Source organism: Sorex araneus, chromosome 11, assembly GCF_027595985.1.
Source record: "Sorex araneus isolate mSorAra2 chromosome 11, mSorAra2.pri, whole genome shotgun sequence".
NCBI lineage: Eukaryota > Metazoa > Chordata > Mammalia > Eulipotyphla > Soricidae > Sorex > Sorex araneus.
The window spans coordinates 27,028,847-27,172,127 of record NC_073312.1 but is presented as its reverse complement, the minus strand read 5'-3'; the positions used below and the strand labels follow the sequence as shown (position 1 = coordinate 27,172,127).

The 143,281-nt window shown below is 46.3% G+C and overlaps 3 protein-coding genes across 3 annotated transcripts; 2 read left to right on the top strand and 1 right to left on the bottom strand.

Annotated features, from left to right (window-relative positions):
• Window positions 1-4,424: 4,424 nt before the first annotated feature.
• LOC101546578 (cytochrome c oxidase assembly protein COX15 homolog) lies at window positions 4,425-19,723 on the bottom strand. The gene is made up of 9 exons (XM_004616361.2): window positions 19,584-19,723; window positions 18,200-18,390; window positions 15,600-15,722; window positions 14,942-15,128; window positions 11,366-11,533; window positions 10,569-10,650; window positions 8,385-8,539; window positions 6,874-6,987; window positions 4,425-5,242 (listed from the first exon to the last, which is right to left on the bottom strand). The coding sequence occupies exons 1-9, from the start codon at window positions 19,671-19,673 to the stop codon at window positions 5,111-5,113; spliced, it is 1,242 nt and encodes a 413-aa protein (XP_004616418.1). The 5' UTR covers window positions 19,674-19,723; the 3' UTR covers window positions 4,425-5,110.
• Window positions 19,724-19,823: 100 nt separating this feature from the next.
• Window positions 19,824-51,078, top strand: CUTC (cutC copper transporter). The gene is made up of 9 exons (XM_055119208.1): window positions 19,824-20,007; window positions 21,304-21,375; window positions 23,283-23,342; window positions 28,976-29,185; window positions 31,159-31,194; window positions 33,752-33,885; window positions 40,110-40,137; window positions 47,639-47,744; window positions 50,569-51,078. Exons 1-9 carry the CDS (start codon window positions 19,947-19,949, stop codon window positions 50,675-50,677), a joined length of 816 nt encoding a protein of 271 aa, XP_054975183.1. The 5' UTR covers window positions 19,824-19,946; the 3' UTR covers window positions 50,678-51,078.
• A 23,882-nt stretch (window positions 51,079-74,960) lies between these two features.
• ABCC2 (ATP binding cassette subfamily C member 2) lies at window positions 74,961-142,978 on the top strand. Its single transcript, XM_004616415.2, has 32 exons — window positions 74,961-74,993; window positions 79,340-79,513; window positions 95,565-95,690; window positions 97,582-97,716; window positions 97,938-98,045; window positions 98,981-99,036; window positions 100,367-100,583; window positions 101,125-101,291; window positions 102,445-102,622; window positions 104,629-104,883; window positions 106,324-106,389; window positions 107,562-107,699; window positions 108,570-108,716; window positions 111,941-112,025; window positions 112,677-112,743; window positions 113,350-113,476; window positions 115,861-116,037; window positions 117,614-117,781; window positions 119,866-120,046; window positions 123,366-123,489; window positions 123,751-123,886; window positions 124,499-124,718; window positions 124,918-125,072; window positions 125,995-126,150; window positions 128,278-128,477; window positions 130,950-131,076; window positions 134,112-134,213; window positions 135,200-135,343; window positions 136,316-136,474; window positions 137,924-138,090; window positions 140,889-141,083; window positions 142,600-142,978. The coding sequence occupies exons 1-32, from the start codon at window positions 74,961-74,963 to the stop codon at window positions 142,733-142,735; spliced, it is 4,626 nt and encodes a 1,541-aa protein (XP_004616472.1). The 3' UTR covers window positions 142,736-142,978.
• The last annotated feature ends 303 nt before the right edge of the window (window positions 142,979-143,281 follow it).

Below are 143,281 nucleotides of genomic sequence, written 5' to 3'. Positions count from 1 at the left end.
GTGGAATATAAAGTAACAGAATGGGAGACTAACACCCAAGGATACTAGAGATAAGGGCCAGGAGGATTGCTCCACGGCTTGGAAGCCGGCCTCACGTGCTGGGGGAAAAGGCAGCTGGAATGAAGAAGGGACCACTAAGTAAATGATGCTTGGAGGGCTCACTTGGGTTGGGAAATAAGTGCTGAAAGTAGACTATGGACCAAACATGATGGCCACTTAAACTTCTTAAGCACAGGAATCTTGCTCGCTCTCCCCAGATGTCTCCAGTCGAACAGATTTGGTTTAAGAGTTGGGGCTGGAGCAATAGTACAGCGGGTAGGGTGTTTGCCTTGCATGCGGCCGACCCGGGTTTGATTCCCAGCATCCCATATGGTCTCCCGAGCACCGCCAGGAGTAATTCCTGAGTGCAAAGCCAGGAGTAATCCCTGTGCATCGCTGGGTGTGACCCAAAAATTGAAAAAAAAAAAAAGTTCTCTGTCATGCTCTGACTCCTCCCCTTCCTAAGTTCTTTACCTGCCTAGATGCTTCAGAGGTCAGAGGCCTTTGTAAATCCTGTGTCCAGAGTGAAATGCCCATTCGGTGGCTGTGACACTTCTGTTGATATTGGGCATCATATTGAAGGCTACCACGTGTTCTACTTCACCCAGTCCTTTTTGTTGTTGCTGATGTTGTTTTGTTTTTGGGTCACACCCAGTGATGCTCAAGGTTGCTCCTGATTCTGCACTCAGGAATTATCCTAGAAGATGCTGGCGAGTGAACCAAGGTCAGCTGTGTGCAAGGCAAGCAACCCACCTACTGTATTATCTCTCTGGTCAGCCCCCTGACCCTTGCCCCAGCCTGTTTTATCTGAAATAGCTGAAGCCAGGTTTCCCCACCCCCACATTATATAACACATTCCATGTTATCTTGATGATAGTTCTTTGGAAATACTTTTTTAAACTTTGACAGTTATTTATTATTAGCGATGTTGGGCTGCTCCTTTCTCAGATATGATCTTTCTGAAGTCTTCATCCAAATAAGTGACTTAAGGCTGATGAATGAGACGTAGGCTACTGGTGGAGTGCATGGGTGAGGCCCTGGGTTCAATCCCTGGCACCATAAAGTTGCTATCATTTCACTCCTGTCAAGATGGCTATTATCAAAAAGGAAAGAAACAGTACTGGTGAGGAGAAAAGGGAAGCCCAATGCACTTTTGGCGAAAATGTGAATTAACAGAGATACTATGGAAAACAGTATGGAGGTCCCTAAAATAGAACTCCCATATGATTCAGCAATTCTACTTTAACTACCCCCCCAAGAGAAAGAATCTGTTTTTTGCTTTTTGGGTCACACCTAATGATGATCAGGGGTTACTCCTGGCCCCATACTCAGGAATTACTCTAGGCAGCGCTAGAGGGACCATATGGGATGTCGAGGATTGAATCTCTGGTTGGCTGCGTGCAAGATAAATGCCCTACCTGCTGTACTTTTGCCAGTCCACCCAAATAAGTAACTTTTAAAAAGGGAACTAAACAAGATACATGCACATGTCTCTTATATTTACTGTAGCATTTTTTTATGATAGCAAGATATGGAAAAAACTCATCTACAAATTAATAAAGAGGTGGTAAACACAGACACATGTGCAGACATATATATAACAAAATACTATTCAATCATGAAAAACATGAAATCTTACTATTTGATAATATGGATAGATCTTTAAATTCTTTATTTTAGTGTAGAAGAGAGCCATAACTGTTGATAAAATTATAGAATTAGAGTGCATTCGATAACAAAGCTCCAATATTAAAATCAGTAAGTATAAAAAGATCAATTTATGTGAAAATCTGATCGTGGGGTTGTTAAGTCCTTGTCTAAGAATTCATTAAGATATTTGTTGCTAGTTGAGTCTTCTGTGTTTGAGTTTGGTTTCCATGTTGCTTTCACACCTCATTTGGTATGCTCCTACTGGAATTGCGGCATTGAAGACTTAGGTGTCACACAACCACATATCCAGACTTCAGGGTCTGTGGTCTGGGCCAGTGAGTTGAATGCTGGTGGCTGCGGGAGTGGGCATGGCTGTTGGGGCTTTCAGAAGTACGGGGTTTGGAGGGAGGCTGTCCATCCAAACTCTGAAAAACACCAGTTCTCAACCTGGGCACTGGGTACCTGAAATTATTTGTAGTTTGGCATCTCTGCGGAATATTCATGAAGTGGTGGAGCTGAGCCCTTGGCATGGCTGCAGGGGCTTTGGCAGGGTGGGTATTGAGCACACCCACCTCCTGAAGGTGCTTGGAGTACCCAACTGTGGGATCCAGTGTTTCCTTGAGTTTTAGCTGCTTTAGTTTTAGCTGCTTCCCAGACTGTGCACCTGAAATTTTCTGCAGGTTAGCATCTTTGTGGAGCTCATCTCCTGAGGGACTCAGTCAGGGTCAGTGGGTGAGTTGTCGGGGCAGCTGTGGGGGGGGGTGGGTGGGCATGGCTGCTGGGACTCCCGAAGTGTATGGGGGGTGTGTGTGGAGGAACAATATGGGCAGATCTTTTTTCTTTCTTTCTTTTTTTTTTTTTAAGCAATACCTGGCTGTGCTTAGGGGTTATTCCTAGCTCTATCTATACTCAGAAATGATCTCTGACATTGCTCAGGGGACCATACTTGGTGCTGGAGATTCGAATTTGGGTCACCTGGATCCAAGGCCAATGTCTTAACCACTGTACTATCTCCCCAGCTCCCAATATGGATAGATCTTGAGAGTATTATGCTAAGTGAAATAGACAAAGATAAATACTATAAAGTTTCACTTATATGTGAATTAAATTTTTTATTTAAATTTTTTCCACTTTAAATTCTGTGGTTTACCAATTTGTTCATGATGCATTTGTTACAGGCATTCCATATTTCAACCCCAATCCCACCACACAGTGACCTTCCCTCCATCACTGTCCCCATTTTCCCAACCACCCTTAAGCCTGCCCCCGTAGCAGGCTCAAATTAATTTATTTTATACTAAATGGAATTATCAAGAACTACTTCAGTAAAAGAAAAGTTGTAAAAATTGTTGTATCTCACCATGGGGACACTTAGTCCTTGTCCCAGGGTTTACTAAGCTGTTGTTGCTAGTTGAGCCTTCTGTGTTAATGTGTTTTGTTAATCAAGCTTCGTTGGCTTCTCCGCTACATTCCCATCCAATCTGGTGTGCTCCTACTGGGATGTCAGTGTTGCAGAGTTTGTTGATGTTGCTCCAGAAAATCCCAAATATTTGACTGGGCAGTGAACATACACGATGGTGTGGTGCAATGTGGGTGTGGCTGCTGGGTTTTTCAGTAGTACATGGGGGTAGTGGGGAGGGTTTCAGACTGTGTGCACCTGAAATTTTCTGCAGGTTAGCATCTTTGTGGAGCTCAGTTGTAAGGCGGTGGAGCCTGGCATGGCAGCCACTATTGGGGTGGGAGTGTAGCTGCGGAAACCTTGACACGGACTACCACCTCCCAAGATCGCCCCAGAGATCACCCAAGATCTCAGCCTGGAGAGGTATCTGGGGGATTTTTGTGGCTAGTTGATCTCTTTCAAGATTTATTTATGGGTCTCTGGAGCAGGGTGTGGCCGACGAGCTTCAGCTTGGCGGGGACTTGGCCTGCCCCCATCCCGACATGGCCCTGGGGTCTTAGCCTGGACAGTGTATCTGAGAAATTTTTGCAGCTTGGTGATCTCATTTGAGACTTAATCATGAATCTCTGAAGCAGGGTGGATAGATGAGTTTACATGGTAGTGGGACATGGTGTCTGAATTTTTTTTTTTGTAATATGTGAAATCTTAGAAACAAAAGAAGCTAAAAGCACAAGAGGCAGAAAACTACCAAAGGGTGGGAGGAAGTTGGCAAAATGGGTGAAGGTGATCAGGGACAAACTTCCAGTTATAAAATGAGTCAAGTAGCTATAGTGTACAGCACTAGAATTATAACCAGTTTGGTGGTCTAACTTTGAAGTTAAGACCAACAGATTTGTGGTTACGTATATCACTTGTATCACCTGTCGTCCTGTTGTGCATTGATTTGCTCGACTGGGCACCAGTAATGTCTCCATTTGTCCCTGTCCTTCCCAACGCTGCCATATTGGGGGGCTCTTTCAGGGTCAGGGGAATGAAGTCCATTATTGTTACTGTTTTTGGCATATCGAATATGCCATGTAGCTTGCCAGGCTCTACCGGGCAGGCGGGATACCCTTGGTAGCTTGCCAGTCTCTCTGATATACAGGTTATGTATATACAGGTTATGTATATTAAAAAGTGGAATCATGTATGTCTAAAACTAAAATAATGTTGTATATTAACACACCACTAACACATAAAAAAGCTGATAGCCTCTAAGACAGACCAACATCACATCAATTCTTAATAAATTGTTTAAATGTTTAAATGTCTGAATAGATGTCCCTGTGCCACACCAGAAGCTGTATGCTTTTTATTACAAAGATTGTAGGGAACCCTGCCAGGAATCTATTTACACTAATTATTCCATTCATCTGAAGGAGTGATGTAACAGTACTGTCAGAAGAGAAATAAGGATAGTGCTTAATGAACCCAAGTAGCTACTAGTAATTATCTCCTCTTAGAGAAAAATATAAACCGTTTTTGCTGCACATAACATCAACTGGGAGATCAATCTCTACCCACATTTATAAATCAGAATATTAGAAGACCCTGGCTTTTTCTGGGGGCTACCTAGTTACTCTAAAGCATGCCATTTCTCCCCCTTGATTTTTCCTTCACTTGATGGAAATGAAATTAAAATCCTAAAGGATTTCCAGAGGCAGAAAAGGGACAGAGATCAAAGATGCAGAACCAAGAACTTGCCAACATTCCGAAGCTTGAAACGGATGGAGCCTATGGAGAAGCCACAAATGGCGGACATTCCTTGATCTGCATTTACCCTGATTTTCAATATGAAAAGTAACATACTTGAACAAGCGTAAGTGTAACCATACTTAGGCCATTCTAGATCCAGTCTCAAAAACAAGAACAGTTTGAAATGTTTGACCGATTTGGAAGCTGCTGGATCACCTTCTTAGACAAGCACCAATTCTGTGCTCCTCTCGGGTCAGTTTTGGTTTGAGGAAGCTGGTCCCCTCGGAATCACTTTGGGACTCTCCGGAGTTCGCTCATGAGCCAAAGGGCGACGCTGAGGAGGGCCAAGGAGCCCGACTGGTGAGTGGCCGCCAGAGCTGTCGGAACGTACATCAGCAGAGTGCTAATGCCCAGGGCCACCTGTCACGAAGGAGAGGAACAGTAAGGGAAACAACTGGACAGACATCTGCATTCAAAAAAGTCAAATCTAAAGGAAAAAAATTTTTTTTTAAATTTTACAACTAAATATACTTTTAGAACAAAGAAACTCAAACAAAATAAACCTAAAATTTCCTTTCCCCATCCCAGATCCACCTCACCTCCCCACCAAAGGCAACTGACTGGCATCCTTTTTGAGTGTTTATAGAGAATATTTTTGTTTGCTCTGGGGGCCACACCCAGAAAATGCTTAGGGCGGGGCTGGAGAGATAGCACAGCGGGTAGGGCGTTTGCCTTGCACGCGGCCGACCCGGGTTCAAATCCCAGCATCCCATATGGTCCCCTGAGCACGGCCAGCGGTAATTCCTGAGTGTAGAGCCAGGAGTAACCCCTGTGCATCGCCAGGTGTGACCCAAAAAGCAGAAAAAAAAAAAAAAAGAAAAGAAAAAGAAAAAATAAGAAAAAAAGAAAATGCTTAGGGCTTAGTCCTGGTGGTGCTTGGGGGTCCATATGGGATGCCGGGGATTGAACCTTGGTTAGCTGTATGCAAGGCAAGCGCCTTACTGCACTACTGCTACAGCCCCTATAAAGTTTTGTGTTGTTCTAGGTTTTTTTTTTTTTTTTCCTTAACAATATAGATCTTGGTATTTTACACGGTCATTAGTTTAGTAGTGTCAGTCCAGGCACGCAGGCATGTGAGGCATGCCATCTTCTGCAAAATCTTACCAGTGCCTGCCGAGATCTTACTATTTTTTTTGGAAGGTGGCCATACCCAGTGGTTCTCAAGGCTTATTCCTGGCTCTGTGCTCAGGATCACCGTGGATGGTGTTTGGAAGATCACATGGGGTGCTAAAGATTGAACCCAAGTCGGCTGCGTGCAAATCAAGTGCCCTCCCCGCTGTCCTATCTTGCCAGCCCTGAGATCTTACTCTTTTAAACTGCTGCCTTATTGGGATGCGCCATGGCTATTTAACTATCTGCAACACTACAGCAGTTCTACAAGTAAGTTTTGTTTTTTCTGTTTGGACCACACCTGGTGGTGCTCAGGGGTTACTCCTGGCTCTGCACTCAGGAATTACTCCTGGTGGGGGCTGGGGGACCATGTGAGCTGATGGGTATTATCTCTTTAGTTCTACAATAAATTTTCTTGTATGTAGCTCTCTGAATGATCAATCAGCTGGGCTGAAGGACTATACATTTTACTGTGTGTGTGTGTGTGTGGTGTGTATGTGTATGTCACATTTTTCAAAGACATTGTCATACTGCCCTCTGAAAAAAACTATCAACTCCTGCTTATGTGAAGAACATGTGAAGGTGACTAAAAGGTACCCACACCTCTGCCAATACCTGCTTTTTTTTTTTTCATCAGAGACACACAAAATGGCATGAATAGGTTCACTCTGCTCCTCTCTGGTCATGAGGCTAAACAGCCTTTTGTATTTAGTGGCTATCTGCCACTCCCTGTGAGTGTTATGCTTTGCTATTCTTAATTTATGTGTAGATTTTTTTCAGTATACCATCAATATTAAAAGTATTGTCTGCTAGCGTATCACCTGTCCTTTGAAACTTTGTTTCGGGGGACACTGTCAACATCAAAAGGAAGAGGTTCGTACCTGGGTGTACCCCAAGGCCAGGAGAGTTCCTGCCGCCATCTTGGCCCTTCGTGGAAGGGGGACCCTCCGGGAGAGGAAGTAGAGCACCGTGATGGCAGTGACGGAAGAGATTCCCTGAGGAAAGAAGAGAGTCTGGGCATGCCAGGGGCTCCTGCCTGGTTTTGGCTCACCGTCACGCTTTTCCTCTAGAACTGCTGAGTGACCACGCACCTCGTGCTTCCCTGGTCCCGGGCACAGAGAAGCAGCCTGCAGGGGCGTCTGCACTGAAGACGCCTCTAGTATCTTGTTCTCTCCATGCCCCCGCTGGCCTGCCTGCCACCATGTCAATGCTCCCCAAAGCTCACCCAGAGCCTCACTTCCCAGTGTGGGTCTCCCTCGGGCACGGCCCTTATTCTACAAACCTTTCCATCTCTTTGCCTACTTCTGCCTCTAATACAGCATTTCCAAAGCAGGGCCGACCCCAGTACTTGAGGGTCCTGATTGGGGGGAACTGAAAGTGGAAGTTGCTAGCAGGTGCTAAAGAAAGACCCGAAGTCTCTCAGCAATCTCACTCCTGCAGAATAACTGACAACAGGGACGCCAGCCTCCTTCCGTGATGTTAACGGGGACTTTTTCACTACCATATTCCTACATCTATTTCACTTCTTTCCCTTTCCATAGCTATCGATGACGACAGCTTCAACCAGACCTTACGAAATCCCAAATGTCACTTGGAGTCAGGGATGAAGACAGAGTTCTCGTATTCCTCTAGAGTACTCGAGTCCTCGGGATGCCTCTTCAGATGTCCTGCTGTCATCTCACACACCTATACCAGCCTCCATTTCCAGCTCAACTCTTATCCCCATGGCCCCACTTCTGCTCTGTTTTCAGCATGCCATGGAGGAAGTTCTGGGGTTGCCTTTGATCTTTGACCTTCATTCCTTCCGCCCACCTCCTATTTCTTATAGACTCTCTCAGATTCACCATTCTCAAGCTTCCCTCCACCACGAATCCCTGACCCCGTCACTCTCAACTGCATTGTTTAAACAGTGCCAGGCTCTCACTGGCCTTCTGGCTGATCTTACCCAGTTCCCCCATATCCTACCCAGGCTATAAAGCTGGTCTCAACAGAACTCCTGGCAGGGCCTTAATAAACCTTCGCTTGGAAGACAAGTACGCATGCTGCTTGTGGCTCTTTGGGCTTCACTTTCAGTACTGATTGCTCTGGGTTCAGTGACCACTGTCTTTGCATCCAACAGCACTTCTGCTTAAATGATGCACCTGTGTGTATGCAGGACTGGGGAAGGTTATCCACTTCCATGGGGTGAAAGATCTGGGACTTTATGAAGGAAACAAGATCCTGAAAGCCAGGATTTGGCAGGAGAGGATATGGTGCTTAAGATGAAGTGGTCCAGGAACAGGAGCTGTGTTTCTTCTACAAAGGAAAGGACTCGACTCCTCTCTGCCCTCTCGGTGGCTGCCGGTGCGAATCTACTGACCCCGTGCCCGGTTGCAGGAAACCCCCGACTCACCAGGATCCGGTGATCAAACTGCACCATGGTGGGATTCTCAAACACATTCTTCAGGATGGGGGAGAAGGTGAAGAGATCTCCTGGAATCCAGGATTCGCCCATCTTGGGGAAGGAGTTGTAAACTAGCCCAGCATCGAGCCCCGCCACAAAAGCCCCTGCACACCAATGTAAGTGATGTCGATCCAAATGAGAGAAGGAGAAGAACAAATATTAATTCTGATGCGAAGATATTATCCCAGAGTCAGGCAAACTAGTCAAAGAATAATAAAAAGATCTACAGTAAGATTCTCAAACAGGAAATACCTATCATAGACCCATCACCATGGAAATGTTAGGTAAACAACTGTTACATTACAAATCATATTGCACCTGAAACTAACACTTGACCTATGACATATGCCTTCTCTGTCTTATAAAAAGAGCTTAAAAAACACACCCACATAAAAAAAAAAAAACCACCCACAAAGGAACTACTGCCACTCAAATTTCTAGCATGCCGCCAGCCAGCGGTGGTGTGGACTAAAAGCCCTGAAAGAGGCTTATTAGCCTGGAAAACTGGCTCAGTGATGCGCCACCTGAGAACTTCTGATCTGTTCTGGAATGTTCTTCCCACAGGAGTCTGCACGATGTCCTCCTCCACTTCCTCAGGTCTCCACACGGATGCTGCCTCACTGGAGCCTTCCCCAATAATCCCGTGGGACAGCATTCTCCCACCTCACCTCCATCCCCTCTCCTGCTTTCTTTTTTTGTTTTTTTTTCCCCTCTAGCATTAAAGATTATTTGACATGTTTTATCTTTCCCAAGTACTCAAAAGATGTAAAAGGACCACAGAAATGCAATAAATAAATAAAACCACAAAACCACTTATACACTAAATCCTGGATAAACACATAAAGAGGGTGTCCATGAATTAAAGGATGACTCACCCATTGTTTATTATCACAGAGGACTCAGGGATAATCAAATAAAATCCCTTACTTTCGCAAAGAACACTTATAAAGTCAAAATGTATGTTCTGGGGTTGGAGCGACAGTACGCTAGGTAAGGTGCTTGCTGGGATCGATCTTCGGTATCCCACATGGTGCCCTACGCCCCACCAGTAGTGATCCTCGAGTGCAGGGCCAGAAGTAAGCCCTAAGTACCACTGGGGTCACCCCCAAAACAAACAAGCGAACAAACACAATTATGTTCTTTCACCATGAAAAAAGGTGGGGGATGTGTTAATCACTGGTTTGGTCTTATTTTGAGCGCTGCTGTCCAACAGAACTTTCTGGGATGATGGAAATATATTTTATAGTTGCCATCAACCACAACAGCTGCTAAATGCATATGGTTTCTGAGCATCAGAAATATGGCTAGTGTGACTGAACAACTAAAAAATTTCTATTTCGTTGGGGTTTTAGCAAATTCATCTTTAATTGCCACATGAAGTGATGGATCATTGTATGATCCTACACTGAGAGAAGCGGAGGTGTGATTTATTATTTATTTATGCTCCAGAGCCTCCTAGATACAAGGCAATCAATCATTCAACGACAGCTGAGCCCCAGCCCTGGCCCTAGAGGGAGACTGCAAGCATGGGCAAAGCACCCATCCCGGTCTCTACCCCAGGGAACTGCTCTTCGGTCTTGGTGTAAGGTAACAGCAAAAACAGTCACAATAATGTGAGCGTGGTGACAGCTGACCCCACAGCCTCCGCTACATGCCAGGGACTGTTCTGTAGCACCTCGCATATGTCACTTGGGCAACTATCATCACTCTCATCTCTCCCAGATTTGGGACTAGAAACTTCCAGGGTGGAAGGTTCTATTTTTGAACTATTACTCATTGTGGAAGAGTAGAGTTGGTGGAATCGTCATGGTGGCGTATTAGTATTTAAAAATACTTATGTGTGATTCAGCCACTAACACAGTTTAAAAAAAAAAAACAAAACGACCCCAAAACACAGTAGCTCTTACTTCAGGTCCATGTTTTCTCTTAAACACGTTATCTCACTTGCTTGTCTCTATATGCCTTTTTGTCCTTTTGCTTTTTCCACTCCGGGGAAGCCCGTGTTCTCTCTTCAGTGAGTATGGAGAGCAGAGGGAGGCATGTGTGAAAGGGAAATAAGGGAATGCAGGAGACGATGGCCAAACGTTAGGCAGGAAACCCACTAGAGAACAGGCCGCCGTGCGAGGAGCTTACCTGAGAGTGCTGTGAGGAACACCAGGCCCGCTGTCCCGTGGGCAAAGTGTCGCAACTGCACAAGCTGACGGGTTTCAGGCAGCTGAATGACCAGAGAAAAGTGCTCAGATAAATGGTACCTCGGAACTCAGGAGTCACCGGGTGTCCAGGGCAAGATTCACATGGGAATGTCAGGTTAGATCCTCCCTGGATCTAGCTGGATCTCGGCTGGAGGCTGGAAGATGCTACAGAGATGCTACATGCAGCTGACCCCAGTTTGATTCCCAGCACGTGGATGGTCCCCTGAGCACTGCCAGGAGTGCTCCCTGGGCACAGAGCTAGGGGTAGCCTCTGACGACTGCTGGGTGTGGCCCTGGCAGGTGCCCATCTAAAAATCTAGTCAACCCGGTCCATATCACATGCTCAGAACCAGCTCCTGCCTCGGTCTCTCTCTGCTCTAACCTCCTCTGGGGTCAGCAGTGAACCGGTGGAAACCTCTCTTGATGACACTCCTTCTAACTCTTCCTGAAGTTCGTGTTTTCCACCTCTTCCCAGCGGCAATGCTGGTGAAAGATTCAGCCCCCCCAGACTGAATTCACCTTTGAATGAGTTGCTGCAGCCTTTTTTTCCTTTGCAGCACTACAACCGGCCAGCCCTGAAGTTCAGTATTCCTCTGAACTTTGATTATACCTGTTTCCTGGCAAACTAATATATATGACTAAAGGAATGCATGCGTTTTTGACCGTGACTTCCACTGGAACCGGAGTTTCCATTTTGCTACCCCTGCTGACCTCGGTAACAGCAGAACTGACTCTTACCTTGAGTGGCGGGAGCAGCAGTGAGAGCGAGGTCCATAAGCTGGCGCAATAAAGAACTAGGGCCGACCCCAAGTGGGCTGCCAGACGGTACTGACTGACCCGAGGGATGTCGTGGGACTCTGGTTTTTCTTCTAATCCACTCTTCACCATGTACCATCCTAACAGACCCTAGAGTCAAACGGAGGAGAGGCAAATTAGACCTGCTGACATGATTCAATTCTGTTCTCGGAAGAAGCGAGCCACTGGCACTCCCTGCCTGGCCACTCCTTCCCGTGCCCTCACCCGCCACCTCTCAATTTCTTAGAAATCAAAACTACCTCCTCACACATGGCACCCCACGTATCTGACTACTCTTTACTGAGTGTAAACTATAGCAAAGCCGTTGTACAGAAACAAAAACGTTTCTGGACAAAATCTAACATATGCTTAATCTAACTTAACATTATGCAGACCATAAGACAGACTAAAAAAGCGAGGGCTGTTTCTATAGAAAGTAAGACTGAATGCTTTAGAAAAAGCCTGACAGAAACTGCTTAAAAAATTCTTGCCAAATGAGGTGTGAGGAGTCAATGAGAGAAGACTAGGGGGGTCTTATAGGAACCTGTAAGGCTCTGTTTATAGGCAAATGGCATTACAAGTATCTTAAGTTCCACTGCTCTAGAAGAAAACGGAAATAAAATGATAATCTATGGGGTGCAAGGTTCAAAGATAAATGCCAATCAGAAGATTAATAAGTACAGGTTTAGTACTTCATTAACAACAGAAAGGCAATGGAAGTGCATGCTTAAATTATTTTGTTTTTTTGGGGGCCACACCTGATAATACTCAGGGGTTACTCCTGGCTCAGCACTCAGGAATTACTCCTGGCGGTGCTCAGGGGACCATATGGGATGCCGGGGACAGTACTTGGATTGGCCTGTGCAAAGCAACCACCTTACTTGCTGTACCACTGCTCCGGCCCCCATGTTTAAGTTTAAAAGTTGTGGCCAGGGGCTGGAAAAAAAGAACAGCTCGACAAGCTGAGCACAGGCTTTGCATGCTGGAGTCCCAGGTCCATCTCTGGTACTGCATGTGGTCCCCAAAGCACTGCTGGGAGCAACTCCACAGCAACGAGCTGGGAACAGCCCCTGAGCACCACCACGGATGCCCCCCCCCCCCCCAAGTGGCACTAGGAGATCAAACAGCAATTATAGTGCATGCCTAGCAGGAACCCACTTGGGTTTGATTCCTACTGCCACAATGCCTTAGCATGGCCAGGTACGCCCCTGGGAGCCTGAACACCGCCAGGTGCAGCCCCGGAGGCCCGTGCAACCCCAGCAGTGCTGGGCCTGAACGCCACCACATCCTTGGGCCTTGCATGGAAACGATGTCTGGCTGGCCAAGAATTGCCCATGGGGTCCCAGGCCTCCTGAGGCCACTTGGGAGCCAAAATACATAAAGTCACTTAAAGCAAGGAAACAGGACAAATAATACACGGGGAGCTTTAGAACTGGGGGGAGGCCCAGAGATAGTCCAGCAGATGAGGCGCTTACTGTGCACCTGGACAAACCGGGTTCGATCCCCGGCATCACATAATCCTCCGAGTCCTGCCCAGAGCAGGAGTGCGCCCTGAGGAGTAAGCCTTGGGGTGTGGCCCCAAATGAAAAACAAATGTACTTTTTTTTGGCAGGGTGGGGGCTGGGGGTTCCCAAGCTGCACTCAGGAGGCCCAGGAACTCCACCACTGATTCTCGGCCCACCAGGGTGAGAGTTTGATGCAAGTGCCCAAGGATGCAATGATAGGGCTGGGGATTATGTGGGCTGTCTGAGTGGTGCGGGGGTCTCCAAGGTTGTACTTAGCAGTGCCCAGGGGAACACGCAGTGCCAGGAATCAAACCTAGGCTGGCTGCGTGCAGGGGCTCTAACCACTGTACTCTCTCTTGGTCCCTAGACCCATCGGCTCCTGTCGGTGAGATGTGGCCCTTCCACTCCTACCCTCCAAAGCTGGCCGACTCGCAGACGGAGGACTCTCACAGCTCTTCTAAAGACACTTGGCAGGAATCTTTTTCAGACATTTCTCATCTCCTGCTACCTAATATTAGCCTGAGTAGTCTAATTACCTTGATTCAAAATTCTGTCCTCCTGGGAGTCTGCCTTTGGAGGGTTTTCTTTATTCTAAAATAAACTTTAGGGATTGGAGCGATGGCACAGTGGGTAGGGCATTTGCCTTGCATGCAGCTGACCTGGGTTTGATTCCCAGCATCCCATATGGTCTCCCGAGCACTACCAGGAGAAATTCCTGAGTGCATGAGCCAGGAGTAACCCCTGTGCATTGCTGGGTGTGACCCAAAAAGCAAAAAACAGAAACAAAAAAACAAAACAACAACAACAACAACAAAATAAGGTAAAATTTAATTTTGCTTTTCTCTTTTTTGTTTTTGAAGGGGGGGCACATCTAGTGATGCTCAGGTGTTATTCCTGGCTCTACACTCAGGAATTGCTCTGCTGGTGCTCGGGGACCACCTGGGATGCTGGGGACAGGGTTGGCTGCATGCTAGGCAAGTCCCTACCTGCTGTACTATCTCTCAGGACTTCTAAACTTTAATTTCTTTCTTGCCTACACTCCTGTGTTACTACTAGAGGTTATTAACTGTCTGTTTATTACAGTTTCTACTGCCTTTCTCTCACATATTCTCTTCCTTAGTTCATACTGCTAATACTTCCAAGTTAAATTAACCAACCAATTAGCTTCCTCCCAATCAAAGCTTGTTCTTTCTCTGATGCTCTGATACTCTGCCTTGGGGCCTTTCTCTCTTCATCCAGTAACTCACAGGTCTTCTCTCACATTCCTTCCCTGGTTTTCAGTCACAGTTAAGCCCATGACTCGGGAGTCTTTCAAGGCTTTACCTTGAAGAACATGAACTTTTAACAGCATAACCTTTAATTGCATAACTTTCAACAGCAGGCCAGCTTATGTGATTATTTTTTTTCTTTCCATTCTCCTCCACACCCCTATCCAAACCCCTTTTTTTGGTGATGCTGGGGATTGAACCCAGAGCCTCTAGGTGATTGTAATCACCACTTTATATCTGAACTCAGAGATGATTATATCTAGGATCATTCCCACCAGAAAATATAGCTTTCTTTTAGAAGTTTCCTATTTTTTTCTGTAACCGTTCTAGTATAGAGATATGACCTCCCTCATCTAACATGTAAGTCAGTAAAAGGGAAGAGATAAGAACTCAGGGGTGAGCCCCGAAGGGAAGGAAACTCTTAATTCTCATGACACAAACTATATTTACTGAGGGCTTACTGAGGACTCCTAGCACTAAGTTTCTTTACACATGTGATCTCCTGGAACACACACACGAAGTAGGTAATGTGATTACACCAGCTTACCGGAAGGGGAAACAGGACTCACAGATGTTAGATAACTTGCCCGACTATAGAAGATCTGGGCATTGAAGCTTGGCCCGGGACACTAAAATCCATGGTCCTGCCCATTCCTTTATACTACCTCCAAGATTGCTTCCTTAAAACATGCCAACTGGGAAGGTCTGGGAGCATCTCTGGGTTGCCAACCTTGAATGACTCTCACCTGGAAGCAGACTAAGCCACAGAGGGCAAGAACACGTCCTTTCATGCCACGGCTGAGCCAGCCCTTTCTCCAAAAGTAGGCAGCGGGCAGGATGTATGCCAGGCCTACCAGACGACCCCACATTCGGTGCGAGTATTCCATGTACCAGATGAACTTGAACTCTGCCAATGTCATATCATGATTCAAGCTGGGTGGAAAGGGAAGTCAAAAAAGAAGAAAGAGGAAACATCTCTCCGATCTCCTTTTCAGATGGAATGCCGGAACATTCTCTGTCCTGAGCTCTGAGAGCGTTGCCCTCTTCTTGCCCAGATACCTCAGGACCAACCACTTTGGAATTAGGGGTGAAGAGCTGGGCGATCACTAAATACGAAGGAGTCAAACACCAAAAATATTAGTAACCTCTTATAACCACTGCAAAACGCTTAAATGAACAAAAGAAGGGCTGGAGGGACAACAGGTAAGGCCTTGTGTGTGGCAGACACGGGTTCAATCCTCATCACCTCATATGGTCCTCCCCACCCCCACCAACCACCACAAGGAGTGATCCCTGAGCACCGCTCGGGTGTGATTCCCCAAAACCACAAAATAATAAAGGCAATTAAGCAAAAGATCAAGTGGGGCTATTGGGCGAGGTATATGATTTTCTTTAAATACTCACATTTTAAATTCTGGAAATTGCTGGTATTTTTGGAATTCGGCTTCCCATTCCTCTTGGGTTGTAGGTGGCTTCATCTCCTTAATTAAATGCCAGTCTACCATGGAGAGGCCAGACTCGGTCAACCTGAAAGTGGAAAGAAACTTGAATGTGTGCTCACAGTTGGATTACTCCGATGATTCACAGCATCACGGACCTGAATCCAGCCCCACAAAAGTACAAGATTCTGTTGGTGTTTTTGATTTCTGCTCTCTTTGTGAGAATTGTAAGAATTCTGTGAGAAACAGCTATCATTAGGTACAGATTCCTCTGCTTCTGTTCTCTTAGTGCTTTATTAAAGTGTATTTTCTTTCACTAGAATCCTCAGGTAAAAAACCAATCCCTGGTCCAAAGAAACATGCTCTAAAGGGTTCCTCAACATTATTTGCAAAAGGAAAAAGAGAGAGTTGGAGTTATGACATACTTAGGTTGTTTTGTGGATTTACAGACAAGAAAACTCAAATTAGTCGTACTTCCTCATAACAGCCAGCACACATGAAGGTAATTTGGAAAAAAGGTGCAGTGACTGTGGAGCGAATTTGAGGAATCCATATTTTATTAACAAAGAAAGTAACATCACAAAGGGAGTTAGGGTTCCTCAAGTAAAAGGCTTTAGGTCTAAGGCAGGAAGGGTACATGATGAGCCTGAAATAATCTTATCTAGAAAGCAAGGAATCAAAGGTTATTAGACTCCTTTCAAAAAAGGCTTTGGAGCCAAACCGCAGAGGCTCTTACAAAATAAAGATGGGAACCCGGAGTGAATCATTATCCCTGCAATGGAATGTAACCTGCCAAATATGCTTAGCCTTATTAAAATACCATGATGATTCAAAGCTCAAACACTGCACTAGCCACTTTTAGGAAGCATATGGTAACCGGTCTATTCATTTATTTTTAAAAAAATGGTAAAAGGGCAGAGAAATAGTGCAGGAAATAAGGTGGCTGCCTTACACATAGATGACCCTAACTAGATCCCCTAAATGGTCCCCTGAACCCTGGGCCACTCCTGAGCTGAGGGCCAGAGATAGGCCTGCAGGGTGTGACTCCAAAACAAAACAAAAATTGGTAAATAAGGGGAAAGCATTAAGTATATATCTTGCCATTCCTATCTCAATGGTATCGAAGGATAATCATTGTTGATGAGAATATTTCTCTTTCGAGTTGATCTAGTAAAATTAGACTTCTTTTGCAATTCTAATAAAATAATTAATCAATGATTGCCCATGGATCTTCATCAGATATTTATTAATTCTGATTACCTATAATGTCTTTCCCCCACTGATCAAGCAACAACCAGTTTACTGTTGTACAGGGGCAGTGAATCACTGTTAGAAAATACAGCTATGCAAGAGGCAAGATCCAGACTCTGGAAATTTCAGTCAGTTGGGTTTCAGAGCTGGGGATGTGGTTCAGGGGCAAAGTGTCTGCTTTGAAAGTGTGAAGCTCTGAGTTTGAACCCTGGCATTGCAAAAAACCTAAAGATGAAAATTGTGTTTCTTAAAAAAAAAAAAATTGCAAGGAGGAAGAGGTGGGAACTGAATCTACATCTATAAAATCTCTATGTTTAAAGAAAATTAAGAATGTGGGAGCCATATTACAACTGAGAAAACACTCAGTAACTATGCATCAGCAGCAGGTGAAACTTACCCTAGTCTTGGGCTGAACTGATAGTACAAGCAGGTAGCGTGTTTGCCTTGCATGTGGCCAACCTGGGTTTGATCCCTAGCATTCCATATGGTTCCCTGAGCTTGATAGGAGTGATCCCTAAGCGCAGAGCTGGGAGAAAGCCCTGAGCACTACTGCGTGTGTTCCCCACCCCCACTGCCCAAAAAGGCCTAACCCCGTCTTTAAGAAGGGTTCCTAGGAATAAAAACCTAAAATGTTCCACGGCAAGGCAAACTATCAGATGAAACACCTTTGGCTGCAGTTTCTTGAGATGTTAAGCCCAGGATTCTGGGTTCCCAAGCAGCAAGAAAGACAGAAACACTAACTCGATCATGCAAAAGGAGGAGTTTTATGCCAGTATACGGGGGCCAACTATCTCACCCACAGAGTGGTCTCTTGATAGCGACCCCGACTTTAGGCAGCAAGCAGTTTATAGAGGGTTTAATTACATAACCAGTACATGCCTTATTGTTTCAAAAAGACTCTTACTTAGTTACCAAACAAAGGTGTTTTGGCAAGTGTCTAGGGTAACAGTGGTTAGGCAACAATTAAACAGTAATTTCCAGCATCAGTACCAATATTATGATTATATAGACTTCTCATTCTTTTAAGGTTAACAAAAAAACAACTTCTGGGGTACTGTGAGAATTGATTCATTGAGCCCACTTGCTGAGCCCGGGGAACTTTCCCAGGTGGGTTCAGGTTGGCTTGTTACGCATTGTTTTACTGCTCGGAAACAAACTATTTTAGTTCCTGTAACTGAACCTGAACCTTACAATGTAAAATAAAATTCCTATGTAACACATAGGAATATACACATGCAGCTGTAATTTCTAACGGGGATTCCTAACGGAGCACCCCTGCACCGCCGCCCAGTGCTGGCTCACTAGAGTACGCACCTGGTTACTCCCCCGAGGACAACTGCTCCAGCCACGGTGCCACTGCAGATCAGAAGCCATCGGCCCACCACCCGCTCGGCAGCCTTGTAGGGAAGAGGCACCGTGCCCCTGCCAGACTGCAAAGATACTTCCGAGACGGTGCTGTACTGGCCTGGCCTCGCCGGGCGCCAGATCCCACGGGTGCAGCCACACTGAGGATCAAGACAGACAAATGACAACTGGATAAACACGGACGTCTGCTTCCACCTGGGGAGTGGGGCCTGTCATGCTGCATGGCCACAGTTCCTGCCCTGGTCCCTCCCTATGTCCCATCTGGATGGATGGATATAGCAGCCAGTTTCTCTCACGGTCAATTCCTCGGGACCTCAGCCACCAGCCTCTTCCCAGGCTGTCTGAAGCCTTCTGGTCTCTGCTTTCTCCCCCTGAACTTTACACCTCCGTAAGATTCTTTTTTCTACCTGGGCCACGTGATTTATGACTTAGGAGCACCCCCTCCATCTGGGTATTCTCACCTACCAGGCCTGCAGCAGCTTCCTGGGACAGTCCACCGTCCCCCTGGCACTGCCTGCCCTCACGGTAATGTCCCTTGGGGTCCTCATGTGTCCCTGGCACCCATTCGACTGTGAGCTGTAGATCTGCAACACCTATTCCACGACCCGTTTCTAAACCAGTTCCCTTACAAGACTGTCACTAAACTTTGACCCATGAATTTTCAAACGAATGGTCTTGCTAGCTTCTTCCCGCACAGGAGCCTTCTGGCACACTATCCCACTCCCTAGCCCTTAAATACGCAACGCGGAAAAAAAAAAAAAGATTATTAGCTGGGCAAAATGCACGCCTCCTTCGGACTTAAGTCACTAAGGGGTCCAAATCCCGGAGCCAGTTCTCCCCGTCTCTGGTGAACACCAAGCAGCTGGGAATGGATGAAGCCTCCGTTTCCTTCTCTGCAGAATGGGGATGCAGGGGCTGGGCAGGCTACCACCGGGAGTTACAGTCACAAAGCAAATGTGCAGGAAAGGTCGTGCTGGCCGGAGCGACAGGGCCGGGGGTAGGGCATTTGCTTTGCACGGCTGGCCCGGGTTCCAGAGCTGGCACTCCAGCTAGGATGCTCCAAGCTCCGCCAGGAGGGATCCCTGAGTGTAGAGCCAGGAGTATCGCCGGATGTGGACCCCCCCAAACCCGTGTTTTTGCTTAAAAAACGACCATGCTTCTATTAACGCGCCTGGGGCTCTGCCCTGTACTAGGTGATGTGCCCCTCGGAGCAGCCAGATGAAGCGTGCTCGCCCTGTTCGGGCCGAGCGCACGGGGCACCGGGAGCTCTGCAGCTCGGGCCGCCGGGAGGTGCGAGCTCCGCGGGCCCCGTCCTCCCGCGCCTCCGCGGTACCTGAGCTCGAGACGCAGCCCGGGGCGCCAGGAGCCCGAGGCACGGGCCCCCGAACCAGGCTTTCAAGGGCCGAACGAGCAAGCGCTGCATCTCGGACTCCGGGGCGCCGCCGCCACTCCTCCGCTTTCCTGGTCACCGCCCTTTCCGCCCGTGGAGGGAAGCGCTTCCGGGTCACGCTCCCTCAGGGTCACACCCTACCGGGACCACGCCCCCTCCGGGCTGGCACGGCGGGGTCGGGGCGGCCGGGGACGCGCGCGGCGCGTGCCTGCCCGCCCGCGAGGACGCGCTCCCCGGGTCGCGCGCGCCGGAAGCCGGTCCGAGGGGGAGCCCGAGGCCGCGGCGGCTGCGAGGGACGCGGCGAGCATGAAGAGGCAGGCGGCGGCCGCCGAGCGCAGACGGGCGCGGATGCCGTCCGGGACGGCCGGTGCGGAAGGTGGCGGGAGCTGCGCGCTGGCGGGGGCCTCGGGGCGCCGGGGCTGGCGGGCGGCGGCGGTTGCGGCCCCAGGAGCCTTTCTCCCGGGGCGCGGGTTCGAGCCCCGGCGCCGGCCAGTCTCCCTTCCCGCCGCTTGCCACCGTGTCCCGAGGGGTGGATCCCGGCGTCGCTGGGATCTTCAGAGTTGGGGGGGCCCCGGGGGTGGCCGCCCGGTGACCGGGGGCTGCTAGGACTTCGTGCGAGGCGGGGGGGCGGTAAGGGACCACCGGGCCACACGGCTGCACGTCCTGTAGCTGCGTCGGGCACAGTGTGGACGCGGGAACGTGGCACCTTCGCCCCTTCCTCCCGCCCCCCCGCACCCCTGGGCTCCTCCGCACCAGCCGCTCTCAGCTCCTGGGGTCCTTCCAGCCTCAAAAAAAAACAAACTAAATAAACAACCTACTATGTTTTATGAAAAATTTAGGCTGAGTAGCTTGTCTGGGATTACACAAAAAAAGTAATGGGACCAGATTTGAAGGTGGTCTCCAGCTCTTAAACACTTATTTCTTAGAAAGAACTTTTAAACTTTCTGCAGCATGGAGAAGCACTGGAAAGAATCAGAACTGGAATATGGAAATGAGGTCCATGTTTTAGGACGACTCATTTGGTATTAATTAATTCCAGACCTGGCACCCCGCCTATAATCCCCAGACTTTTTTTTTTTTCTGTTTTGGGATTGCCGGAGCATAGATGGAGTCACAGTGGTGTTTAGGGGACCAGGCAGTGCCAGGGATTGAACCCGGACTTCCAGCATGCAAAGCGTATGAACAGCCCGCTGAGCTATTGTTCTGGTCCTGTAGTATCACTGTCCTCCCGTTGCTCATCGATTTGTTCGAGCGGGCACCAGTAAGGTCTCTCATTGAGAGACTTATTGTTACTGTTTTTGGCATATCCAATACACACGGGTAGCTTGCCAGGCTCTGCCGCGGGCTGTTACTCTGGTAGCTTGCCGGGCTCTCCGAGAGGGGCGGAGGAATCAACTCTGGTCAGACCTGTGAAAGGCGAAAGCCCAACCGCTGTGCTATCGCTCCAGCCCCGCCCTATAGTATAATTTCTTAAAATTGTCTTTGTACTTATTTCACAGTCCTAAGAGACCTCGATTTAATAAATAATACATTTATTGCATTGATTGGCCCTTGTATATTTAACAGAAATTTATTTGGGAGCAGCAAGATGTTAAAATATGTGGTAGTTTGGTGTAGATGGACAATACCATGATGGATTTGCAATGTTCTCCATGTATTTTAGGAGCAGCAAATGGATTTCTTATGGAAGTATGTGTTGACTCAGTAGAATCTGCTGTAAATGCAGAAAGAGGAGGTAAGACAAATAAGCAGATGAATAACAGTTGGCAGTCCTGTAAGAGCCTAAAAGCAAATCCTGACAACTGACCTTGAGAGCCCTAGTGTATGATCCTTTTAATCCTTTTGAAATCTCAACCAACCAGAAGACATACTGGAGAATAATTTAGTCTTCTTCCCTAAAAGGTTACTTTTGGGGGGGTGGGGGCCACAGCCAGCAGGGTGCTCAGGGGTTATTCCTGGTTCTGTGCTCAGGGATCATTCCTGGTTGGGACTGGGGAATCTAATGGGATGCTGGATCGAACCTGTTGGCTATGTGTGAAACAAGTTCCCTACCTGACCCCCTAGAATGTCACTTTTTGAATTTATTCATAGTAGGTGTTTATTCATTGGTTTCTTGTATTGAGCTTACTAAAGATTTATTTTTTCCAAACTATTGATTTTTTTTAAGATTATTTGTAGAGATTGATTGTCATTTTTATCAGAATTTTTTTTTTCTTTTTGGGTCACACCCCAAGATGTACAGGAGTTACTCCTGGCGATGCTCAGGGGATCATATGGGATGCTGGGAATCGAATCTAGGTCGGCCGCGTGCAAAGCAAACGCCCTACCTGCTGTACTATTGCTCCAGCCCCACATCAGAATTTTTATCTTAAATTTTATTTTTTAATCTCAAGAATTCTTTTACACTCAGAACCTGCTTTAATAGTAAGCATATTCCTATCACTCTAGAGTGAGAAATTAAAAAAACAAACTTTTCTTTATGGAAAGTTTCAAATACACAGAAGTAGAGAAAGGTGAATGAATCTCTGTATACTCAAAACACCACTTCAAACATTTTCAAGAAAAGGCTCATTCTCCCTCTTAATGGGTCAGCAAACTTTTTTGTTTTGTGAGTGTGTGTGTATGTGTTTTGGGGAGGGGGACGGGAGCGAGAACTCTACCAACAGTTCATGGGCTGCACTCAGCAGTTGTTTCAGGGATCATGCGATTCTGCAGATAAAACCCAGGCATGACTCCAGCTGATTGAGCCATTTCCCGGGCCCAGCAAACTTTGCTGGAAAACAGTAGCAATATATATTTTCAGCTTTGCAGGCTACATTTGATCTTCATCAAATAAAACTATATATATATTTATAAAATGAAAGCATAAAAAAGTGTAGAAGTCATCCTTACTTGGCAATTAAAAAAGAGTTTAGTACTGAGAAATCCTTCAACATAGATGATTTGTGAAACATTATTCTTTGTTTTGTTTTTTGTTGTGGGGCTATACCTGGTGGTGCTCAGGTTTTATTCCTGGCTTTGCACTTACAGATCATTCCTGGTGGAACTCTGGGAACCATATTGGTGCTAGGGATTGATCATGGAAGGGTGTGTGCAAGGCAAAGCATCTTACCTGCTGTACTATCACGCCCATCCTAGAAATTTCTATTCTTTTTTTTTTTTCCTTTTTGGGTCACACCCAGCAATGCTCAGAGGTTACTCCTGGCTCTGCATTCAGGAATTACTTACTCCTGGCGATGCTCAGGAAACCATATGGGATGCTGGGAATCGAACCTGGGTCGGCCTCATTCAAGGCAAACGCCTTACCCACTATACTTTTGCTCCAGCCCTGAAATTTCTAAGTCACTAAAGTACACGAAGGGACAGCCCAATGATATAATACAATAAAAATGTTAAGATACCTAACTTGAACGAACTCTTAAACTGGTCATTGCGGACTAGAGTTGCAATTAAAAATAGTTTATTCTTGTTTGTGATTTCTCAGTTTGATTCCCTTCACCAGTCTTTAGGATCCTTGGTCTTAGATTTGGAAAACTGTAAAATTTGCTGTTTAGTCTATTTTGAACACTTTTTGGGATAGAGTCTCAATTACTTTAAATCTAAAGATGAATTTCGCTGAGCAGTGTATCTTTTAAATCACAGGTGCTGGTCGGATTGAATTATGTTCTAGCTTACTAGAAGGAGGAACCACTCCCAGCATGGGTAAGTGTTGTTTTCACACTTTCTCGCTTTCTCGTGTGTGTTCATGGGGCCTGGAGACATCTGACAACTTGATTCCTTAGGGTCCTTTGCTGATGTTGCTTGGTACCTCTGCTGTGGATACTAGTAGAAATGCCGTGGTTATGAATAAACGTAAGATTCCGCCTAGGTGATGTTGTTTTCCCAACTACCAGAAAGTTGAGCTATGGAGTGGCTCTTAGTTAAATGGTTCAGTTACTCTGCCTTGATGTCACGCACCAGTCTCTTATTTTTTCATTCTGCCACCCCGTGACTTTTGTCTTCATTTCTCCCTGCCCACAATTTGTGTGCACTTGTCATTTTACTTCTCTCTATGTTAAAACTCCTATACTTTTTTCTAATTATTTCCAAGGAGTCGGTCTCTTTAAATTCCATCTCTTTGAAGGACTGAAATAACAAACAATGATTTATTCATATAACAGTACCTATTCTGATGCTCTTCGTTTATTTTTTTTGTTTGTGTATTTTTGGACTGTACTTGGCTGTACTCATGGTTGTCTCCTGGAAGAGCTGGAAGTGTTTGGTTTTGGCTTTGGGGCCACACCCAGCTGTGCTCAAGGTTTATTTCTGGCTCTGTGCTCAGGGATCATTCCTGGGGGTGTTCCAAGGACCACATGTGGCGCCAGGGATCAAAAGGGTCGATCACATGCAAAACAATCACCTTAATTCCTGTACTGTCTTTTCGGCTATATAATAGCTGTTTTAATACCTAGCTGTTAATTCTAATATTTATATCAATTCCCAGTGAATTTCATTGGCCTGACACACCACCTTATCATAATTCTTACTGGATTTTACTTTGTTTGGTACTGGATATTTTGGTACGCCTCTGAGTGCTCTCTTCTTTCCCCCTCTCATAGCTTTACACTGCCCTGAGTTCTTCCTCAGCCACTGAGCTCTCTTCTGGATCCTTTCTTTAGGGGATCCCTAATAACAGAGTTGCCAGAGTTGCTGAGAGCTTGTAGTGGTCACTGGGCTTAACCTCAGAAACTTGTGCTCGCCAGGAACGTGCGTTAAACCAATGAGCCATCTTTTGATCCCCTAGAAATATTCCTTCATTTTTGGGTCACACCCAGCGATGCTCAGGGGTTATTTCTGACTCTGCACTCAGGAATCACTCCTGGCGGTGCTCGGGGGACCATATGGGATGCTGGGGATTGAACCTGGGTTGGCTTCGTACAAAGCAAATGCCCTACCTGTTGTATTATAGCTTCCAACTTTTAGCCCCAACCTAAAAATATTCTTGAGCTGTTACTTGAAAATCATTTGTAGCATTCAGGTCTTGCTTTTAAGCAGACCTGGCAGAGACATCAGTCTAGAGCCAATTATTTTCTACTTAATAGTAGAAAATACTTCTGAGTACTCCACTCAGGCAAGACTTCTGAGTACTCCACTCAGTGTTTCGTGAGTCTTGACATTTTCCTCTCCGACAGGGAGGAGCAGGCATTTTTCCTGCCTGGCCTGAATGACAGGTACCGTATCTTCTAATACTTTTTAGGAGATGTGCTCCTGGCCTTCTGTCATTTCCTTGCAGTTAGAAGGAGAGTCTTAGCAGACCTCTGGAGGCTTCTCTGGAGGTTCTTCCTGGCCTCCCAGGTATTACCTGCTTGATTCTAGCCACTGGTCTCCCTTGACTCTGTTTTGTTTCCACAACTCAGTTAATTCTCTAGACTCCATCGGGGCTCCTCTTCCTACTGTGGGAACTTTGAAAATTCTTAAGATAGTGATTAATCTAGTTCGTACAGAATTTATATACTTTATAGTTTTATAGACTTTCCCTTATTTGTTCCCTATCTTTTAGGTATCTTTATCTTTTGTTTCATATCCAGTGTTTTTTACAAGCTCATCAAAATTTCTTGTATTTGTCTGATGTTTGGCTGTTTTTTTTTTTTTTTTTTTGACTTTGGCCACACATGGCAGTACTTAGGGGTTAGTCTAGCTCTGCACTCAGGAATCACTCGTAGCAGTGCCTGGGGGACCATATGGAGCGCTGGGGATTGAACCTGGTTTGGTCATCTGCAACGCAAGCCTTACCCGCTTTACTCTTTCTGGCCCCTAGTGTTTGGCTGTTAAAGGTAGGAGGGTCAATTCAGTTTGTTACACTGTTTTGGTTAAAAGCAGATTTCTCCACCGGCGTGATAGTACAGGGGGTAGGGCATTTGTCTTGCTTGAGGCCAACCTGGGCTCGATCCCTGGCATCCCATATGGTCCCCCAAGTACCAAAAGGAGTAATTCCTGAGAGCAGAGCTAGGAGTAACCCCTGAGCATTGCTCTGTTTGACCCAAAAAGCAAAGGGAAAAAAAGCAGAAAAAGAAAACATACCTCTGTGAATTTTAGCACAGCGAGTAAGGTGTTTGCCCTGCACGTGCCAACCTGGGTTCAATTCCTCCGCCCCTCTCGGAGAGCCCGGCAAGCTACCAAGGGTACCTCACCCGCATGGCAGAGCCTGGCAAGCTACCTGTGGCATATTCAATATGTCAAAAACAATAACAAGTCTCACATGGAGATGTTACTGGTGTCTGCTCGAGCAAATCTATGAGCAATGGGATGACAGGCAAACGCCCTGCCCGCTGTGCTATCGCTCCAGCCCCCACACCTTTATTTAGTATGAATAATAGCCTTGGGAATGTTTTTTGGTGACAGCAATCATGATTCAGTGCTTGGTGTTGGGCATATCAAAATCCCGTGCAAACTTTCATTTCTTTTAATAGAAACAAAAATTTATATAGGGTGAACAATTAAGCGAACTTGTCACAGATTATGTACTAACTGAGGGCTTCTGAAACAGCCATGAGTTATGTGATATTTAGGTACCTTTAAAAAAATTTTGTTTTTGAATTTTATTTTAGGTACTGTGATTTGTAAAACATTTTTTAAAATTTTATTTTTATAAAGTTGTTCACAGTGATTCATTACATTTAATATTTGAACACCGATCCCACCACCATTGCACCTTTCCACAACCATCTTTTGAATGATTCCCCCCAAGTCCCAAATTGTGTTCCCCAAAGCAGAACCAAAACGATGAATTTTGTATTGCCTTGTTATGAATAATATGTTAAAAATAAAGTTTCCATAAAGGAAAGTGTGTAAAGATTGTTGTATTCACCCTGGAGTCATTAAAACTTTGTATAAGAGATTACTAGCATGTTTGAGCCTCGTGCGCTTAAATATAGACATTCCCTGTGAGATTGATTGCCTTCTACTTTAACCCCCATCAAATGCTGTGTGCTGCTCTCGGAACATCAGTGGTGTAGAGTATGAGATGTCACTCCAGGAATTCTAAAATTTAGAATACGGGGCTGAAGAAATAGCATAGCGGGTAGGGCGTTTGCCTTGCACGCGGCCGACCCGGGTTCAAATCCCAGCATCCCATATGGTCCCCTGAGCACTGCCAGGAGTAATTCCTGAGTGCATGAGCCAGGAATAACCCCTGTGCATCGCTGGGTGTGACCCCAAAACAAACAAACAAACAAAATTTAGAATACGATTATACAGCAGATTCACTCATGGCTGAGGCTCGTCTGAGCCTGTGGAGAGCGGCCATGAGCCTGGCGGCGATTGAGTTCTGGAGGTTTTTCTGCTGTCTGGGCTCTGTTGGGGCGGGTGGGGAGGGAAACTCACCTGCTTCCCTCCGAGCTGCCCCCGATAAGTCAGCCTGGCGTGGGGTCTGGAGGCATCTCTGTGGCGCGTTGTGCTGTGGTTTATAAAACTTTTAATGGCAGTGTTTCATGCATAAAACATTTCAGCACCAGAATGTACCAGAGTGTCCTTCACAGTGTACCACTGTCCTCCCCCATCCTCTCCCCTCCTCCCTATTAAGGTACTTTTGCTTAGGTCTTTGTATAAAATCACAAATAAGTAGAACTTGGTTTCCTTTTACGAATCTCCTTCAAAAAACCACTTTGCTAAATTTATTTGTCTATAAAGGATCATGAACTATGTAATTCTCCTTCTTCTTCTTGTTTTTTTTTTTTTTTTTTTTTTTTGCTTTTAGGTCACACCCAGTGATGCTCAGGAGTTATTTCTGACTCTGCACTCAGGAATCACTCCTGGCGGTGCTGGAGGACCATATGGGATGCCGGGGATTGAACCCAGGGTGGCTGCATGCAAGGCAAACGCCCTACCCACTTTACTATTGCTCCGGCCCTGTAATTATTCTTTTTTTGCTTTTTGGGTCACACCCAGCGATGCTCAGGGGTTACGCCTGGCTTTGCACTCAGGAATTGCTCCTGGCAGTGCCTGGGGGACCATATGGGATGCCGGGGATCGAACCCGGGTCGGCCGAGTGCAAGGGAAACACCCTATCCGCTGTGCTATCGCTCCGGCCCCTGTAATTATTCTTATAGTAGATTTTAAATAGAATTGTAATCAGAAGAACAGGGGCTGGAGGCTGGCTCGCCCTCGGCGGTGCCTGTGCGCTCAAAGCTAGCGGAGCCCCTGGCGAGTGATGCTGGGGGAGCGAGGGCGGCTGGGAAGCTGCGATGGGGGTGATGAACGTGGGCAGGTGGGCAGCAGAGTTGGCCGGAGCCCGCAGAGCCTTGTGAGTGCCACGCACGGACGTGACCAGTAGCAAGGGGGAAAAAAATCCCGTAAATTTAGTTGAGGAGGAGGGGGTCATGCAGAGTCGGCCATTTCTTCCGTTATGGACGCAGAGCACTGCCGCGGTTTTCCTCTTTTCTAAGAGTGATCCCCTGCTTTCAGGAAAGGTCCTTTTAAGACTTGCCTGCTGCAAACAACCTAGATCACTTAACATCCTCCTTAAGTGTAGCCAAGCAACCGCATGATCAGCTCCGTGAAGCCCATTCACAGGGTCCTGAGACCCTCCCCACTGTTGTTCTCCTCTTCCCCCCACAGGAACTGACCCCAAGAAACAACCTTTCCTCTCCTCTGCAACCACTCCCCCCTCTTTCTATGGCGGGGACTCTGGAGGGGGTGGGGCGTCACCCAGGATGTATCCCACTGGATTGGGCTCCTCACATCAGACCTCATGACCTCACGCATTCACCTTTAGTAATTGTTTCCTTCCTTTAAAGAAAGTTTAAGAAAAAACTAAATAAATAAATGAAAATTAAAAAAACAAAACAACAGGGGCTGAGTGATAGTGTAGTGGTCAGGGCGCTTACCTGGACTGTGCTGAACAGCTTCATCCCAGGAACTCTATATGGTCCCCTTGAGTTGTGCCAGGAGTAATCCCTGATTACAGAGCCAGGAGTAAGCATGAGCACCAAAGACTGTGGTCCAAATACCCAAAAAAAGAGAAACCAGATCTTAGGTAACACACTGACAGAACAGTGAATGGAGTTCTTACTAAAACATGTTACATACCTGTAAAACACGTAGTCTAAATTTCCCAAACCTAGTGAGTTCCTTCTCTTTTTTGGTTACTTTGTATTACTCTGAGTTTCTTACATTAGACTACATTTTCCTGCTCCACTCTGTCTTCCCTGTCTATCTATCTTTCTGTGGTTGGTTTACTCTCTTTTCTTTTAGAAGTGGACGTAAGAGCAGATGTGAGTGGTCAGCACCGTGTTGCTGACCGCCCTGGGCTTATAGCTTGCCTTTGCCCTGAGTGTGTCCGCGCTCTGTTTCTGCAGGTGTCCTCCAGGTCGTGAAGCAGTGCGTCCAGATCCCGGTCTTTGTGATGATCCGGCCACGGGGAGGTGATTTTTTGTATTCGGACCGCGAAGTTGAGGTGATGAAGGCTGACATTCATCTCGCCAAGCTCTACGGTGCTGACGGTTTGGTATTCGGGGCACTCACTGAAGACGGGAGCATCGACAAAGAGCTGTGCATGTCCCTTCTGGGTAAGAACTAGTGCCGGGGACCAAAAAGCCTCTGATCATGACTGCACCTTATTTAAAAATTTTTTTTTAAATTTAATTAAAGAACTGTGATTTACAAAGTTATTGGTAGTTGAGTGTTAGGCATACAGCGTTTTGATACCAATTCGTCCACCAGTGTCCACTTCCCTCCCCCAGTGTTCCCATGCTCCCGACCCCGCCACCCCGCCTGCCACCTGGGTAGGCTCATTTCAGAGTTCTGTGGTTGCAGCTTAGATCTCATGTTTTCAGTGTGGCTGAGTTTGTGCTTTGGACGTATTGCTAGCCCACTCTCCCACGTTCCTGATTGCACTCTCAGGGGAAAATGGAATCCCAAATCCGACTTCATTCGCACTGTCAGGCCGTTATTTTAAGCCAGTAGTTTGTTTGTTTATTTGCTTATTTATTTGCTTTTTGGGTCACACCCGGCAATGCACACGGGTTACTCCTGGCTCATGCACTCAGAAATTACTCCTGGTGGTGCTCGGGGGACCATGTGGGATGCTGGGAATCGAACCCAGGCTTCCTGCAAGACGAACGCCAACCCGCTGTGCTATCACTCCTGCCCCTCCAGTAGTTTAATGTGGGCGTGTATGGTTCAGGTGTGTGGGACAGTTGGTATCTCAAACAGCCTACCTAACTCTCTTTGCTTGCTCTAGGTCATATTCTGCTGCTAGTGTTGCTGTGGTTTTAAAACAACTTTCACTGCAGCAAAAAAGTGCAGTTGATGAGACTGGGGAGGTGGGGTAGGGATAGTGTTAAACCTGGGACTATGGGTTCCCAAGCGGCAAGACGGACAGAGACAATAACTCAATAATGCAAAACTAGTAGGAGTTTTATTCCAGTATTCTGGGGTCAAATTTCCCACCCACAGAATGGTCTCTTGATAGCAACCGGACTGTAAGTGGCAAGCAGTTTCTATAGGGTTTGATTACATAAGCAGTACATCTTTTATTGCTTCAGAAAAATCTTATACTTAGTTACTTAAGAAAAGTGTTTTGTCAAGTGTCTAGGGTAACAGAGGTCAGGCAATAGTTAAACAATAATTTCCAGTAACATATGGTTACATTCTTTCAGGGTTAACAAAAGGCAGTTCCTGGGGCATTGTGATAATTGGCTGAGCCCACTTGCTGAGCTCAGGAACTTTCCCAGATGGGTGCAGGTTGGCTACTTACAGATTATTTCATTTCTGGGAAACTGAATCTGTTTTAGTTCCAGAAACTGAACCTGAGGCCTACCTGATTTTTCTCATTTCTGTCATGTCATGGCATCCGTTTCACCCTCTCACAACAGAAGCAAATTATGTTACTCAGTTGAAGTATTTCTTGGAAATTCTTAAGGGAATGAGTAATAGAGGAGATGCTATCCTTTTTTTTTTTTTTTTTAATGTAGGAGTACTGCTATTTATTCAGCCATTGACTAAGCTGGGGGAATGCTATCCTTATAGGTGCATCATAGACAATTTACATGGTAGTTCTCAGGAATCAACCTTTTAAAATAAATATTAAAATTAGACATTCTGTCACTGTCATTGTCATCCCATTGCTCATCGATTGGCTTAAGTGGGTGCCAGTAACGTCTCCAGTGTGAGACTTGCTGTTACTGTTTTTGGCTTATCGAATACAACACGGGTAGCTTACCAGGCTCTGCTGTGCGGGCGAGATACTCTCGGTAGCTTGCCGGGCTCTCCAAGAGGGGCAGAGGAATCGAACCTGGGTCGGCTGTGTGCAGGGCAAATGCCCTACCCACTGTGCTATCGCTCCAGCCCAAAATTAGACATTAGTAGCAATATAAAGCTTTTGTGTTTGTAAGGCATTGTTGTTTGGGTATTTTAGTTCACTGTGTTTATGCTTTAGGAGAAGGAAGTATAAAAAGCCACACCTAACAAGAAAAATTCTGCTGGTAGTAATCACTGGTGATCTCTTTATTCACATTGTTACATGACTTTCTTTTTATAGCCATTTGCCGTCCTCTGCCAGTCACTTTCCACAGAGGTGAGTCATTCCCGTCTTTGGAGTTTTGTTGAATGGTCGTGGGTTTCTAACCACCAGATGCTACAACCTTTATGAAAATGGATTCAGTTGTCTAGTATACTATTGCTCGTTGGACTGATCTTGAGATGCACGATTTCTAGAAAATTTGAAGCTTCCTTAAGAAAAGTTGTTAAAAGTGGGACATTTGTGGGACTGGGTGGATAGTACAGTGGATAAGGCCTACCTTGACTGTGATGGACCCAGGTTTGATCATCAGCACCCGCTGTGGTCCCCCGAGTCTGGCAGGATTGATCCCTGAGCAGCCCTGAGGGCCCAAAGCCCCTCCCCACCCCAATAAAATAAAAGTTAAAAAAAAAGTAGCCTTTGTGACCTGGAGAATAGCTCTGTGGACTTGAGGGCGTGCTCTTTTGATGCCTAACTTTGCAATCAGGAGTGGCCTTCTAGCACTGCTAAGGGTGGCCCGTAACCCAAAGAAAAAAGAAAATGTGTGAGTTCATGAAGGAAACCATGGGGGCTCCTGCAATGCACGTGTGCATTCTGTGGCCCAGAGCCGCCTCCCTACCTCCCCAGGGCTCCCCAACAGAGAGAAAGGGGCGGGGGACAGACAGACTGATGGTGAAAATGGTCCGTTTAATGCAGAGCTGCTGCCATACTTATAGAACATTGAAAGGGGGATTGAGGTAGGGACATATGTTTGATTGGTCATTTACATAGATACATATTTGGCAGAGGAAGTTCTCTTAGGGAGATCAACTCAAGGAGACACTCTGTCTCCCAGGGACACTTACATTGCTTTTATCTTTCCCTCTAGTTGTATATGTTATCAATAGTTGCAGTTGTTTGGAGAAACACAGTAAGAGACAAAGATCCCAACACTTAGTTCTCTGGGCTGAGAGCAAGCAAGGCTTTTAACACTTAGTTCTCTGGGCTCTGAGAACAAGCAAGGCTTTTACCCTAAATCCCAGACGAAGTCCTCAGGCCAGTTCAGCTTGTCCTTCCCCATGGGAGTCCTGTCTCTTAAGTTATAACAGCTTGCATCAAGACTATGCATTTATGTCCCATTTCTATGCTGGGTAGCTTTGCCACTCACCCTGGGTCCATCCCAGTCCCACAGCAGGACCTCCCTTTTGGGGTGTTAGGAACTATGGCAACTGAAGCCTGAGTCAAATAATTATGACCAAGTAATTGTGCGCAGGAGCAGATATATTTGAGTCAGTCAATTCCCAAATATTAGGGGCATAGCATTAATGGTTCTTTCTGGGTTTAATGAAGAACATTGCTCTATAGTAAAACATAAAAAGGCTATAGGGGAGATAGAAAAGCAGGTACAAATATATAGCACTTCAAATACAAAGTGGTACAAATACAAAGTTCAGAATTACCAGAAAGTTTTGGCTTATACGTAATCAAGACTGATTTGGGAAGCTATGATGATGAGAAGTAAAATACAAGGGAAAGGTTAAGGATAAACTTTAACTAAATTAGGGATGCTAGCAAGAGCATGGTAAGCTTCTCTGGAGGGAAGAAAGGGTGCAATTCACTGATGAAACCTAAAGCACTTAGGGTTAATATCCAATACAAAGGAAAGGTTGAAGATAGACTTTAATGAAATTAGGGATGTTAACAAGGGCATGGTAAGCTTCTCTGGGAGGAGGAAAGGGTCAATTCACCCGTGAAGCCTAAAACACTTAGGGTTGATATCCAGCAAAGATGGAAGACACGGTTGTTATAATACAGAGAGGGGAGAGTAAACCTGCTTTTGAATACTTACACTTGCCACAGCATTCCAAGGAAGAATCCTGAGATTTGTTGCTACTAGCGTGCTTAAGTCATACGGATTCTCCCCTAAAATAAATTGTGCCTAGTAAAATGCACTGCACTGCCTGTAACTTGTACAACATCACTCAGGCTAGGGGCAAGTTTAGGTTTCCCAGATGAATACAGGGTTCATAGCTAAGCGGAGCTGAAGAACTGAACACGAGTAAGAAGGGGGAACGGGGCCAGAAAGATAGTACAGGGGGGAAGGCTCTTGCCTGGCACACAGCTGGCCCACGATTGATCCGGCACCACAGATGGTTCCCCAAGCTTCACTGGGAGTGATCTGGAGTAAGTGCAGAGTCTGGAGTAAGCCCTGGGCTCAGGGGGAAGAATAAATAAAAAGAGAGAAAGAAGTAGATGTTGGGTAATCAATGAATGGATGGTCACAGGAGTGCACAAGATTTTTTCGTTACTGATAGCTTGTCTACATCAGGGTAATTTCTAAAGAGAATCCAGTAATTTTGTAAAAAACATACTAACCAGCTATAAATCACGTGGTTGGAATTCTCAAGTGTTTTCGCCAGGATTGATAAGATGAGGAATAAGCGTCAGTTTTGCTCTCAGGAGACAGGGCTCTTGTGTATGGAAAGACGTTCTTAGCCTTTTTGCAATTTAACATACTGAAGCAGTTGAGAATGATTTTTTTTTTTCTCCTTTGGCAGAAACATTCCAAAGATTTGGGTAAAAGTGTTCTAGTTTTGTGTCCTTGTGTAATTCCAGCCAACTTGATTTATTTCAGCCTTTGACATGGTTCACGATCCTGTGGCAGCTTTAGAGACCCTCTTAACCCTGGGGTTTGAACGTGTGTTGACCAGTGGATGTGACAGCTCAGCACTGGAGGGGCTCCCCGTAATCAAGCGACTCATTGATCAGGTACCATCCTCTCCTTTCTTCCCTCACTGTTGTGATCACTCGTGATAGTCTGCTGTTAGCATAGTCGTGAAACTAAGCAGTATAGGCTGTGTGTCTGTAGGAAGAAGCAAACAGGCCATAATGTGGTTCTCTAATTCTTATTTCTTTCTCATGAATGGCTTTCAGTAACCAAGACTTGTTTAAGTATCGTAGACCAGTGGTTTGTGGACTGATGCCTGTCTGCATGTTCAAATCATTGTTACTAGACAGTCCCGAAGGTTTGGGTCTGATTTGAATAACTATCACAAATTCTGCCTATCTTTTGCTTTTGTTTTGGGGCCATACTCAGCTGTGCTCAGGACTTACTCCAGATTCTGTACTTGGGGATCACCCTTGGTGGGCTCAGGGGACCATATATGGTGCCCAGGGTCAAACTCAAGCTGGCTGCGTGCAAAGCAAGTGCTCTATCCACTGTATTCTCTCTCCAGCCCCCCAAATTTTACCTTTGCTCTGCTGTTATCACTGTGTAATTTTAAGTCACATTTTCTTACTGTCAGCCTATGTTTACTTGGGAGGAAATCCCATGTAAAATTTGAGATAATTTTATCATTGGAATAAAGTGGATTCTACAAATTAAAACTACCTTTCATCTCTTCGCATCTGTCAAGATAATAAATATCTGTAATTTTATTTTGGGGGCCTCATCCCTTGGCATTGCTCAGTGAGTACTTCCTTCTTGGTGCTTGGGGTCTCAGGGGACCATGCACAGCTGGGGACTGAGCCCAGGGCTCACATATGCAAAAAAATGTGTTTCAGTCCTTTGAGCCCTCTCCCTAGATCAAGAAGTCTCTTTCTTTGGGCTAGAGAGATAGATAGTACAGCAAGGAAGGTGCTTGCTTTGCATGCAGCCATTCTGGATTCAATCCCCAGCACCCCATATGGTCCCCCCGAGCCGGCCAAGAGTGATCCCTGAGCATATAGCCAGGAGTACGCCCTGAGCATAGCTGAGTATGGGTCAAAAACATTGTATATTCACGTAAGTACACATACACATATACATATATATTTATCTTTTGTGTGATATTTTAGCATGTGGACGCCAGTGCAGAGAGATTTGAAGTTAGAAAGTACAGACTTTGGGATAACAGACAGTGTTCTGGATTTGAGACTCAGGTTTGATGCATATGTGTAATGTTGAGCAGATTGCTAACATTACATATGTGTAATGTTGAGCAGATTGGGGAGCCTCTGTCTCCCCAAGTGCAACACTCAGATAAATTTAAATTGCTCTTTGGATAGTAGGAGATTTGAAAAAGCCTTAGCACAGTGCTTGACATATAATAGATCTTAGTAGCAATATTGATACTGTTAAGTAGTATTATTAATACTATTATTAATATTGTTGCTTTTTTTTAAATTTTATCGAATCACCGTGAGATAGTTACAAGCTTTCATGTTTGGGTTACAATCACGCAGTGATCAAACACCCATCCCTTAATATTGGTTTTTATGGTTACTGTTACTGTTGTTATCAGTGGTACTTAGTGTTTCTATGTTTATTCACTTATAGCAGTGAAAAATTATTTAGATATTTTGCCTGAGCAGCTGATGTAATCTTGCAAATATTTGTTGAATATATATTAGGTACAGGGTTTTCATATGATTTGGTGGTTAGGTGTGTGTGTGTGTGTGTGTGTGTGTGTGTGTGTGTGTGTGTGTGTGTGTAGCTACTAATTTATTTTTACAACAGGCACTTATAAAAGAACAGGAAATTAAACAGTTGTATTTAAAAATAAAGTTGGGAGTATACGAAGGAAATTAACCCCCAGATTTGAGGGATGGGCATGGCAGTAACCTTCCCAGAAGACTTGATGTCCACGCTGCAATGTCTTATTTAAAGGATGATTTGGAATCCTCCACTGGGGGAGGACTGGGGAAAGAGGGGGGTGTTGCTGCAGGAAGATCTGGAAATGAAAGGGAATGGAGTAAGATACGAAAGAATAACCCGGGTGTTTGCGGAGAAAGGTCTAATCTTCACAGTCTCAGGAACTTTTTAGAGTCTTGTTCTTGTGTGGGAGAAGCCGAAAATAGAAGAGTTCATGAATCAGGTTTCTATTTTAAAACGGTTGCTCACTGGGGAGAGCACGGGTGATGGGATTGTCATGGTGGTGTGTTGCATTTTAAAATATCTGTGTGCTTGTGATTTGTAGTTCAGCCACTAACACGGCTTTTTTAAAAAAATTGTTACCGTATGTAGATTTAGAACAGGTTGTGATAGACATCTATAATGAAATGGTGAGTCACACTCACATCCTTCTCACTTAGTTTATCTCTGTGTCTGTGTATGTGCTGAGGGCACCTGAAATCTACTCTCAGCGAATTTTCAGTACTTAATGCAATATTATTATCTGTAGACCCCCCTTCCCTATGCTTGCCTGCCTCTAGTAATAACTGTTGTCCTCTCTGCTGTATGTTTGGCTCTTTAGATTCTGCGCGTAAGTGAGATCATGCTCACTTGACTTCTTGAAGCAATAACCTAGCTATTATTTTACCACTTAAAGAAAAAGACTTTGGGATTAGAAAGATCTGTGTAGAAATCCTGGCTTTAGCATGTAATGACAGTGACCTCAAGTAAATTAAATACCGTTCCGGATTTCCACTTGATTCCTCAGTCCTGCCCTCCTGGAATAGTTGTGGTTTCCTTCAGAGGAGAGCACAGTCCCGGGCTGGAGGTGGTCTGGGGCTGACGTGCCCGGGGCTGGAGGTGACTCTACTAACTTATTTTTATAACAGGCACTTTGTAAAATGGGCTGATGTGGCTGATGTGCCCAGGGCTGGAGGTGGCTTCCTGGCTGACATGCCTGGGGCTGGAGCTGACTCTGTGGCTGATGTGCCCGGGGCTGGAGGTAGCTCCGAGACTGATGTGCCCAGGGCTGGAGGTGGCTTCCTGGCTGACATGCCCGTGGCTGGAGCTGACTCTGTGGCTGATGTGCCCGGGGCTGGAGGTGGCTTCCTGGCTGACGTGCCCGTGGCTGGAGCTGAGTCTGTGGCTGATGTGCCCGGGGCTGGAGGTGGCTTCCTGGCTGACGTGCCTGTGGCTGGAGCTGAGTCTGTGGCTGATGTGCCCGGGGCTGGAGGTGGCTCTTTGGCTGACGTGCCCGCAGATGCGGCTGCAGAAGAGCTCGCAGTGCTGCCCGTGCGTGCTTGACCTTGAGCCTGACAGCGCTGCTGTCCCTCAGATGCTGCAGACTTGTCTGAAGGAGATGGACAGCAAAGTCCTCAAATGCAGACCTGGAAAAATACTGTATGTTCATGTCACGGAAGGGAAAAAGAGAACAGTTCATGTGACCTTTCCCCCTAACGTAATTTCAGCTTTCTCTACATTGAATTTTTTTTTTTTTCTTTTTGGGTCACACCCAGCGATGCTCAGTTACTCCTGGCTCTGCACTCAGGAGTTACTCCTGGTGGTGCTCAGGTGACCATATGGGATGCCGGGTGTATAATGTCCAGGGCGGCTAGGGAAGGCCCCCAGCGGCTCTCCCTCTCTCCACTCAGGTTCGGTAGTCTTGGGCCGCTCCCCCACCCGGGGTGGCCCATGTCATGGGCGGACAAAGGAGGAAATGAGGGTCAAGCTTGATGACCTCAAGGTTGATGACCAGTTGCCATTGATTCCATTCTCCCCACGCCCCTGTTCCAGTCTCACTAAACCCCCCATTCTAGTCTCACACTGCCCCTCATTCGCGTCTCCTCCTGTCTCTCCCTTTCATCTCTCCACACCATCTCTCGGCCTCGTCTCTTATCTCTCCGTGCACCTGCTCCTGAATTCTTCCTCTACTTTCTTCTCCCTCTCTCCCCCTTGCTAGTCTCCCAGTGTTCCATCTTGCTGCCCTGGTCTCTCCCCGACTCTCTCCAACTTTCTCTATGGGGATGCTGGGGATCAAACCCAGGCCAGCCAAGGCAAACACCCTCCCTGCTGATCTGGCACTCCGGCCTTTCCCTTCTCTTATTCCCGGTTTCATCTTTATTTGGAGAGGAAAACACTGCTCATCCTCTTAGTTTTAGTATTGGAGGCCAGGAAACTAAACTGACAAAAGACAAGCTAGCAAGAAAAAGATTTTTGTCATTCTTTTTTTCCCTTTTTTTGTATGGAACTGAACCTGGGCCTCGTGTATGTAAAGCATGTGTTTTACCACATCCCCACAGATTTTAAGTGTGTGTGTTTGTGTGTGTGTGTGTGTGTATTACACAGATACATACAAAGAAATATGACTTGAAGAGGTGCCTAAGAATTGGAACTTATAAACCATCTTAATAGGTGAAGAGGAGGGGTGGAGAGAAAGGGCATTTCTGGGGCCATAGCTGACCTTTTAGCAAGACATAGGGCCCTTGGGAGAGTCAGTGGCTTTGAGTGTGGTGCTGGAGTTACATCTTAGTTAAGTTGTTGACTCTTAATATTGGAGTGGCACAGTCTTAACTTTTTACCACAACATTTCCCATACCTGGAGCATGGTAGTCACTCAGTAAATACGTATTGGATGGACCAATGAGTGAATAAAGTCACTTTTGATAAGTGCTTTCATGATGATCGATCTGATCAGATTTAGAAATTCTTTAGAAGAGCTTTCTCGGGAAGGTCTGTAAAATGGCAGTCTACAGATGTCATAATGCACATGCATGCACGTTTGCCTCTCTGAATCTTGTCATCTTGGGAGTTATACGTCAGCTTGGAAGCCTCCTTTCCAAAGCAGCATAAAAACTCAGCTGTTGTGGAAGGTCAGGTGTGTTTTTGGTGACAGTTTGGGGCTTATGGTGCCTTTCCTCATCCTTCTTCCCTCTGTAGTTTGAGCTGTGCTGGCTTGCACCTGTGAGTGGTGGTGGTGATGCTTGCTGGAGGTGCTCGCCTGACAGTGCTCGAAGGGCCTCTGCTTGCACACATGCTCTCTGGGGGCAGACACCTAGCCAGGGTGCTTGTACACTCTGTGTTTGAATTCTGTGTGTACACACGTGGCTGTGGTGTGCCAGACATCACACACACAGGCCCAGAGGGCAGAGCCGCTGGGATTGGAGCCGCATACTTCCAGGCAGCACCCGTGATCCCGCTGGTGGCCTCATGCTTGCCAGGCAGGTGCTTTTGCCGCTTTTCTACTGGCCTGGACCCTGCTAAAGCCACTTTGGATCATTTTACCGTTACTGAAGTTCTGGTCCGCAATTCTAATTTGACTCAATCTATCTAGAGCACAGTTTGCTACTGACTCTCTTAGCATAAGTTTTCATACCTTATAGCTGCAACTAAATCAGTAATACAGCACTTCATTATTTGTTTTATTTTGTTTTTGGTGCTCAGGGCTTACTCCTGGCTCTACATTCAGGGATCACTCCTGGCAGGGCTGGGGGCCTTATGGAATACAGGGATTCAGCCTGGGTCTGCAAGGCAAATGCTCTACCTGCTGTACTATCTCTCCAGACCACAAAGAAAAAAAAGAAAAAAAAAGAAACACCTGTCTCCCAGAATTATATGAAATGTAGTCAAATTCATGTATAGTTTGGTATTCTTACTACCTAGTTAAATGCTTCTGGGGATGCTTATTTGGTGTAACAAGCTAGGGAGGTTAGTTGAGAAAGAAAGATTTGGGTAGTTTTTTCCTTCCCCCCAATTTAAAGTTGTGCTGAACACTTAACGTCCAACTTCTACCATCCTGTTGCTCGCCAAGAACTCGGAACTAATTTTTTCCCCAGTGATGTGTATTTTTTCCCTGTGTGGCACACTGATTCATTGTGTTCTTCAAGGCATGTCATGAGCACAGCGTGATAAAGCTCCCAGGATAGGGAGATTTACTATGAACAGCTTCATTTCCACCCCCCAACCCCCTGTGGGGTCTTCCCTAGAGGTCTGGGGGGAAGCCAGAGCAGGGAGCTGGTCCCTGTTTTATGGGATGCTGGAGAGTCCTGTGCTCAGGCCGAGTGGTGCTGGGGGTCATCCTGGTATTGCAGGGGCCACCGGGGCCAAAGCTGGTGTGCTCAGAGGGCCGTGTGTTCTTGGGGACCTAACACAGGACTGTAGGCAGGCCAGGCATGTGCCTCTGCCCCTTTGGGCTGTCTCCCCGCCCCCAGGTTGGAGAAGCTGTATTTAAAATTCAGTATTGGTAGTAATTAAAAAATAATAATAATATGTTCATGTTTCTGTTTTCACTGCCATTTAAGACAAATACATTAAAATTTACTTGTTTATTATTTTCTTTTTTCAGGCAAAAGGCAGAATTGTGGTAATGCCAGGTATTTATTTATTTATCCATTCACCTACTTGTTTAAAACAGCAAATACTTGTTTCTCACAATTATGGGGGCTGGAAGTCGGGGGCACAGTGCTGGCAGATGGGAAGTGTGCGAGGGACCCTCCTCTGACTTGAAGATGACCGTCCTCTTGCTGTGTCCTCACAAGGCAGAGAGAGTGGCCCTCTGCCTTGTAACACTAGGGTGACACCAGGGTGACACTGACCTGGAGCGAGATAGGGCAGGGCAGGCTGGACTCTTTGGAAGCAGAATGAGGATGTGGTATTTAGAAGGACTGTAGAGGTGACTGCAGTGGTTAAGGCTGGGAGATCAGCTGGAAGTTACACTGTAGCCAGGAGAGTCTGCTGGTCGGAGTCAGCGTGCTTAGGGAAGTAGATTGGGATTGGGATTGGGATTGGGATTGGGATTGGGATTGGGATTGGGATTTGTATGTGCTTGACTGAAATTTTGTGAATGTGGATGTTTGGGGAGGTGCCCCAGCTGGAAGAGGCCTAAGACCTTAGTTGTTCCCCAACAGCGAGCACGTGTTCTGGTGATAAACATGCAGTGCTCTCTTAGAGCCTGAAAATCTCCCACCGCCAAATTCTTCTTGGTCACCGGGACAGTTTGATCGTGTGCTCCTCTTGGTAGCCATAAAGGTGCTCGCATGTCAGAGCACATTAAAATGGGAGTATTTGTAAAGAATCAGACCAAGAGACAGAATCAGATTAAGGCAATATCATCTTAGTCTTTCTTCTTACCAAATACAGTACACATACACACAGTATGGGCAGAGAGAGAGTGCAGTGAACTGAGTGCGTGCTTTACACGCGGAGACCTGGGTTCTATCCCACACGGCCTTGGTCCCCCCCCAGCTCCACTGGAAGGGACACCCCCCGCCCCTACCAGCACAGAGCCAGGATTCGCTCCTAAACACTGCAGAGAGTGACTGTATGTGTGTATTTAATAAAAAGTAGTATAATGAATACATGCTTATTCTAGAGATAAAATATTTTGCCATAATTATCTCTCCTTTTTTCTTTAAATCTTGGGGTATTTTTAATTAATGAGTTTTTTAAGTCTTGGGGTATTTTATTTATTTATTTTTTTTGCTTTTTGGGTCACACCCGGTGATGCACAGGGGTTACTCCTGGCTCTGCACTCAGGAATTACCCCTGGCGGTGCTTAGGGGACCATAGGGGATGCTGGGAATTGAACCTGGGTTGGCTGCGTGCAAGGCAAACGCCCTACCCGCTGTGCTATCACTCCAGCCCCAAGTCTTGGGGTATTTTAAAGTTAAACTAAAGGCAGCATAATTTTATTTAGTTCATCTTTTTTAAAGTCTCTTTTATTTATTTATTTTGACTTTTTGGATCGTACCCATTGATGCTAAGGGGTTACTCCTGGCTCTGCACTCAGGGATCACTCCTGGCAGTGCTCACGAACCGTGTGGGATGCTGGGGATCAAACCCTGGGTGGGCCGTATGCAAGGCAAACACCCTCCCTGCTGTACTATTGCTCCAGCCCAAGTGCATCATTTTAATTGATTTGTATTTTTCTTTTTTACTTTTGGGCCACACCCAGCAGTGCTCAGAGCTTGCTTCTGGTTCTACTCAAGGTTCATTCTTGGTTGGGCTTGGGGAACCGTGTGGCTTACTGGGGATTGAACCCGGGCCAGCTGCATGGAAGTCGAGTGCTTTACTTGCTGTACTATTTCTTTGGCCACTTGGTGCATCTTTTTGAAAAACAAGGACATTAAGGGGCCAGAGATGTGACTCAGTGGTAGAGCAGTAGGTGCCCTGTATGTGTGAAGCCCTGGGTTTGAACTCTACTACCACAATTTTTTAAAGTCTGAGGGATATTACAACCATAGTACCATTGTTAAATCTGTCAATATTAACATTGATTCCTGAACGCCATTTCATACAAAGTCAATGTTCTCTTTTCTCTGGTTGTCTTAGAATGTTTCCTTTATTTATTTAATTTTCAAATAAATTTTGGCCACACCTGGCAGTGCTCAGGGCTTACTCCTGGCTCTGTGCTCAGGGATTACCCCCCAGTGGGAGCCAGGGAACCATTTGTGGTGCTGGGGTTCAAACTCAGGTTGGCCACGTGTGAGGCAAGCGCCCTACCTGCTGTACTGCCGCTCCGGCCATCTGCAGAGTATTTCTTTCTTTCTTTCTTTCTTTTTTTTTTTTTTGCTTTTTGGGTCACACCTGGCGATGCACAGGGGTTACTCCTGGCTCTGCACTCAGGAATTACTCCTGGCGGTGCTTGGGGGACCGTATGGGATGCTGGAATCGAACCTGGGTCGGCCGCGTGCAAGGCAAACACCCTACCCGCTGTACTATCGCTCCAGCCCCCTGCAGAGTATTACTTACAGTAGTAATACACAACCAGAATCCAGTCAAGGAGCGAGTATGTTGTGCTTTGTTCTCTCCCTTCCTTCCTTTCTCTCTTTTCTCTTTTGGTTTTCGTGCTCAGACACTGCTCCCCATGGTGCTCAGAGGCCCGCGTCTACATGGGCCATGTCAGAGGCCTGGGGGCCACCCTGACCCTTTTACCTTTCTTTTCATTCATTTTGTTGTGCCGGGGATGGAGCCAAGGGCCTCATTTATGCAAGGTGTGTGAGCTTGAGCCACATTCCTTTTTTGTTTTGTTTTGGTTTTTGCTTTTTGGGTCACGCCCAGTGATGCTCAGTGGTTACTCCTGGCTCTGTACTCAGGAATTACTCCTGGTGGTGCTTGGTGGGGGACCATATGGGATGCTGGGAATTGAACCCGGGTCGGCTGTGTGCAAGGCAAACGCCCTACCCGCTGTGCTATTGCCCCCGCCCCTTGAGCCACATTCTTGACCCTAGTTCTTAACTATCTTTTTTTTTTTTTCATCTTTTAGTATAGAAGTGTTCCTTTCTCTTGCTCTTCATAAAAATGACCCTGTAGGGGCTGGAGCTATTGTACAGTGGGTAGTGGGCAGCTTGCCTTGCATGTGGCCAAGCTGGGTTTGATTCCTGGCACCCATATGGTGCCCTGAGCTCCACCAGGGAGTAATTCCTGAGTGCAGAGCCAGGGGTAACGCCTGAACATCGCCAGGCCCCAAAACAAACAAAAATGATACTTTAAAAGTATGAGGCACTTATCTTATAAAATATTCTACTGTCTGAATTTACCAAATGGTTTCCTCTTGATATTATTTTAGCTTGTTTCTAATCTCTGTATTCCCAATGTCCCCAGACTTCTGTATCTATTGCCCTCTTTTCAGGAAAAAAAAAAAAAAACAAATGTGCCCTGCGGTTACACCCAAGGCTGATTCTGTCCCTATCACCCAATCTGCTCCCACCGCCCCATAATCTCAGTGTTCCTGGGTTAAATTATAGGTTCCCTGGGTTAGATCATGAAACTTGATTAAATCCTGCCTGAACATTTTTGCTAAAAGTGCTTCTTGGGTGATTCTCTAAGGTTCATACTTCATTTCACTGAAGGTCATGCAGTGCTTGGTTCTCTGACCTCCAGTGCTGCCAGGAATGACGAGGCTTTGGGACAGTGACAGCCAGCAGAAAGGCCAACTTTCGGAAACAGCTAGAGGAGTCGGTCAGGAAATTAAGAAAGTTTTGCACTATGGCAGGTCCCTGAAACATGAGCAGATAGATGGGAAGCATGTGTTAGGCATCACATTGAAACTGTTTATAAGCAAGTTGGGGAAAGAGACTCACAGAATCTGATGCATCTTCATTTAAAACTGCGTGTTTCTTTCTTTTAAATGGGATCACAGTGAGATACACAGTTACGAGACTGTTCATAATCAGGTTTCAGGCATACAGTGTTCAGACACCCATCCCTTCACCAGTGTATGTTTTTACCACCGATGTCCCTAGTTTCTCTCCCACCTTCTCTCCACCACCACCACCCCCGACACACCCTCCCACCACCCCAGCCTATCTCTGGCAGGCACTTTCCTTCTTTCTCTCTCTCTTTCCTTTTGGACGTTACAGTTTACAATACAAATACTTAGAGGTTACCATGTTTGTTCCTTTACCTACTTTCAGCACGCAGTGCTTATCCAGAGCAATCATTTCCAGCTATCTTTGTCATAGTGATCCCTTCTCTATCCCAACTATATTCTCCTCCAGCACTTGAAGCAGACTTCCAATCATGGACCATTCCTCCTTGCCCTTGTTTCTACTGTCCTTGGGTATTATTCTCATATTTTTTTACATCCCACAAATGAGTGCAGTCATTCTATTTGTCTTGATACTAAATGCCCAAATGTAACAGTTGTTAATATTAAGATCTCCATTGCTTAATACATAATTTTATTTTATTTTTGGGGGGAGTTTTGGGACCATACCTAGCAGTGCTTGGGATTTACTCCTGGCTCTGTGCTCAGGGATCACTCCTGGTGGGCTTGGGTGTGGGGGCATACGGGGTGCCAGGGACTGAACCCAGATCAGCCGTGTGAAAGGCAGACGCCTTACTCTCTGTCTATTAATATATAGTTATTAAGTTATTGGCTATTCATAAGACTTTCCTTTGGACACAATTACATAACAGACTACCTCCTCAGGAGAGCACAGGTGAAAAGACAGTATACACAGAAATATTCATGATTAACAAATGTGCCCACATACATGTTGATTATATGCCATCTGCAGTAGATGTGCAAATGCAGAAATGTCTATGAGCTAATCTTCTACTTAAGGGGGGCTCTTAGAATATAGATAGATAGATAGATAGATAGATAGATAGATAGATAGATAGATAGATAGACAGACATTAGTACAGTTCCATGTATGTAAATATGAGCAAGTAAAAATTCAACCTGATTGCCTAGATATGATAGAACACATCTGTTTCCTCCAGGGACTCTAGACTCTAGTATATTATAATGATACTTGTAATATACATTTTCTCATTTATAACAGAAATATATAAATCTTGTTCTTTTTTGGTCCTAGCTGTGAATATGTTAACATAAGGAAATTATATTACTGTGTTGTAATGTTGCTGATAACTGAGCAGCATATGTTTTAGTGTCCAATAATTTTGGTGTTAAAAGGAAATAAAGCATTTGTCTTTAAATCCTTCCAACAAGCTTGTGAGGTTGGCAGTTTTATCCCACTTACTGACTAAGCTATAATAATGCATAGCTAAGAATACATAGCATTGAAGAGCTACAGTTCTATGGTCAGAATTCTGGTCTAAATTTCACTTTTTCATCTACAGTCTCTCTGCCCAGGGCTTAGATGTTACCGTGCCACTAAGAAAAATAAAGTCGAGGCTGGAGCAATAGCACAGCGGGTAGGGCGTTTGCCTTGCATGCGGCCAACCCAGGTTCAAATCCCAGCATCCCATATGGTCCCCTGAGCATTGCCAGGGGTAATTCCTGAGTGCAGAGCCAGGAATAACCCCTGTGCATTGCCGGGTGTGACCCAAAAAGCAAAAAAAAAAAAAAAAAGTCATTGAGTTCAAAAGAGTTCGTAGTCAAGTTTCGTAAACTTGAATGACACGAGACACAAAGTGCATATCTTAGAAGTCATTGAAAAATACCTGTTGCAGGGTGTGACCCAAAAAGCAAAAAAAAAAAAAAAAAAGTCATTGAGTTCAAAAGAGTTCATAATCAAGTTTCGTAAACTTGAATGACACGACACACAAAGTGCATATCTTAGAATTCATTGAAAAATATCTGTTGCATGTGTCCTATATATTAGGAGCAAAGGATATAAAAGATGATTAATTGATTGTTTTCAATCTGCTGTTGGTTCAGACTATGATTCTTTATGTACACATAATGAAGAGATTATCAAAACAATGAGTCATCATAATGAACAGGGTTGTAGGGCCAGGGAGTGGGTTCAAAGATCTGGGGTACATGCTGTGTATGGGTCGAAGATTTAATCCCTGGTACCTCATGACTGCCCCCCACGCCCCCAAGTACTTCAGGGAGTGAATATCATGTTAGCCTCATGCTTGACCATGGGGCATCAGGTATGCCTCCCTTCAAACAAAAAGGAACTTGAGTGCAGTTTTCATAGACTGTCTTTTGCTGAGTAAAGCGAAACCTGGGCATCCTGGGTGAAGGCCTGTTCTGGTTCCCGCCGTCAGTGAGCTCCTGATGCCTGAGGAGACAGGACTGAGGGAGAGCCTGTCAGACACATCTCAAGGCTATGCTTTTATAGCTTTCTTCTCCAGCCTCCCCTTCGCCGGCGTTTGCCTTCATTGGTGGGGGAGCCGGGATACAGCGCTCAGCGATTCTCTGGCCTCTGAGTCATCTTTTCAGGTTTTTTTTTTAATTTATTTTTTATTTTTTTTATTAGTTTATTTTTAATTAGAGAGTCATCGTGAGGGTACAGTTACAGATCCATACATCTTTGTGCTCATGCTTCCCCCAAACAAAGTTCGATAACCCATCCCTTCACCAGTGCCCATTCTCCACCACCCGTAAACCCAACATCCCTCCCCCCCTCCCCAGTCCCGTCTCCCCCCACCCCACCCTGCCACTATGGCAGGGAATTCCCTTTTGTTCTCTCTCTCTGATTAGGTGTTGTGGTTTGCAATAAAGGTGTTGAGTGGCCATTGTGTTCAGTCTCTAGTCTGTATTCCACCCGCCTCACCCTTCCCCCACATGACCTCCAACCACATTTTACTTGGTGGTCCCTTCCCTGAGTTACCCAGAATGAGAGACCAGCCTCCAAGCCATGGAAACAATCTCCTGGTACTTATTTCTACTATTCTTGGGTGTTAGTCTTATAGTCTATTATTCTATATTCCACAGATGAGTGCAATCTTTCTATGTCTGTCTCTTTCTTTCTGACTCATTTCACTTAGCATGATACTTTCCATGTTGATCCACTTATATGCAAACGTCATGACCTCATTTTTTCTAACAGCTGCATAGTATTCCATTGTATAGATGTACCAGAGTTTCTTCAACCAGTCATCTGTTCTAGGGCACTCGGGTTTTTTCCAGATTCTGGCTATTGTAAACAGTGCTGCAGTGTCTTTTCAGGTTTTAAGTCAGTCACACATAGCATGGCTCTGTGAACTCACGGGCATAGAGATTTCACCATGCAGGCTCTGTGAACTACACGGTGTTCTCCAGAGTCGTGTCTACTCTTGTCATTCTTGTCTAATCTCGTTCCAGGGGAGGGAGTCATTCTTTTTAAAAAATATTTTTATTTACTTTATTTTATTTTCTAATGAATCACCGTGAGATACAGTTACAGACTTACAACTTTCGTGATTATGTTTCAGTCATACCATGATTGAGTACCCATCCCTCCACCAGTGCCCATTCTCCACCACCAATGTTCCCAGTATCCCTCCCACCACCCCTACCCCGTCCCCCTCTCCCCCCATCTCTGTGGCAGGCACATTCTGAGGACATCACTCTCAAGTCAATGAGAAATTTTAGTGTGGGAATCCTACACTAAAGGTAGAGCAGGCAGTTACTCATTGAATTTTGTACAAATCCTATCTCGTAAATAATTCACTTATTGTTTCCAACAGGGGGTGGCATAACAGACCGGAATCTACAAAGAATCCTTGAGGGTTCGGGTGCTACAGAATTCCACTGTTCTGCTCGGTCTGCCAGAGACTCAGGGATGAAGTTTCGGTAAGTCTGTATATTGGGGTTCATTAGAGAAGGGATGGGCTTTCCTCTGTCTTCCCCCAATAAGAAAGCTTTAGTTAATATCACGACTACTGCATGTGATGTTGTGGTGAGGACACAAATATTTAAATCCTTTTTTTGTAATTTTTCAGTAGTAAAATGTTCTTATTTTTTTATTCTGGAGCAATAGGTCAGCGGGTAGGGTGTTTGCCTTGCACGCAGCCGACCCAGGTTCCATCCCTTTCGGAGAGCCTGGCAAGCTACCGAGAGTATCTCGCCCGCACGGCAGAGCCTGGCAAGCTACCCGTGGCATATTCTATATGCCAAAAACAGTAACAAGTCTCACAATGGAGACGTTACTGGTGCCCAGTCGAGCAAATTGATGAGCAACGGGATGACAGTGATATAGTGATACAGTGATTCTGCCTTAAGTAAGCAGACTTTTTTTTTTTTTTAATTTATTTATTTTTAATTAGAGAATCACCGTGAGGGTACAGTTACAGATTTATACACTTTTGTGCTTATACTTCCCTCATACAAAGTTTGGGAACCCATCCCTTCACCAGTGCCCATTCTCCACCACCCGTAAACCCAGTGTCCCTCCCACCCTCCCCAATCCCATCTCCCCCCCACCCCACCCTGCCACTGTGGCAAGGCATTCCCTTCTGTTTTCTCTCTCTAATTAGCTGTTGTGGTTTGCAATAAAGGTGTTGAGTGGCCGCTGTGCTCAGTCTCTAGCCCTCATTCAGCCCGCAACTCCCTTCCCCCACATGGCCTTCGACTACAATGTAGTTGGTGATCGCTTCTCTGAGTTGACCTTTCCCCGGAACGTGAGGCCAGCCTCGAAGCCATGGAGTCAACCTCCTGGTACTTATTTCTACAGTTCTTGGGTGTTAGTCTCCTACTCTGTTATTCTATATACCATAGATGAGTGCAATCTTTCTATGTCTGTCTCTCTCTTTCTGACTCATTTCACTCAGCATGAAACTTTTCATGCCCATCCACTTGACTACAAAATTCTTGACCTCCTTTTTTCTAACAGCTGCATAGTATTCCATTGTATAGATGTACCAAAGTTTCCTCAACCAGTCATCCGTTCTGGGGCATTCGGGTTTTTTCCAGATTCTGGCTATTGTAAACAGTGCTGCGATGAACATACATGTGCAGATGTTGTTTCGATTGTACTTTTTTGCCTCTCTGGGATATATTCCCAGCAGTGGTATTGCTGGGTCAAATGGGAATTCAATATCTAATTTTTTGAGAGTCGTCCAAATTGTTTTCCAGAAGGGCTGAACCAGTCGGCATTCCCACCAGCAGTGAAGAAGGGTCCCTTTCTCCCCACATCCTCTCCAACAGCGGTTGCTTTTGTTCTTTTGGATGTGTGCTAGTCTCTGTGGTGTGAGGTGGTATCTCAAAGTTGTTTTGATCTGCATCTCTCTGATGATTAGTGATGCAGAGCACTTTTTCATGTGCCTTTTGGCCATTCGTATTTCTTCCTTGGTAAAGTTTCTGTTCATTTCTTCGCCCCATTTTTTGATGGGGTTGGATGTTTTCTTCTTGTAGAGTTCAACCAGTGCTTTATATACCATTGATATCAACCCCTTATCTGATGGGTATTGTGTAAATATCCTTTCCCATTCTGTGGATAGTCTTTGTATTCTGGTCACTGTATCTCTTGCGGTGCAGAAGCTTTTTAGTTTAATGTAGTCCCATTTGTTGATCTCTGTTTTTACTAGATAGTAAGCAGACTTTTTTGAACCTTTTTGTCCTTAAGTCATTGCAGAGCATAGATAGGTTATAAAGAAGTATGCTTCAAAAGACCCGTGTGTGTGTGCCATTTCCCTTCTGCTTTCCCTTTAGCAAAATGAGTAACTGCAGTGTCATGTTCTTATCTCTCCCACCTTTATTACTTAATTCTTCAATCGTTAATATTTAACATGAATATTAATGCATAACTTTTGCTCGACTGGCATGTTCTAACGACCAAAAGCTTGCACTTGGTGAACTGGGAGCACCTGTAAGGGCGATTAGAGTCCTCCCTAAAAGCCTCCATCACTCTTGAAGAGCCCAGCAAGCTACCGAGGGTGTCCTGCCATCTGTAAGCTACCCATGGCATATTTGATACGCCAAAAAAAGTAACAATAATGAGCCTCATTCCCCTGACCCCGAAAGAGCCCCTGAAAGAGAATGGAGACATTACTGGTGCCCACTCGAGCAAACTGATGAGCAACGGGACGACAAGTGATACAAGTGATTAATGCATGACACTTCCCTCACCTTTACTCTGTTTTCAATTGTTTTGTAATTATATCACCATTGAGAATTTAAAACTTTTTTTTTTAATATATACTGAGGACATGTAGTGGTTGATCATTTCTAATTTGGGGAAAATAAGATATAAAAGAAGCAAAAGCTGAGAATCAAGTATGTTATTTGGTGGGTTTGGTTGCTCAGGTTTTCAGTGATTTAATAAATGGATTAATAAAATACAGGAAATTGGAGACTCACCAGGGTCTTTGAACAAACTTTTTTCTTGAGTAATAAAATTCCTTGTGAAATGAGGGCCGGAGTGATAGTATAGCAGTTAGGGTACTTGCCTTGCATACAGCTAGCCACACTGGTTCAATCTCTGCATCTCATATGATCCCCTAGACACCACAAAACCAAAAATATCTATATATCGTATATGTATATATACTTGATATGATATATAACATGTAATAAATAAATGGATATATATTTTATATGTACTCTTATCAAATGAACTGCCCTTTGGAGGGCTCACTGAATAGTTTGTATAATCATTTGTTTCTTATGTCTTTCCCAGAAATCCCTCTGTCGCCATGGGAGCCTCACTTTCAAACTCAGAGTATACTCTCAAGGTCACAGATGTGGCCAAAGTAAGAACTTTGAATGCTATTGCACAGAATATTTAGAGAGACGTCTCCGAGACAGCTGACGCAGGGCGGAGGAGAAGAGCAGTCTGCAGGGTTCTGTGACCCTGCTTTCACCTCCATCTCGGGCCGGGGCAGTCACAGGCTTTGCTTTACTTCTCGTATGGCCACGGAGAATGTGTCCAAGAGGAAACAGACTTGAAGCAGAGCTACAGTCACTTCCTTTGCTTCATCATCCCAACTGGATCCACCATCATCATCATCATCATCATGGTTAAATCTGGTTTGTGCTTCTATAGACTGATTAGTTTGTATCTGATAGAATTAACTGATGAGCTGAGAATACACAACTGTAAGGTTTGAATTCAGAATGTAACTTAGTATCAAATTTAATAGCAATATTTTGCTTTTTTATTTGCAAAATAAAAATTTCTATTCTATTACGATAGTTTCTTTATTTTTACCATGAATGCAGCCTGTAAACCAAATGTGATTGGAAGGTTTTTTTTCTTCTTTATTCATTTACTCTTTTTATTTCATTTGAGGGAGTTGGGGTCTGGGGGGAGGGTAGTATTTGGGTCACACCCAGTGGTGCTCAAGCTAACTCCTGGCTTTGCACTCCGGAGTGCAGTGGTGCTTGGGGGACTATATGGGGTGCTGGGGGTTGAACCTGGGTTGGCTGCATGCAAGGTAAGTGCCCTGCCTGCTGAACTACCAGCCCCTCTCACTCCCTTTTAGAGAATGAAACTGACACCCAAAGAGAGCAGAGCCAGTCATTGAGAGGGGAGTGGAGCATGGCTGTTGATGCAGTCTTGAGATTAGGGAGGACTGTACTATCTCTGTACTTGTGGTGATCTGAACAATGAGTATTTTTGCCAAGAACACTCATTTGAAAAGGTAAGTGTATACATGTGTTATCACAGCACTATGTTCATTAGTCAAGATCTGAAATCAACACAAGGGCCCAGTGACTGAGCTAAGAAGATGCAGGCAGGGCCCAAGCATCACACACACACACCCAAGCATCACACACGCACACCCACACGAACAGAAAAAAGAGGATCTGAAATATATGAACATCATTCTCCTCTGCTCTCACATTGCTCCTTGCGAGACAAGCAAATGAACCTCGGACCCGAGTTTGCAATAGGCCCTTTCCACTGGGCTGCTCCAGATGGGGGCAGGTGCCATCCCTCTGCCTGCCCTTTGGGAGCCCCGGCGGCCACCATTTTCTAGAAGTCAGCGACAAGCTCCAGAAACGAGTGAAATTTGAAACTGCTCAAAAGTCAACGACAGGGTCTGTTTGAAGAGAGGGCATTGGTAAGTCATCCTGTCTGGAGATCCACCACCCCATTTCACAAAGGTCTGCTCACAGAGATAATCCCTTCCATTTCAGGTCAAAGAGGAACAGCAGCCGGTTGTGTGGAAAGCCCTGATTCTGGGAAACGCACGTGCCATTCCATCCTTATTCCTGTGCCCTGCACTGTATTTGTCACTCTATGGAAGTAGCCTCTTCAGCAAAAAAAATTAAAATTGAAACTATGTGATTGGAACTGTGGATTTGTTGTCTTTAAACATGGATCTCTTATGCAAATTTTTACTTATTAATACCTCTCTAATATAGTCACCAAGTGCTAATAAAATCTCATCCTCCAAATTTCTCTTGTATGTTGTGAACATGGATAACACAAGGAGAATGTAAATTTTAAAGTTTTGGTGGTTGGCTTAAAATGATTTGTTGTTCAAATTTCTTGGGTCACCATTTAAGCTCATCAACAGCCATGATCCAAAGACTCACAAATAAACCTCGAAAGAGGAAGAGAGCAACGTGCCACAGAGATGTCACTGGACCCCAAAGTCACCATCCAGCTAAAAAATTAACTTTAGCTATATTTACCCTATTTGCAGCTGCACTACATCTCAAACTCTACACCACTGATGTACCAGGAGTAGCACACCACAGTGGATGGGATGGAAAGTAGAAGGCACACAAGGCTCAATCTGTAGCGACGTGTGAGTGATCTCTTATACAAGGGCTTAATGGCTCCAGGGTGAAATACAACAGTCTTCACACTTTCTTCTAAGGAAACATTTTTAAAGATCACTTTTAGCGAATCATTCATAACAAGCAAAACAAAATAAATTATTTGGGATCTGCTATTGGGCCAGGCTTGGGTGATGGTTGGGAAAATTCAAAATAACGGTGGTGAGAAGATACAATGGTTGTGGGATTGGCGGTGTTAGAATATTGATTGTAATAAATTATTGTGAACACTTTATAGAAAAAAAAAGGAATAGGAGCCAGAGCAATAGCACAGCGGGTAGAGCATTTGACTTGCACACAGCTGACCTGGGTTCAATCTTCGGCATCCCATATGGTCCTCCATGCACCACCAGGAGTAATTTCTGAGTGTAGAGCCAGGAGTGACCCCTGAGCATTGCTGGGTGTGATCCAAAAAGAAAAAAAAAAAACCTCAGCTGTCATCAATAAGTTGCTCCAGGCCTGGAGCAACTTATTGATGTGGCTGGAGCAATAGCACAGAAGGTAGGGCATTTGCCTTGCGCGTGGCCAACCCAGGTTCGATTCCTCTGTCCCTCTCGGAGAGCCTGGCAAGCTACCGTGAGTATCCTGCCCGCATGCTAGAGCCTGGCAAGCTACCCGTGGTGTATTCGATATGCCAAAAACAGTAACAAGTCTCAGAATAGAGACATTACTGGTTCCTGCTAGAGCAAATCGATGAGCAACGGGATAACAGTAACAGTGATACAGTTATCAATAAATTGTTTGCTTGCTATTTTTAGGGGCCAAGATTCGTTAGCACTATATTCTTTGATGGAGGGAAGGAGGTTGGGTCACTCTCGGCTGTAGTCAGGGTTTACTCCTGGCTCTGAGTTTAGGGATCACTCCTAGCAATTCTTGGGGAATCATATTTGGTGCCAGAGTTGGAACCAGGGTCCCTGAATGCAGGGCAAGCACCTTAGCCCATGTGCTATCTCCAGCTTGATTTATGGTTATTCTAAAATGATTTTTTGTTGCCTGGCAAGCTTTCCGTGGCATATTCAATATGCCCAAAACAGTAACAAGTCTCATAATAAGACGTTACTGGTGCCTGCTCGAGCAAATCGATGAACAGGATGACAGTGCAACCGTGCGGTAAGTACAACAATGTATGAATTTTCTTTGGAGTAGGGCGAATTTGGGTATAATTGTTTATATTTATAGCTTTTAGCTTTTGCTATAAAAATGTTAATTACTAGGCCCTAACCGGTGTGACCAACCCCCCCAAAAAAAGAAAGAAAAAAAGATAAAAGCAATCTTTGTACTGTGAATCACATATCTAGATACTTGTTTTAAGATATTGCACAATACGAAAATCTTTTCCTAAGTTACAATCATTAACTATAAGCATACAACTCTAGTTATCTTGAACATTGAGCTTTTGTAATTTTTTTCAAGTTGCTTGAATGCAACCACCTATTTTTAGCATTTGCTGACTAAGCAGACATGATCCAGCATATTTTCAGCTGTCATTTCCATCCGTTTTTTTTTTTTTTCAGTCACTGAGAAATTACAAAATTATTCATGATTTGGTTTCAGGCATATAATGTTTAAACACCAATCCAGTGTCCACCGAGTGTCCACTTCCCTCTACAAATTTCTACCACCCCTTCCCCCACCCCCACCCTGTTTTTCTCCCACCCACCAGTCTGCCTCTCTGATGGGTAGCACTGTAGCACTGTCATCCCATTGTTCATTGATTTGCTCGTGGGCACCAGTATCATCTCCATTGTGAGACTTGTTACTGTTTTTGGCATATTGAATACGCCACATGGGTAGCTTGCCAGGCTTTGCTGTGTGAGCGGGATACTCTCGGTAGCTTGCTGGGCTCTTTGAGAGAGATGGAGGAATCGAACATGGGGTCGGCCTTGTGCGAGGGAAACACCTACCCGCTGTGCTATCGCTCTGATGGGTACTTTTATCTTTTAAAAACATGTTTACATTGTGGTTTACAGTGCCATTACTAATAGGGTCAATCAACCATTTTATTTTATTTTATTTTTTTAATTGAATCACCATGTGGAAAATTACAATGCTTTCAGGCTTAAGTCTCAGTTATACAATGCTGAAACAACCATCCCTTCACCAGTACACATATTCCACCACCAAAAAAACCCCAGTATACCTCCCATCCCTCCCCCCTCCTCCACCTGTATAACTGATAAATTTCACTTTATTTTCTCTTTACTTTGGTTACATTCAATATTTCAACAAAAAACTCCTTATTATTGTTAGGAGTTCCCCACTGGAGTCAGACCTGCTGTGAAGAGATATGAGGTCATGAGGTTTTGGATTTCTGTATTTTATCAACTAATTCCAGGGAAATTTGTTCCAGAAATTGGATCATTGCAAGCTTATATCTCTCATTAGTGGTCCTCATAGTATGGCTGTCGCCATGCCCTCCCCCCCACCCCGCAAGGAAAAGGCGAGAGAGAAAAACCTTTCCCCTCCTGTGCAGGCCTCGGCTTAGTTTTCAGTCTGGAGACATTCTGCTACTTCTGGTACCAAAAGTAGTTTAGCTGGCCTCTGGAATCATGCTCGTGCAGCTGTGGTGAGGTCGCACACGTGTGGCTTCTGGGATCACATCTCGGCCCAGTCAACCATTTTATATCCTGGATTATCTCCAAGTAACCAATAAACATAACATACCATTAAGATTTTGAGAATTGGTTATTTCATTTGTTTTTGTTTTTGTTTTGGGGCCACACCCAATAGTGCTTAGGACTTACTCCTGGTTCTGCACCCATGAATCACACCTGGTGGGTTTGGGAGACCCTGTGAGGTGATGGGGATCAAACCTGGGTTAGTCGTGTGCAAGGCAAGTACCCTACCTGCTGTTCTACCTCACTGGCCTCTGGGAGGCTATTAAGAAAATATCTGGGAGAAATTATTTTACCTAAGACCAGTGTTAAGTCTAGAATTCAGGCTTTCTGACTCTCTTTCATCTTGCAGTTTTAGGACTGTCTTTAAAAGTCAGTGACAACCTGAGACAATTTATAGAACATCTTATTGGAAAATGCAGGAGCAGTTCTAAAAAACTACACAATTGAACACATTCAAATCACTTCCCCTGGATCTCAGAAAAAACGAGATTTAAGAAAATCCTGATATGTATCCTTCTATAAAGGGAATCTTCACACTATTTTTCCTGTTGTGTAAATTTTGTAGGCATTAAATCATAAAATCTTGGAGATTTTCTAGTCCAGGTTTTTTTCTCTGGTAACCCCTTTTTGCCCAAGAAATTTTTCCATAACTGGTATATAGTTATATAGTACACAAGTCAAGCATTTACTGATACATTTTCATCACTGTCACTGTCATTCCATTGTTCATCGATTTGCTCAAGCGGGCACCAGTAACGTCTCCATTGTGAGACTTGTTTTTTGGCATATAGAATACACCATGGGTAGCTTGCCAGGCTCTGCCGTGTGGGCGAGATACTCTCGGTAGCTTGCTGGGCTCTCCGAGAAGGGCGGAGGAATCAAACCTGGTTGGGCTGCATGCAAGGCAAACGCCCTATTCGCTGTACTATCGCTCCAGCCACATTATCATAAAGAAATTTATTATTTATTTTGCTTTATGAGTCACATTCAGTGATGCTCAGGGGTTACTCCTGGCTCTGCATTCAGGAATTACTCCTGGTGGTGCTTGGGGGACCATTTGGGATGTCTGGGATCGAACCCAGGTTTGCCACAAGGCAGATGCCCTACCCACCATATTAACACTCTGGCCCTAAAGACATTTATTTTAAAATAATCTTTATAATAGTTACTTGGCCCCAGAACTAGAGAGATAGCCTAGTGGGCTGAGCACATACTTTGCTTGCAGGAAACCCTAGGTTGGTCCCTGCGCACAATTCTGGGAGTACCTGCTAGGCGCTGCTGGATGTGACCGCCAAAACCAAAATAAACTTTGAGGAAGTTTCTGTTTATCTCTTCCCCTCATTTTTTTTTCTTTTTGGGTCACATGCGGCATTGCACAGGGGTTACTCCTGGCTTTGCACTCAGGAATTACTCCTGGCGGTGCTCAGGGGACCATATGGGATGCTGGGAATCAAACCCGGGTCAGCTGTGTGCAAGGCAAACGCCCTACCCACTGTGCTATTCCTCCAGCCCCTTCCCCTCATTTTTTGATGGGGTTATTTGTTTTATTTTTGTTAAAAACAAAACAATACTGGGGTTGGAGAGATAGCACAGTGGGTAGAGCATTTGCCTTGCACGCGGCCAACCCGGATTCGATTCCCAGCATCCCATATGGTTCCCTGAGCATCGCCAGGGGTGGTTCCTGAGTGCAGAGCCAGGAGTAACCCCTGTGCATCTCCAGGCGTGACCCAAAAAGCAAGAAAAAAAAATACAGTGGAGCCTGGGCCATAGGACAATGGACCTTGCACGGACCCAGGTTGGATCCTGGTACCCTTATAATCCCCTGAGCCCACCAAGAGTGATCCTTGAACACAAAGCCAGGAATAAGCCATGAACACCACTGGGTGTCCCCACCACCACCACCACATATACACAAAAAGTGGAGCCACCCCTCACTTCAAGTCCTACCTTCTCATTAAAAATAAGTGCTTTTAAAAGACAGTTATTTATGTATCTTGGATATTAACAGTTTTTCAGATGAGTGGTGGGCAAATATTTTCTCCCAGTCTGTGGAGTGTCTTTATTCGATCAGTTTCTTTCACAGTGCAGAGCTTCTTAGTTTGATGTCTCAAGTATTTATCTTTTTTTCTGTTAGTTTTGGCCATCGGCATTGAACCATTAAAGATACCTCAGGATTCATTATCATGAAGGATTCTACCTATGCCTTCCTCAATATAATTTATGAATTCAGTTCTGATATTGAGGTCTTTAATCAGTTTTGACTTCTGTGCGTGACATTAAAAAAGGATCTGACTTCATTTTTATGCATGCAATTGCCAATTTTCCCAGCACCACTTGTTGAAGACACTTTGCTTGACCAACTTCACACTTTTTCTTCCTTTGTCAAAGATTATCTATCCATACACCTGAAGGTCTGTCTTTGGACTCTGTTCTATTCCATTGGTCTGAGAGTCTGTCCTTATCACACTGCTTTGATTACTATAGCATGTAGTTATACTTTGAAATTGGGAAGAGAAGCCTCCCATCAGGAGGTTTATTACTCCATATAAATTTCAACAGCATTTGATCTAATTTAAAAAAAAATATATCACGGGTATTTTTTACAGGGACCACATTGGATACATGTAATACCTTGGGCAAAATTGTCATTTTGGCAATATTAATTCTTCCCATCTATGAACAGGGTATGTGTTTCCATTTCATTATATTCTCTTTTTATTCTTTTAGCAATGGGTTATAGTTTTCTTCGTATAAATATTTCATCACTTGTCAGATTAATCCCTAGCTACTTAATTTTCTGAAACACAATTATGAATTTTTGAATAATTTCTTTTTTTCCTATTTAATTATTTGCATATAGGAAAGCAATGGTTTTGTGTGCACTGATTTTTGTAGCCTGAGTCTATTATTTCTTGCAGGTTTTTGTTTGTTTGTTTGATGCAGATTTTTTAAGGTTTTGTAGGTATAGTATCATGTCATCTGCAAATAGGAAGAGTGTGACTTCTTTTCTAATCTGGATGCCCTTAATATCTCTTTCATACTAGATTTCTAGGACAGGACTTCCAGTACTATATTGAAGAGTACTGGTGAACCTGGACCACTTTGTCTTGTGCCTGATCTGAGGAAAGGCTTTCAGTTTTTCACCACTGAGAATGATGTTTGCTGTGGGGTTGTGGTAAATGCTTTTAACTATGTTGAGGAAAGTTCCTTCAACCTATGCAGTCCTTTTCATTAGATAAGTCTTTTGCAAATATTGTCTGCTAATATGTGGTTTGTGTTTTCATTTTCTTGACAGTGTTTTTAGAAGAACAGGTTTTATTTTTTTGGTAATGATGTTTACTAATGCTTTCTCATTTTCATGGATTATGTCTTTGTTGTGTCTAAAAAGTCATCATGAAATCCAGGGTTATATGGATTTTCTCTTCTATTATTTTCTAGGAGTTGTATTTTGCGTTTAGGTGTATAATCCATTTTGAGTTAATACTTTGAAAAGTATAAGGCTATGTCTAGATTATTATTTTTCTTTTACATGTGGATACTTAGTTAACTGTTTTAACAAAACAAGATCTATGAAAAAATTACCTTTCTTTTATTGCATATACTTGTTTATCTAAAGGGCAGCAATGATATGCTTATAAGGGGCCTATTTGTGAGCACTAAGTTCTGTTCTGTTGGTCTACTGCTCTGCTCCTTCATTACTACCACACTATTTTTGTTTGTTTGTTTTTGGGTCACACCTGGCGATGCACCAGGGTTACTCCTGGCTCTTCACTCAGGAATCACCCCTGGCGGTGCTCAGAGGACCATATGGGATGCTGGGAATCGAACCCGGGTCGGCCGCATGCAAGGCAAATGCCCTACCCGCTGTGCTATCGCTCCAGCCCCACTACCACACTATTTTGATTCTCATTAAGTCCTGTGAATACACTAGCTTCACAGGAAGTCCCGTATGTCCTCCAACTTGGCTTTTTGTTCTTCAATATTGTGTGACTCATTTGTGTCTTTATTTCTCTCCCTATAAACTTTAGAATCAGTTTATCAGTAGCCACAAAATAACCTAGTGGGATTGTATTAAATACATAGGCCAAGTTGGGAAGAACTGATATCTTAACCCTGTTGCAGTAAGGTTTGGTTTGCCAGTCTGAGGCATTAAGATTTGCACTCGAAATACTTTTTGGAGGATCACAAAACTGTCTCTGGTGTTGTGCTGTGCCCTGCTGGACTGCAGCCTGTTCAGCCCCCTTTTATTAACTAGCTTGCTGTTTTAACCAATGATATTCAGCCACATAGGCAGAATATGCAAATTTACTTAGTCAATGGAAACCCTATCAAAGTCAGTTACACAACTGGAAATATAGTCAGTTAAAGTAATAGTAACAGAAAAACAATGTTTACATCCAAGCCTAGCTAGGCCTGAGATTGTGAGATGTTGTATACCAACATTTCCCCCTTTTTTGTTTAAAATGACCAGTAACAAATAACACAAACATTCTCACGAATCTTTCCAGCAATACCTCAATGCTGTTTTAAGAAAATCTAACCTTATTCTACAGAAATTGTCTTTCATTTTACAATACAGAGTTTACATATACAGAGTTTACACATATTAAGTAATGTTCCAGTTCCAGTCCTGGTTCAGAGATATTTGTCAGTGAAGACCAATTAGTCTCTAAACAAAAACAACACTTTCATGCCATTTCTGGATGAATTTCACAGTCCAGGTTTTTCCACAATCAGTAACTGCCGAAGCACTCCCGTTATCAGATTCTTCTCTCATGGACAAAGAAGAATCATCAACATTCATAAGTAAAATAGATGTTCAAACTTCATAGATGTTCCAATAAAATATGCACGGAATATTATCCAGTCATATAATAAGTTTTATGACTCTTAAAACTTATGTTTTGAACTAAACCAGTACCTTTTGAACCTGTTTTTATATACAATTATTTCAATTCTCTTTTTACCAACTCAATATAATGCAGATACAAACAAAACCTATAGTATAAATATTTAGAGAGAAAAATGTACTATCATAACAAAAACTTGTACCATATTTACAAAGCATGAGGAAAACATCTTTTTAATTAATTTTGACAGTTCTTATACATTAGATATTTCAAATCATGAAACTTTTATACCAATCTTTAACAATTTTCACCTTGGTTTCATGCTCTAATTTTACAATTCTTAATAAGCTCCAAAAACACCCAAACTTTCAAAAATTTTTTTGGAACACATATTACTAACCTTTTTGGTGGGGCTGTTTGCCCAGTTACAAGGATTTCCACTTCTGATTTCAATCTGACTTCAACATTTAAAGCACTCAACACAGAAAGACATACAGAAACACAACAAAAATCACATGCACATGTGCATTCATACATACCTGATCGATCAATCTGACCCTCCAAGAACCAGGGAAGAAAAACTGATGGACAGAGAAAGGAAGGGCAGTCCCCAGGGTAAAAATTCCCTGTCGGCCGCTTGGGATTATCCCCCATTTCTCAGTCCAACTAGCTTGTCTCCTGCTTGTTAAAATTGGGTCGAAAGAGAAAAGAAGCACTTCTAGTTTTACAAAGATGACAAAAAAAAAATTTAAGACATCTCTCATCTATTTATTTATTTATTTATTTATTTATTTGCTTTTTGGGTCACACCCGACGATGCACAGGGGTCATCCTGGCTCTGCACTCAGGAATTACCCCTGGCGGTGCTCAGGGGACCATATGAGATGCTGGGAATCGAACCCCGGTCGGCCGCGCGCAAGGCAAACGTCCTACCCGCTGTGCTGTCACTCCGGCCCCTGCAGTATGGATTTCTTCTTCAAAAATTTTTGTCATCTTGGGGCTGGAATGATAGCACAGCGGGTAGGGCGTTTGCCTTGCACGCGGCCGACCCGGGTTCGATCTCCGGCATCCCATATGGTCCCCTGAGCACTTCCAGGGGAAATTCCTGAGTGCAGAGCCAGGAGTAATCCCTGTGCATCTTCGGGTGTGACCCAAAAAGCAAAAAAAAAAAAAAAAAAGGAAATCCATACTGCAGTTTTTTCATTTGCTATCCCTTATTCACTGGGACGCTTCAGTCTTTTTGTAGGACACCAAAAATGGTTTCTGTTTGCTGAAATAAAAGCAAAACCTCTTTCCCACCTTTCCACCTGGCCTGGCATCCAACTCCCAGAGACTGGGTCCCTGTAAAGGACTTTATGTCTCTGATTAATTTTATCTAAAACATTTTTTATTCTATTAGAACTTATTTCTTCTGAGCTATCCTGAATTTTCCAATGTTTTTCCGCCGATGTCATTTCATCAGAGCAATTTAAAAAATTCAAGGTGAACAGTGCTCTGGATATTTGCTGTCTAGGAGAATTTGTATATAATTATTTAAAGAGGGATCACCTTCCAATGTTTGAAACTAATTTTGTAGGGCATTGGTTGGAATACCCAAAGAAGGCCATAGCCAATTTATATTTCCTAATAGTTTTTGAAAGTCATTTAAAGTTTTTAATTTATCTCTCCAAATTTGGACCTTTTGAGGTGTAATTTTACTCTTCCATATTATTTGTCCCAAAAATTCCGAAGGAACCTGATGTTGAATTTTGTCCTGTGCAATTTTTAAACCCCATGACTCTAGTTCATAAGTTATAGCTTCATAAACTTTCTGCAAATTTATTTGAGGTGGAGCAGTGATTGGAATATCATCCATCTAGTGAATAATTTTGACTTCAAGGTACTGTGCCCTCATATATCCAATGGTTGGTTAACAAAATATTGACACATCGTGGGACTATTCATCATCTCTTGAGGCAAAACACTCCAGTGATATATTTTAGCAGGAGTTTCACTATGTAAGGAAGGCACAGTAAAGGCAAATTTTTCTCTATCTTCTTCTCTCAAAGGGATGGTATAGAAACAATCCTTTAGATCAATTATAATAATATTCCACTGTTTTGGAATAATGGCCAAATTAGGTAGGCCCATTTGCAAAGGGCCCATTGGTTCCATGCAGTCATTAACTTTTCTTAGATCACTTAACATTCGCCATTTGCCAGTCTTTTTCTTGATAACAAATACTGGTGAATTCTAGGGACTAGAGCTGAAAACAATATGTCCCAATTCAAACTGTTCTGTAACTAATTCATCTAAAGCCTTAAGTTTTTCTTTTCTTGAGGGCCACTGCTCAACCCAAACAGGCTGAACCTTTTTCCAGACTATTGGGAGAGCTGTTCTTCCAGCAGCGGCCCAAATTAAAAAGGCGATTGCTGAGACACCTCTTTTTCTTTAATATATTTCACACCAAGTTTTTTCAACAAATCTTGTCCCCATAGGGTGATAGCTATTGGAGCAATATATGGCTGGATGACAGCCGTGTCTCCATCAGGATCACTACAATGAAGAGGTTGCACACTCTGTTGAACATCAGTGACCACACCCATACCAGAAAAAGTAACGTCCACACAACGCTTTTGCCAAACCATAGGCCAATGATGAGAGGCAACAACAGTAATATCAGCACCTGAATCTAACATACCCTCCAGTTTTGTCCCATCCTCAAAGGTCATAACCAAAGTAGGCTTATCATCAGTAATCTTTTTTGCCCCAAATATTTCTGCATTGGTGCTTCCAAAATCACCTTTTCCTTTCATGCCTGTATTTGTTCCTAGTATGCATGGAAGCAAAAGCAGTTGAGCAATATGTTCCCCTTTAAATATTCTGATATCCGCTTGAACAGTGACCATAATTGAGATTTCATTCACAAAATCACTGTCAATGAGTTCCACTTTTATGTTAACACCTCGCAAAGTCATACTACTTTTCCCTAAGATCAATCCTGCTGTTCCTTTTGGAAGGGGCCATAAACATTAGTTGGAATTTTGTAAATTTTATTAGAAGTCAGAAACAAATTCTGTAAAACTGAAATATCAGCGGCTACACTTCCCTCCGTTGCTCTCACAAAGTCAACATAAGACAGTTTTTTGCTAATACTCTTGGGTTTACTGATTGTTACCATGGTAGGGGATGAAAGACTCTTTAATTTAATTTGAGGTTTTATTGAAGATTTCCCGTATTGTTGAAGGGGCCCCGGGTCAAGCCCTGACTCCCGTTTCCTGATGGCTCATTATTTTTTCTAAATTTTTCTCTTTTGTAATGGCATTTATTGGCCCAGTGCTTCCCCTTCCTACATCGTCTACAGATGCCTGTTTTTTTTTTTTTTTCTCATCCCAGAGCTAATACTAGTACAATTTTGCCTGAGATGTCCCAAAGCTCCATCTAGCCATAACATTTTATCTGGTTTACTCTTTTAAAAGCAATGGCTATTATTTGTGCCTGAGGGTTGGTGTTCCCACTTCCCTACATACTTTAATAAAATCATCCAGGGAGTTTTTTCCCATTAGTTTAGCAGTTTGAATTGCCTTTTGGCAATCTGTCGTAGCATTTTCCACCGATAAAGTTAGCATAAGCATTTCACGAAGGCCTTCATCAGGTATAGCCTTTTGCAAGAGAGTTTTGGAGTCTGGCAATAAAATGAAGTTCATTTACTTCCTGAAAGATTTTTGTGAATGACATAGTATGTTTTTCAAAGGTCTCAAGATAACGCCACGCCTTTAGACAGGTCTTATTAACAGCTTCTAAAATGTTTGCCTCCAAACAGACTTGTTCTTCCCATGAAGCCCACTTGCCAGTGCCTAAAATCTGGTTCACAGTGATATCAACTTGTTTTGGTGTTTTAATTCTAGCAAATTTCTTAGCCTCTTCTCTCCACCAAGATATAATTTGTACATATTGAGAATTTTCTAACATTGCCTTCTCAAGAGTTTGCCAATCAAGTGGAATTATAGTATTAGTTTCTGCAAAATTTTCAAGAAGGGCTAGCACATGGTTAGAAGCAACACCATAGGTGGTCACAGCTTGCTTAAGCGAGGAAAGAAACTTAAAAGGAACAGGCTCATATTCCCCTGCCTGTCTTTTTCTTTGCACATCAGGATTATAAACGACTGGAAAAGCCATAAACTGAGCAAGCTGTTGACTCAATTTTGCCTTAATAAAGGAACTTCAGATTTTTGCATCAGAGAATGCAACTCAGGAGTAAGCTTAAAATGGCAACATAGAGATTCCTCTTCCCTATTCTTATGTAAGCGAAGGGAAGGAACTGCCAAAGGTCAGGATCAGTGATACCCGATATGGCATGCATTATCCTTCTTTCAGAAGGGCTGTGCATCTCAAGGTCCTTCATTTGTCTAATTAATTTATCTAATTTTTTATTAACTTTTCTCAACTCTTGGGTGTTTACAACCTCTTTTAAAACCGAATTCTCTGTGTCTGACTCGAAGCTGTCAGACTCAGGAGAATCATCAATTTGATATGAATTACCAGATAATATAGATGCTGTTGGCTTAGCACATAATTTAGGCTGAATCAAAGATTCTTCCCCACTCTTCTCCTCTAACACAGGAGTTTCTCTGTAAGTTGCTTTGAAAACTTGTGCATGATGCAACTTTCCCCCTACTTTTTTTCCATAGTTTTAAATTAAATTGTTCTCTATCTTTTTGCTTAAACCAATGGCAACACCTTTTTACCCTCTCAGGGAGGCGTAGCTTTATCTGTCCCTTTAAAGGCAGACCAGCTGCTTTTGTTAGAGAATTCAGGGTGTCAAAATAAGTATCCTGCTGTGATATTACACAATTACCCATTGCCCATTTTTTTCTTTTCTCCTTTTATTTATTCTTTATTTCTTTCTCCCTTTCATTCTCCTTTTCTTCTTTTCCCTTTCTTTCTTTCTTCCTGTCTATATTTCTTTAGTCCCTTTCTTTCTCTTTTTCTTTTCCCTTCCTTTCTCTCCTTTTTCCTTCTTTCTTTCTTTCTTTCTTTCTTTCTTTCTTTCTTTCTTTCTTTCTTTCTTTCTTTCTTTCTTTCTTTTCTTCCTTTCTCTTTCTTTCTATCTTTCTTCCTCCCTTTCTTTCTCTTTTTCTTCTTCCCTTCTTTCTTTATATCTATATTTCTTTATTCCCTTTATTTCTATTTTTCTTCTTTCTTTCTTTCTTTCTATCTATATTTCTTTATCTCTTTATTTATCTCTCCCTTTCTTCATTTCTTCCGTTATAGGCCTTTATTTTCTAGCCTCGTGCTGGGCGCCATATGTTGCAGTAAGGTTTGGTTAGACAGTCTGAGGCATTAAGATTTGCACGCAAAATAAATACTTTTTGGAGGATCAAAAAACTGTCGCTGGTGTTTTGCAGTGCCGTGCTGGAGAGCAGCCTGTTCAGGCCCCTTTTATTAACTAGCTTGCTGTTTTAACCAATGATATTCAGCCACATAGGCAGAATATGCAAATTAACTTAGTCAACAGAAACCCTATCAAAGTCAGTTACATAACCGGAAGTATAGTCAGTTAAAGTAACAGTAACAGGAAAACAATGTTTACATCCAAGCCTAGCTAGGCCTGAGATTGTGAGATGTTGTACATACACCAACAAGCCCGATTTAGTCATCCTGTCCATATTTCTTCTTTGAGAAATCCAAATGGCTAAAAGAGACACAGGAAAATGCTCTACGCCACTAATCATCAGGGAGATGCAGATTAAAGCAATGAGATATCATTTCACACCACAGAGACTGGCCCACATCAAAAGAACAAAAGCAATCAGTGTTGACGTGGATGTGGGGAGAAAGGGATTCTCCTTCACTGCTGGTGGGAATGCCGACTGGTTCAGCCCTTTTGGAAAACAATATGGATGATTCTCAAAAAATTAGAAATTGAGCTCCCATTTGACCCAGCAATACCACTCCTGGGAATATATCCTGGAGAGGCAAAAAGGTATAGTAGAAATGACATCTGCATTTGTATGTTCATTGCAGCACTGTTTACAATAGCCAAAATATGGAAAAAACCAGAATGTCCAAAAACAGATGACTGGTTAAAGAAACTTTGGTACATCTACACAATGGAATACTATGCAGCTGTTAGAAAAGATGAAGTCATGAAATTTGCATATAATTGGGTCAACATGGAAAGTATCATGTTAAGTGAAATGAGTCAGAAAGAGAGAGACAGACATAGAAAGATTGCACTTATCTGTGGAATATAAAATAACAGAGTGGGAGACTAACACCCAAGAGTTGTAGAGATAAGGACCAGGAGCTCTGCCCCACAGCTTGGAAACTGGCCTCACATGCTGAGGGAAAGGCAGCTCAGATAGAGAAGGGAACACCAAGTAGAGGATGTTGGGAAGACCCATTCGGGTTGGAAGATGCGAACTAAAAGTAGATTATAGACCGAACACGAAGGCCACTCAATACCTCTACTGCAAACTATAACACCCCAAAGGAGAAAGAACAAAAGGGAATGCCCTGCCACAGAGGCAGGGTGAGGTGGTGGGGGATGGGGTGGGGGTGGTGAGAGGAATACTGGGATCATTGGTGGAGGTGAATGGGCACTGGTGGAGGGATGGGTAAAAGATCACCGTATGAGTGAAATGCAAACACAAAAGTTCATAAGTTTGTACCTGTACATCACAATGATTCTCTAATAAAAAATTTTTTAAATAAAAAAATTTCAAAAAAGAAGTATCTTTGATTTCTGTCATTATGGTTTGTAATTTTTTCATATTTCCTTTTTAAATTTTTGTTTCAGCATTTTATTTATGAAATGACAGTGTTAGACTGTTAATTTTAAATCCATCTTGTTTAATTATTGACAAAAGGAAAGTGAAAGACTTTGTATTTTAACTTTGTATCCTGTTACCTTGTGTTAATTCCTTATTAATCTCAGTAGCTTTTTTATTTTGGTTTTACTCCAGGAGGTTCAGGGTTTATGCTTTGAAGTCTAATATTAATTTAGGGGATTTGCTCAGATAATAATCATTGCTTCAATTATTTCTCCTGTTTCTCTCTCTTTGCTCCTTCTAGTATTCTATTACATATATGTCATACCCATTTTCCTAGGGTTTCTGGATATTTTGTTGTTTTTCAGTCTTGTGTTACCATGCCTTTAAGTTTTGCAGTTTCTACTCACAGATCCTCAAGAGCACAGAAAATTCCCTCAGTTGTTTCCATGACTAATAATAAGCCCATTAAAGGCATTTTTCATTTCTAGTTTTTTTTATCCCTAGCATTTCTTTTTTATTTTTTCTTAGTATCTCTCAGTGTTCCTCTGATCTTGTACCCCATCTATTTCATTCCTTCATGACCCTAGCTTATAATCATAGTTATTTTAAATTCTTAGTCTTCACAATTCCACCATTCCTGTCAGATCCAAATCTAGTCTAATGCTTTTTTTATTTGTTTCTTTAGACTATACATTTTTCCTTTGAGCATGTCTTGTAATTTTTTCCAGATAATTGGACATAGTTTATTGGGCAAAAGGAACAGCTGAACATTTGATAATGCAGTTGCAATGTGGGAAGGGACACAGAGGTGTGTCCTTTAGTATATAATAATAAGTTTTTTTTTTTAAATGGATTTTATTTGGAGGGTTTGTTTTTGTTTTTGTTTTTGCTTTTTTTGGATCACACCTGGTGATGCACAGGGGTTACTCCTGGCTTTGCACTCAGGAATTACTCCTGGCGGTGCTCAGGGGACCATATGGGATGCTGGGATTCGAACCCGGGTTGGCCGAGTGCAAGGCAAACGCCCTACCCACTATGCTATCACTCCAGCCCCTATAATAATAAGTTTTAAGAATTCAAATCATCCAGAAAATTAGACGAATTGACAGAATTGGCAGGCAGGCAGATTTAAAGGGGAAGGGCACTTACCTCACACACTGCCAACCTGTGTTTGATTCCTGCTATTCCACATGGTCCCCTAAGTACTTCAAGGAGTACTTTCTTGAGTACAGAGCTAGGAGTGGTTCCTGAGTACTATCGGGTGTCCCCCCTAAGATAACAATAATGTTATAATGCCATGTTATTTTGATAAAAAATTAAAAAAAAAAGAATTTAAGGTTATAAAGATTTAAAAGTAGTTCAAAGAGTGTCCTGGGTTAGTAAACATTTCTGGAAATTTATATAGACAAAACTTTTTATATAAGATTGTTTGTTGTTTTAAACTCTCATTCTCTAGCAAGTATACAGTGGAATTTCCCAGAGACTGCATAGTGTTTAATATAACAACAGACTGAACAAAGAATCCAGCTGTCTTCTGTTAGATGAGACATTAAAAGAGATTTCCCATAATATAAAAAATGTTACTCTGTTGAGTATTTTTGTCTGTTTGGAGACCACACCTGGTGGTACTTAGGGGGCACTCCTAATACGGTGCTTGGTGGATCACTCCTGTTGGTACCTGGGGGCCATACAGTGCTAGTGATGAAGCCTATTTCCAAATCATTTTCTCCGGCTCATTGAGCTATCTCCTAGTCCCTATCCTATAAGCATTTTTAGTTGCCTTAGAAAAGATAGTTATTTCTCACGAAAATGTTATATTAACATGATGTATGTCTATTACTCTCTTTTAATTTGTTGTAGTTTGTTTTGGAGACACACCTGGCAGTGCTCACAGCTTACTCTTGGCTCTGTGCTCAGGGATCACTCCCAGGGGTGCTTGATGTCTTTTCTTTTTAATTTTCCCTCCTCCTTCCTTCCGTTGATATTGTTGTAATGACTGGGGTTTTGCACACATGCCTGATTATAGGGTCAGGGCAGGGTTGGGACCACACCTGCCAGTGCTCAGGGCTTATTCTTATCTCTGTTCTCAGCACATATGTGATGCCAGAAATTGAACCACGGTCGGCTGCATGTGAGGCTAGTGCCTTAATCCTGCCTGTGCTCATTCGTTCTTAGTGTGCACATTTGATTTCAGGGCTCAACTTTGGCCGAGGTGCTCACTGAGGTTTGCACCCATTTAGTTCTGAATTTTGCATGAATACGTGCAGAGAGGCACTTTCAACTGAGACACACAAATTGTTATGCTCACTGTGGGCCGCTGCAGTGTTCACACATGTAACCACCAAGGACCACACTTTCTGGTGGCACACATATCTTGTTGCATAGCAGTACTCCTTGTGGGCTGTACCCATTTTTTGTCTGCTTACACAAATCAATTGTTTTGTTTTGTTTTTTCTTTTTGGGTCACACCCAGCAATGCTCAGGGGTTACTCCTGGCTCTGCACTCAGGAATTATTCCTGGCGGTGCTTGGGGGACCATATGGGATGCCGGGGATTGAACCCAGGTCGGCCGCGTGCGAGGCAAAGCAAACGCCCTACCCGCTGTGCTATCGCTCCGGCCCCATTACACAAATCAATTGTGAGCTCTCATCCAGCAAGGCTACAGGATTGTGACTGGCATGCATGGGGCCCTGGCATCTGACTTTACACTGGCAATACAAGAATTCTAAGCTACTCTGCTATTCCGCCTAACATTTTTTAAAAAAATTATATTTTAAATGAATTAGTAGATAGATTTTTTTGGGGGGGTCACACCAGCAATGTATAGGAGTTACTCCTGGCTCTGCACTCAGGAATTACTCCTGATGGTGCTAGGGGGACCATATGGGATGCTGGGAATCGAACCCGAGTCAGCTGCATACAAGGCAAATGCCCTACCCACTATGCTATCACTCCAGCCCGATAGATGGTTTTTTAATTTTCTTATTTCTAACTTCTAATATGGTAAATGTGCATTATTAAAACCTATATAAATAAAACTTCTATTAGACTTATTTATTTGTTTGGGTTTTGCCCATACCTGGCTATGCTCACAAGCAACTCCTGACTCTGCACCCAGGAATTACTCCTGGTGGTGCTCAGGGATATGTGATTCCAAGGATTGAATCCATGTTGGTAGCATAAGACGCAAGCATCCTGCCCACTGGACTCTCTCTTTAGCTCTACATTCTTATACATTTTCAGAAGTGTAAAAGGAGTCTCAAGATGAACAAATTTGAGGTCAGTTGAGCTCAGTGAGCAAAAAATTGTCTAGAATGTATTGGGGTCCTTTGGAAAAGTATCAGTATAGTGAAGCTGATTCAACTCATAGTTTTCTTTTGAATCCAGCAAGGAAGTGCAATACTAATTATTGGTTTTCAATTTCTTTTAAAATGTAGAACTTAAATTGCCAAACTTATAAGTCTGGCAATTTATAAATCTTGGTTTATAAAGTTGAGTACTCATTTAAATATTTTGGGGGTGGGGAGGGATAGGCGTGGTACATCCAGTGAAGCTAATGAACTATTCCTATATCTGAACTCAGAGGTGACCCCCGACAGTTCTTAGGGATCATTTGTTGAGCTGGGGATCGGACTGGGATAATCACAAGCGAAGCAATAACCTTACCTCCTGTCTTAAAATTTTATTTTATTTTATCTTAGTTGTGGTTGTTTTTTGCTTTTTGGGTCACACCCGACAATGCACAGGGGTTACTCCTGGATCCACACTCAGGAATTACCCCTGGCATATGGGATGCTGGGAATAGAACCCAGGTCAGCCGTGTGCAAGGCAAACACCCTACCTGCTGTGCTATTGCTCCAGCCCCCTGTCTTAAAATTTTAAGGCATATAATCCAGTCTTAATTTAATTTTGTTTTTGTTTTAGAACCAGGCCTGGCTATATATATTCAGGGCTTACTTCTGGTTCTCTGCTCAGGGATCACACTTGGAGGGGGGCGATGTGCAATGCCAGGGATTGAACCCAAGTTGGCTGTATACAAGGCAAGCACCCAACTCACCCTACTCTCTCCAGCTCCCTTAATTTTTTTTATTGTCTAAATTTGAGGTAGGCGGGAGGTGGGCGGTCACACACAGAGCACCTGGGTCTGTGCTCAGGGATTACTTCTGATGGTGCTTGGAAGACCATATGTGGTGCCAGGGAGGGGACCAGGGTCGGCTGCATGCAAGATAAGTTTCTAAATCTCTAAACTATCTCTCTTTCCCTTAGTTGTTTAAATTTTGATAACATTATCCCCCATTATAGCTTCATTCAGAGAGTCCTAAAGGAACAGGGATCCGGGCCGGTTCTGTTCCTATGCAGGCTTTAGTATACTGATCAAAGTGTCCCTCTTGTATCAGGGATTATGTTCCTTTCCATTTTAAAGTTTCCCTTAGGATTGTTATTTGTTTTATTTTGCTATTTTGGGCCACACCCAGTGGTGCTCAGGGGTTACTCCTGGTTCTATGCTCAGGAATAATTATTGGCAGTGCTCAGGGGACTGCATGGGATGCGGGGATCAATCGAACCTGGGTCAGTAGCATATAAGGCAAGCACCATACCTGCTATACTATCTCTCCAGCCCCTAGGTTGGCTTGTTTGTTTGTTTACTGCCTTCTAGCCCCTGGTCTTTTTATTTTAGAAAGGTGGGTATGGAGAGATAGCAGAGTGGGTAAGGCTCTTGACTTGCCTCCAGCTGACCTGGGTTTAATTCCAAGCATCACATTTTGGCATCAGCCACTGTATCACTGTCATCCCATTGTTCATCAATTTACTGGAGTGGGCGCCAGTAACATCTTCATTCATCCCAGCCCTGAGATCTTAGCAGCCTCTCCTTACTCGCCTTTCCCAACCATTGGAGGTTTCTTTCAGGGTTAGGGAAATGAGACCTGTTATCATTACTGTTTTGGGCATATCGAATACACCATGGGGAGCTTGCCAAGCTATGTCGTGTGGGCAGGATACTCTGGGTAGCTTTCCAGGCTCTCTGAGAAGCATGTATATTTATTTCCCTCTATGATGATGTGTCGCGCAGCTGCGTTGCAAGGAGTATGTTCCCTCATGTGTGAGTCTCAGTCCAAGCATGTGGAAAGCGGCCTGGAGCATGGGGGCAGTTGGGTAGTGGAGGGCAGCTGCCAGGACGGGGTCCCTTAGGGTGGGGGGGGCTCTCACCCACCCCCCTCTTGGGCGCCCCGAGTGAAAACAGCCTGGCGTGGAGTTCAGTGGCATGGTTATGGGGGCCTCATTTTATTCTTCTTTCTGGGAGAAGCAGCCATGAGTTCTGGAGGGTGGCTGATGAGGAGATTATCTGGTGTTGGCAGGAGGTGGCTTATGAGTGTGACCCCCCCCCCAGGTCACTGGAGACTGGGGGAAGCAGGCAGAGGATCTCTGCTCCCGGATCCCGTTGAGCCCAGAGTCCAAGATCACAAAGTTCTGCATTACCTGGGTTCCGTGGGACTTCACTCATGTGTGAGGCTTGGCCCGAGTGTGTGGAAAGTGGCTTGGAGCCTGGTGGCGGTTGGGTAGTGAAGGTCGGCTGCCAGGGCTGGGTCCCTTGGGGTGGGAGGGCTCTTACCCACCCCACTCCTGGGCGCCTCAAGTGAAAACAGCTTGGTGCAGAGTCCGGTAGCATGGTTATGACATTTTGGCATATTGTCTCTTAAATACCACTTGGAGTGATTCCCTGAATACAAGAATAAGCCCTGAGAACCACTAGTTGTGGCCAAAAAAAACAACTGAACAAACAAAATACTGGCGTGGATTGACAATAATTTTTTTCCCCTTGCATCCAGCATTGTGTGTAGTCCCCCGGAGCACTGACAGGAACAATCCCTGAGCACAGAGCCAGAAATAAGCCCTGAGCACAGCAGGATGTGACCCAGAAACAAACAAATAAGCAAACGATGAAGGAATAAGCAAAGAAGAAAGAGAGAAAGACAGAAAGAAAGAAAAGACAGAAAGAAAGAAAGACAGAAAGAAAGACAGACAGAAAGAAAGACAGACAGGAAGAAAGAAAGAAAGAAAGAAAGAAAAAGAAAGAAAGAAAGAAAGAAAGAAAGAAAGAAAGAAAGAAAGAAAGAAAGAAAGAAAGAAAGAAAGAAGGAAAGAAAGAAAGAAAGAAAGAAGGAAAGGAAGGAAGGAAGGAAGACAGGAAGGAAGAAAGGAGAAAGAGAAAAAAGAGAGAAAGAAAGATAAGAAAGAAAGGAAGGAAGAAATAAAGAAAGAAAGGAAAGAGAAAGAGAAAAAAGAAAGAAAAAGGAAAGAAAGGAAGGAAGAAAGGAATGAAGAAAGAAAAAAGAAAGAAAGGAAAATAAAAAAGACAGTTTATATATATATATGTTTACATAAAGAATACCTAAAAAAAAACCCTACCTGATCACTGTCACTGTCATCCCGTTGCTCATCGATTTGTTCGAGTGGGCACCAGTAACATCTCTCATCGAGAGACTTATTGTTACTGTTTTTGGCATATCCAATACACACAGGTAGTTTGCTAGGCTCTGCCTCACGGGCTTGACACTCTCGGTAGCTTGCCGGGCTTGCTGGGCTCTCCGAGAGGGGCGGAGGAATCGAACTCGGGTCGGCTGCATGAAAGGCAAATGCCCAACCGCTGTGCTATGGCTCCAACACAGGGGGTAGGGCGTTTGCCTTGAACGCGGCAGACCCAGGTTGGATTCCCAGCATCCCATATGGTCCCCTGAGCACTGCCAGGAGTAATCCTGAGTGCATGAGCCAGGAGTAACCCCTGTGCATCACCAGGTGTGACCCAAAAAGAAAAAAAAAAGTTAGCTATAGCAAAAAAAAAAAAAACCCTACCTGATAATTATGGAAGAAGCAGACACAACAGACGAGCAGGAAGGAAGTTAAAGGTCACTTCCAAACCTAACAGCTGCAGTCAACCTTTTGTGGCATAAATGCCTAACTTATACATAGGGCCACTGAGATGCTATTTCATAACTCAACTCAAAGTTTTCACTATGTTCGACCATGTTTGAAGTTCTATGTCCTTAGTAGCAAGTCCTGAGAAAGGCATCTATGTCTCCCTCATGCAGAAACCGAGCCCAGGGGTACTCGGGAAGGCCTGGTCCCTCCTGAAGGTGCTCCCACTGGCTCGGTGCCCTCAGGAGAAGTGTCCCAGAGCTGACTGTCAGCCTGCACAAATGCATCTCCTTTTAATTTTTAAATTTTATTATTTATTTTTAGTATTTATATTATATATTAAATATAAATATATATTATTTGTAAGATATATATTTATTATGTAGCACTGTAGCAGCGTTGTCCCGTTGTTTATAGATTTGCTCGAGCAGGCACCAGTAATGTCTCCAATTGTGAGACTTGTTGTTACTATTTTTGGTATATCAAATGCGCCACAGGTAGCTTGCCAGGCTCTGCCATGCAGGCGGGATACTCTCGGTAGCTTGCCGGGCTCTCCGAGAGGGACGAAGGAATCAAACCCGAGTCAGCCCCATGCAAGGCAAATGCGCTACCCGCTGTGCTATTGTGTATTTATTATGTATTTATTTTTACCATTTTATTTTTATAAAGTTGTTCACAATATTTGATTACATTTAATATTCGAACACCAATTCCACCACCATATTTCGGATGTTTCCCTCCCAAACCCCAAGCCCTGCCACCAAAGCAGAACGGAAATGATTTATTTTGAATTGCTTGTTATGAATAATCTGCTAAAAAATGATCCAAAAAAGTTTTCTTGGCACCTCCTTTTAGATCTGGTCACACCTTGAGTTCTTGGTGCCTTGGGAACTGGCAAATCTACCTGTCCTCAGGGCTCCTCGGTCACGTGTCCGGCCCACTGGGAGAGTATAAACACATCGGAAGAAGGTTAACGATTAAATCACAGGGATGAAAGGTCAGGAGATCTGCCTTTGGAACGCCAGAACACCAGAAATGGGAGTGCACCCAGTGACGCTCACCTTCCACCTTCTCTCCTGTCAAGAATAAGTTCAGAGCACCAAGAACGGACCAGGGCTTCATTCGGGAGGCGCATCAGGAACCATGCTGGAGGAGTTCTGCAACTCCACCTTCTGGGTAAGAAACGACGGGGAAGTAGATAGACACGCATTGGTCTGCGACTTGGCTTTGCCTTAGAAAAGCAAAGTGGGGGCCTGGGGATAGCTCAAAGGGCTGGAGCCCCTGCATGTGGAGGCCTCAGGTTTGACCCTTGGTAGGGGGAACCCTGGGGACCCCCAGCACTGTGGAGTCTGAGCCGTGCCTCACCACGAACTGGAGTGATGTCTGGACCGCATAGCCCAGGCTGCGTACCGCCAATGTTTCTCCACCTCCCACCCCCGAAGAAATGAATACTTTCTTGGTGATCATAAATGAAGTCATAATTTCACGTGAAGATCTTCTATGTGGAAGAGGTTGTGTATTTATTCTCTGGCTTCCCGTGTTTATTATTCCCCAGACTCTTTTCTACTACATAAGGTTCCAATGTCATCCACACTGGCAGAGGGAATCATCGTGTCCAATTTGTGGGGCAGGAAGAGGGAGAGGAGCAGGTCTGAAACGGGGTCCGTCGATGTGTTCTGGTGCTCAGGATGTGAGTGCAGCCAGGAAGGCTGCTGTGGACACGGAAACACAGAGGCGAGTTTGGAATTCACTTCAAACAGAGTGTCCACCAGGACAGAATGAAGCGTCTTTGTTTCTTTTTCTTTTTGATTTGTGGGCCACATCTGGCTATACTCAGGGGTTACTCCTGGCTTTGCACTCAGACTTCATTCCTGGGGGGACTCAGGGGACCCCTAGGTGATGCTGGGGATCAAACCTGGGTCGGTCGCACGGCCTTAGAGCATCATCTTCAGCCTTTCTCCATCTGTGGACGGCAGCATCTTCGGGCTGGTGGCTGGACATCACTGAGCTAGAGGAGAAAGGAGCTGGGAGTCAGTGGGTCTGAGAAAGTATGGCAACACGCTGCCTGCATTCACGAAGGAATCGTCTGCCTTGCTGGTCAACTAAGTAAAATGTCTTGGGGGAATTCTCGGGGATATAAAGTGAGAAGATCTTTTGGAGAACCGAGAAAAGCATGAATGAGATGGCAGAGACTCAGGGAGCCCCTCACATTGTAGGATAACATTGGGTTTGTCCTTTCATCCTTGTCGCAGGGAACTTGGGTTTTTATCAGGTTACAGCTATCACAGTGCTCCTGAGTCACTCCCATTCCTTTGTTTATCTGTAAACTCTTCTCTGCACCCTCTTTCCCAACCAGTTAATCACCTTTTCCCTGATCAGATTCTGTTAGCTTATAAGATCAGATCCTTCTAAGGATACCGAACTTGTATTGTAAGTTATATCTTTTGCATAGTTTACCTTAAAGCAATGTCCTTTCTGTATAGACATAGTAAGGCAGTTAATATTATGCTCTTGTAACTTGGGAGTTGATTGACTCCAAATAATATTTACTCCTGGGCATCTGCTTTCTCAACTCAGTTGCCCTTAGTCCCTAGCATCCTAAAAGCACGGTCCCGACGAGGGACAGAATGGACCCAGGGCAAGCTGTGAGCTACCCTGGCATCGAAATGGGCCAGGCCAAGTGCCATAATGGTTAACTCTAAGTTAAGAGCGTGGTCATGGACAAATGCTGCCATGACCCCAAAAGATAACTGGATAAGGACCCTCCTGGGGTTAGGAAGACTAACCTGGCCTGAGAACTGTGGTCTGGAATATATAGTGAGATGTCCCCAGGAAGAAACAAATTTTAAGTTTGATATATCTCTTACTGTGCTCATATAGGATGACATTGCTAGAAATATTAGAAGTAGAAACAAATTTTAAGTTTGATATATCTCTTACTGTGCTCATATAGGATGACATTGCTAGAAATATTAGAAGTAGATTTACTCTATTTAAGTGGATCACTAGCTGAGGAAAGAAGAAAGTGACACACCCTCATTGGGATCCCACCCTTGAGTGGATCTCCTATAAATTTCAAGTAATCTCTTTAGATGAGATTTTGTCCTTGAATTAATCTCTTGCAGGAGTGGTCTTACCTCTCTGCTGATTTGTTAATGTTCAACCCACCTTGTATCACCACCCTACGTGATTACTATATAAACTAAGACTGTAAGAGCCAGAAGGAGAATGAGGGGGATCCAGAAGGAGAATGAAGTAGCATGGGGGGAGGAAGAAGCAGGAGGAGAATCAGAGGAGAATGGAGATGGGAATGGAATAAACTGCAATTGATACTGACCAGCCTGGTCCTCGTTTCTTCCTTCGCCTGCCCATTGCCATTGGCCTCCCTGGGGTGGGGGAAGCGGAGACCACTGGACACAAGTGGCAGGAGAGATAGAGTGCTGGCAAGAGAGAGAGAGAGAGAGAGAGAGAGAGAGAGAGAGAGAGAGAACGCTGCTGCCCTTAGGTCATTACACATCACATCTTAGGAAGAATCTGGCCCCAAGGCTCTGCAGGCCAGGACATAGCCACAAGTGTCCTCAGGGAACTGGGGCTTCATTGCCCCCCAGCCACGACCTGCAAATGCCTTCAGAAAAGTATCTGGCAAGTCATCTTGGCCAGGATATTTAAAGAATCTGCAAACAACTATACTGATGAACTTAAAGAAAAATAATGGGCCGAAGTGATAATACAGTGGGTAAGGCATTTGCCTTGCACAAGGCCAACCTAGGTTTGATCCCTGGCATCCTATATGGTCCCCCCAAGCACCTCCAGGAGTAATTCCTGAGCATTGCAGGGTGTGACCCCAAAACATTGTAGAACTGTAGCACTGTCATCCTGTTGTTCATTGATTTGCTCAAGCGGGCACCAGTAACATCTTCATTGTGAGACTTGTTGATTTTGTTTTTGGCATATCAAATACACCACGGAGAGCTTGCCAGGCTCTGCCTTGTGGGCAGGATACTCTCGATAGCTTGCCGGGCTCTCCGAGAGGGACAGAGGAATCAAACCCGGGTCAGCTGCGTGCAAGGCAAATGCCCTACCTGCTGTGCTATCACTCCAGTCCAAAAAGAAAAAACAAAATCTATCCTCATTTGACCCAGCCCTATGATGGGTCTTCTCCACCGTCACCTCGCTCTCACCTCACACACTGTGTTCATCACGGAGGCAAAGCCCTGTGCAAAGTCTGCGAGTCGTCTCTGATGGTCCGTGTCTTGGCTGCTCCTCCACCTTCTGACTGGCCATGTCTTGGCCGTCCTCCACCTCAGGCACCTCTGAATCTTCCCTCAGGTCATTTCCAGGTGCTGACTAAGCAGAACGCGGCTGCTGTTCCCTGTCAGGAAGTTTGATCAGCTCCAGCAAAGACCAAGCGTGTCCATCCCAGAGAACTCTTCTCTTCTCGAAATGGAGGAAAGGGTCCCTTGAGCCCCATTAAGAGTAATCCCTGAGTGCAGAATCAGGAACAACCCCTGAGCACGATGGGTGTGTCCCCAAAATAAAAAAGGAATGGAAGAAAGTTTCCTTTTTAAATTTTTTTGGGGGCCGGGGCCATACCAGACTGTGCTCAGGGCTGACTCCTGGCTCTGTTCTCAGGGATCATTTCTGGTGTGCTAGGGGGACCCTATGGGGTGCTGGGGATTGAACCTCAGTTGGCAGCATACGGGACAAGTGGTCCACCTGCTCTACTTTCGCTCCAGCCCAGCATTCCTTTCCCTTAGTTATTTGTGGGATGCGGGGTGGTGGTGGGGTTCCTAAGCAGTGCTCAGGGGCTCAAGGGTCACCCCTGGAGGTGTTCAGCTAGAATGCGGGACACAGAGTTCCATGTTCATCCTGATGAGGTGGTGGTCCTTGCTTCCAGTGGTGCGAAGGGCCACTAGGGTCACAGCAGATGGTGCCCAGGATGGGACTCAGGGCTTCTGCACGTCAGGTATGTCCCTTGAGTTCTCTCCCCGGCTGGTGGAATGGTCTCTCTCTCCTTCCTGCAACTTGACCCGCAGGATGGCGAGGTTGACTCAGAATAGCTGGTGTAGAGACTCACTTGGATCCCAGACTGAAAGATTTGTAGTGGTTGGATTGGCCAGAAAAGTCACCCCTTATTATTTAATGGTGAGTGTCAGGGAGTGAGTAGGAAACTACGACTAGTGAAAGGACAGGCTTGTGTGGACATAAAACTATGGGAACACTGGAAGGGAGGAGTGTGGCCTGGGGCTGGTCTTTGTGTATCCGGGGTGGGGACTCCCTGCTACAGAAGAAAAAAGGTGTATCAGGGCTGGAGATGTTGTACACCAGGTAGGGCATTTGCCTTGCCCATGTCCAACGCAGGTTTGATTCCCCAATACCACATATGGCCCCTGAACCCACCAAGATCGAAGCCTGAGTGCAGAGCCTGGCGCGAGCCCTGAGCATGGCCAGATGTGGCCCCACAACAAAACAAAAATGTTTTAAAAAGTGTACTAACAGTCCCTCTGTTTTGTTCCCCCCAGAACTCCTCGTTCCTGGACAGTCCGGAGGCAGACCTGCCCCTTTGTTTTGAACAGACTGTTCTGGTGTGGATTCCTTTGGGCTTCCTCTGGCTCCTGGCTCCTTGGCAGCTCTTCTGGGTATACAGATCCAGGACAAAGAGATCTCCTATCACCAAGCTCTACCTGGTCAAGCAAGTATGCAAACCCATTCTTTTTAAACTCGTTCCCTGGCGTACAGTAGAGATGTTTTCCTGGTAGCTGAAGTGTTTTCTTCGCGCTTTCCTAGGGGCGATTTCTCTCATGATTTGTGATTCGTGATTCCTAGGGGCTGCTCCATCAGGTTGAACCACACCCTGCAGGCCCTTGTACCCCAGGCCTCCCTCCTCCCTGACTCTGTCTCCTGGTTTAGGTCACTTAACAGTGACTTAAACCTTAAAAGTATTGGATTCCCTAGAGGCCCACAATGAACAATCCTCCAAGCAGTTCGCAGTATTTGAGACACAGAGACTGGATGATCGCATTTTAGACCATAGAGTTACTACCCAGGAGACTACTTCAATGGACATCTACCAGGAGGTAGAAGTGAGCTACTTAATATTTCCACTGCACCACTGCGGCAATCCACTCAGCACCCACCCCCTGGTGGGTGTGGAATAGGGTTCCATGGTTTCATTCTTATGGTGACTTCTAGAGGGAGGAAGGGTGAGTGCTCACGGCACTAGGCCTGGATGAGGAATGATGGACCTGTCAGTGGTTCCAGAGTAGAGAGAGGGGAGAAACTGCTCAACCAGTTGTACTGGTTATGCAGGGCCTGAGAGACCTGACGTGGAAGACATTAAACCATTTTGAAAAATCCATCTGCTGCTTCTTTAAGAAATTTTAAAAAATTATTATTATTATTAAAAAATTATTATTATTATTGCAATAGTTTTGGTAACACAGCTACAATAGTGTTAACATTTATGATGTTGATGTATTGTATAAATTCACTGAACACCCCCTTTCCCCTACACACACACACACACACACACACACACACACACACACACACACACACCACCAACCATTGTCTTGACATTTCATCTGGTTTGATCTTTCCCTCCACTTCTTCCCTCACTATTCACTGTTTGGTAATCTGAGTCTTGTAATTCAAGGTTAGGTGTTTTGTTACTGTTCAATACTATCTATTCCCTTGCTTTTGTTTCTCTACTAACCATAGATAGTGGGATTATCTGGTACTTTCCCTTTTCCCTCTGACTTCCTTTGCTTAACTCGATGCTCTCCAGTTCCATCTAAGTTGCAGCGGACTGCAATATTTCATCTTTTTTTTTTTTTACAGCCGCATTGTTTCCCACTGTGTTTATATACCACATAGGTGTACATACATCTTTTTGAATTACTGGGCTGTTTGTGTGTGTGTGTTGCGGGGGGGGGGGTGCGGGGGATGCCAAGAACTGGAATTACTCTGTCATATGGGAGCTCTATTCTGACTTTTGGGAAGGAATTTCCATACTATTTTCCACAGAGATGGAACTAGATGTTATTCCTACTATCTGCCTCTTTTCACAAGCTTATCTGTGTATGCTCCGGGGGGCCAGGGAAAGCCCCTCGGCTCTCTCTCTCTCCACCTGCTTTTGGTGGACTCCACCGCTCCCCAACCCAGGACGACTGATGCCATGGGCAGATGAAGGAGGAAACGAGGCTGGTTGATGATCAGTTGCCGTTTATTCCATTCTCCCCAAGCCCCTGTTCCAGTCTCACTAAGCCCCCCATTCTAGTCTCACACTGCCCCTCATTCCCGTCTCCTCCTGTCTCTCCCGCTCATCTCTTGGCACTCCATTTCACAGCCCCGTCTCTCCACGCACCTGCATCTCACAGCCCCGTCTCTCCACGCACCTGCTCCTGCATTCTTCCACTACATTCTTCTCCCTCTGTCCCCCTTGCTAGTGTCTCCGCACTCCATCTTGTTGCCCTGGTCTCTCTCTTGTCTCTCTCCAACTCCCCGCATTGGGGTAGATACCACATCCCATCCAGTAGGACATTCAACATACCAAAAGCTCTTCCTGATCACCCATCAGGCCCAAGGGCGGAAATACCACCTCTCCTTAGTCCAATAACTTAGTTAACATCTGAATTAACAACTTAATTCTACTTCTTTTTTTTTTAATGATTTCTTTTGAAATGGTAGGCATTTATTTTTTTATTTAAGTTTTGCTTTTTGGGTCACACCCGGCAATGCACAGGGGTCACTCATGGCTCTGCACTCAAGAATTACCCCTGGCGGTGCTCCGGGGACCATATGGGATGCTGGGAATTGAACCCTGGTCGGCTGCATGCAAGGCAAACACCCTACCCACTGTGCTATCACTCCAGCCCCTCTACTTCTTAATATTAGTTATTTTATATGGACACAGTAAGAGATAGATTGAGCTTGTAGGGTGGCTCACCTGGGGACATCTCGATATAGATCTCAGACTACAGTGCTCAGGCCAGATTAATTTTTCCTAACCCTAGCAGGGTTCTATTTTTTGGATTATGACAGACTTTGTCCATGACCATGCTCTTAACTTATAGTTAAGTATTATGGCCCTTTGGCCTGGCCCATTTCGATGCCAAGGTAGCTCACTGTTTGCCCTGGGTCCATCCAGTCCCTCATGGGGACTCTGCTTTTGGGGTGCTAGGAAGTAAGGGAAACTGAGGCTTAAGTCGAGAGAACAGATGCCCAGGGGTGAGTATCATTCAGAATCAACTCCCAAGTTACAAAAGCATAGCATTAACTGTCTTCCTGTGTCTATACAAAAAGGACATTGCTCTGAATTAACTATGCAAAGGACTTAAGGAGAAGAGAAAAGCAATACTTACAAGTTAACAGAGCACAAAGAAAGAACTTACAAATAAGCACAGAGGAATGGGAGCACTGGATGGGAGTAACCCAATAAACCTAAGCTCCCTGTGGCAAGGCAGAAAGGACAAACCAATGTTAACCTATACTTCTCTGTCCTGATATTTAAATAGGGTTTGAGACAGGTAAATTAGATCCAGGCTTCATGTATAGCTATGCCCTGATCTATAGCTATTACCTTCAATCTTAAAAGAAGGCGGTCAGGACTGGGTCAAAGGAAGTTAGCTTTTCCTCAATGTTCTGAGTGTCTGCCGGCGAGCTTTGCAGACTATATCTGAGAGACATGATTGGGTGATCGTTTCTCCTTGCTGACCAGAGTGCCCAGCACAGGGGCCAGTGCTCTTTACACATATTGAGTGTTGATGTTGGCAGCACCTAAGAGTCTCTACTTTGAGCCAAAGCCACATCAGACTCTGAACTTTGAACATGCCTCAGTAAACCTCACAGCACACTCCGAGGTTCCAGTCCATGTTAGTCAAGTTAAGGGGATCTTCCCATTTTCTGATGCTTCCATGACTACATAATGAGCAAGCCACTCAGTTTTCTGTCACCATCATAACTATAGCAAAAAATTAACTTTTAAATTATTTCTTGGTTTGGGGACCATGCCTGGCTCTATTCACAGGGCCTTAATCCTGGCTGTACTCAGGGATCTCTCTGGTGCTTAGGGGACCATATGTGGTGCTGAGGGTCAAATTAGGTCAAGTGTACATATAGCAAGCTCTCTACCTGACGTACTGTTTCTTGGACACTAGTAACTTTTTAGAAAATTTTATAGAGATATAACATATACCATAGAATTCATCCAGTTAAGTACCTTGTTTCTTTCCTATGTTCACCAATATCACCTCTATACATTTTAGAATTATTTTTTATTTCTTCAGAAAAGAGATCCCTTAACTATCCAATTTCTCCATTTCCCTTAGTCCTAAGTAGTCACTAATGTATTCCTTATTATTATTCTTTCCCTATTCTAAACATTGCTTATGCATGGAATCATCTAATACATGCTCTTTTAGATTTGATCTTTTTCATTAGGCACAAAGTTTTCAAAGTTCACTCATGCTGTAACATGTCTTGGTACGTAAATTCTTTTATTTTGGTTTGTTTTTGGGCCACACCTGGTGGCCAGTGTTCAGGGATTTCTCCTGGCTCTGCACTCAGGAACTACTCCTGGCAGTGCTTGGGGGCCATATGGGATGCGGGGATTGAACTTGGGTTGGCTGTGTGCAAGGCAAGCACCTTACCTGCTGTACTCTCTCTCTCTCTTGCCCCTTCACTCCTTTTTCATAATTGAGTAGTATTCCATCATACGGCTACATCACTTTTTTTGTGGGGAGGGAGGGTGCACCCACAGGGATCACTCCTGGTTTTGCACACAGGAGTCACTCCTAGTGATGGACTGGGGTTGGGGTGGGGACCACACAGGATGCTGGGGATCCCTCTTGGCTGCATGCAAGGCAAAAGTCCTACTTGCTGTACTATTTCTCTATCCCAACATTTTCTTTAACTTGTATAAACACAAATCTCTATGGAGAAAAGAAAATAAATGTGTTTACTACTTGTTTGTTCCTATTGGTAGTAATCTACTGGTCCTGACTCTAGTCTTAGGAGCTCCATTTAAAATGTCTATTTGACTCTTTGTTCTCAACCCTGAAAACAACAGCAGTCATGAAAAGGGATGGAGTTATTTTCAATTTTCTGAAATAATGGGTTTCTCTGTAACACAAGTCTAATTCCTCAAGATGCATAACTTAACTTCAAAGAGACCTGTCTAATTTACTGCTCTCTCAATTTGCTTTAATTCTCTGCTTACTCTCCTCCTTCCTTATCTTTGGGTTGTTTGTTCTGAGGCTATGGAACTGTTATGATTGGGCTTTTGCTAGCATGCTTCTTTGTTGGTGCATTGTTTGCTGTACCTAAACCAAGCTGTTTTGCTTAGCCAAGAGACTTAGAGGCATTGGTTTAAAGGCATGTTCTTACCCAAGGCATAGGACATTGAATGATATGAAAGAAGGAATGAAAACATGAACTCAGGTGGAATCCCGGGGCAGGGAGATGAAAGATGAATTTGGATGGCAGGGGCGGTTACGGGGTTATGGAAGTGCTAAGGTCAGATGGTAAGAGCAGCGGACTTAGTGCTGAGTCCAGGGTGCAGAGGAAATCAGCAGCATTATTCACAGAGGCACAGCATGGACAATGGCCTGGCTTGACTGGGAAGATTTCAGAGAGCAAGATCAAGGGAAGCCCAGAGAAGCCGGCTGCGGCTGAATGAACAGAAGCAGTTTCAAATACTCGACTGTCCTGTAAGTGGATGGGATGCTGGAAATGGTAGTTCCTGAACAAAATGGAACTGAAGTTTACCTGTGGGCCAGGGAGAAGGTAGAGTCTGTGAGGGGTAGAGAATTCAACCAGTGTGGGCCAGCGTTCTTATCTAAGTGCTGGGGAAACCAGGGCCATGCCGTGGAGGGGTGCTGTGGCCCAACCACTGTCCACTTCTCTCCTGGCATAGATTCTCTGTAGCCAGCTATGCTTAGTCAACTCCATCCACACTAAAAGTTCATTGAAGAAATCAGACACGAAGGACAAAGATGACTCAGAACTTGGTAATCATTGAACAACCATTAATATTACCCTGATTCTAACTAAGGAAAGAGTGGGCGTGTTTCTGATTGTAAAACGGATGCATGGTCATTGTAGACAGGACAGGCACACTAGGCAAGAAGGAAGAAACTTGAGATTCTTGAGAATTTTACCACTGATATATTCCTGTTCACATGTTGGAGTTTCAGTTCTCTTAAGAAATTTAAAAGTAACAAAGAACCCCTAGAAACTTCATTTCTGCCCAGTCCTTCCTTATTTTGATAGGGTTGAGGTGTGACTCAGTGATAGAACTCATGTCTTCTGTACGTGAGACCCAGGCTTCACTCTTCAGTATTGCAAAAAATAAAATAAACTACCTTGCTTTGATGGTTACCCCCATATCTGCAAATAATGTCTGTATTTCTGAGTCAGTTAACTTCGGGGCAGACCAGTTCCTGTCCTCTATGATAGACATGATTTAAACTCATTGCTCCAACTAGCTGGTTTCCTATTTTCTTTGCTACTTTTCTCAGCCTTTTAACTTTTTACTACTATGTTTATTCTTTCTGTTAGTGGCCATTATACCTTGAAATAATACTCTATCAGGACTGGAGATGTAGTTCAGTGGTGGAGTCCATGATTTGCATGTATGGTGCACTAGGTTTGAACTCCGACACATGAAATGAAATAACATTTTTTTTGCTTGTTTTTGGTGCACACCCAGCAGTGCTCAGGGTTTACTCCTGGTGGTACTCTGAGATCACTCCTGGTGGGGCTCAGGGAACCCTATGGGGTGCTGGGGATTGAACCTGGGTTGGCCATGTGCAAGGCAAACTTCCTACTTGTACTGTCTCTGTAGGCTCTAACATTTGAAAAAAAAAATCTGCTGTCAGATTTTTTTGTTATTGTTGTGAAAACCTGGAGGATTCATGCCCTTAAATTTTGGGGGGCTGGAGAACATCTTCAAATAAAATGTTCAGAGCAAAGAACAGCAAAGAAAGCAAGTGACTAAGTCTTTCCTTCCTGGAAATAGTCATCTGACTATGGAGTGTTATAATAAAAAGTTATTTTAACCTTAAAGATGTTGGTATATTGTTTTCCAACAAGAACAACAGCAACAAAAACACAATCCTGTATTGTGGGTCCTCTCATTCCTTGCTATTCAGAAACTTTTATCTTTTTTTTTTCTTTTTTAGGGGGGAGTCACACCCGTCGATGCACAGGGGTCACTTCTGGCTCTGCACTCAGGAATTACTCCTAGCAGTGCTCGGGGGACCATATGGGATGCTGGGAATCAAACCTGGGCTGATCACATGCAAGGCAAATGCCCTACCCGCTGTGCTATTGCTTCAGCCCCAATCTTTTTTATTCTTGATGTCCTAAAATTTCATGAGTTTGGGGAGATGGTTCTTTTTTTTTGTTCCGTAGCACCTACACTTTCAAACTAAAAACTCTTGTCTTTTCTTTTAGTTTTTTTCTTTTTTATACATATTTTTTATTTTATAAGGTAGTTCACAATATTTGATTACATTTAATATTCAAACACTAATCCCACCACCATTACACCTTCCCACCACCATATCTGGGATGTTTCCATCCCAAGCCCCAATCCCTGTCCCAAAGCACAACCAAAACAATATATTTTGTGTTGTTTGTTACAAGAAACTGCTGAAAATGCTACAAAAATGTATCCATAGAGTAAAGAGTGTGAAGATTGTTCTATTGTGGTAGGGGCCATTAAGACCATCTTTAAGATATCATTAACATGTTGTTAAAGGTTGAGCGTTGTGAACTTTTGTATATATATATATATATATATATATATAAACACGAAAGTTATATATAATATATATTATATATATATAGTTGACTTATTGTTACTGTTTTTGGCATATCGAATACGCCATGGGTAGCTTGCCAGGCTCTGCCATGCAGGCGCGATACTCTTGGTAGCTTGCCAGGCTCTCTGAGAGGGGCAGAGGAATCGAACACTGGTCGGCCGTGTGAAAGGCGAACGCCCTACGCTGTACTCTTGCTATGTGTAAATATATATGCATGTATACATATACACCTATATTTCCCTCTGTGATTGGTTGCCTACTATTTGAATCCCATCGAATGTGATGTGGTACTCTTGGAGAACGGTTAGGGAGTGTCTTATGATCTATCATGCTGCCTCGAATGTGGCCTCTCGGTCCAGAACTTGTGTGTGAGGTGGCTTATGGGTGTGACCTCTGGGTCGCTGGAGACAGTGGGAAACAGGCAGAGGATCTCCACTCCCAGTCCTGTTGAACCCAGAGTCCCCAGTCACAACGTTCTGCATACCTGGTTTTGGTCAGACTTCACTCGTGCATGAGGCTCAGGCTGAGCGTGTGGGGAGCGGCCTTGAGCATGGTGGCAGTTGGGTTCTGGAGGTTAAAAATTCTTGTCTGTCTTATCACTGAAAAATGTTCAATTTTTACTTTTCTCCTGCATTATTGCAATTCCATCCCTGGAACATCTTTTGGATGAGTATTGTACTCTGACTGGATCTTCCTTCTCAGCTTTGATCCCTCCTTTTTTTTTTTCTTTTTTGGTGACACCCAGTGATGCTCAGGGGTAGTTCCTGGCTCTGCACTCAGGAAATTTTTCCTAGCAGTGCTTGGGGGACCATATGGGATGCTGGGGATTGAACCCGGGCTGGCTGTGTGCAAGGCAAACACCCTCCCTGCTGTACTATCACTCCAGGCCTTCCTCTCCTACTTTTTTTTTTGTTTATTCCACCTTTTTTTTTTTAATTTTTTATTGTGGAAAGTTACAAAGTTACAAAGTTTTCAGGTTTAAATCTCAGTTATACAATGCTCGAATACCCATCCCTTCACCAGTGCTCATATTCCACCACCAAGAATCCCAGTATAGCTCCACCCCGCCCCCTCACACCCCAAACACCCCCACGCCCCTAGCCCCCCCGCCCTAAGCCCCCCCCCGCCTGTGTAACTAATAAATTTCACTTTACTTTCACTTTGATTGCATACAATATTTCAACAAAACTCACTATTATTGTTTGGAGAGTCTCTCCCCTAAAGTCAGACCTGCTGAAAAGGAAGCATTAGGTAATTTGTTTTCCATTGCTGAGGATGAAGAAGTGTGAGGTCGAGTGACCACACTTAGCGGCCTCTCAGTTTTGGGTTTCTGTAATTTAGTATTTTAGTAACTAAGTCCAGAGAGATATCTGCCAGAAGTTGCATCGTTGCCAACTTGTACTTCTCAGTTACATTATATTCCACATATGAGTGCAATCTTTCTATGTCTGTCTCTTTCTTTCTGACTCATTTCACTCAACATGATACTTTCCATGTTGATCCACTTGTATGCAAATTTCATGACTTCATGTTTCCTGACAGCTACATAGTATTCCATTGTGTAAATATACCAGAGTTTCTTTAGCCAATCATCTGTTTTCGGGCACTCTGGTTTTTTCCATATTGTGGCTATTGTGAACAGAGCGGCAATGAACATGGAAATGCAGATGTCATCTCTACTATACCTTCTTGCCTCTCCGGGATATATTCCCAGGAGTGGTATTGCTGGGTCAAATGGGAGCTCAATTTCTAACTTTTTGAGAATCGTCCATATTGTTTTCCAAAAGGGCTGAACCAGTCGGCATTCCCACCAGCAGTGAAGGAGAGTCCCTTTCTCCCCACATCCATGCCAACACCGGTTGCTTTTGTTTTTGGGGATGTGGGCCAGTCTCTGTGGTGTGAGATGATATCTCATTGTTGTTTTGATCTGCATTTCCCTGATGATTAGTGATGTTGAACATTTTCTCATGTGCCTCTTAGCCATTCGGATTTCTTCTTTGGAAAAGTTTCTGTTCATTAAGGTACCTAGAAACAAATGAGAATGAAGACACGAGCTACCAGAACCTGTGGGACGCAGCTAAAGCCGTTTTAAGGGGAAAATTTATAGCTCTGCAAGCATATCTCAGGAAGGAAGAAAGGGCCCACATAAATAACTTGACTTCACAGCTCAAGACCTTAGAAAAGGACCAACAAAAGGAGCCAAAACCAGGCAGAAGGAAAGAGATAATAAAACTTAGAGCAGAAATTAATGACATGGAAACCCAAAAGACAATCCGGAAGATCAATGAAACCAAGAGCTGGTTCTTCGAGAAAATAAACAAGATTGATAAACCACTAGCAAGACTCACAAAGAAAGAGAGAGAGAGAACCCTTATAAGCCGAATCAGAAATGAAAAGGGGGACATCACGACAGAAACCAATGAAATTCAAAAGATCATCAGAGACTACTTTGAAAATCTCTATGCCACGAAACAAGAGAATCTAGAAGAAATGGATAAATTCCTCGACTCCTATAATCTCCCAAGGCTGAACCAAGAAGACCTGGAGTACCTGAATAGTCCAATTAACATCAAGGAAATTGAAATGGTAATCAAAAGTCTCCCCAAAAACAAAAGCCCAGGTCCAGACGGATTCACTAGTGAGTTCTTCCAAACATTTAAAGAGGACCTTTTGCCAGTCCTTCTCAAGCTCTTCCAGGAAATTGAAGAAACAGAAACCCTCCCTAACAGTTTCTATGAGGCTCATATCTCCCTAATACCAAAAGCAAACAAAGACACCACAAAAAAAGAAAACTACAGGCCAATATCCCTGATGAACACAGATGCAAAAATTCTCAACAAAATATTAGCAAATAGAATTCAACAACTTATCAAAAAGATCATACACCACGACCAAGTGGGATTCATCCCGGGGATGCAAGGATGGTTTAACATCCGGAAATCAATCAACATAATCCACCATATCAACAAAAGAAAAGATAAAAATCATATAATCTTCCTCTCCTACTTTTAAAGAACATCTCTTGTTCTCTCTTCCCTGATGTTCTGAGATATTTCTTCAATATTTTCTTCCCTTCCGGGTTTCCTATAAAGCCTTTACTTTAGTCATGGTGAGTTTAATTTCTGAATCTACCTTATAAAAAAAAAGTGAGCAACTTATTTTTGAAAGCCATGTCTTCTCAAATCTCTTATTAATTTGACATTTAAATTAATAAATGTGAGAATAATGAAAACTTATCTTCTGGTTACTTAATTATTTGTTTCCCAGAAGCAGCTGGTCTATGTAATTATTCTAGGTATCTTCTTTGCAAGTATTGATGTTTTGCAACTTTCTAGATGTCACAGTGTTCTGTTTGTATTATAAACAAAGGACAAAGCCAATGAACAAATATGGCTGGAATAATTTTTCTCTGGCCTTGTAAGTCAGCTTCTCTGCTTGGCCTCTTTTTGGTGGGCCCCTGTAAGTGGGGTCCTAGACCTGTGTTCGAACTGACCCTCTCTCCTCCCACTCCTGTGTGCCAAATGAAGATGATATTACTCCCAGACACCACTGCTCATACAACCTTTCTTGCCCTCTTGGGGAAAACCATTCCACTTCTTTCTAGAATAATGTTGTTTTAGCCTAGTTGGGGATGCTGTGACAAATACAGCCCTTGCCTGTGGATTTGTAGTGCTGGGTTGGGTGTGAGAGAGAGAAGGAAGGGCAGGCACCCTGGAGGGTTCTGGGAATGACTTGGAATAAGGCTCCTCTATCTTTCCTCCTTTTTACATTCTTACTCTCCATCTGTGTTGACTACAAAGAGTAGATGTATATCGGCTAAGACTTTCTCACCTACAGTTCATGGCTCTTAGCTGAAAGAAGAAGGACTTTTCATTACCTTATGGTGACTTTTGTTCAATATTTTGAAACCATTTAATGCACTTAAAATGGGGCTGAAAATTCACCTGAGTGCCTCAGACGGGAGCAGGTGTCATCCTTTCACCTGCCCCCTAAGAATTTCAGATGCTGCAAACCTCCAGAGTCCAATGAAAAACCCAGGTACGCAGGTCCAGTGACTGCAAACTCCAGGCCTCAAGAGACAGAGGAAGGGCTGCTCCTTCCCATCTCTCCAGGTACTTTTCTCAAGCAGGAGATGAGACTGTTCAGAGGCTGTGCAGAGCCCGGGTGTGTGCATTTTGCCATTCAACAGCATCAGCAGGAGGATGCTGGTTTCCAAGCTATTGACCTCAGCTGGCACATGATTGCAGCATGATTGTAGCAGCCCCAGGCATGACATTCTTATGCCAATACACAGAGAAAGATAAAAAGTCAGGTGTCCTAGGTCTGACTTTAAAAAGGGAAAAGTTCAGGGACGTAGCTTACTGGTAGAGTACATGTTCTGCATGTCTGATGCTGAATTCTATCCCTGACATGAGGAGGAACAGGAGGAGGAAGAGGAGGAGGAGGAGGAGGAACAAGAGGAGGAAAAGGTGTCAGCTTTATTGGCATATATCTGACATACCTTTAAACTCACCCATTTAAGTCCTATAATTCATGTAGTATATTCCCAGAGTTTTGTGAAACTCACCATCGTCTAATCCTAGAACACTTTCATCACTCTAAAAAGAGAAATCCATACTCCTGGCTCTGCACTCAAGGGGTCATTGCTGGTGGGGCTTGGGAACCCTAAGTGGTGTTGGGGATCAAATCTGGGCCAGCTGTTTGCGAAGCAAATGCCTTAATAGCTATACTATCACTATGACCCAGAAACCCTGTACATATTAAGCAGTAATACCCTCTTCCCCTTTACCCCCCAGCTACTTGTCTACTTCCTGTCTCTATGAACTTGCCTACTTAGTACATTTTATATACATGGATTTATACACCATGAGCCTTGAGTATTTTATCTCACTTTTCTCAAGCAGTAAGAGTCAGAACTTCACTCCTGGTTCTTTTAAACTATTTTTTTTAAAAAAAATTTTAATGCATATAAGTCAATGTTTTGTGTTTCTCATTATGGGCCACACATAGTGATTATTTGGTCCTCCATCAGGACCATGCTGAGTGGGAGGGCGCCTTGTGGTGCCAGCATAGACCCTGGGGCCCCTGCCTGTAAGGAATAATGTGCTCCCCCACTTCTGCCACATTCCCAGCCCTATTTTATTTTATTTATTTATTTAAAAAATTTTTATTTTCTGGCTGGAGTGATAGCACAGCAGGTAGGGTGTTTGCCTTGCATGTGGCCGACCCAGGTTCAATTCCCAGCATCCCATATGGTCCCTAGCACACCGCCAGGAGTAATCCCTGTGCATTGCTGGGGTGTGACCCCAAAAGAAAAAAATATATTTTCATAAAGTTGTTCACAATAATTGATTGCATTCAATATTTCAACACCAATCCCACCACCATTACACCTTCCCACCACCATTATTTCAAATTTTCCCACCACCACTCAAGCCTGTCCCACAGGCAGATGCTAGATTATTTATTTTGTATTGCTTGTTATGAATAGCATGAGATGTCTTGCGGCCATGAAAGAGGCCACGTGCTCCTGGAGTTCTAAAATTTTAAATAATTAGGGCCTGGAGACATCTCTGCAGCGAGCTGCTCAGTTCTGAGATTTAATTTGTGCGTCTCCGGATCACGGCTGCCAATGCACTAAAAGGGCACCCAGAGGCAGTTCGTGGGTGTGACAGCCAGGACCCGGTAGGGGTGGAGAGATGGGAAGGAGCGGGCCCTTCCTCCATCTCTTGAGGCCTGGAGTTTGCAGTCACTGGGCCTGCGTACCTGGGTGTTTTCATTGGATTCTGGAGGTTTGTGGCCCCCGGAATTCCTAGGGGGCAGGTGGAAGGGTGACACCTGCTCCCGTCTGAGGCACCCAGGTGAAATTTCAGCCCCATTTTAAAAGTGCATTAAATGGTTTCAAAATAATGAACCAGAATCACCATTCTTGGGTTTGAAGACTTTTTTCTTTTTTTTTGCTTTTTGGGTCACACCCGGCAATGCACAGGGGTCATTCCTGGCTCATGCACTCAGGAATTACCCCTGGCGGTGCTCAGGGGACCATATGGGATGCTGGGATTCGAACCTGGGTCGGCCGCGTGCAAGGCAAACGCCCTACCCGCTGTGCTATCGCTCCAGCCCCTGAAGACTTTTTTCTTGAATCCAATGGAAAGAAGGTTCATGTATCACCCCCCCACCCAACCTTCCCTAAGCCCCTGACAACCAAGAAACTGCGTGCTGTGTTCACCCCCTCCTAGGGTGGATTTTGACATATAAATGCAATCATATGGTATGTGGTCTTAAGTATTTGGCTTCTCTCAATTATACTTTTTATAGTTGTGCATGTGGTATCTTGTATCTCTTTCTAATTCTTATTTAAGTATATAAAATACATTTGCAGATATGCCATATTTTGTTCATCTGACAGTTTATGGGCATTTGGGTTGTTTTCATTCTTTGTTTTTGTTTCATTTTGTTTTTGTTTCTGGGGCCACATCCAGCAATGCTCAGGGAATACTCCTGGCTCCACACTGAGGAATTAATCCTGGCAGTGCTTGGGGGACCATAGGCAATGCCGGGAATTGAACCTGGGTTGGACATGTGTAAGGCAAGTGCCCTGCTCACTATACTATCTCTCTCTCTCTCTCTCTCTCTCTCTCTCTCTCTCTCTCTCTCTCTCTCTCTCTCTGGCTCCACTTTGTCTTTTTGTTGTTGTTGTTTTTGGTGTCAGGGAATCATCCTCAGGGCCTTATACTTGCAAGACAAATGCCCTTCTGCCAAGTCACCCCTCTGGCTGCTGTTTTATTTTATTTTGTTTATTTGGCTTTTTGGGTCACACTCTGTGATGCTCAGGGGCTGTTCCTGGCTCTGTACCAGGAATTCATCCTGGCGGTGCTTGGGGGACCATATGGAATGCAGGTTGGTTGCATGCAAGGCAACCACCCTACTCGCTGTACCATCGCTCTGGCCCCTGTTTGCTTTTAAAAGCAATGCTAATTTCGTATGCAAGGTTTAGGATTTCCACGTTCTAGGGTGTATTCTTAGAAATGCTGAGTCATAAAGTAACTCTATGCAGAATATTTTGAGGAACTGACATACTGTTTTTCCAAGTGGGCTGTTGCCCTTGACACTTCTCTCAGCAGTGTATGAGAATAAGCCTATACTTATTCTCGTCACGACATGCTATTGCCCATCTTTTGGGTTCTAGCTGTCCTAGTGGCATAAAATGGCACATCATTGTGGTTTTGACTTATATTTCCCAAATGACTGATGGCATTAAACAGTCTCTTCAGTGATTTAAGGACATCTATTAAAAAATGCCTTCTTAGTAGGGCTGGAGAGATAGTACAGTGGGCAAAGCGCTTTCCTTGTATGTGGCCAATCCTAGTTCTATCCATATTACCACATGTGCTACCCTGAGCACAGAGCTAGGAGCAAGTGCCTTGAGCACTATTGGGTGTTTTATAAGGGAGAGTATGAATAGACCTATTAAAGTATAAAAATGTGTTTTATCCCAAAATGGGAATATTGGCTTTATATTGAACAATATTATATTAGAGATAGTTATTAAGTATCTGCATTAATACGTATATGATTCTTGCAATAAAATCTGTATAGGTATTTTAAAAACTCATCTGAATTGACTTAGCACATATAAAATGAAACATTAATTCATGAATGTAAAAGTACAAGACCCTTAGCAAGTTAGGAATAAGCAAACTATTTTTTTTCTTTTTGGGTCACACCCGGCGATGCACAAGGGTTACTCCTGGCTCTGCACTCAGGAATTACTCCTGGCGGTGCTCAGGGGACCATATGGGATGCTGGGATTTGAACCCAGGTCGGCTGCGTACAAGGCAAACGTCCTACCTGCTATGCTATCACTCCAGCCCCGACAAACTTTTTCTTAATTGGAGAGAGGAATAAGAAAGGATTCACTCACAAGGTCCATGAGTGAATGTCATACTCAGTGGCAAAGTGGTGAGAAATTTGTCATGTCCTTTAAAGAAGATCCTTTAATGCTTCTTGCAAAACTGGTTTCCAAGATTTGAATTCCCTAAGCTACTGCCTGTATAAAGCTCTGTATCATTGCTTCAAATCTGAAAGATAATCTAGGGTGTTCTTGGTGAGGTGTTTATTTCATTGAAGGGTTTTGTTTTGTTTTGACTATATCCCTCCATTCTCTTCCAGTTCATTTGATTGACAGGTGTGCTGTGAACTTTATGGGCTTTCTTTTTTTGAAAAATTTTTTAATTTTATTGAATCACTGTGAGATAGTTACAAGCTTTCATGTTTGGATTACAATCTCACAATGATCAAACACTCCTCCCTCCACCAGTGTACATTCCCCACCACCAATATCCCGGGTACACCCCCCTCCCCCTGCCTCTATGGCAGACAATATTCCCCATACTCTCTCTGTACTTTTGAGCATTATAGCTTGCAACACAGACACTGAGAGGTCATCATGTTTGGTCCATTATCTACTTTCAGCATGCATCTCCCATCCCAACTGGTTCCTCCAGAATGGGCTTTCTTTTGTATGTAAGTATCTTTCTTTCCCCCTACTCTTACTGCTTTACATATTCTGTCTCTGTCTTTGGTTTTTGTCATTCTGATTATAATGTGTCTTGGAGTTTCTCTATTTGGGTTTACCAGGGTTAGGCCCAAGCACCACGTGTCTTGTGGCCTCAGCACGAGCGCCCACATTCTTGGCATGTCATTTTCGTTTTTAAAAACACTCAACATTCCTCAAAAACTCTTGTGGGTCTCATTTGAACTTTATTCCATTGCCTGAATGATGCAGCTCTTGACTGCAGAAATATTTATGAACGTGCATTGTCTGAATCGCGGCAAGCTCTTTTTATTGCCCTTTACTGGGACAAATGCCATTTGAAAGAACAATGTCCTCTTATCTGTTGTCTGTCCCCTTTTGCAGGTGCTGGTTGGAATTCTGCTCATTCTTGCTGCCGTAGAGCTGGCCCTTGTGCTCACAGAAGATTCTGGACAAGCCACACACCCTGCTATAAAATATACCAACCCGAGCCTGTACCTCGGCACCTGGGTAAGGCTTATCACCACCTCTGCCCTAGTTACTCCCACTAAGAGGTGATTCTCCTCTTAATCACCTCGATGGCATTTGTTCCTTTGGAATGAACTCCAGTTTCATCTACTTTTCTCAAGGTTCTTATTAGGTGAGGCCAAACTCGACTGCAAAAGGTTGAACCTTCATACCCCATTCTGGAGCCCTCTCCCTAAGGTTCTTCTCTTGCCATGCAGGAACATCAAGGAAAATCAGGTTTCTCTATGTTAGAGAATTTTCTAAATTCTGTAAATATTATTTTTCTTCTGGTGAGGGAGAGAAATTGGGTCACCCCCCCAGTGGTGTTCAGGGGCGATTCCTGACTCTGTGCTCAGGGATCACTCCTGGCGGTCCTCAAGGAGCCGTATGTGATGTTGAGGATGGAACCAGGGTTGGCAACCGACAAGACAAGCACCTTACACTTTACCCTCTGTACAATTTCTCAGGCCCCTGTAAGTGTTATTTTAAAATTGATTTTAATCAGTGGACTCTGAACCTGGAATCACTGGCCTAAACTTGATGACAGAAATTGATTTCTCCAGCAGGCGTTTGCTTTTTGGGGGGAGGACATCTCTACAGTATTTAAAAGACATTTGTGTTCTGGCTGGGGACATAGTACAGGAAGGAGATATGGTGCTTGCCTTGTATGTGCCAACCCCAGTTTGAACCCTGACACCACATGTGGTCCCCTGAGCCCTACAGGAGTGGTCCCTGAACAGAGTGCCAGGAGTAAGCCTTGAGCACCATCAGGTATGTGCCTCACCGGACAAAAAAGACAACTGAGTTTGTTGTCATCATTTTAAATGAGACGCAGGTCACACAATTGTCTGGATTGTCACTTTTGAATGATCAGAACATTTGACAGTGAGGTGTTTGCATCCCTGTGGGGCACCTGTGGGTCAGGACTGTGAGCTTAGGCCAGGCATACCTCAGGACATGTCGCCACCCTCAGACCCCCCGGCATGTGGTATCTTTGCTGGTTATCAGCGTAATAAAGCAAAGGAGCGCTGAGGCAGCTGTGGGTCAGAATCCAAGTATGGGCTGATTGAGTGTCTTTTCCCAGCCCAGGGAAGTTGATTGACATCAAGACACATCCACAGTGGGAATTCCAACACCAGGCAAACTTTCTAGTGATAAAGCATGACTTTGTTTTCAGAATGCCAGTTTCCTAGTCCTACAATAAAATCATTATCAAACAAGCTCATGATATAAGGCAAGGTTTTCTTAAAACAAAGTGCTTAGCCTGACATTATTAGGAATTTATTTTGTTTGGTTTCTTGGGGGCCATACCTGGCAATGCTCAGGGGTTACTCCTGGCTCTGCACTCAAGAATCACACCTGGAGGTGCTCAGGAGACCATATGTGATATCAGGGATTGAACCTAGGTTGGCTGCGTGCAAGGCAAGCACCTTACCGCTGCACTATCGCTCCTGCCCAAGGAATTTTTGATATAAGCAACTTTCCCCTGAGACCATCTACTGGACCCTTGCTGAACCTGCAATTAATGCAATCAGTGGTCTTCTCAAGGGTTTTCTGAGAAGGCTCCTAAAGTAACTCCAGTAAGATTCAGATGTTGACCTTTTGTTCTCTTGAGTGATGGATAGAGATGGGGTGGGGAAGAGGGTCTCAGAAAGAGCACCAAGATCTTGAAAGGGTTTGTTGGCCAGACTACGAGAAGAAAGTGGCTATTTGGCATTTAATTCTTTACATACATATTCTGCTTCCTGTCCGTGGGTTCTGTAATCTTTCTTGTCTGTTGTCCTAGGCGAGGATGATGGTTGCAGACCTTGATGGTTGCAGAACTTGACTCTCTCTCTCTCTCTCTCTCTCTCTCTCTCTCTCTCTCTCTCTCTCTCTCTCTCCCTCTCTCTAGCTCCTGGTATTGCTCATCCAGCATAGCAGGCGATGGTGTGTGCAGAAGGACTCTTGGTTCCTGTCTATGTTTTGGATTCTCTCCATCCTCTGTGGCACATTTCAATTTCAGACTCTGATCCGGGCACTCCTCAAGGTAAGAGGAAGAGTGAGGGTTCCCTGAGGAATGCTGCTGGACAGCTTCTAGGTGAGAGTGAGTAGCGGGCAGTGAGGGGAGCCTCGGGAGAGAGGACAGAAAAGGAATCTTGATGTGGGTTTTGATCACAAATATTGAAATATAGCCTAACGGTCAGCGAGGCTTTAGGCAGATGAAGACTCATCTCCCCTTCCTTTTTCATCCATCTCCTCCCCCTACAGGACAGCAGTTCAAATCTGGTCTACTCCTGCCTGTTCTTCATTTGCTATGCCTGCCAGCTCCTGATCCTGTTCCTTTCAACGTTTTCAGAAAAGAGTGACTCAGAAAATGTGAGAAGTCCCTCTGCCCACCTCTTTCCTCCATGACTGGCCCAATGGCATCTTGACAAGTGTAGCTCTGAGATGTCCAGGTCTTAGGAGCCCCCCACCACCACCAAGCCCAGAGACAAGGCACATAGATTATTTTATGAATAAGGAAATATAAGGTGATCATAATCAGACTACAGAAATATTGATCTTTTGGGGTCTGGAGTGATAGTACGGCAGACTGGGTGCTTGTCTTGCATGCAGCAGGCTTGGGTTAGATCCTCGGCATCACATATGGTTCCCAAGCCCCACCAGGAGTGATTCCCTGAGTGCAGCAGAGTCAGGAGGACACAGCTATATATATGGGCCTTAATAGGTGAGGTGGATTCTCAACTCTGCTCAGGAATCTATATATACCTGGCAATCCTCAGCCTGACAGGATTGATGAACACCCCCAACCCCCAATGGTGCTGGGTAACACTAGGACCATACCTAGAGGTGCTGGTGGGTGGAAGCTGTAAGGGAAATCATGCAGTCTGGGGCTCAAACTTGAGGCCTCAAGCACACAAGCCATGTACCCCATCTTTTGAGCTACCTCCTCTAAGTTTGTTTTCGTTTGCTTCTGTTTTGGAGCCACGCCAGAGATGCTCAGGGCTTGCTTCTGGTCCCCCCGGCCCCAAAAGTGTTGATACTTGCACAGACCCACTAGCAGTCTTCAGCATAGATATTCAACTCATACATGTATGCCCCCCAAATCTGGTGATTTTTCTACTGGTGCCCTATAGACCTATTTTTTTACTGGTGACTGGGTCTCCAATAAACCTGTTGCCCAGCCAACTTCACTCTCACACTGGTTTTCTCAACACATCTTATTTAAAAACTCAGCTTCTGATGTTGGAGTTCCACTGGAACTCCGGTTTCCAGTGAATTTACTTACTGGCTTTTTGTATGTCTTACAGAATCCATCATCCACTGCCTCGTTTCTGAGTAATATTACCTTTAGCTGGTATGACAGGTAGGAGACGTCTGAAGTGTGTGCTTTCTGTCCCTGTTTCCTCATACTCTGGAAGTGATGGGAATCTTAACTTTCTTACGTGTCTTTTGAGACCTTTATTTCCCTGCTCCTAAGAGTCAGAACACCTGGTAACTTGCCCATCATTTTAATTCATTCTCTTCCTAGGGTGTATTGGAATATGGAGAAGATAGGACCATATTTGTTCTCCAAAACCAGGACACGAGGAGGCCATAGGACAGGAAAGGGGACATTGGGAATCGGGCAGTGTGGTCTGAATTTGGAGGGGTATAACAGTTGGCTTGTCTGCCAATGCCCATGAATCTCTTTTCAGATCAGGTCTGTAGTGTGTAAATAAAAGAAAATTATAAAGGAAAACATCTAGATTGAAACGAAGTTACTTAGACAATATTAGTTCAAGTGTGTAATATCCCACTACAAGCGAGCACTTCTAAGTGGATGCATTCAGTAGGTCAGAGTGAGTGGCCAGAAGTGAGGGGAACCAAGACTAAGGAATGGGTCTGATCCCATCCACGCCCTGATGCGTGTCAGTGAGCTACAGAAACATCTTCCATGTCTCTGGAGGCCAAGGAGGGCAAGGTGCTCCTCTCATGCCAGTGCTTGAGTCACCTGCATTCAGGTTAGAAGGCAAGGGGCCCAGAGAGATAATACCTACCCTGCACATGGTGGATCTGGGTTTGATCCCCAGCACCACATATGGTCCCCTGAGCGCTGCGATCCCTGAGCTCAGAGCCAGGAGTAAGTCCTGAACATTGCTGGGTGTGGCCCAAAAAATAAAAGAAGGAGGAGATGGAGGAAGAGAAGGAGGAGGAGGAGGAAGAGGAGGAGGAGGAGGAGGAGGAAGAGGAGGAGGAGGAGGAAGGGGAGGAGGCAAGTCTTGATTTCACTTAGAAGCTACTACCCCTCTACCATCTCCCATCCTAACCTGAGGAGGCCTGATAAAGGGGCTACTCTAGGGGCTGCCTCCAGGTCAGCTGATGATGATGGGTCACTCCAGGACAGCTGGGGGAGAGAGAGGCACCCGACACAGAGGAAGAAGGAGCAGAGGCTGGGAGCAGTGATGCTCACCTGGGTCTTAATCCAGTTGTTTCCCCCTCCCATTCACATCTCATGTTCTACCTCCTTCTCCCTCTGCCCCTTTAGCTCTGCTCTTCCCACTTTGCCCAGTTCAAAGGGTCAGGAAATGGGATACCAGAGAGTCTGTGTCTGTCCCTTGCTCCCCAAAACTGGGAGGCAGGCACTGACAGTGGCGCCCAGGCCCCTTCCTGGGGATCAGCAGGAGGCCTCAGGCTCTGCCTCTCTCTTGCTCCAGCGTAGTCCTGAAGGGCTACAAGCGACCTCTGACTCTTGAAGACATCTGGGATGTGGATGATGAGATTAAGACCAAGGCACTCGTCAGCAAGTTTGAAACATATGTGGCAAGAGAGCTGCCGAAGGCCAGGCGAGCCCTGCAGAGACGCCAGCGGAAGCGCCCCCAGCAGAACGCCCTGGACCGGAACCAGAGTCAAAGCCAAGACATCCTTGTCCTGGTAACTTCCCCCCAAGTGTCTGTGTGCGATGGGGCGGGGCCAGGCGGTCGCTGTCTCTGTCCTCATGCTTCATCAGGGTTTTCAAGTGCCAGGAGCACATTTCTTACTTCCAGAGATCATGATGCCAGTGATGCCCAAGCAGTGCCATGAAAGAGCATGGACCGAAATTTTCATACCAAAGTACTTTTAAAATATAGTCACATTAAAAAAAAATAGACCCTAACCTTACTAGAATTTGTACCTTGGTAGAATTTGCAATAATAGTTAATTATTTTATTTATTTCTTTATTTGTCGGGGGAGGGCACTTCCCCGTGCTGTTAAACTGGGCCGAGTTCTCCCCAGAGGAATCACACGAAGACAAGTTGCCATGCAATAAGAAAAGGGTCTTTACTGACTCGCTTGGCCTAGCTTGAGCTAGGGCCCTAGTCCGGCACCTGGCAGGGCTCAGGGCAGCTGCTGTGTGCAGGATAAAGTCTCCTGGGCTCTGGTTTCAATGGGCACTGTGCTATTTTTTGTTTGTTTGTTTGTTTTTTAATCTAGGAAGAAGCTAAAAAGAAAAAGAAGAAGGCTTCTGGGAGCAAAGAAGATTATCCCAAGTCCTGGCTCATCAAGGCTCTCTTCAAAACGTTCCAAATGACACTCCTTAAGTCCTTCATGCTGAAGCTCGTACACGACCTGCTCATGTTTCTGAATCCTCAGCTGCTCAAGTGAGTCCTGGGTCTCTGGCCACCTGCAGGGCCACCTCTGCCGTGTTCCGTTTTCTTTCTTTTTTTTTTTTTTTTTTGCTTTTTGGGTCACACCCGACGATGCAGATGCACAGTGGTTACTCCTGGTTCATGCATGCAGGGATTACTCCTGGTGGTGCTCAGGGGACCATATGGGATACTGGGAATTGAACCTGGGTCAGCTGCGTGCAAAGCAAATGCTCTACCTGCTGTGCTATCGCTTCAGTTTCCTGCCATGTTCTGTTTTGTCCTGGGGTGTGAAGGCAGGAGCTCAGTACTCAACCCTCATTTTAAAAAGTCTTCTTAGGGGCAAGTCGGGCACTTGCCTTGCATGTGGCCAACTCCAGCTGGATCCTCAGTACTCCAACTGGTCCCCTGAGTACCATCAGGAATGATCTCTGAATGCAGAGCCAGGAGTAAGGCCTGAGCTTTACTATGGCTGGATGTAGCCCCCAAACAAAACAAAACCAAAATTTCATCATTTCCTCCCACCTTCTACCTTTACGTTCCTGAAGGCAGGAGTCACTTTTCAGGATCCAAAGTGTTTTTTGGTCCCCTTCTCTCCCACATCCCTCTGCTCCTAGAGGGCCAGACTCCTGTGACGAGCTCTCTCTTAGTAAGCCAATGGCTCTGCACTGAACCTTAGAGGTGGGCAGCGGCCTAGGGAAGTCTGGGACCGGGCAGCTACTGCCCTTCTCTCTGTGGTCACAGCTCTCACGGGTCTTAAAGACTTACCAGCCTGCCCCAGATCTGTGAGTGAATGAATGATTCTCCAGGGGAAGTTCCTCTGACTAGGGCTGGAGAAAAGTCCTCCTTCCTTTTCAGGCTGGTACCATCCGGGAGTAAATCAAATTGTTTCACACAGACTCTTTCCCCAGGGGGTTGGGGTAGGCAGGGCCAAAGCAGTGGCCTAGCTCTGTGGGGCATCACTGACCCGGGGGTCATCTTGCTGCTCATCCTCCAGCAGAAGCAAGAGGTCTGGAACGACTAAGGAACTCAGTCTCTCAAAGGCTTTGGAGAGTTCTGGTCGCTTTTGATAGCTCAGGGGTGAGAGTAGGGTTGCCCACAGTGCCCGGGGAGCAGGAGGGCCCTCAGAGTTCAGAAAGGCATCACCGACTTGGTTTTAATCGAACAGGTGGCTGATCTCCTTTGCAAGCGACCCTGCCGCGTACAGCTGGATAGGCTATCTCTATTCCATCTTCTTCTTCGCCGTGGCCCTCATCCAGTCTCTCTGCCTTCAGAAATACTTTCAACTGTGCTTCATGCTGGGTATGAACGTGAGGACAACTATCTTGGCTTCTGTCTATAAGAAGGTGAGATTATTTCAGCCCCTCCCCACCCCCTACCCTCCCAAAGAAAACCCTTAGGAAATGTGAACATTTATTCACAAATGGGGGAAAATCGAATGGGAAGGATCATTGAGTTCCATGCTTAATCCTGACCAATACAATATTCTATATGAGTTTCTTTGGAAGGTGAAATAGGAAAAGTGTGTGCATAGATACAGGCATGTGTGTGGTGGGGGTATACTTAAAGACTTCATTTTCTGCTATGCGCTGCATGATTAGTAATGAAACAAGCAGGTGTCTTCCTTCTCCCTACAGAGCTCATCACTGGTAGTGGGAGGGACAAATGAAACAGGACTGAGAGATGGCTTGACAGGCTGGAGCAGATGCTTTGCCTGTGTGAACGCGTCTTGCACGGGACCCTAATCCCCACCAGAAGTGACTCATGAGCACATTGCCAGGAACAAGTCCAAAGCATTGCCTGGTGTGCCCCCTCCCTCAAAAAAGAAAAGATTCAGGCCAAAATAAAAAGGCACCCCACAAAGCAGGAGGAAATATTCATATACCACAGAGCAGGGATAATAAGAAAGGCTAATATCCAAGATATACCAAGCACTCACAAAACGCAACAGCAAAAATAACCTCATCAAAAATGGGGAAAGAATAGACACTTCCCTGAAAACATCAAGATGGCCAGCAAGTATATAGGTAATGTTCATCATCATATATTTTCAGGGACATGGAAATCAAAACAACGAGATAGTATCTCACTGCAGTGAGAATGGAACATAGCAGAAAGACTGGAAGCAATCAGTGTTGGTGGCGGGGGTGGGGGGGAAGTTGTGGTGATAAAGGAAACTTCACCCACTGTTGGTGGGACTGTCATCTGGTTTAGCCTCTATGGTGCAAAGGAAGGAGATTCCTCAAAAGAATAAGAACAGTGGGGCTGGAGCGGGTAGCACAGGGAGTAGGGTGTTTGTCTTGCACGTGACTGACCTGGGTTCGAGTTCCAGCATCCCAAATGATCTCCTGAGCACCGCCAGGAGTAATCCCTGAGTGCAGAGCCAGGAGTAACCCCTGATCATTGCTGGGTGTGACCCAAAAAGAGAAAAAAAGAATAAGAATAGAGCTTCCATATGACCCAAAAATTCTACTTCTTACTATCCCCGAAAGACAAAAAAGTTAATTAAAGAAAGATACGTGCATACCTATGTTCATTGTTGTGCTTAGTACAACAGCCAGGATATGGAAATGATGCAAACGCCCAACAGATAAATGAACAAAGAAGCGACAGTATATATACGTAATAGAATAATTTGCAGCTCTAAGAAAGAATGACATATTGTAGCTTCCAGCAACTTGGGTGGAACTGGAGGTCATCATGTTAAATGAAATAAGTCAGAGGCAGAAGGACAACTACCAGATGACCACACTCATCTATGGCGTATATGGAGAGAAAATAAGGGAATATAGTATTGAACAAAGATAAACCCTTTTCCTTAGATTACAAAACTGAGATTACTAAAATCAGGAAAAGGGTAGGAGGAATTAAGAGGTGGACTAGAAGTAACATAGACGGTGGTGGGGGGCCTTGAGCACTTTGGTGTGATGGGGTTTAGTCACTTTTATATTAAGACCATAAATATTAACACTATGGCAAACATGCAATCCAAGTAATAGTAATTTTGCTTATTTTTTATTTTTTCATTATTTGGGCTGTACCCAGAGATGTTTAAGCACTGCTCCTGGCTCTATAGTCAGGAATTAGCCCTGGAGGTGCTTTGGGGGACCATATGGGATGCTGGGAATTGAACCTGGGTCAGCCATGTGTAAGGCAAACACCCACCTGCTGTACTCTCGCTCTGGCTCTCCATGGTAATTTTGAAAAAGGAAAAAAGAAAATAAAAACAAGTATAGTTCACTATTAAGAATATAATGACACAGGATTTTAGGGAACATGTGGGACCCAAACTTGGAGTCAGGGAAATCTACAAAGGACTGGTCTTGTTCATGGCCTAATCTTTATTTTTTAGGCACTGACCCTATCCAACCAGGCCAGGAAGCAGTACACCGTTGGAGAGACTGTGAATCTGATGTCTGTAGATGCTCAGAAACTCATGGACGTGACCAGCTTCCTCCATCTGCTGTGGTCAAATGTTCTGCAGATTGTCTTATCCATCTTCTTTCTATGGAGAGAGTTGGGACCTTCTGTCTTAGCAGGTGTGGGCGTGATGGTGCTCCTGATCCCAATTAATGGGATACTCGTGACCAAGAATCGGACTATTCAGGTAAAGAAAGTCACTCTGGGATATATATACCATATTCAAATTCTAAGGTCTTTGCTTACTCTATTTTAAGGCTTTGTGGGAATTTGGGCAAAGCTGATGAAAGACTTTCCACCATCCCAAACGAACTTTGCTTTCCCTAGCTTCCCTTTTCATCTTCCAACCCTACTTAGAATTTATTTATATAGTTGATCCTCATTTGTGTTTCGTGGGAAAGCAGGACAGCAGAGGGCAGGGGTGCCCCAGAGATCTGCTTACAGCTTTCCCACGCTGCTCCACCGAGCTCGTAGGAGCTGTGCTCACTGGCTATTTTTCCAACCGTCAACCCAAACACACCATGCAGGGCAGTCACTTCAGAGACCCAAACAGACCGCCCATATTCTGGCAATCCACCTTCCTCCCCACAGTGGCAGGGCTCCCAGTGGTTGGTCCCTGACTGCCTGCCACAAATCACAGGATGGCTAAGGAGACTTCATGGTCTAGGTGTTCATTCATTTGTTTTGTATTCATGTGGTACTAAAGAATTATTTTTACAATATTTATTATGCATCCTCTTTTTATGGGAGTGAGTGGGAGGTGGGGGGGTGCTCAAAAGCATGTGAGACAAGAATTTTGCTTTTTGCCCCCAGATCTTACATTCTCCTTAGGGTAAAGAATTGGGTCGTAAACCAAAGCAAAGAAGAAACCTGCCAAGGACCACACTGAGACTAAGGCAGTGTGGCACGAGAGCCAGTGCTGGTGTCTGCTCAGGGTCCTGGGTGGGGAAGGTCTCCGGAGAAGGTGCTGAGCTTGGAACGGCACAAGGCTGGCGGGGCAGGAGTGAATCTGGGAAAGGCGGGGAGAGGACATAGTTAGGTCAAGGCTGCGAGTCCAGAAATGAGCTCAGTGCATCCCAGCTCAGATGAAGAGGAAGGGCAGGAGCAGCGTGGATGTTGAGGAGAGTAGGAGAGACTCAGTGGCGCCCCCATGCTTCTCCACTGGCAGCCTTCAAGGACTCCACCTGGGGACCAGAGTGACAAGACAGTGGGTAGGGCATTTGCCTTGCACATGTTTGACCTAGGTTTGATTCCCAGCATCCCATATGGCCCCTTGAACACCGCCAGGAGTAATTCCTGAGCACAGAGCCGGAGTAACCCCCGAGCACTGCCAGGTGTGGACCAAAAAGATTTAAAAAAAAAAAAGACGTACAAGGACTGGAGTGATAGCATAGGGGGTAGGGCGTTTGCCTTGCACATGGCTGACCTGGGTTCGATTTCCAGAATCCCATATGGTCCCCCGAGCACCGCCAGGAGTAATTCCTGAGTGCAGAACCAGGAGTAACCCCTATACATTGTCAGGTGTGACCCAAAAAGCCAAAAAAAAAAAAAGACCTACACCTGCAGCAGGTGTGGGCCCTCACTCATGGGGGTGTGCTTTGTTTTTGTCCTCTTTCTCTTCCTGCAGGTAAGCAACATGGAGAATAAAGACAAACGTTTGAAGATCATGAACGAGGTGCTCAACGGAATCAAGGTGAGATGCTGGGCACGGGTGGCCCTCTGTGTGGGGTCAGTGGAGGTGGCTTTCTTAGCCCGGACAAGTGCTCGCTGGTGGCTTCTGCTCCGGGGCCTGTGCTGTGTCATGGACTCCCTGTTTATTTCCCCGCAAGCCTCCTGGTTCTCAGAGAGTCCCTCACACTCACAGGCCCTCATTTGAAACTCCCACGTAGTGCTCTGGAGGTCCAGGGAGCAGGGGCAATGCTGGGGCCTAAGGGTGCTCTAGGCTTTCATTCAGGACCTCCCAGGTCACTTTGGTTGTGCTGAGGTGGGTGTCCTCTTTTTTGCTAATATTGGAGAGATGCCAAGATAAATCTCGTTTGAGTCCTGGCTGCCTTGGTTCTGGGGCAAGCGCATTCGTCTCCCTCAGCCTGTTTCCCTTTTGGTTAAGTGGAGACAATGATTTGACAGAACAAGGGGGCAAACTGTCTCTAGTTTCACAGAACTTGCCCAGATTAGTTCTAAAAGTCCAGTATGGGCTACTTTGCAGTCCCTAGGAAGCAAGTCCATCAGTTACATTGCACTGTCATGCATGTGGCACTGTCATCCTGTTGCTCATCAATTTGCTCGAGCGGGCACCAGTAATGTCTCCATTGTGAGACTTGTTGTTACTGTTTTTGGCATATCGGACATGCCACAGGTAGCTTGCCAGGCTCTGCCGTGCGGGCAGGATACTCTCAGCAGCTTGTTGGACTCTCTGGAAGGGATGGAGGAATCGAACCTGGGTTGGCCCGGTGCAAGGCAAACGCCTTGCCTGCTGTGCTATTGCTCCAGCCCATTGGCTACAGTAGGGTTGTTAAAAGGATTAAGTGACACTCCATTCTGGAGCCCACATCCCAGCTCAAGTGCATGTTTCTCTTCTTTGACTTTCTGAGACTCTCTCCTCGCAGCCCTCTCTCATTATTACTAAATTACTAAATTACAAGTATGTACTTGAAAAAGAAATCAAGTAATATAATAGGTATAAAATTCTTTGTAAGTAGTAAGCTGCCAACAAATGCAAACTACTTATCTGCAATCACACTTTATGGTCTGTATTTCTATCTCTCCCCATTGGGGTGAGCGTATCTCAAAATCTGGGTGCATGAGATGCCCCTGGTGTCTTCTTGGAGCCACCACTTAAGTTGATCTCTTTTTTGCTCCTATCAGATCCTGAAATATTTTGCCTGGGAACCTTCGTTCAAAAGCCAAGTGCACAATCTTCGGAAGAAAGAGCTCAAGAACCTACGGTTATATGGGCAGCTGCAGTCTGTCATGGTCTTCCTCCTCTACCTCACCCCTGTCCTGGTGAGTGATATGGTTTCAGGGATGGACGGGATTCTGGAAGTGAAAGATCTGACCTGGACCAGCCACATATCCAGGGTATAATGCCCCCTTGTCCATATCCCAAATTGTTCTTCCAATCTTGTGCCCCATCCAGCTCTAATTAGACTCTGATATACTGTTTGGTTCTCTGGCAACCTAGAGGAAGTTTCTAGAATGTAGGCTTGAGAGAGAGAGAGCTCAGTGGGTGAGCATATGCTTTGCATCAAAGGGCGGGGGCTCCGGGTTTGAACCCCAGCACCATATGGACTACTAGAGAGTGACACCCGAGCCTCGACCTTAGAGCACCCCCTGAGACTCATTGGGAGGGCACAAAAACTGTTCTCAGAACGTTCCACATGATTATTCCAGGCATGATTTACCAGGGAGGGATGCTTAGCTTCTTAAAGAGGCAGAGTGGTTCATCATAGAAGGAATGCTGACATAGGAGACAAGAAGCCCAAATGCTGGTCCCACTGATACCAGTCATGTATTTGATGACCCTACAAGGTATTTCCCTCTTTGGGGAGCTTAGCTTTCTCATCTCTCATGGGGAGATGGGAATTTTGTCTAAGCCTCCTCTGTTTCTCCTTCTCTGTTTGGGCCATTCCTGGTGGTCCTCAGGGCTTACTCCTGGCTCTGCACCAGGGATCACTCCTGGCAGGCTTCAGGGACCATATGGAGTGTGAGGGATCAAACCTAGGTCAGCTGTATGCAAGGCAAGTGCCCCACCCATGGTACTATCTCTCCAGTCCTTCTAAGACTTCTTTATCACTGACATACTGGGTCCCTCCATGTAGCCTGAGGACGCTTGAGCCCTTTCAGGAACAACTGCTCACAGCTCTGTTCCGGCAGGTGTCTGTGATCACGTTTTCCGTCTACGTCCTGGTAGACAGCAATAATGTTTTGGACGCGGAGAAGGCCTTCACTTCCATCACGCTCTTCAACATCCTGCGCTTCCCACTCAGCATGCTGCCCATGGTGGTCTCCTCCATGCTCCAGGTAGGTGGGAGCCCGCACTGCCCACGGGCGCTGGGCCAAGGCCTGGCATCCCAGAATGGCTGACTTCTTGTATCTCGTGTCTAGCTTCTGCAGTCAAACTTTCAGTGAGAGAAATTGTCTCTGGAGAACAAGTGGTTTAATCTTTGTAAAATCTCCAAACATCTGAGTTGACCTGACCAGCAAGGCCCATCCCATCTACCTCACAGAGGGGGCTGGAAAGATAGTTAAGACTTTTGCCTTGTCTGTGGCCTGTCTGGGTTCAATCCCCAGCATTGCATATTCTCTTGGGCACTGCCATGAGTGAGCCCTGAGTGCAGAGCCAGGAATAAGTCCTGGACACTGTAGGATGTGTCCCCCAAACAAAACAAAACTGTAGCACTGTAGCACTGTCGTCCCGTTGTTCATCAATTTGCTTGAGCGGGCACCAGTAACATCTCCATTGTGAGACTTGTTACGGTTTTTGGCACATCGAATATGCCCTGGGTAGTTTGCCAGGCTCTGCCATGCGGGCAGAATACTCTCAGTAGCTTGCCAGGCTCTCTGAGAGGGAAGAAGGAATTGAACCCGGGTTAGCTGCGTGCAAGGCAAACACCCTATAAAGAAATAATCTACTTTACAGGAGATGCTTGTGACACAGTGAGGAAGATGCTGATGAAAAGTTCTGGTAGCTGGGACATTTCTAAATCTCCTTTCCCAGCCATTTCCCACATTTCCCTAAGGCTCTTAAGGCATCCATCTAGCACCAGGGAATATGGCACAAAAGGAGAGAAGCCATATGGCAGGAAAACAAAAAGCAATTTGGAAACCTTATACAGTGAGAAAATTAATTTGGAGTTGAGGAACCCTGGGAGAGCGGAGGGAGAGTCTGGGTCCAAAGAACCCAGCCTGGTCACTGAGCTGGCTCAGGTCCCCAATCTCCAGAGGACTCTCTCGAAGCAGCGGGCGGCCTGGCTGATGGCATGCCATGGGGGTGGTCTTCCATATATAACCAAGGCAGCTGTCTCGCCCCAGACAGTTCAGGCCACAGAAAACGGGGTTAGGATAAGGCCTCCCCACCTGGAGGGTGTAAGGGAACACAGCCTGTTTGGTCGACATAAGAACAACATTCTCCTTTGAGATTCCAATAGTCTTTCACACAAAGAGCAAAGGGGTCAGATGACAAAGGACCCAGACTGGAGACTCCATTTCTTCCTTTCTTTTTTTTTTTTTAAATTTTATTGCATCACTGTGAAATAGTCACAAGCTTTTATGTTTGGGTTACAATCTCACAATGATCAAACACCCATCCCTCCACCAGTGCACATTCCCACCACCGATATCCCGGGTATACCCCCCCTTTCCCACCCTTTCCCTGCATCCATGGCAGACAATATTCCCCATACTCTCTCTCTACTTTTGGGCATTATGGCCAAAAGGCACATGAAAAAATGCTCCACATCACTAGTCATCAGGGAGATGCAAATCAAAACAACAATGAGATATCATCTCACACCACAGAGACCGGCACACATTCAAAAGAACAAAAACAACCAGTGCTGGTGTGGATGTGGGGAAAAAGGGATGCTCTTTCACTGTTGGTGGGAATGCCGACTGGTCCAGCCTTTCTGGAGACCCCATTTCTGAGGTGTTGTCTTGGCAGGGCAGCACAGTTGGAAGCGGGAAGTGGAAGCATGAGTGCTCGCCCTGAGGTGAGGAGGAGAAACCCTGTCAGCAGTTTCCTGCAGTTAGGGAGCTCCCGGGAAAGGGCCTCTAGAAGCCCTCCAGGTTCTCCACATCTGGAGGACCACAGCGGGCCTTCCCGCAGTGAGTTAAGCTTCAGTATCAGCTCAGCGACTGTGGGGGGTCCTGGACACTGTGGTGACAGGGCCATTTCCTCTCAAAAGGCCACAGCAGCCCGGGACGTGGCTCCAGAGTAGAACATATGCCTAGTATTTGCGTGGCCCTGGTTTTGGTCCCTGGCCCTGCTCTCTCCCTGCAGAACTGGTGGTACGGCCCCTGTTTACTTTTCTTTAAAGGAAGGACAGAACAGTGGCTAAAGGGGGCATGCACAGACTTTTGTCTGACCCAGGGTCGACCCCTGGCACACATTGTCCCCTGAGCATCGCTGGGTGCAGCCCTAGAGGCCTTAGCACTGCCAGGTGTGGCTCTGGAGTCTCCTGGAACATGCTGGGGTAGTGGGGTCCGACCCCTACCGCAGGGCCCAAGCAGCCCCCCATCCTCGGGTCCTTGCATTGGGCCCCCAGCCCAGTAGTTTGAGAATGACCAGTGGGGCCCAGGTCTCCTGAACACCACTTGGGAGGCCAATGAAAAGGCACAACTGGGGCTGGAGCAATAGTACAGCAGGTAGGGCGTTTGCCTTGCATGCAGCCAACCTGGGTTCAATCCCCAGCATCCCAAATGGTCGCTCGAGCACCGCCAAGAGCAATTCCTGAGGGCAGAGCCAGGAGTAACCCCTGAGCATTGCTGGATATGACCCAAAAGGAAAAAAAAAGACACAACCTTTGAAAACATGAAAAGGTCAGAGCAGTGCTCCGTTAGAACACTGGGGAAATCATCACGGCCTGGCACAAGACTGAAAGACGAACATGGCCAGGTCCAGATACCAGAGCCAGATGCAAGTGAGTGTTTTGTCTTAGAGACAGTCAGGGACAGTCTCCTTTTGGGTGTTATGGTTTGCAATACGGGTGGTAAGTGACCATCATGTTTGGCCTATAGTTTACTTTCAGCACACATCTCCCATCCTGAGCCAGTCCTCCAGGCATCACTCACTTAGTGGTCCCTTCTCTATCCCAGCTGCCTTTTCCCCCAGCATGTGAGGCCGGCTTCTAAGCCATGGAGCGGTCCTGCTGGCCCTTATCTCTAGTATCCTTGGGTGTTAGTCTCCCCTTCTGTTACTTCCTATTTCACAAACAAGTGCAGTCATTCTATGTCTGTCCCTCTCTCTCTGACACATTTCACTTCAAGCTGAGTTTTCTGAGAGGTAAGCACCTGGCTTTCAGTCCCTAAAAGGCCGGCCCCCAGGCCAAGTGTGTGTGTTGTGGGGGGGTGGGAATGATGGGGAATGGGGATGCCAGCTGTGGCGAGCGGCCCTTCTGAGCACCAGGCCTAAGGGGTTTAGGATCTGTGTCTATACCCACGGCTGTCCGCACAGCTCAGACCCTCCCCTCGCTGGCGCTGCTCACTGCCTCTGGGATTCTGAGCCTCCTTGTGTTCCATCCATCCAGGCCAGTGTCTCCACGGATCGGCTGGAGAAGTACTTGGGAGGGGACGACCTGGACACCTCGGCCATCCGACAGGACAGCAGTTCCGGTAAATGCATGTGGAAGCCACTTTCTGAACGTGGGAGTAAGCACAGGGCAGGCCTGGCACTGCGCGGCCAGGCAGCAGCCAGCTCAGGGCAGGGAGAACTAGAACCCACAGCCGGTGTTCAGTAAAACCATCGCTCACTTGGAGCCGATTGCTTGGTCGGGGTGCTCAGCAGAACTGAGTCAGGGGTCCTGCCAAGGCTCCAGAAAGCAGAAGTCAAGGTGCAGAGCCTGGGAAGGTTGGCAGGCTTGAAGGGTCTAGAAGCTTAAAGCTGGTGGTGGGGGGGGGGGTTCCCAAAAGCAGAGAGTATGCGGGAGCCGGGGCACGGAGAGTTAGTTATCCATGGACTAAACCTCTAGCAGGAATCAAGCTAACCGAGGGCCTGGAAAAGTGCCTGAAAGCCCAGGGATTGGAATGGATGAAAGGTTTCGGTTTCCTGAATCCTAAATGATGCCCTCAGCCCACAATTTCTGGCCTCACCCCAAGAGCATTCCTTTGCCTCCTTCCTTTAGTGCAGAACCCACCGTGATAGAGCTGGTCTCCGGAGCAAAGGAGAAAGCAGAGAGGGGGCCCCAGGAGGGCTGAAGGAGGGCGGACAGACAGACGGATGGGGGCTCTCCAAGTTGACTAAAAGAAAGGCCTTTTCCTCAACAGACAAAGCCGTGCAGTTCTCCGAGGCCTCTTTTTCCTGGGGCCCGGATATGGAAGCCACCATCCGAGAGTGAGTTGCATCTCTTTCAATCCCAATGTGCTTTGGGATTCTCCTGGGCAGTCCTGTTATTGGGAAATTCCACGTAATGGGACACAGGGAAATGTGCTGTTTGTACATGCTCAGTTAAACAACAGTGCAAACCCCAGAGGGAGCAGCTCAGGGCAAAACTCCTAAGCCTCTTTCCTGTAACTGCACCATCACCTGACTCTCCTCCTTCCGGGCCTGTGTCTGGTCAGCTGGGAACCCCTGTTCTCTAGATGGTGGATGGCTGTAGGCATGGCCTGGGGCCTGGGTGTCTGCAGAGCTTGTCTTGTATGAGTCCATCCTGGTTCAATTCCTGGACAGAATATAGACAGTCCCCTGAGCACAGAACCAGAAATAGACCCAAAGCATTTTCAGGTGTGATCTAAAGCTCTCTCAACCCCTTATTTACCCAGCCCCCACCCCACCCCATCCCACACACACGTGCTACAGAATCTTGTACATCCAGGATAAATTGTCCACTCTTAAGGGGAAATCTCCTACTATCAGATGTGCCACAAGAATCCGAGAAGTAACTTGAACTCCTCTGAAACAACTCCCCTCATCCCTTGAAAATGTGCTTCTGTCTTTCAGTGTGAATCTGGACATTATGCCAGGGACACTAGTGGCTGTGGTGGGCTCTGTTGGCTCTGGGAAATCCTCCTTGATGTCAGCCCTGCTGGGAGAAATGGAACACGTCCACGGACACATCACCGTCAAGGTGAGAGACATGCCAGGGCACCAGGAGGCTCTGGACACACAGCAGGGGCTGCTCCGTGTTGCTTTCCCATCTAGGTGAAAGCACTGAAAATTAGATTCTGAAACTCATAGTTGGTGCATTGCGAAAGACATCTGGTCGACCTGTCAACTGTAGGTTGGTTTGCCCCACCAACATGTATAATCAGATTCTGGGGGTAGAGTCGAAGAAGTTGCCTTCCTCACCATCTCCCTGAGTGCTTCCCTTATGCATATTGGAATATGCGAGCTACTGAAAATATGTTTACTACAAAGCATAAATCATATGTCTTACTATGAAGCAGAGGCATTTATGCTTTACCTACACACAGGTTTCTAAACTGCCTTACATTTTGTAGAAACTGTGTGATGAAAGCATCAGGACATGGGGAGAAAGAGTCTGAATAAATTGTTGAAAGCTCATAGCTTTGTAACCAGAGTGTTGACAAAAAAATGGTATCAGCAATGACAATAGAAACACTGCACCATATATTCTGTTCTGCCAATTATACCCAGTTTCACAATGAAACATGGGCGTCCCCATCTCCTCTGAGAGCAGGTCTTGAGGCTACTTATTTCCAATACAGAAATCTGATGTAGGTCACAGACATCTTCATAAGTTGTAATTTTCTAACAAAGAGGATGTGTTTCTATACCATATTCACTAGTATTTTCAACTGTCCCAGAGAACTAAATTTAGGAGAAATTATAGAATCTTTCAATTAGGTAGCCAGTTACTACTTGCACCCAAAACATGTATGTATGCATAATGGGTGACAGGGGGCCACTTATGGCAGCGCTTGGGTGATAAGCATAAGTTGAGGATGAAACCTGAGGCTCCAGCATGCAAAGTACTCGAGTCCTCTGAGCCTTCTCCCTGGCCCAAGTCCATTGATTTTTGACTTTGTCCCTTAATATCTTCATATACGACTACACCTCTTAGTTTTTAAACTTTATTGAGGTTTACTATATATAATAAGTGGTACAGATTTGAAATATGCACTTTAGGCTGGAGAGATAGTACAGAGACTAAGGTACTTGCTTTACATCCTATGCACTCAAGTTAAATCCCTGATACTGTTTATGGTCCCTCCGAGCACTGCCAGGGTTGCTCCTGAGTACAGAGCCTGAAGTAGCTCCTTAATACCACTGGGCATGTCCCCAAACTTCAACCCCCCCCCCACCAAATTTTGAGTGGACTTAATTAAGTCTAACATATGTAAATACCCATAACACCAGCACTTGGAGAACATACCTGTTTCCCTCCAAGGCTTTCTTGCCTTGCCCCCCAAGCCCTAACCCCTCATCTACCCTCAAACTATCACTGATCTAGCTTCCATCTCTATAGATGACTTCTCTTCTAGAGACTTGGTTATATATAGAATGGTACATTAGGTATTTTGTGGGAGGGTGAGATTCTCTCACTAAGCACAAATATTCATCCACTGTTGTAAACACTATGATAAAAACTTTTTGCAGTGAGAAAGCTTTCCCCTGATTGCTTTACAATGAATGATATGCTTAGAAAATGCTTTAAGGGGCTGGAGAGATAGCACAGCAGGTAGGGCGTTTGCCTTGCACGCGGCCGACCCGGGTTCAAATCCCAGCATCCCATATGGTCCCCTGAGCACGGCCAGGGGTGATTCCTGAGTGCAGAGCCAGGAGTAACCCCTGTGCATTGCCAGGTGTGACCCAAAAAAAAAAAAAAGAAAATGCTTTAAGAACTGACCCTTGCATGTTCTACAGACACTATCCCCCACTTTACCTCTTGCTAATGAGAGAGTTTACATCAAGTAAGTAAGCAGAGACGACTCACTGGTTTCAGTTCTGCCTCCTAACTTCTTTGATTTTTGCCTCATAACTTCTTTGGGAAAAATTTTCTTACAATCTCATCACTGAGTCCTTCTGCAAACATAGCCTTTGTCAGACTCCATCTCTCTTTGAACATGGTATTGACTGCATGTGTCCATCCGGTGCCTGATTTCCACCACTTTGAACTTGTTTCTTGGGACCTCTTCTATGCCACCCCACCCAGACACAGAAGGTAGCCTCTGTTGATCTTAGGATACTCAGGTTTTTTTTCTTAATAACCAAGAATTTGTCTTATTTTAATAGAAACATTGAAGACCCACCCTCTCCCCATCACTGATGTCTGAGTGACACTTTGCTCTAGAAACAGCAAAGGGAGAGTGTACATAGTGAACAAGGGATTGGCTCTTGATAGCTTGGCTGTTGCAACAAACATCACAGCACATTTCTAAAGCCCAGCTGCTCAGTCAGCCTGTCCTAAGACTTCCTTGGGCCACCCTCTCCTTTAACTGTGCAGTTCTGGAGGTATATTGTCTCATGGGCTGATCCTTCCTCATGCAGGGCACCACCGCCTATGTGCCCCAGCAGTCCTGGATCCAGAATGGCACCATCAAGGACAACATCCTTTTTGGCTCAGAGTTAGAAGAAAAGAAGTACCAGCAAGTTCTGGCGGCCTGTGCCCTTCTCCCTGACTTGGAAATGCTGCCTGGAGGAGACATGGCTGAGATTGGAGAAAAGGTACCTGGACCCCAAAGGATCTTGGCGGGAGGAGACATGGTGACCTGAAAACTTGAGGATGGGGAAGAAGTCTATGTGAGGGGAATGTCTGGCCAGTTTTGGTGGTTGTCCCTGGTCAAACTGGAAGACATGAATTTTCATAGTATTTTGTGGGAAAGAAATCTCAGCAAAAGGGTACCAGAGCCATAATACATCAGGTAATGTGCTTGCCTTGCATGTGGCAGACCTGGGTTTGATCTCTGACACTCCATATGGTCCCTAGAGCCTGCCAGGAGTGATCCCTGAGCACAGAGCCAGGAGTAATCCCTGAGGACTATCAGGTGTGGCCCCCTAACAAAATAAAACAAGTACAAAAAATTCTTCAGCAATAAAAATTATTGTATATGGAAAAAATATAGAAATTATGGAACCCAAAAGAAAGATGATGAGATGAGGGCCTGGGAGATTGGCCTCTGTGGGTGGTTGGCCAGGGATGAACAGTGGAGAAGAAGAGATGGCCCTAAGCCTAGGCACTCACTCGGTTTCTATGAACAGAGAAGGTTCTAGTGATCCAATTTGAGGACTTACAATTGTGATGGAGTATTTTCTTGCATTACCAAATGTCTTTCTTAACAAGGGTTTTAATGACTGTGCTGTATCCAGTGTATAGATATAACACAGTTTGTTTAGTTACTGGTTATTCCATCTTATTACTGAAAGTGAATATAGCAGTCTTTAAGGAACATGGAATTCTAAGATGCTTAAAAAAAAAACTAACAGCAAAACTAGTGAAAGTACAATCCTAGCAAAGATTTGTTTTTTACCCCAAACTTTTCTGAGTGTGGCTCCCTCTAAACTTGTTTGCTTCCTATGGTCCCCTTCCTGTGGTCCTCTTGGTTGGCCCCCTATAAGAATGCAGAGCCCCCCCTACATGATTTTCACCTGTGGCCCCTTTAATATTCTGGAGCCTAGTGGGGAGTAATCTGGTCTCAGTTGAGACATGCTACTCCGGAGGGATGTTCACTAATTCAACCTGGATTTATTGAGTAGCTGCTGTATGCTTGATACCATATTTTTTCCTGGACTTTGGGCCACACCCAGCAGTGCTCAGGGGTTATTCCAGGCTCTGCATGAAGAAATCACTCCTAGCAGACTCAGAGAACAATATGGGATCGAGGAATTGAACCCAGGTTGGCTGCATGCAAGGCAAGCTCCCTATCTATGATAAATCTCTCTGACCCCCTGCCTGACACTATTTTAAATTCTGACATTATATCCGTAAATAAAATAGATATATATATATATATATATATATATATATATATATATATATATACTGTGCTTTAAACTCCAAATTCCCATTGCATAGGTCGTAACCACAATCAAGAAGAAAATGAGTCATTCTATGGTAGAAAATGGTCAGATTGACATTCCTGTCATTATTGAGCCCAAAATGATTGGTCAGAAGCAAAGTGAAATGTTCGATTCAAGGACTTTGTAGTAAGCCCTGGATAGCTCCCTGAGGCGAACTTCTCCCTCAGCCCTCCTTAAAGGCGAGACTCTGGTGTCCAGCTTCATGGACGTTGTTTTTCCTCAGGGTATCAATCTCAGTGGAGGTCAGAAGCAGCGGATCAGCCTGGCCAGGGCCGCCTACCAGAACTCAGACATCTACATTCTGGATGACCCCCTGTCTGCTGTGGACGCTCATGTGGGGAAACACATTTTCAATAAAGTCTTGGGTCCCCATGGCCTGCTGAAAGACAAGGTGAGAAATGTCTAGAATGATAAAGTCATGGGGTTAGGGCATTCGTCTCCTAGGTCAGCTGCTGTCCAAAGCTTGTTTCCTGGTCACCTGCCCCTGGGCTGCTGTAAAGATAACAGACGAGCTCTCTGCAAGAGGGTGATGGCTCCCTCTACCCCCACCCCACCTAATGTCAGGTCCTAGGCTGGGTTTTATGGCTTATGCTGCAACAAAGTCACTTGAAACTCATCCTGTGGCTCAGAGATTGAACCTCTTAGGATGACTGGCTATGATTTTAAAGTACTTTGAGGGCTAGAGAGATAGTCCAGAGGTTAAGACATTTGTCCATCCTGTGGCTGCGGCAGTGACAATGGTCCAAATCCTGGCACCACATTTATGGTTCCCTGAACACCACCAGGCATGATCCCCCCAAAAAAAAGAAGGACTTTCTGGCCGTTGGCCTAATCATAACTACGTGAAATAATTTAGTCTTTGTTCCCAGTTGCTGTCTCAGAACTCCTCAGCCTTGGCATCTCCAGAAGAAGAGGCATGTCTTGATGTCATGCTTTATGACATGAGTCATCCACGTTGGTTCTATGTTTTTTGTAGAGACTAGAGCTCCTCGTCTCTCAGGACAGGACTATGACCCAGAAACTCCAATTGAGGAGCATGTGGAGGGGCAGGAGATGGGGAGTGAGGGGATTATACAAACTCTTGAGCGATGAGGTTTAGAGAATGACTGGGCTGGGGAGGGCAGGAGGGTGCAGGGAGGGGGCTGCTCCATAGGAAAGCCGTCTCTGCGGCTAGGCCTCGTCAGTGGGCTCCCTGCTCTTTGCCTGTGAGTGAGTTCTGTTCTGTTTTGTTTTGTTTTTTAATTTTTTTATTTTATAAAGTAGTTCACAATATTTATATTACATTTAATATTCAAACACCAACCTCACCACCATGACACCTTCCCACCACCGTATTTTCAGATGTTTCCATCCCAAACCCCAATCCCTGCCCCAAAGCAGAACCAAAGTAATATTTGTATTGTTTGTTATGAAAAACCACTGAAAATGCTACAAAAGAAGTTTCCTTAGAGGAAAGAGTGTGGAAATTGTTGTATTTCACCCAGGGGTCATTAAGCCCTTCTATAAGATATCACTAATATCTTATAGTGTTTATACAACACTTAAAGTACTTTTTTATTAAAGGTTGAGTCTTGTGTGCTTTATATATATACATATATATCTGTAAAAATGTATATTTCCCTCTAATATTGGTTGTTTTTGAACCCTATCAAGTGTGGTGTGGTAATTCTGGAATATGAGGAGGGTGTGTGGTTTAATAGCAACCCAGCAAAGCATGAGAGGAATACCCAAGTTGGGGATCCAGGAAGGGCTCTCAGAAGTTGCCTTTGATATGAGACTTGGACAATGACCAAGAACGAGCCTGCACATTCCAGCAAAGAGGGACCTCATACCTGTAGAGCTGCGAAGTGGAGAAAGAGACAGTGGTGGGCTTGGTGGTGGCAGTGGCGGTGCTCCAGAGACCCATCTCTTTACTCCTCAGTGAGTGTCTGTCTCTGGGGGAATCACTATTTTAGTAGACAGTGTCATGTGTGAGCAGACAGAAATACAAGGGATGCCAAGATTCCCACCCCAGGAAGGGTCCAAAACAGTGTTTTTTCTGCACGGTGACTCTACATGCTGAATCTAGGAGGTTCGTGTCTGTTTGTTCCATTGGTTAGCTGGTTAGTGAAAGAAGCAGATCCTTGGTTAGTTTTATTTTATTTTATATTTTTGATCGTTATATTGATGGGTCTTGACCTGAAGTGGCATTCCTAAGTCCAACCTTTGACTTTATGGGAGGCTGGAGGAAAGTGTACGTAGGACAAGTCTCATTGTGGCTCCCTGATAATAATGTGAGTGGATGCACCAAAGTCTCGTATTACTCATGTATCAGGCTTTGGGATGTGTTGCTGGGAAGGAAAGAGAAAGTGAAGGCTGACAAGAGCTTGGGTGGAAAATTGAAGCAAAGCCCTACCGTAAAATTCCATTTGTAGAGTCTGTCAACGAAGATGGTCACCATAGGACAGTTGGTACACATGACTCTTATTTTTACAGACTCGCATCTTGGTTACACATAGCATTCACTTTCTTCCCCAAGTGGATGAGATTGTTGTCCTGGGAAGTGGCACCATCCAGGAGAAGGGGTCCTACAGCGCACTATTGGCCAAGAAAGGACTGTTTGCTAAGAACCTGAAGACTTTTGCCAAGCAGACAGGACCAGAGGGAGAGGCTACAGGTGAGTGAGGGACCAGGATAGCACTTGGGTGGGGGATGGGAGGGGTGTGATAGAAATTGTATTTCCACACCTACCCCCTGAATGCTTCCATAGCCAGTGAAGCAGATTTGTGGGTGAGTTCTCCAGAAATACAAATTCTGCCTTTGTGTGTTCTAAATCTCTACTAATAACTCTGCCTGGGCCAAACTGGGGGTTCCCCAAACCCCCAAGTCTCTGACATGCCTTTGAAGGGCTCTCTTTAGAGGTCTGACTAGAGGTTTGAGGTGGTATGCCCTTGTGGAAGAAAATGCCAGAGCACAGAGACACAACCTTCCTTTTTCAAGTCTTACTTCCCATCCCGTCTCCATGAAACCCATGAAAACCACTTGCTGAAGCATCTCAGAGGCTGGTACTATCAATGTACTGCAAAATTCCTGAACAGCCTCCACAGTAGGATCTGGGGGAATACACTATGCTCATGGGTGTGTTAAGCAGAGATGTGTCTGGCAGTGAGGTGGTTTCATGGTATGCCCGTGGAGCAACCCTTATGTCACCATGGAGTGCAGGTCTATAATGGAGTCTTGTTTTCTGGGGTCCTGAGATTCCACCAACAGTGATTCTAAGCTTAGTTCTGTGGGTATACATCACGTGGAAATGCCAGGTGTGAGGTTAGGACTGAGAAAGAACTATCTGGAGAGGACGGGGGCATTCCAGAAGCAAGTCAGATAAGAGACTAGCTCCAAGGGCTGGAGCAATAGCACAGCAGGTAGGGTGTTTGCCGACCCGGGTTCGATTCCCAGCATCCCATATGCCAGGGGTAATTCCTGAGTGCAGAGCCAGGAGTGACCCCTGAGCATTGCCGGGTGTGACCCAAAAAGTGAAAAAAATAAAAAAGAGACTAGTTCCAGAGCTTGCAGTTGGGAGCATATTTAGGTACTCTGGTTAGAACACATGGTGGTTAAGGTTTCTATCTCAGGAAGTCTGACATCATTGGTGGAAAGGGAATAAACAAACAGGATGGAACCAACAGGGATGGGGAGCCTGCCTGGGAGAGTGAAGGAGGACCCCAGGGAAGGAGGAAAGGAAGGAAGGAGTTAGGGTCTAGAGACAGTGTAGCCCATCTTGCCTGATTTAATTCCCAGTACTGCATAGGTTTCCCTGAGCACCACCAGGTATGATGTAAAACACAAACACAAAACAAACAAATAAAAAGAGGAGGAGTTGGAACTCTCTATCTCATAGCCTTTGTATATTCTATATACTGGCTTTGAGAAAACAAAACATACCTTCCCAGATGTGGACCTAGGACCTCAGCCAAGGGTAACGTTTGTAATATTGGACCCCCCAGTTACTGTCCAAGGAACCACATATCTACAAACTGGAAAGGTTTCTTATCATATTTCTTTTCTGATTTACCTGAATCTCAGTTTCTAGATTCATCTCTAAACTCACACGGAGAGACAGTCCCTTTGAGGAACTCATTATGCCCTAGAGACAGTATTCAGAGTAGCCAATGAGAGCTCTGGCTCCTGTGAACATTGGCAACCATGAAAGCCCCAGGGTCTGGCAGGCTGCTGTATTGGTTCTGGGACTCGAGGTACAGAACAGGGGATGGTAGAATAAAGAGGAGGGCAGGAATTCAAGGTGAGCTCTATGAATTGAGACTCCATGAGTCTCTTACCTACAGAGCTGTTGTGCTGAAGCATTCTTAAGTGGATGAGGCTGGAGAGATAGTACAACAGGTAAGGTTCTTGCCCTGGTTTGAATCACTGGAACCCCATATGGCCCCCTAAGTCCCAATAGGAGTGATCCCTGAGTGTAGAGCAGGAGAAAGCCCTGAGCATCGCTGGGTGTGGCCCTAAAACTGAACCAACAACAACAACAACATCATAAATGTCTTGGTTCATAGTTCTAGAGTCTAGAAACCTGATGTGAAGGTCTGTACAAGACTGGTTCCTCTGGAAGGTACTAGGCACGGATCTGTTACAGCCTCTCACGGAGCAGCGGGGGGTTGGGCTACAATCTTTGGCCTTAGACACCCCACTTCATTCTCTTTCTCCAACTTCCCACTTGTGTTCATTTCTATGTTCAATATGCCCCTTTGAAAGTCAGGACATCAGACTTTGGGTTAAGGGCCCTCCCTGCCCAATCTAACCATGTCTTGCCTAGTTCCATCCATAATCACCTTGTTTCCAAAGTAGGTCATGTTCTGAGGTCGTGGAGATTAACTGTTAAGTTTTCAGAAGACAGTTCCATCCCTCACATGTCTCTGACACTCCAAAATTCTCATCCTTCTTATGTGCGGAAAGCATTGAGCTTCCTCTCAACATCTCCCCAACATCAACCAACTATTGAGAATCTCATCTATGTGTCAGTTCAAAGTCCCCTAATTGCCTCATCTGAGTCACCCAGATTAGTTGTGGTAGAACTTGGAGTTATGGGCAAACATTCCACTCCGTCTGCGAAACTGTAACAGATTTCCTGCTTCTAAAACAGGGCAGTGAGACCAGTATAGGATTGACAGGCGTTACTCTGAAAGGGAGAGAAGGCCCAGACAGGTCATCAAGCCCAAGAACATCTAAAACCTAGCTGGCTAAATTCCATTAAATTTTAAGATTTGATGATGATCTTCTTGGACGTGATGCTCTAATCTACAGGCCCATGGGGCTGGTGGTCCTTGCCTTTAGAGGGAGTATCCCCTTTGGAACTGGCCCCTGACATTCTTTTATTTCCCTTTCTTGAGGAATATCACATGTTCATAGCTGGATAGTTTGAACCCACACCATTGGGTTTGATCCCCAATACCACATGCACACACATTTACATGGTTTCTCTCTATTGATGTGCTCTATTTGGTGATAACTCAGTATCATACTTCCCTTTAAGTCTTTAGGCTAAGATCTAAAGACTGGAGAAAGCAAGATCTGAAGAGCAGAGGTATTCCAGAAGGCACTGGATGAGGGATTAGCTTGAACACATGAATTATAACAAATTTTTAAAGTCTGTCTCACAAACCCCAATGTCTCAAGTTCCTCGGGTAGAGTTTCCCCTAATTTCTGTGCAGCTCAAGAAGACAATTTTAATTTGACACTCTGGTCAGTCCATTCTTGAAATTCTGACTTTTCTGACTGCCACAACTCAACAGCTCTTTCCTGTGCCAAAGGAAACTAGAGTAACTGTACCAATAAGCAGTATTTTGGGAGTCAAAGATCCCATCCCGTGTTATCTCTGCGTCCTCTTGCTGAGGCCAGTAGGATCGGAAAAGGCTTCTGTCCCGTCGTTGGTGGAGAGGCCCTGCCCTCTTTGGGTGCTCTCTCCCTAACCTCCCTGTGTCTCCCAGTCAATGAAGACACTGAGGAAGAAGATGAGTCCGCCCTCATGCCCAGTATGGAGGAAATCCCTGAAGACGCGGCCTCCTTGACCATGAAGAGAGAGAACAGCCTTCGGAGAACACTCAGTCGCAGGTGGGTGGTCTACTCAGCTGCTTCCATTTCTATTCCATCATATTTTTTGTTGATTTGTTTCTCTGGGGCTTTTCCCGAGGGTGTGGACATTGTGGGCAATCCCAGTTCTTCCTTTCTGCCCGTGGACGGGGTGGAGCTCTGGGCTGTGTCTTCTCACCACAGAACTCTGGAATGTACTTCGAGGCGTGCGGAGGGACGGTGACCTTGACATCTGCATGCCAGACCCCCAGGAAGCACTCAGGGAAGCTTTCCACTTCTCAGTTCTAGGTCCAACAACAGGCAGCGGAAATCCCTAAAGGATTCTTTGAAAGCTCGGAATGGGACTCCTCTGAAGCAAGAGGAGAAGCTAGTGAAAGGACAAAAGCTCATTGAGAAAGAATTCATGGAAACCGGCAAGGTGACCACTGCAATGGGCAACACTGCGGGAGGGGATGGCCAAAGGCGGGGTGAGGAGTGTGGGGTGGGGTTTGGAGTCAAGGAGCACTGTAGGCTCCGCGCTCCTAGACATCTTCCTGGGACTGGCAAATCTTCCCACTCGTCCTCACGGTGTTGGTCTAGGCTCTGGACTTCCTATCAAATTGTGCGTCCGTGGAGAATGATTCTCAACACTGTATTTCATGACTGTTGGATTCCATCCCGATGCGTGTAGGGAACAGCAGCCCTGCTTGATGGTGCAATTCTAAGGTCCAGAGAATGTGACTATCTCAGTCTCACTGCCATAATTCAAATGATTGACACTTAAAACCACAAAATCTGTCCCATCCAGTTTCCTCTCTTTCCCCGTTCATCACAGCTAAGTGCTCATCAATAACCTGACGGTCAGTGCCCCTGCTTTATATCTCAGCAGTATTCTCCCAACCCAGTGTAGAAATAACCATAGGCTACCAAACTTGACTCCTTCCTAACCACATTTCCAGTGGGCTCCCATGCCCTCTGGTGATTGGTATTATGAGTACTCCTTCCCCTAAACCCATAGGAATTCTACTAACATAGAGGTGGGGCTTTGCAGGTGAAATTTATCAACTACCTGAAATACCTCCAAGCCATTGGAGGGGGCTTCATATTCTTCATCGTCTTCTCCTATGTATTAAACTCTGTGGCTTTCATTGGATCCAACCTCTGGCTCAGTGCTTGGACGGGAGACTCTAAACTCTTCAATAGCACCAACTATCCAGCTTCTCAGAGGGACTTGAGAGTTGGCGTCTATGGAGCTCTAGGAGTAACACAAGGTATGTCGGGACGTAAACCGCCAGTTCTCTCTCACTGTGCTAATATTAGCTTACACAATAGCATGTGTCTTAGGCTGTTTTCACAATACTAGGCTGCTTAGCTGTTTGGACTATGCCCTTAGTCTGTGGGTCAGGGGAAAAGTTGGCCCCGTCTTCTGAAACCTCTCCATGACACTCATGAAACTGCTTCGATTCCTAGGCCTGTTTGTGCTCATGGCGAATTTATTGTGTGCCCACGGCACCATCTATGCATCCAACACCCTCCACAGGCAACTGCTGGACAATATCCTGCGTGCACCCATGAGTTTTTTTGACACAACACCCATAGGTCGGATTGTGAACAGGTTCGCAGGGGTAAGTAACTGAGAGATGTCAGATGTTGGGCTTGTATGTTGAGGATCTTCCTGCACCCCCCACCCACCTCGGGTGTAAATCCAGTATTTTTGCCTATTCAGCAGGCAAATATGTCTTGAATAACCTCTGGGGGATCCCTGGGTCCTGGGGATACACAGACCCTTAGATGCTCATCATTGAGTGAAGGCAAGAGGCAAGGAAATTAAGAATGTTGCTAGAACGTGATAAAAACCAATACTTAGGATCTATGTAATAGTGTTTTATGAGAACAAGAGGATGATAGGGGAACCAGAGAGATAGTACAGTGATCAAGTTAGGCACTTGCCTTGAGCACATGGCTGACCCAGGTTGGATCCCCAGCCATATGTATGGTCCCCCAAACCCACCAGGACTGATCGCTGGGTACAGAGCCAGGAGTAACCCCTGAGCACCGAAGGGTGTGGATGCCTCCCTACCACCACCGCCCCCCCACACACACACAAAAGAGAAAGCAACATCACTACAAGTGTGATCACTAGCTTTGACCATGGACAGAGGGAGCACAGGGTTAACCCTTTCCTTGGTCTGCCTCTTTGATGCTTTTGGGATAAGCCCATCCAGGAGCCCGAGGATAGCTCAGTGGTGAGGCTTTCGTCTCACAAACGAGGCTGAGCCGGACCCTTGGTGCTGCTGCACTCACCAAACTCGATGCAGCTACTCTGCTGTCTGCGATCGTGGCAATGCAGACACCTGGGCCAGAGCAGTGCACGAAAGTGTTTGATCCCCAAAGAGCATCTCAATTAAAAGGACATGAGTTCCCCCCGCCCGCCACCTGAACCCAGGATCCAAGGCCCCTCCCCCCTCCACCACCACCACTGCTAAGATGCCAAGTGCCGCTGTAAGAATTCATTGATCACCCTCTCTCTTGATTCCGCCTTCCCAGGACATTACCACCCTGGACGACGTCCTCCCGACGTCCCTGCGCAGCTGGATCTTGTGCTTCCTGGGCATCATCAGCACCCTGGTCATGATCTGTTTGGCAGCACCAACCTTTGTCATCGTCGTCATTCCTCTGAGCATCATTTATGTGTTTATTCAGGTAGGCTTGGGCGTAGCTCCCTCCCTCTGTCTGCGTAAGAGCTCCGGGTTCCTTCTGAGCATCCTTTCCTCCACTCGGTCCTGAGGGCCCTGGTCTTCTCTCCAGCATCATTTCTGTTTTGACATATGTCGCTAAACATGGGAGCCACGTGGCATGTCTAACGCCAAAGTATAGGCCCAGTTGGTTTGTGGGTGACAGCCGGGAGACTCAGTTGCTGTCCTCTGTCCCCCCAGAAGCAGAGTGGGATGGAGTTACGTGTGGCTCTAATGCCGCTCAGAGGGTGGCTCTGGAAGGAGTCTCCAAGCTCCATGAGACCATTCTCTGTCCCTAGCGATTGCTGCTCACGGCTGCAAGAGGAGCTGCACGCCGGCTGCACAGCTCTTCCCTGGGTTTGGGAAATCAGCTCACTGATGGGCTGGGGAAGTAATGTGGTGGGTAGGTGCATTGTTTCACATGCAGCCACCAGGTTTGATTTCTGGTAGCCCGTAGGTGTGAGCCCCTGAGCCCTTCAAGGGGTGACCTCTGAGCACAGCCAGGCACCAGTCCTGAGTACGGCAGTGTGTGCCGCCCTCCCTACCCCCATACAATAAAGTTATTTTCTGGGGGCTGTCTCTCAGTTTGGGGCAGGTCGCTTTAACTATTCTGGAGGAAACAAGTAGCTTGAGCTAAGCCTCAGGGAAAAGCAGGAGCGAATGGAAGGAACTCTAAGTCCGTGATAAAAACTGAGGCAGGAGGGATCTGGGAGGAGATTCTTGTCCCACCAGTTATCTTTGGGATGGGCTGTTCACCAGAGGCCTCAATCCCAAAGACCGTGCAGCCGATGGCAGCTTGTGGCCTGGGGGAGGCGGTACTGAGAGGGTGCCTGGGCAGAGCCGGGCAAGGGTGGACCTGCCATCTCCAGCACAGCTTTCGCTTTTTATTTACTTATTTTATAAAATAGTTCACAATATTTGATTACATTCAATATTCAAACACCAATCCCACCACCATATTTCAGATGTTTCCGTCCCGAACCCCAACCCCTTCCCCAAGGCAGAACAAAAATGTAATATATGTTGTATTGTTTGTTATGAAAGACCTCTTAAAATGCTACAAAAATGCTTCCTTAGAGGAAAGAGTGTGAAGATTGTTGTATTTCACCCAAGGGCCTTAAGTCCTTCTATAAGAGATCACTGGGACTCCGCAACAGGCTGTTTCTACTTGGGGCACCCTGGGGGGGTGAGTGAGAACCCTCCCCACCCCAAGGGACCCATCCCCGGCAGCCGACCTCCACTACCCAACCATGCCACGCTCTAGGCGGCTTTCTGGACACATTATAAGACACTGCCTACCCATTTTCCATAATTACCACACCATATTTGATGGAGCTCAGACAGTAGGCAATAAATCATAGAAAGTAATATATATCTCTCAGAGAGCCCGGCAAGCTACCAAGAGTATCCTGCCCATATGGGCAGAGCCTGGCAAGCTACCTGTGGCGTACTCGATATGCCAAAAACACTAATGATAGGTCTCATTTCGCTGACCCTGAAAGAGCCTCCAATCGTTGGGAAATATGAGTAAGGAGAGGCTGCTAAAATCTCAGAGCTGGGAGGGATAGAGACATTATTGGTGCTCGAGTAAATCAATGAACAACAGGATGACAGTGATACAGTGATAAGAGATCACTAACATGTTGTTAAAGGTTGAGCCTTATATGTTTATATATATGTATATGTACATATATAGGGCTGGAACAATAGCACAGCGGTAGAGCGTTTGCCTTTCACGCTGCCGACCTGTGTTCTATTCCTCCGCCCCTCTCGGAGAGCCCGGCAAGCTACTGAGAGTATCTCACCCACAGGGCAGAGCCTGGCAAGCTACCCGTGGCGTATTGGATATGCCAAAAACAGTAACAATAAGTCTCTCAATGAGAGACGTTACTGTTGCCCGATCAAACAAATTGATGAGCAACGGGATGACAGTGATATCGCTCTCACGGCTCTGTGTGTTGGCGCTGGGTCACAGACGTCGGTCCCCTCAGATGAGAGCTGTGTCCATCCCGGGGCAGAGGGGCCTGGAGGGGAGACGGCCAGCGCATGCCATAGGATTGAGTGACCCACGTACTTTTTCCCATTTGGGGTCCAGATCGTCTACGTGACGACCTCCCGCCAGCTGCGACGCCTGGACTCGGTCACCAGGTCCCCCATCTACTCCCACTTCAGCGAGACGGTGTCGGGGCTGTCTGTGATCCGGGCCTTTGAGCACCAGCAGCGGTTCCTGCAGCACAATGAGAGGGGGATCGACACCAACCAGAAATGCGTCTTCTCCTGGATCATCTCCAACAGGTGAGTCCCCCACCCCCAGAGGTGGCCTCAAAGGCACACCTGGAGGGCCCTGCCCGGTGCAAATACATGGGCATGAACAAAACTCACCAGAGCAACCGGGAGAGCAGAGCTGGCATCCCTGGCCCGGCTTGCGGGGGGGTGGGGCGAGGAGCGGGGAGGGGAACAGGGGGGCGGGGAACCGCTTTCGCCTGTCAGTGGACCATCTCCTGGTTCCTTCCTGTGTCTGCAGTGGCTGGAACACAGCCTTTCCCGTGCTCAGGATGGAAGTAAAGTCACATTGCCGAGCGTTGGTCGCCCAGACTAGGGATAGGAGCAGGGAAGATGGGACAGTCCCTATCTCCTGTACTGTGCCCAGGCGGGGTGCCCTCACGTGGGGAGAAAGCAGAGAGTCAAGGAGAGTGAGCTGGGGGTGGACATGGAGTCTGCCCCCCGCCAAGAAGGGGAAGCATTCTCCTTTCCTCCTCCCTCCATAGACCCTGGGGAGAAGTGGGGTGTCCAGGACGCACTGAGGCCCGCGAGGTAGGCCGTGACCTCCATGAGAAGCAGAGGGCTCAAGGGCGGACGAAGGCTGCTCCTTGTGACTTGGAACATGGAGGGTCGGGAATTGGGTTGGAAAGGTACTTCATTTCCGAGCTTCTCCAAGAAGGAACCAGGCCTCTAGGCGAATCCTCTTCCTTTCCTCCCCTGCTGCCCCCGCCCCGCCTCGTGGTGGAACAGGCATCACCTGCTACACATGGCAGCGTGGCAGGTGCATCTCATTCAACAAGGTCCTTCTCTTTGCTGGGGGTGGGTGGCACCCCGGAGCTGTCTGGGGGCTAGGGACCAAGCCCAGGGCCCCATGCACTCAGGGCATATGCCTCCTACTTGGGCCTCATCTCTGACCCTGGTGGAGTCATTTTTGAGCATTAAGTCTCTGCACGTGGGTGCACCCTCTTTAGCACCCCACCCCCTGCATGTGGTGCCCCCTCTCAGCACCCGCCCCAGCTTCTTCTCCATTGCTCAAAAGCAGAAGGGCGCATCTTCCTTCCTGTCACCGACTCCTGCAGACAGACTTGATCAATGCATCTTTCTCCCTATCTGCTCAACAGTAATGACATGGGTGGGAGGTGACACCCAGCCATGCTCAGGGCTTACTCCTGCCCTTGTGCAGAGGCCACTCCTGGTGGCACTCTGGGGAGTCTGGATGTTCCCAGGGATTCAACTGGGCTCGGCTTCATGCACGGCGAGCATCGTACTGCTGCACTCTCTCTGACTCCTGCATGGAATATTTTTGTTGAGATGCACTTTTCTGAACCTCTGTGCCCCTACTTCTGATTCCTACACCCTGAGCCAGAGTCTCTTGGGGAAGAATCCAGGAAGATTTTGCATGGAGTTCTAACAGTCACCTCAGATGATTCTTTTGATTTGGCAAATGGGGGATACTTCAAACCACAAGGTTCTCTTGCAAATGCATCCAGTGTCTTCAAAATGTTATGTAATTTCATTTGTAATTTTAGGTGCAGTCTAAGACAATTTGTAAAATAACTTTGACTTTAAAAAAATAATCTAGGGGCTGGAGCGATAGCACAGCGGGTAGGGCCTTTGCCTTGCACGCAGCCGACCCGGGTTCGAATCCCAGCATCCCATATGGTCCCCTGAGCACGGCCAGGGGTAATTCCTGAGTGCAGAGCCAGGAGTAACCCCTGTGCATCGCCAGGTGTGACCCAAAAAAAAATCTAATTTCTAATTGGACTGGAGCGATAGCACAGCAGGTAGGGCATTTGCCTTGCAAGTGGCCGACCCGGGTTTGATTCCTCCAGCCCTCTCGGAGAGCCCGGCAAGCTACTGAGAGTATCCCGCCTGCACAGCAGAGCCTGGCAAGCACCCCATGGCGTATTCGACATGCAAAAAAACAGTAATAACAAGTCTCACAATGGTGACGTTACTGGTGCCTGCTCAAGCAAATCGATAAACAATGGGATGACAGTGCTACAGTGCTAATTTCTGAGTCAGGGTGGAGGCCTCAAAGGGCTGGAGCACAGTCTTGGCAGGCTAGAGCCCTGGGTTTGGTCCCTGGCACTGCCTGATCCCCTGGGTACTTCCAGGAGTAACCCCTGAGCATCACACCAAACCAATCCTTGAGTATAGCCAGGTGTGACCCTAAAGAGGAATTAACTTTTGGGGCTGAGGAGATAGATGACTCAAAAGGCTGGGTGCGTGCTTTGCAAGTGGGAGCATCCAGTTCTATCCCAGCACCATGGTTCCCCAAGTTTTGTGTTGAGAGTAGGTCCGAGTACTGCTTAGCATACCCCCCAAAACAAAGTAAGTAATTTGCATCTAGATAGACCCAAGAAACATGTGATAGAGCCAAGTTGAGGTATGTCCTGAGATGTGGCCCTCCCACTTAGCCCTCTGGGATATTCTGTGGTGCCAGGTAAGGGTTCAGTGAGGGGGCAGAGGGGAGTGACCCCTCCCTGGTCTCCTGTTCTCCAGGTGGCTCGCAGTCCGTCTGGAGCTGGTTGGGAACATGATCGTCTTCTTCGCATCCTTGCTGATGGTGATCTACAGAGAAACGCTGAATGGGGACACCGTGGGCTTCGTTCTGTCCAACGCCCTCAACGTGAGTCCCACAGCCAGGCAGGGTAGATCAGTGCACTGTCATGCCACTGTGTCTAGGTGACACCAGGAAGTCCCAGTCCCTGTTATTCCTTCCTTTCTGGATCCAGGTGGACGGGGGCAGACCAAGGTGCCACATGGGCTCTCATTCATTCTGTGTCCCCTGGACATCCTCCTTACCTTTCTCAGTAGAAACTGGTGTCATCGGGAGAAGTGAACGTAAATGATATTGCCTTGAGTGGTTTAGAAAGCAATTTTCGGGACCAGGTAGATAAGGCGCTTGCTTTGCTTGTGGTCCCTCAAGCACCCCCATGAGTTACTCCTGAGCACAGAGCCCAGAAGAGCCCCTGAGAATCATTGGATGTGGCCCCCCAAAATAAACCAAAGATAAAATGGAAGAAAGGCAGGGAGGGAGGGTGGAAGGAAGGAAGGAAGGAAGGAAGGAAGGAAGGAAGGAAGGAAGGAAGGAAGGAAGGAAGGAAGGAAGGAAGGAAGGAAGGAAGGAAGGAAGGAAGTGAGTGGTAATAGAGCAGATACCCGGGTTTGATCTCTGGCACCCAACATGGTCCCCCAAGCTTGTCAGGGGTGATCCCTGATCCAGGAGTTAACCCTGATAATTACCAGGGGTGGCCCAAACTCCTTGCCTCCACCCCCTCCCCCCAAAAAAGGAAGAAACAAAGGACAGAAGAAGGGACTGAAGGAAGGAGGGAGATTAATTAAGAAATTTCAGGGCTCAGGAGACAGCTGGAAAGGCTACAGCACATATTTACATACACGAGGTCCTGAGTTTAATTCCTGCGCCTCCTGCCACTCCCCTTGCACCGCGCTCCCCCGGGGTAAGGCTGGCAGCCCTGGGCACTGCCAAGCTCCGGAGAATGGCTAGCTGAGCACCAAACATTGGGCCCTGCTTCCCGGCATGGTTGGAGCAGCCCTCTGAATCTTGAGCACAGAGTGGGGGCCCTCCTCCCTCCCCACCCAAAAGTGATTTTGTTTGCTTCAGTCTGATTGTTTTCCAGCTCTTTGCCCCTTTGCTTGATGAGGCAAGAGCTTACGAATTCAGAGTTTCGGGGCTGGAGCGATAGCACAGCGGGTAGGGTGTTTTTGCCTTGCATGAGGCCAACCCGGGTTCAATTCCCAGCATCCCATATAGTCCCCTGAGCACCGCCAGGATTGATTCCTGAGTGCAAAGGCAGGAGAAACCCTTGAGAACCTCCGGGGTGTGACCCAAAAAGAAAAAAATAGAGAATTCAGAGTTTATTTTCCAGGGGGCAGGGATGAAACTCAGCCTCACAGTTGCCGGGCATGCATGAGCCTGGGGCTTTCCAACACGGCATTAAACAAAAAAAAAAGTTGTCTTTTCATAATATGATTTGGCAGTTACCAGAAGGGCCTCTGAACAGCATCTCTGTGTTTCTTAAGTCACAGAATAATTGGAGTTAACTCTTCTCTTTTTTTTTTAATTGAATCACCATGAGCTACAGTTACAAAGCTTTCATATTTGAGTTTTAGTCATACAATAATCAAACAGTCATCCCTCCACCAGTGCACATTCTCCACCACCAATGTCCCCAATATCTACCCCCTTATTCCAACCCTCCCTCTGCCTCTGTGGCAGACAATTTTCCCCATATTCTCTCTCTACTTTTGGACATTATGGTTTGTAATACAGATACTGAGAGGCCATCACATTTGGTCCTTTATCTACTTTCAGCACACATCTCCCATCCCAAATGATCCTTCCACCCATCATTGACGTAGTGACCCCTTCTCTATTCCAGCTGCCTTCTCCCCCAGCTCATGAGGCAGGCTTCCAACCGTGGAGCAATCTTCCCGGCCCTTGTCTCTACTGTCCTTGGGTGTCAGTCTCATAGTATGTTCTTTTATATAACTGAAGTTAACTCTTAAAAGAACAGTGAGAAGACGTCATCAGTCAACTAGGGGTACTGGCTAGACATTTTCCAGCACCTAGCAGCATAGTGGGCCCTGCAGTAAGCACGTGGCCACTTCCACGGGCTCTTTGGTTCCGTCTTCAGTGGGAGCTGAGGCTGGCTACCCACAGCACTGTCACTCACCCAGGTCTCTGGGTACCTCGTGAACTTTCCTACCCTACCCCCTCTCCTAGGCCTATTGATCTGGGACAGAAGGGCTGAGAGTTGGAGAATGAGTCATTTGAAAAACATCTATTACAATACAATTCAATCAACTTCAAGAGGGTTCCCCTTGTCCCCACGATTCTGTTCCCTCACATCCACAGCTTCGGCTGGAAGAAGCTTGCCTCTGAGTAGCCCACAGAATCCCAGGCTCTGGACGGGCCCAGATCCTGACCTCCCTCCTTACTGGTGGCAAAACGGGCCTTTGGATGGCAGGGACGGGCCCCAGGAAGTCAAGGAGAATGAGGGTCCGAGTGCGAATCCCACCTTGAGGGTGGGGTTCTGGGGCGAGCTGCTATTCATCAGGGAGGTGCGAGGAGCGTCTCCCTTCCTGTGTCTTGCCTTGGATGTTCCATGTTTGTACCATGCTGCCCCCTGCCCCAGGGAGCGCAGCCCACAGACTAGAGCTGACCTGTGCACCCGCCAGCTGCAGCCTGTCCAGCCCCAGGTCTGCCCCGCGGCTGCCCCCAGCTCCTACTGTCCCCCAAGGAGTACTGCCCTCCTCCGGCCCCTGACGCACGGCTCTCCCCTCCTCCCCGGAGGCCACAGTGGCCGTTTCCACTTTTCTCTCCGGGAGCGTGGCTGGGTCTGTGTCCAGCACTACAGTGTTTTGTTTGTTTGGTTGGTTTTGGGGTCATACCTGGTGGTAGTATGACTCAGGGCTTATCTGTCTCTGTGCTGGGGAATCACTCTTGGTGGGGCTCAGGGGTCCCTATGTGGTGCTCAGAATCCAAACCCAGGTCAGCCGTGTGCCAGGCAAGTGCCATCCTTCTGCTCTGTGCTTCCCCCATCCCCTCCCCCGCACCCCGTGGCCCTGGGGATTGTGGTTGCCCTGGCACAGCTGGAGTCTGAGTCCCAGATGACCTTCCCCCTTCTGGTCCCACTGCAGATCACTCAAACCCTGAACTGGCTCGTGAGGATGACCTCAGAAGTGGAAACCAACATAGTGGCCGTGGAGAGAATCAATGAGTACATACAAGTGCCAAGCGAGGTAAGGTGGAGTCATCAGGACCTGAGGGAGGGCGGAGACCGCCAGCGTGTCTAGTGATTTCACGTGGGGGCAAAAAGATTCACTTCCATGCCTCTTAGCTCACTTTCCTGGAGTAAGAGGTGGGTTGGGGGACGGGGGCCATCGGTCTTGGAACCCACTCCGTTGGTGGCTCCCTTCTGGAGGGCCACAGGGAAACTCACAGGATAAGCCTTCTTTAAGACATGTCCAGGGGCTGGAGCTATAGCATAGCGGGTAGGGTGTTTGCCTTGCATGCAGCCAACCTGGTTTGATTCCCAGCATCCCATATGTTCCCCCGAGCAGCGCCAGCAGTAATTCCTGAGTGCATGAGCCAGGAGTAACCCCTGTGCATCGCCGGGGTGACCCAAAAAGAAAAAAAAATCTGCAAGCTGTGTTTTTTGTCATCTGGCAATGCCATCAACAGCGCTCTGTCTCGGGGACAGCTTAAGTGTCATCGGGAATTTGGGCAAAAATAACCATTTCGGTGGCTAGTTTTGCTGCCAATTATTGACTGAATGATTAAGTTAGTTTATTATATGATTTTATTATGTTGATATGATTATAATGTAAACAGTATGAGCCACCAGTGGTACATTCTATCCGTGGGACATCCAAGTGCAAGCCACCAGTGGTAGGGGCTGGTTTAAGTCCAGTTTAGTATGCTTTTTTTTTTTTGGTTTTTGGGTCACACCTGGCGATGCACAGGGGTCACTCCTGACTCTGCACACAGGAATTACCGCTGGCGGTGCTCAGGGGACCATATTGGATGCTGGGAATCGAACCTGGGTCGGCTGTGTGCAAGGCAAACGCCCTACCCGCTGTGCTCCAGCTCTGAGTTTAGTGTGTTCTACGCAGAAGCACATGCGAGGTTGGGGCACTGCCATCCCGTCTTGTTCGGGGACCCGAGTCCCATGGGGGCTGCTGGGTGGATACCCTCCACGGATTGTGTCTTTTCCTGCCCCCACCAGGCTCCCTGGGTGACAGAGAAGAGGCCCCCAGGAGGGTGGCCCAGCAAAGGGGAGATTCGCTTCAGCAACTACCAAGTACGGTACAGGCCTGAGCTGGATCTGGTGCTGAAAGGGATCACGTGTGACATCAAGAGCACAGAGAAGGTAGGTGGAGCGGAAGAAAGGGCTGGACCTCGTCATCCCTTCTTGGGATCAGAGAACCCCAGGACACGGTTCTCCCGGTGTAGGGATACAGTGTCACCACTAGAGGGCAGTCTTGCATGGACTCAATAGGCTGCCAGCCGGCTGGCGCTTTCCACAGGTCCATCAGGGCCTCCCAGTTGGCGTGCAGGAGTCAGGGGAGAAATCGGGGAGCAGCAGGCCAGGCTGTAACTGCTCAGGACAGCAGCATGGTTCTCTTGGACACCCCAGACTTCTCTCCCTCCAAGGCTGACTGGGGAGTCTGAAGTTGGGGGTGGGTCTGGCTCCAGCTGATAGCCAGCCTGTTCCTTCCCTTTGCCATTCTTCTAAACCACTATTTTTTAAAAAAGTGGGGGTGCCCGGAAAAATAGTCCATGGGCAGGCATTAGCCTTGCATGGGGCCTACCCAGGTTTGATCCCTGGCACGCTGTATGTTCCCCCCAGGACTGCCAGGAGTGACTTCTGAGTGCAGAGTCAGGAGTGACCCCTGGGCATCGCTGGGTGTGACCCCCTAAAACAAACAAACAAAAGACCCAATAAAACCCTCTAATGTCCAATAATAGTCACAGCCTCATTAGCGGCTGCTGGCCTGCAGTCACATGCTCTGCAAACAGCAGTTTTCGGGAGTCTGGGATGAACCTTGTATTCTGAGATCCGACAGGAGCCCGAGACAGTTGAGCATCTCAGAGACCAAGGAGCCAGACATCACCTCCCTGCACCTGTAATCAGGGATTAGAGACGAACATTCCCGCCGGCTCGCTGGTCCCTGATTACAGATGCCCCAGGCTGAATCAGAGCCCCCACCTCCTCCAATTCAGCCTGGAACGAACCTGCAAAGGGGGGCTGTGTCTGAGTCCCCCCCCCCCCCGCCCCGCACCCCCACCCCCCGCCCCAGTCCACCTGGTGAACTAACCGACAGAGAAACTCTGTTTGCAGATTGGTGTGGTGGGCAGGACAGGAGCAGGCAAGTCCTCCCTGACCAACTGCCTCTTCAGAATCCTAGAGGCTGCGGGCGGCCAGATCACCATCGACGGGCTGGACATCGCGTCCATCGGGCTCCACGACCTCCGGGAGAAGCTGACCATCATCCCTCAGGTGAGCTCTGACTCCCGCTGTCCCACCCAGCGGGCACGGCATGCATCCCCCGCTTGGTGCCAGCTCAGTGGCCAGTGTGGTGTCTGCTCCCTGCCAGGTATGTGCTGCTGTGGACCTCCTTAGAATCCTGGCTGTTCCCCGCCCCACCCCGCCCCACAGCCGTCACTGCCGTGTCTAGGCAGCAGGTGGCAGCCACGCTACAGAAGTCGCACAGAGCCGCTGCTCAGCTCCCACTTCTAAGAGCCGGTCGCCAGACCCTTGCAATCAGCATTCGCTGTTTTGCTGCTGAAGCTTGAAACCATTAAGCTCTATGTTCGCCATTTGCGGCAGTTAAAAGGCAGGAGGGGGCATTGGCTGCAAGTTTCTGCCAGCCAGCGGAAAAGTTCAGTGTGTCGGCAGGAAGAGTGCCCGAGTGCTCACTCTGGAGGCTTCTGAGTCAGGACTGGCCCCACGGAGGCTGGTTTCTCTCAGGGCTGGTGGGCACAGATCCTCATAGAGCCCTTCTGCTCGGGCCAGTCCGGGGCAGAGCCGTCGGGGACGTCTGGGTTTGCCTGAGTCCCACGCGCTCTTCACCCCAGCCTCTTCAAAAGCACCCCCCATCCTTCCTGGTCTGCCCAGATGCTTCTAGAACACACACTGGGCCACTGGGCGACTCATTCCTCCGTTGCTCCTTTCTTATTTGGATGTGAGGGTGGGGTTCCCAGCGGGGCCTTGGGAGGGCCGGTGCCAGGCACCCAGGATTCCTGCATGCAAAGTGTGTGCTCAGCCCTTTGCACCCTCTCCCTGGTCTCCCTCCTACATCATTTAGAAATCCATAAATGAATTTGGGGGCTGGAGAGGCAGCACAGTGGGCAGGGCGTCTGCCTTGCACGTGAGCCAACCCAGGTTCAATTCCCAGCATCCCATATAGTCCCCTGAGCACTGCCAGGAGTAATTCCTGAGTGCATGAGCTACAAATAACCCCTGTGTAATGCTGGGTGTGACCCAAAAAACAAAAAAAAGGGGGGGACTGGAGCAATAGCACAGCGGGTAGGGCTTTGCCTTGCAAGCGGCCAACCCGGGTTCAATCCCCAGCATCCCATATGGTCCCCTGAGCACCGCCAGGAGTAATTCCTGAGTGTACAGCCAGGAGTGGCCCCTGTGCATTGCCGGGTGTGACCCAAAAAGCAAAAAAAGAAAAAAAATTAGAAATCCATAAATGAATTTTTTTTTAAAAAGCCCACACAAGCAAGCAGCCAGAGTTTTCTCCGTGCTGTGTTCCCTCAGGGGGAAGGAACCCCAGGACTCAGTCTTTGGTGAGGAAAACTTGCCAAAGACCTCAGTCTGGCTCCCCACCCCTCCCCCTCCCCCTCCCCCATGCCCCCCTCCCCCCATGCCCTTCCGGCCACCAGCACCGAAGGGCCCCTCCCTGACGCCGCGCCCATCCTTCCCTGGTCTCTGGGCCTGCAGGACCCCGTCCTGTTCTCTGGGAGCCTGAGGATGAATCTCGACCCTTTCAACCACTACTCGGATGAGGAGCTGTGGAAGGCCTTGGAGCTGGCCCACCTCAAAGCCTTTGTGTCTGGCCTGCCGCTGGGGTTGTCCCACGAAGTGACAGAGGCCGGCGACAACCTGAGGTGATGTTTCATCCTCACCCATTTGGATGAGGAGGGGCATGGGTTGGGGGGGGTGGGGGCGGCAAGGGAGCCGGCCCCTTTCCTGTGCTGGGCGGGCGGGCGGGCGCCCTCTGCAGGGGGCTAGAGGAACTGCCAGGACCTAGGGGCGCTGCGGACTTGCTCTATGGTCTGCTTGGCGGCGCAGCTGCACTAGGGTTTTACTCGGTTTGGTTCGGTGGTGGTGGTTGTTGTTGTTGTTGTTGGGCACATCCGGCGATGCTCAGGGCTCCTGGCTCTGCACTCGGGAATCGCTCCTGGCAGTTCTCAGGGGACCCTATGGGGTGCCGGGACGGAACCTGGGCCGGCTGTGAGCAAGGCGAGTGCTGTAGCCACTGTCCTATCCGGGCCCTAACGGCCGCACTGAGGCTGGGAGAGCTGCCCTGGCGCCCTCGGAGAGCCTAGTTTCAGGGGTAGGAGAGTGACAGGTGACGGGGTGCTAAAGATCCCCAGTGTTCCAAGCAGTGCTGATGAAGGGGGAGGCGGGGGACCTGCAGCGTCCTGGGCAGTGCCCAGACGCCCTGACCCCACCCCCCAGTGCTACCACCTCAGCCCTCTGCTGCTGGTTTCAAAGCTTTTCTCCTCTCTGTGCTTCCCGCCTCAGCCTCTCCTGGGCACCTGGCTGGCCAGTTTGTTGCTTGATCTGATAAGTTCCCCATATTTGGCGATACTTTCTGGTATTTCCCCCATATTTTCCCCTGGACCAACTCTGAGGATGAGGCAGGCCGTGTGGGCTGGACACTTGGGCAGGCTGGGGTGGGGGTCTGGGTGCTTGATAAGAACCACAGCCATGGGCTGGAGAGATGGTACAGGGGTCAAGGCACTTGCCTTGCGCACAGCCGATCCCAGTTCAATCCCCAGCACCACATATGTTGCTCCAAACACAGCCAGGAGCACGCCCTGGGTGCAGCCTGGGGTGCCCCAGCCTCCCCCACAACCACCAAAAGCCAACCAAACAAAATAAGAACCAAAGCTCCACCTTCTGCCTCAGTCATTTCTGGGAGAACTTAAAAAAAATTAATTGAATCACTGTAAGATACAGTTACAAAGGTTTCATGATTGAGTTTCAGTCAATGTTCCAACACCCGTCCCTCCACCAGTGCACATTTCCCATCACTAATGTCCCCAGTATCCCTCGGGCCACCCCGACCCCACCCCCACCCCCCGCCTCTATGGCAGACAACTTCCCCCATACTCTCTCTCTCTCTCTCTCTCTCTCTCTCTCTCTCTCTCTCTCTCTCTCTCTCTGCTTTGGGGCATTATGGTTTGCAATAGAGATACTGAGAGGTATCATCATGTTTGGTCCTTAGTCCACTTTCAGCACACATCTCCCGTCCTGAGCGATCCCTCCAACCGTCATTGACTTCGTGGTCCCTTCTCTATCCCAACTCCCTTCCCTCTGGCGTTACCTCAGAGCAGCATGGCCACTGCCTTGATCTCAGATCAGGCGTGGGGCTGTGGAAAGTGAGGGTTCTGTGCTGAGGGAGTGATCGGAGAGGGGGAGCCCGGTAGAGGGGAGAGTCGGCACTGAAACCTGGCCGCAGACTGTTCCTATGAAAAGTCCTGCCCAGGGAGCAGCGGGAGCCAGTGGGTGTGGGGGTGGGGGAGGCTCTCTGCTTGGCGTCTCTGCTCTCTCACCCCATGCTCTACTCCCCGTGACATTGCCTCTCCTGCAGAAGTATTCCTGCGGAGTCTCAGGGCTTGGGTCTGGCCATCTCCGGTTTACTAAGCTCCCTTATGGCCATTGCGGGGAAGAGCAGAGTGGACGCCCGCCTCTCTCCTCCACATCAGTTCCCAGAGCCTCTTGGTCTTAAAGCAAGAGGTCCAGCCCTTGTTCGGGGCTTGTAGCAAATTAAACTGCTTTGCATTTTACAAGCGGATTTGGGTTCCCCTGAGATTGCCCCTGCCACCCAGATGGCACCTCCATTAGAGAGCTGCCTCCAGCCCGGGTGGACAGCCTGGAACAAGTAATTAGACTAGAACTGCACATTCTAATAGTAAGGCCACTCAGAGGCTTTCTGGGGTGGTGGCAGCTCCCTAGGGCGCTGGGTCAGGTCAGACATGCTGAAGTGAGCTTGTGCCGGCCGGGGTCTGGGAACTGATGAACTACAGGGAATCGCTGGAACCGATGACAAGGCCACTTTCTGCTCTAAGCTTTGCTTTCCCACCCTGCACAAATATGAAAATCCCCTGGCAGTGGACTTACCAGACGTTACCTAAGGAAACCCTTCTGAGAATGACATTGAGGGTTTTTTTTTTTAATGTAGGAGTACTGCTGTTTATTCAGCCATTGATTAAGCTGATTGAATTGGGCATAAACTCCACATTACTTTTTTGTTTGTTTGTTTAATTGAATCACCGTGAGATACAGTTATAAAGCTTTCATGCTCAAGAAACACTGAGTTTTGAGACACAAAATTTCAAATGAAATACCCGTGTGGGTCTTTGAGTGAATTGGGAATGTTTGGCCGATCCCGCCCAGAGTAACCACGCTAGCTCGTGGAAGAGGCAAAGGTATTCTGGGGGTAGGGGAGGTGTTTTTACAAATTTTTTTTTCTTTCATTGAATGAAGTATTGTGACTGGCAGCATGGCGAGTGATGGCTTCCCATGGCTGTGATTTCACTCTCACACGCACTTCCAGTGTCTGGGGGGGGGTGCGTTTGGTAGCAGTGGGTGGGGGAGTCGGCCCTGGAACGTGGGCAGGGAAGCTTCCCCGGGTGAGCCCTGCTCCCCGGGGCTCACGCTCTCGCCTTGGCTGCAGCATCGGGCAGAGGCAGCTGCTGTGCCTGGCCAGGGCTCTGCTGCGGAAATCCAAGATCCTGATCATGGACGAGGCCACGGCGGCCGTGGATCTCGAGACGGACCACCTCATCCAGACCACCATCCGGAGCGAGTTTGCCCACTGCACGGTGCTCACCATCGCCCACCGGCTGCACACCATCATGGACAGCGACAGGTGGGCCGGCAGGGTGGACACGGGAGCCCTTTACCAAGAGCAGCTTCCTGGGGGCGGGTGGGGACGCGGCACAAACAAACTTTCCCAGTCTCTCCTGGTGATAAAGACGCTTGAAATGACCCGCACCCGTGTCCCCGTGGAACTGACGTCTGCAGCCCCGTGCACAGGACAGCCAGCGGGGCCGGGACCTTGGAGGGGCCGGGGGGTACAGGCACTCTCCCCTGGGCACGGGGAGTGAGTGTGGACCCGGCCTGTGCCAAGACCAGCGCTGCCTGTGCCTCCCACCTGGGACAGAGACCTGGGCTGGCGTCAGCCCCCCCTGGCCACTGCAGGGAGAACACGCCTCCCCTTGATATTCTGACCAAGGGGAGGCCCCCTTCATTGGGGGGCCACACGCAGCAGTGCTCGAGACTCACTCCTGGCTCTGCATTCAGGAATCACTCCCGCTGGGCTTGGGGGAACAGTATGAGGTGCCGGGGACCGAGTCCCAAGTCAGCTACATGCCACACGCCCTACCCTCTGACCACATGCTCTAGCCCGAGGATGCGCCCTTTGAAATGGCTCATCCTGATCCCCTTTTACCCGCGTGTGCTGCGGGGGAGGGAGTCTGTCAGACAATGAGCTCCACCGCCGAGTCTCTTCCCCTCGGCGAGGTTGGAGAGCCAATACAGGGGCTTAAGGGCCTTGCCTTGCACACGGCTGGGCCAGACAACTGCCTCGGGTCCCCTGGCCACTGCTGACCGCCGAGCACAGAGCCAGAGCCAGGAGGAAGCCCTGAGCACCATAGGGTGTGGCCCCCAAAGAAGAAAGGAGAAGAGCTTGCCCGAGCGGACTCATTCCACTCCCCGTCCCACTACCTGCTTTCCGGTCCCCCCCCCACCCTGTAGCCATGACTGTGATGACCGGGGGTCTCCGCACTCAGTTGTGGGGTGCCAGAGGGCACTCACTTCCCCATGGCGCTCACCTCCCACGAGTGGGCCCGGCAGAGGTGTGGGCTGAACCTGCAGCCTTGTACCTGCCTGCAAGAAAGGAGGGGGGGTGAGGAGGTGCGTTCTACCTTGGGCCCTGCCCCAGGCCCCGACAGCTGGATTCTTCCTGCTGCTGCTGTTCCCCATGCCCTGGACAGGCAGGCCTCGCTGGCTGGCGCCCCTCCCTGGGTTTGTATGCATGCCCAGTGACCTCACCCGGGCTGGTCTCATCCACCCCAGCATCCTAGGTGCTTCCTCAGGGCTCCTCCATGGAGGCTCGCGCCCCCTGTGGGGCCTCAGCCCCAGCTTCGAGACGCTTCTCACTGAGCCTCATCTTTCTTTTTTTTTTTTTTGCATTTTGGGTCACACCTAGCAATGCACAGGGGTTACTCCTGGCTCATGCACTCAGGAATCACCCCTGGTGGTGCTCAGGGGACCACACGGGATGCTGGGATTTGAACCCGGGTCGGCCGCGTGCAAGGCAAACGCCCCACCCGCTGTGCCATCACTCCAGCCCCCATGAGCCTCATCTTTCTGCCTCGTTTCAGAGTGATGGTCCTGGACAAAGGGCAGATCGTGGAGTTCGGCAGTCCGGAAGAGCTGCTGCAGAACGACGGGCCCTTCCACTCGATGGCCAAGGAAGCCGGAGTCGACAACACGAACAGCACCAGCACCAGCCTGTGACCGCAGGGGCCCCGGCTCGGGCGAGAGGATGCTGGGGGTCATTCTTTCATGAACTCGAGGGTGCCTAGGAAAGGATCCTTTCCCCGGAAGCACCCAGCCGGGACACCAAGTGCTATGACCCCGGCTCAGAAAACGAGTATTCCCAGGGACCTCAGCCTTCCCCCGCCCCGTGGGCCCCCTTTGCTCTCCCGCCGTTTGCTGTGAGGATGCCTCCCCGTCCTGCTCACTCGAGGGTCCCTCCCTGTACATAGCTGCCGACAACGTGTGTCTTTTCTAAAAGTGACCAGAACCACCTCGACTTAAGCTGTGTGTTTTCTTTGACAACGTGGCTTTGGGAATTAACTTTTTCTGTGCTGGTGGTTTTGGAGGGAGCCACATCTGGAGGTGTCAGAAGAGCGACTCCCGGCAGGGTGCTCCAGGATCCCTGCCAGTCATGGGGACCAAGGGGTACTGGGACTCGAACCCAGGCCTTCCACCCTCAGAGCATGTGCTTCAGCCCTGCTCTCCCACGGAGGTGCACACAGCGAGGCTGGTGCGACTCGGGGC

Excerpts from the sequence above, each read along its gene's own strand:
- ABCC2 (XM_004616415.2), top strand. The coding sequence starts at position 74,961 with ATGCTGGAGGAGTTCTGCAACTCCACCTTCTGG. Across the intron at positions 74,994-79,339 it reads TCTGCAACTCCACCTTCTGG|AACTCCTCGTTCCTGGACAG; the intron begins GTAAGAAACGAC and ends TGTTCCCCCCAG. Across the intron at positions 123,887-124,498 it reads AATTCATGGAAACCGGCAAG|GTGAAATTTATCAACTACCT; the intron begins GTGACCACTGCA and ends GGGGCTTTGCAG.
- LOC101546578 (XM_004616361.2), bottom strand. The coding sequence starts at position 19,673 with ATGCAGCGCTTGCTCGTTCGGCCCTTGAAAGCCTGGTTCGGGGGCCCG. Across the intron at positions 18,391-19,583 it reads GGGCTGCGTCTCGAGCTCAG|TGTGGCTGCACCCGTGGGAT; the intron begins GTACCGCGGAGG and ends CTTGATCCTCAG. Across the intron at positions 6,988-8,384 it reads AGTTTGATCACCGGATCCTG|GGAATCTCTTCCGTCACTGC; the intron begins GTGAGTCGGGGG and ends TTCTTTCCTCAG.
- CUTC (XM_055119208.1), top strand. The coding sequence starts at position 19,947 with ATGAAGAGGCAGGCGGCGGCCGCCGAGCGCAGACGGGCGCGGATGCCG. Across the intron at positions 20,008-21,303 it reads GATGCCGTCCGGGACGGCCG|GAGCAGCAAATGGATTTCTT; the intron begins GTGCGGAAGGTG and ends CATGTATTTTAG. Across the intron at positions 40,138-47,638 it reads CAGAATTGTGGTAATGCCAG|GGGGTGGCATAACAGACCGG; the intron begins GTATTTATTTAT and ends TGTTTCCAACAG.